General features: G+C 39.5%; 2 protein-coding genes across 5 annotated transcripts; one reads left to right on the forward strand and one right to left on the reverse strand.

Moving 5' to 3' along the window:
- Window positions 1-15,132: 15,132 nt before the first annotated feature.
- ZDHHC17 (zinc finger DHHC-type palmitoyltransferase 17) lies at window positions 15,133-85,768 on the forward strand. 2 transcript variants are annotated; one of them, XM_050324455.1, is made up of 17 exons: window positions 15,133-15,260; window positions 33,406-33,509; window positions 41,218-41,340; window positions 46,385-46,462; window positions 47,747-47,891; window positions 53,953-54,017; window positions 55,260-55,422; window positions 59,988-60,113; window positions 61,384-61,526; window positions 63,709-63,809; window positions 70,850-70,974; window positions 74,043-74,105; window positions 75,287-75,380; window positions 79,087-79,170; window positions 79,563-79,720; window positions 80,524-80,618; window positions 82,594-85,768. In XM_050324455.1, exons 1-17 carry the CDS (start codon window positions 15,198-15,200, stop codon window positions 82,730-82,732), a joined length of 1,869 nt encoding a protein of 622 aa, XP_050180412.1. In that variant the 5' UTR covers window positions 15,133-15,197; the 3' UTR covers window positions 82,733-85,768. The 2 variants fall into 2 exon arrangements, with proteins under 2 accessions (XP_050180412.1, XP_050180413.1); XM_050324456.1 differs by lacking the exon at window positions 15,133-15,260 and adding an exon at window positions 18,670-18,687.
- A 2,867-nt stretch (window positions 85,769-88,635) lies between these two features.
- Window positions 88,636-98,312, reverse strand: CSRP2 (cysteine and glycine rich protein 2). 3 transcript variants are annotated; one of them, XM_050324479.1, is made up of 6 exons: window positions 98,240-98,312; window positions 94,053-94,171; window positions 91,410-91,578; window positions 90,340-90,472; window positions 89,585-89,678; window positions 88,636-88,960 (listed from the first exon to the last, which is right to left on the reverse strand). In XM_050324479.1, the coding sequence occupies exons 2-6, from the start codon at window positions 94,162-94,164 to the stop codon at window positions 88,884-88,886; spliced, it is 585 nt and encodes a 194-aa protein (XP_050180436.1). In that variant the 5' UTR covers window positions 94,165-94,171; window positions 98,240-98,312; the 3' UTR covers window positions 88,636-88,883. The 3 variants fall into 3 exon arrangements, with proteins under 3 accessions (XP_050180436.1, XP_050180437.1, XP_050180438.1); XM_050324480.1 differs by lacking the exon at window positions 98,240-98,312 and adding an exon at window positions 97,879-97,957; XM_050324481.1 differs by lacking the exon at window positions 98,240-98,312 and adding an exon at window positions 95,695-96,286.
- Between the last annotated feature and the right edge of the window lie 40,039 nt (window positions 98,313-138,351).

Below are 138,351 nucleotides of genomic sequence, written 5' to 3' on the forward strand. Positions count from 1 at the left end.
GACATGCAGGTGGTGACCAGCTGGGAGCTGCTTGCAGGCTCCTCTGTTACAAGCAACCACGTTAAGTTTGCCCTGCAGCAAAGGGATCTGTGCAGCACAGCACGGGTCAGGAGACTAAGCTGTAGTGGAGCACACCTCTTGTGTTATCACAATGCTGTGTGGATCATTTGTGCAACAAGGTACAGTGATCTCCTGGTCATGAACACAGTGTCTGCTTGCTGCATCTGCTTCTGGGAACTCAATAGATAGGTTTAGCATTTCTTGTTACCACGTCTTTATATAATTAGGCAATTTTTATGAGCAAATTATATAAAAGGTAACCACAAATAAAAAGGAATGTAGAAGCTATTTGCCTAAGTCAAGCCTAGAGTTCACTTGGAAGAATGATATATTTGGCACGTGTGAAGGAAGAACTTTAACTGAACCATAAAGGTTAGAGAGGTCAAACCTCTGAAACATGGCTGCTGGCAGGTTTGGATGCTTCTCTCTGGAGAGCCTTTAATAAATAGCCCTATATAATGGTCTACTTGTGCAGCAACAGCCATAAATATGCCAAGTGAAATGCGAGCTAATTAGAAAGCACTTATTCTAGTCCTCCAGAGTGTATTACCATGGAAAGTTTCACTTCCAGTCTACAACTTACTCCTTTCTTTTTCAGTCCTATTTTCATGTTGCATGGATAAGATTCAGTGACAAGGCAGTACATCTAGCAGGCTTTTCAATGTGGATTTCTTTCTGTGGTCCTGCTGAGTAGAAGTCATTGTCTGGGGAGAGTCAGTCACAAAAGTCCTTGAGGAAGTGTGGCATCAGCTTTTTTTGTCCATCCGATCAATTACTCCTTGGTCCATCTTCCGCTAAGCAAACACACACGTCTCTTTAAAACTTAGAACTGGTGGAACTGGGCTACATTCAGCTAGGGCTACGGGATTTATTAGACTTACAGGGGTATTAATACTTACTGGTGTTATATGTGCTCCCCAATGGACAAATGCAGTACTGACTACCCTATGTCTATGGTAAGACTATTCACTAAATTTCCTTGGTGAATTTGAATAAACAAACAATCTAAAGAGACCAAGTATATTTATTTAATGACAAGCAGGTTACTTGGAGATAGGATGGTGAAACTGTTCAAAACTGAATAAAGTTAAATGAAATAATATCTTTACATTCCTGACATTTTTGAGATAAAATATGAACTTCTAGGGTCCCTGTAATTAAACCAGCCCCTTCTACAGCATTATCCTTGCCTGTGGTTCAGTTGCTGGAGCAATACTTCAACTTTGGTTCTGTCTACAACTTAAGTCTAAAACAGACATGCTTGAGCCCTTCCTTACAAGTGAAAATATTGACTCTATTGATGAAGGCTGACATTTCACTCTAGGTGCAGTTGGAACTGCAGAAATGAAAGTTAGGGAACTGGAAATGAACTCTAGCCTTTTTAGCTATTTCTGAAGGTTATCCTGCTAGAATTTGACTGTAATTGGAGCTACAGCTGTTGGAGGAGGGATATTGCTAGTAGGAGAGGAGAGTAGCTTTTTAGATGGAGGGTCTTTGGACTGGCTTTTGGTTCAACACCGGGATGAGCTACTTGCATGGATTTGAGTCCTCAACTGATGGGGTGTAATGGTGTAAGGTGAACACAGACATTAAGCGGTATCTTGTATATGCCACAGAATTTGAGCTCCTTATTCCTGATACCCTCTATTGTAGTAGATAGTTGGGATTTGCACCACTGGAAATGGGCAGAGAAAAAGCTGTAACATCTATTAAAATTGACTGCAACAACAGCTAGGTCAGGACCACAGTCTGACAAATCTTTCAGGTTGCTGGCTGACATAACTTGCTCACATTCCTAGGGCTAAACTAATTGCCAGTTTTGGTGTTTATTTCACAAGGAAGGAAATTTTTCCTTCATGTCTTATTGTCAGAGGCTGAGCAGCTTTCAGTTTCCCAGTGGGGCATGGTGCAGAGTCCATCTGCTAGAAATTTTCCAGGGATGTCTCAACTAATGGCAGTGCTGTGCCTCTCTTATGTTCTCTATAAAACGATGTCATGGTGTGGTTTTTGAGGCTTTTTGTGTTTTGTGCTATCGGTCTTGCAATGGTCTCGGAGACTGCTTTATGGTATGAGGTTTAGGTAGGGGAACAGATACTCTGAGGATCTCTCTGATCCTAATGTTGATGCCATGACAGTGTGATGCAGGGAGTTGATTTCAATGACCCAGAAGTTCCTTCCCAGTCGCACCTACTGCTTTACCCCCTGCCAGCTCAGAGGTATCATGTGTCTCCCTTTTTGTTTGGTTCCCTGTTAATCTGCTGCTCTTTGATTTTCTCTTCTTTACATATAGGCTTCTCACCTGCATATGAGGCCACCTAGCAGTTTAAACAGAACGTTTCTGAAAGAATTGAACACAGTTAATGATAGCATCCTTGGAAACTGCTGTGCTGATAATTCTCACCCATAACTTTAACTTCCTGAATTAGCTTTGAAGCCAGTGTTTACACAAAGTGCTGGAGTTGGAGGTGAATGCTTCATATAGCTTGGAATCTGTGACTATATGTTTTAAAATGAAACATGGCATTGTTTCAAACATAAATCACTAAAAGGTAGCAACCACTTAAATTAGGTCAGAACTAGTGAATCAATGCAAGCAGAGAGGATGTTAGTGAAAGTAATGTGATTTCTGTCTTCAAAATCTCATGAACCACTCAACCTAGAAAACAAACTGCTGAACATCTTTGCAAGGCTGGACCAGATGACTATCCTTCTAGTGGCATACTGCATTGATTTCTGTTCTTGATGATCCTGAGTCATCAATAGTCAATGGACTTTCAAATCAAGCAAACACACAGGCCTTTTCCTGGACAGGACAGAACGTTTTCTGCATCTCAAGTGCCTTGAACCACTTACTGGATATCATCTGGCTCTAGTGAAATAATGACTATCCAGCAGGAGTAAACAGAATTCTGTTGCCTGATTTTCTAATTCTGTATGCATTGTTTTTGTAAATATGCTTTCTGTGCAAAGCCCCAGGGAAGAAAGTAAATTCTTTCCCATTTTTAAGGGTCTGTGATTTGTGAACACTAGAAACAGGCCAAAGCTTTGATGCTATTCTTGACATTTGTAAATCAGCTAAGCTAATAGCCAAATACTGCTTAATCAGAAAGAAACAAAGAATTATGGCTAGTATTCCACTTCAGATGCATGAGACCCCATGGCCTTGTTCTCTTGCCCCAGCCTGTAGGCTGTATACATTCAGTAGCAGAAGATTTAGTACAATTGAAAAATGAAAAGCGGTGCCTTTATGATTGACAAACACTTGATGAAAAAGAAAGCTTTGTTTCAAGAGACGATGGTAAGAAATCTATTCTTTCCACAGCCACCCTTCTTTTGCTTCTTTAGTACCCTTCTTTCTCTGCCATTTACTTCCTGTTGTAATGGTTTGTCTTTCATTTTCTGTCTTTCCTCCAGAGCCTAACTGACTCATATTTTTTCCTTTCTACTCAAGGGTCTTTTTCTGTTTTCTTATGTGCCCCACCCCCTGTAGCCCACCCCTTAATTTGCACCTTGTCTGTTCCTCTTTTTATTTCTCAACCTATTTATTATGCTGCCTGCTTAAGTCAAGGCTACTGTCAGAGGGCAGGACCTGGCTTCACTCCATAGGTGAGCTCTTCAAGGAACAATTTGTGAAGTCATTAGACTTAGTAATCTGCACTGTGCCCCTGGAGAGAGCCTAATGTCACAGAGTGACAATGTGTCACTGGAAGAGCAGATGCTGATCTCAGAGCATTGACTGCAGTCTTAAGTAATTTCGTTGATATTCATTATATCACACTGTCTACACCAATGCTTGCAAAGATACCCACTGACCCTTTTGCCTAAGAGATGACCCCAGCAAATATGGGCCTGATTCTCAGCTGTCTTTGCTGAAGTTTTGCACCCGCAGAACTTCACTGCTCTCTGTGGAGATAGGCCAAGTTTAATGATAAAGGAGACCAGGAGTAGCAAACCTAGCCTGCATATTTTCTGTGAGTGCTTTCCAAAGTGTTCAGTTGTGTTTTGAGAGTCTCTGCATTTCTATTCAAACTCGGTTATTCATATTTGGCAGAACCTGCTCTGGCAGTATTGTGCTTTAAAAACTGAAAACTCCTCCAAGGTATAGTACAGAAAAAAACTCAAAACCCTGCTATTGTCCTTGAAGGAAGCACTGCAAGTCTGCTGATTCTGTTCCTTCAAGCAGACTGATAGCTTTTTGTCCCATTGTGTAGTTCATGGTGGCTGAATGTATTCTAAAACATCTCAATTACTTTCTATTTTACAGACATTTTTATTAGATCTATAATCTCATGCCTCATATCCACAGAGGGTTCTCAGTGCTCTGCCATTGCTAAACAATTACCAGGAGGATGTATTTTCTCCCTTATGGATTCTAAGCTTTTCTTCCAGAGACTAGATTTTATTGCACATTATATGTCAGGACAGCAGAGGCTCCTTGTTTCTTTTTAATTGTTCCCACTAGAAGTGAAAAACATAAATACAGAAAGAAAAGCTGAAGTGATAATTCAGGAAAGAGAGAGAGAGCAGGTTTTGATGTCCAAAATTCTCATAAAAATTCATTTCATGTTCCTGCTGACCTCCTCCTTGTTGATTCACGGCAGATAAACAGAACATGTATCACTTTTTTCCTGATGTTTTAATGCATCAGAGAGGCCAGGCTCCTCTCTTATACAGTCTTTTTGCTGCAGAATAACAGGCTACAGGGAGGCAGATCATTTTGCAAGCATTCATATTTTGGCTGTTCTTTCTGCACAAGACTTTCACCTTGTCCTCTTCATAGCCCAAAAAGCTCCATCCACTGTAGGCAACCTTGACCCCCCAAAAGATCATCACTGAAAAAGTATGTTAATGCTGTCCCCAGAACATGACACTTCATATCTGTATGTTGTACTCTGCATTTGCTGCAGCAAAACTACACAGGAATATATTCCCAGCTTTCAGATAAAGGTGTAAAATTCATCAATCAGCTTTCTAATTAATATGAAGTCTAAACTTTCATTGTCTTCCCTCTAGTCATCAATGTCATAGATATATAAGACTTCTTAGAAACATTGCAAATTACGTATTTCATTCATATAGTAGGCATTTTCAAATAGATATTTTAAGAAATACATGTATTAATGAATTAAAAGGACAGGATGTGAAGGAATCAGGCTAGACTTGTCAGTCTCAGTATTTGAGAGATGTCTTACCAGCTGGCTGCTATGAAATTGCCAAGACTACAGACTGCTGACATACTTTAGGATCAAAGGAGAAGATGGGGAACCTGGAAAACAACAACACTTTGAGAAATGAAATAGCAAGACCATCACAATAGACTTTCTTAACGTAATTCCAGAAAGTCCTTACTGAAGCCCTTAAGAGATTAATGTTAGGTTTTTCACTAAAAGGCTAATCACTACAATAATTTTACTAATTTTGCTGAAAAAATGTTGGATTTATGTCTGCAAAGGTATCACAATTTGAGGCTATTGCTGCCAAATTTTTTTGGTTTACTGATCCTGTCATTTTGAATGCCTTCTTCCCCATGCGTTTGTCAAGCACTTGAAATACCACTACAAAACAAATGCACACAAATGAAAGTCAGCATCCTTCAGCATAAAAGTATTATCTTCAGAAACATCTACATTACTTTGGAGCCAAGGTAATTTTTAAAAATGTCTCTCAGAGAAGCAAGAGGATGAAATTATGTAATTCCCCAGGGAAGTGCCAAAGGCAGTAGATTCTGATGGGGTCACTCATACTCTCCCAGGCTAACACAGTGTCTCTTAGGGTTATACCTGAACAGTGCAATAGCTTTCACAGGCAGGATGTAGGATAGCTCCCACCAGCCAGAGAAACTGGCTTTTATCTACTTAGGGTGCATGGGAGAAGTTGGATTGGCTCCCTCCTTAATCACCTATCTCACCAGTAAAACTCTGATAGGCTTCATTCTTGCCAGGCAGCAAATTTGAGAAGGACAAAAATATTCATGGTCAAGAGTAAAATATTTCATGTTTCAAAATCACTGTTTTGGGTGTTTTCCCCACCCAATTTCTTACAAAAGTTACCAACTGCCTGCTTCCCTATTCTGGCATCTGCCTGTATGCAGGAAAACCCATAAGAAAACCCATAAAACCCATCTTCTTCATAAGAAAGGAGCTCACAGCCATAGATTTGAAGTGCTCAAGCCTGACAAGAGATAGCTTTCAGATTTAGAAGGACCACAACCCCTATGTTATGGGTCTTCCTGTATTGCTTCTTTAAAAGAATAACACAGTTGCAGGTGGCTCCATTTGCTGCATTTTGCTTTTCTGATCTGCCTTCTGTTTGGATCTACCCAGGGTTTAGGATAGGAACTGAACATTTGCAAAGGGCAAACTATGAGGGCTGACTGAGTTTACAACCAAACAGCACAGTGCTTATACAACACAGCTTGCTATGAGTTGTGCATCTCTGTGGTGACTCTGCATTACACTGTCTGAAGTCTCTTCATTTTCTCCTTTAAAGTGAAGATCTGTTTTGATTTGTTGTCTCTCTCTTGTAAAACCAATATTGTAAAAATCCTTAGAACTTGGTTCTAATATGCATCTCTGACCACGTGTGCAGCCGGCTCTGCATGATCCCGACCCTGAGCTGGGTTCACATGAACTGGCTCTGCTAATTCTGGAGTTGGGAGCCTTAGGGTATCACCCGGCTGGCATCTGCAGCAGTGCTGCTCAGTTACTCATTCTGCCACCCAGTCAACACAGTGGCTCTGTGCTGCACCTGTGGGATGCTGGACCTCAAGTCAGCCTGGGACTCTGTGCTCTGTGCTCTGCTCCATCCTGCAGAGCATTGCCTGTCCCTCCTTGACACAGTAATGCACAGAAGGGCTTTTAGGCAGTTTAGTTCAGTTTGGTTCTCTTTTTTTTTTAGTTTTAATATTGTGTGAGTTGTAGAACAAAACTTGTGATGATGAATAATGATCTGCAGAAGATGCAGGCTATCGTTTAGATTGTGGCTATCTATGTTCTTGTCTGCTTCAATAGACTACCTTGGGGCAGGAAGGGTAGGAAAATATTTGCCATACAATTGTGAGGGAAAATGAACTATGGAGTCAGAAGAGAGGATTTTATAGATCTATTCAGTACATGAGGGCCTCAATGGCACCACCAGCTCTGTCTGTCCCTGCCCACACTCCTGGGGCTCCCCCCACACTGCGCACCCCATGTAAGCCCCTGGGGCCTTGAGCCCCTGCTCCAGAGATGCCATGGCATGGCCAGTCTCCAGCTCCCCACAGCTCTGCCCATCCTGTCCTTGTCCCCAGGGCAGTGACCAATGCTGGGCCTAGGCTGTCCCGGTGGCCTCCCCTGCCCCCCTCCCTAGCCCACTGGGTGCCCAGGCAGCAGCAGCTCTGCTCCTTTGCCTGGAGATGTAGGGCATTGTGCTAGGAAGAATTACTGGGTTAAAAACTGAGAATGCCAGACATGAGCTGTCAAGAAAAATGAAGATATTCCTAAGAAACTAAGCATATGGCTACTAGGTCTGTAATACATTTCATTTCACCTTCATGGAATTACCCCTTCTCCCTCTGAGACAGGCAGGGACTGGGTTAGTGTTACACAGGGGAGCTCACATCTATGTAACTGCCAGAATATTCTCAGTTGCAATATGCCGACCTGCAGCTTCGCAGATGAAATTGATTATTTTTGCTGTCAGCCCTCTCCTGCTCTATTAAAATTCAATTTTATGGGGTAACAATCTCTATGGACTTGTTTCGTTATTTGTTTCCAAGACGTGATGGAAGCATATATGTGCTTCTAGCAAATGCTGAAACCTAAGAAAAATAGCTTATAAATTAGCATCAGCATGCTATAGTATAGTAAAATGCTTACTTTTTTGTTACAATGTAATATGCGACCATTTGTAACAGTTTTAAAGCCCAGCTACATACTCACCTTTTAAGCACATTCTGTGTGCCAAACCTTTTAGTTCCTCTGTATTAAAGTTCGAGTGAGCCTTTTTTCTTTTTATTTTTAGGACCACTAAAAGCCCCAGCAGTAAATGAAGCCCAAGGTGAGCAAAGACCTGCAAGTTCCCAAGTGTTACCACTTCCCATTACCATCAAGATGTGCAGTTAGAGTGCTGTGAAATCTCTTTAAGTGGTGACACTTTTGAGAACAGGGGCTGAAAGAGTCTCAAACTTTGCAGTAATTCAAGGGACCTCTGTCTCATCAAGCTGTAGGAATCATCGATGCTATTTTAACTGTGTTACCTCAGGATAAAGGGAGATAATACAGCCATTACACTGAAAATGTCTTAGCATCTAGAGATTTTTTTTTAGAAAAGAGTTGTGAAAGAGAGTCAAATCATTCACTTCTTTCTGGAATTATCTGCATTGCCCATGTTTTTTGATGTTTCTGATCAGGTATGGTTTTTGACTTTCATCTACAAGCTCAGAAAAGCAGACTTGGAATAGTGCATCTGTAGATTTCCATCCTCTCCTAACCCAGATTTTTTGCACAGTAGATTAGAGATGCGTAACAGGGCTGTCAGCTTTAATGTGACAGCTCAGTTCTCCTGCATTTATTCCAAAAACAGTGCATTGGTTCATTTCCTACAGCTCCTAGACTTGATCATCCCAGCTATGCACCTTCTATACACTTTGATGTCTTTAGTGATTCCCAAGTACACAATCTAAACATACAGCTTTCTGAACCCTGGGTTTGGGTGTTTTTTTTAAAAGAATTAAAATATCATCATGCAGCATGATGTCTAGCACTGTGTATTGTATATAGTAGGGATGCATGTCTGAGTGTGCAGTTCAGATTAGCCATTTTCATCCAAACCTTCTGAATGTTTGATATATTTTACTTTATTGTTTTAAAGACTGATTGTGAGGATTATTTCTTCATTTAGTGGCTTCACTATTCTGGCAATCATTACATGAAATCCAACCCTAAAACTGTGTCCATTTTCCCCCCACCATATTACTGCGTCAGTAAAAGAGGTTGCTGCTTCTTATGTATCCTTGCTTAGTCACAGTCAGAAAACTGTTGGTGTTACTACTCTTTCCCATTAAAGCACAGCCTAATTTATATTGGCTCCCATGCTTAGAGTACTTGCCTGTGTGCAACAGTTATTCATCATAAATTCAGAAAAACCTAAATAAGATGATAATTCACGCAACACTTTCCATCACAATTTTGAAAGCTTATAATGAATGCTGTCGGCTTATTTTATCTGTCCTTGATTCCAATAATATAATAAATCTAAAATGCCCGCATGGCATCTTTAAGTATTTCAATCAGCTAATTAGTTGTTTTCTACAAAAACCAAAACCAAACCAAACCAAACAACAAACAAAAACCAAACACCAAAACCCCCAAACAAAAAACAAAACAAAAACTAAACAAAGAAAACAAACCCAAAACCAAACAAACAGAACAACCAAAACCCCAAACACAGAGAAATAAAACATCTCCCATGAAGAGCAAATGGTCACCCCTGAAGTGATCAGGCAGTTGGACTAGATGATGGTTGTAGGTCCCTTCAAACTAAGCTCTCCCTTCCCCTCCCCTCTCAATATCTGAAACTTTCTGGTTTTAATACTTAATTTCCCTTTCTATTACTTTTGATAAAAGTTTCCCTTCTTTATATTTTTTCCAAGTTTATATATGTGCTTATTTCATCAGCATTATATTTTACTAATTTTATGGGGAACGCTCCCTGGATGCAATTTTATATAGAGATTTGGGATTCAATTATAGTGTGGGAAACTACATGTAGAAAAGGCTCCCTTCAAAAATGAAACGGCAACAATTTCACACTTCAAAGGCATTGCCAGCTTCCAGTGGTCAGATGGAAAGTTTGTTCTCCCTAGGAAAGTGAGGGGAAAATAACACAAATGTATTATTTTTCTGATGTTTCCTATCAAACATTGTCATTAGGACTCTTTTAAGACTAGCAACCTCCTGGAGTGTTTCCAAGTGAGCAAGAGGCTATGTAACAAAAGAACAGACTTCCTTGGGCATAGACATCCTGTTCCATACTAATAGTCCTGCAAAACACCTATCATTTGCAGACCAGTAGACAATATTATGGCTTCCTATCCCATCAAAAGGAGCTTGCCTCCCAACAGGTTGCTTGCTTTATGATATCTAAAATTGTCTGGCATGATATACAGTGGTATTTGGTAAATAGTGAAGTATGGTATAAATAGAGCATCTGACTTTCCTCTCGTCACAACAATGTAAATCAAGATGACCACCACTGGAATTCAGAAATGCATTGCTATAAAACTGGTTTAAGAGCACTGTCAGGCTCTCTCGTCTGTGATCCTCAGAATCAAACTGCCTAACATAGCCACTGTGACTATTCCTCTTCACTAGCTGTGCAGAGAAGAGCCTGACCATGCTCCATAGCAAGGCAAATCACGTCACCCACTGCTCTCTTATAGTAGTAGCACCGACTGACATGTGGCAGCACAGTACATGGTCGCACAGCTGAGTGGCTGCTGTCCCCAGTCGTCCCGGCTGACAGATGCTGCCACCTCTGAGTAAAGACACTCGATCCCTTCATGAATCCTGAACCGCCATGGTTTTCAGCTCAGGACACTGAAGATTCATGTTATCATAGACTAGAAGGCTGAATTCTGCAGTGGTTCAGGACTGGACTCACTGTGAGATCTGATGGCTCTGCCTTCCAGGATAGCCACCCCTTTCAAGAGGGTGAGGCAGACAGTTGGGACCAAAAGCAGGATTAGTCACTCAGGTTTCATTCATATCCATACAACTGTCAGAGTCCTGAAATACTATCTCTTCTAAACATATTCATTCTTGTAGGGCTAGGTAGGGTACTTTTGACTTATCACTTATTTTTGTACTAAGACAGTTCAATACTTTAAGTTTTGGCCTGCCATGAGAATAAATACTTAGCTTTAATCACTATATTTACTTGCAAAGTTAAACGTTGTTTGCTCGCACTTCTAGTTGTGGTAGTGGTAATAGCTTAATAGCATAATACAGTAATAGCATAATAGCATAATACAAAACTACTACTAAGACATGTATGCTAAATGTTTTTCATTTTACCGTCACATTTCACAGTTTAGTAGAAGATAGAATCTAAAATAGCTGCACAGCCATCTCTAATACTGAACAGTGTGTACAGGTGTGTATTTCTTTGTCTCGGCCAAAGGTGGGTTTTTTTCCTGATGATTTGTTAAAGAAGATAAAATTCATGATGCAGAATAGAGAATCCTAAGAATCTATGCTACTTACTTCCCAGCTTGGCTGTCTTTTGGCTTACCTGAAAATTAAAAGGTATCCAGACCTTGTGCCCCTTTTCACACTGATTAATGTAAAGTAAAAGTAATGCAAGAAAATCTCTGTATCCGTGGCACCGGTGAATTGTTTTCCTCTTGTGGTAACAGAACCTAAAATAATCTTCTAGTGTGTGTGGTGTTTAACCAATATTATAGACCTGTCTCTATTGCATGCCTAGTAAGTAGAACTAGATAAAACTCTTTGGTCAATACAAAAAGCACTTCACACATCAGTTATGGACCATTCAATGCAATTACATAGAAGAGCATTTTCTGCCATTGATCAACAATAATTCCTGACATTTACAAGGCATCTTTAATCAGAGAGATAAAATTGCTCAGCAACGATAATAAATTCCCAGAGTACTCCCCTGAATTAGAGGAAAAAGTATTTGATTTACAAATGAGCAAAGTAAATCACAGAGGCGTAAAATAATTGTTCAAGGTCAGATAGTGAATTTTCTGGTAGAGGCCAGAAAAACATCTATCCTTGCAGCCTTTTAGATTTGTGGAAAAGAGGGGTAAACTTTGTTACTGTAGCAGATTGTTGGGTTTGTATCTGCCATTTGCTTACTCTGTACTGATGTTAACTTGTCTGCAAGGACAACCCAAGACAGTGAAGAACTGTGTTTCCATGTAATTGTATTACAGATTAGGAGAGGGCAAGGAATGCTTGAAGTATGGAAAACTTTTTAAACTTCTGAACCACTGCTAGCTTTTGAATGAAGAGCTCTAGTGCAGAGACACCTTGGCACATTCCTGTTTTCTAGTTCTGCTGTTCCTTGGTGGTAAAAGGGACACTTGGTTCTAAAGAAGGATATAATAGGCTGCAGATGAACTATATACGCAGACAAGGCCTCAGTTTTATGGCAAAAATTTTGTGTACAGATGTATCATCTGGGAAGAGAACTTGTTTTGAAATGTGTAGACCTGTGAAGAACAGGCTATAAATACCCAGACAGATATCAGAGTGTGTGTTTACAATGCAGTTCGGAGCCATGGGATGAAGCATACGTTTTTCAGATTCACAAGAAAAACTAATCTACATAGTAAATATACTATAAAGATTTTTGGTTATTTTATCACCCTTTTATTATAAATAGGAGTGATGAGCTGTCGTGATTGATAGGATGTCTATTTCTGGGATTTGCAGGGGCTTGAAAACCCTCTTCCTCATGCAAATCAAATTGCAAATCATATCTAAGCCCTAGTACGTTTAATAATATAGACAGTTAAAAAAAGATCCTCTCCTGTATACTCTGTGTCTTGTTCTGCTCTTTTAGCACTTCATTCCTTATGGTTTCAAATAAGTGCTTTGAGACCTGTTTCACACCCCCAGTTTCTAAATCCTATGTCATTCTTCTTCTTGGCAATTTTGAATTTAAATATATTGCAAAAAAAGATATTTATGGTTTAACATTTTAATAATGCTGCAGTCAGATTTTATTAGTGCTTCTCTGTTACATTTTGCATGAGATAGGAAAGAGTAATGAAGAGAGTATCACTGTGAGGTTTTAGGCTTATGAGCTTAACGTATTATGATACAAGAAAATGTATTATCTAAAGGTCCATTTCTCACAAAGGTGAATGGGAGCACCATAGATATAGCAATGCAAAGCAGCAGTCAAAACAGCGATAACATTCTGCTAGTGCAAAACCATTTTTGATAAAAATGTAATTTATTAAAAAAAATAATTTGAAATAAAGAGCTTTAGGATTCCTAATCTTGGTTGTATGTGCATTACACAGCCTGTAAGAACAGAAATGACCAGCTAAACAGAACCAAACCTATTTTATAATTTGCCCCCTGAATCTGCAGCAGAGACTCGGCCATCTGGACAGTGTTGTGTGTGTTGGGATGTAAGAAACCACCAGTTTGGGTAGGAACGTGCCTCAGTTAGGTCCAAATGGCTGGAAGGAATCGCTTCCAGGCATCCTCAGGACTGTTGGAGGGTTTCAAACATTTCTGCATCCGAGAGCAGAAACCTTATTAAAACCTTCTGGATTTCTTCCCATGCTGTCTTTGCTACATAGCAGGCATGAAGATAATTCCCAAAGAAGAATGGACAGACATTGCTTAGCCTGGAACCAAATCTACAGTGAATGCACATGGGAGCTCTCCTTTCGCTTACATTCCAACTTGTAATGAACTTAATTAAGCTCATTGTCTCCCCAAAAGTAAACTGTACTAAATATTGATTCCAGGAGTACCGAGACTGGTATCTCCAAATATATGGGGTGTGTACATACATATATCCATACACCATATCCATTATACACACGTACACATACACAAACACATACATGTACACACGCATGCATACACACATATACACACATATACATATATACATACATACACACACATGCACACACACATGTACACACACAAGCATACATACACAGACACACACATACAGACACACATATATACATACATACACATATATGCACACACACGTGTGCGCGCACACCCCCAAACCCCCATATACATATATACACACATGTGTGCACACACACATGCACACACAAATGCACGCACACACATACACAGATACACGCACACACACACATGCACACGCAGACACAGACATATACACACGCACACAGACACACACACGCACATGCACACACACGCGCACACACACACAGACACACACACAGACACACACACAGACACGGGCACACGCACACACAGACACACGCACACACACACATGCACACACAGACAGACACACACACAGACACACACACACACACACACACACACGCACACACACACACACACAGAGACACACGCACGCACACACACACATGCACACACACAAACACAGACACACAGACACACACACGCGCGCACACACACACAGACACACGCACACACAGACACGCACACACACACGCACACAGACACGCACACACACAGACACAGACACACACGCACACACACAAACACAGACACACAGACACGCGCGCACACGCGCGCGCACACACACAGACACACGCACACACACACGCACACGCACACACGCACACCACGCACACGCAGCACACACACGCACGCACACAGCACACGCACGCACACAGACACACACAGACACGCACACACGCACACACACGCACACGCACACACACACACACGCGCGCACGCACACGCACACACACACGCACACACACAGACACGCACACACACACGCACGCACACACACGCACACACACGCACACACACACACACACACACACACACACACACACACACACACACACACACACACACACACACACACACACACACACACACACACACACACACACACACACACAGAGACACACGCACGCACACACACACATGCACACACACAGACACACACACACACACACACACACACACACACACACACACACACACGCACACACACACACGCACACACACACACGCACACACACACACACGCACACAGACACACGCACACACACACACACACACACACACACACAGACACACGCACACACACACACACACACACACACACACACACACACACACGCACACACACACACACACACACACGCACACACACACACAGACACACACGCACACACACACACACACACACGCACACACACACACAGACACACACGCACACAGACACACACACACACACACAGACACACACGCACACACACACACAGACACACGCACACAGACACGCACACACTCCCTCCCCACTCCCACCCGCGTGTTCCTCTCTCCACTCCCGCGGTCCGCGCGTGGCACGGGGGGTGCGCGGGGGCGCGGCGGGCGCGCGCACAGTACCCGGCATGCAGCGCGCGCGGGGCTGGCAGGAAGATGGCGGCGCCGCTGGAGGAGTACGAGAAGGAGGCGGGCTGCGTCTCCATCCTGCACCCGGAGGTGGGAGCGACCCGCCGGCCGGGCCGCGGGCGCGGGAGGGGGGCTCGGGGCGCGGCCGGGGCGGCGCCCCGCCGCGGGGGGCAGCGGGGCGAGGCAGGCAGGCGGGCGGGCGGGCGGGGTGAGCGCGGGGCGGAGGTGCGCTGCCGTCCCACGCCGCCGGCCTGGGGTGAGCGGCGGCGGCCGGGGTGGGCAGGGCAGGGCCGGGCGAGGGTGCGGGTGTCGGGGAGCGGGGCAGCGTCCGCCGCGGGCCCTCCCGTGCGCCCTCCCCGGCGGTCCCGCCCGCTCCGGGTCGGGGGCGAGGCGGCGGCGGGGGCAGAGCCGCCCCGGGAGAAGCCGTGTCGGCCCCGGAGCAGCAACTCTCGGTGCCCGGCCCGGCCCCGCCGCCCGGGGGGAGGCGGTTCGGAGGTGGAGGAATAAATGTTTCCCCTTGTTTTTGGCTGTCGCTCGCCCGCGGGTCGGGCCTGGCCCCATCCAGCCCATCTCGTAGGTCGTGGCTTTATTTTGAGAGCAGACAGTCTGTCTTGGCCAATGTGTGGGCCTGACGGTGCGAGAATGGTTACAGGTAACACGTAGAGGTCGTTCCGTGACCTTTTTTTTACCCTTCTGTTATGCCACCCACCTTTGACAGCAGCGTGCGTGCATTCTTGAGCAATAGTATGATTGTTTTCAAATGTATTTTAAATAGTTCAGAAAAGCTCTTACGTCTGGACTTGTCATCTGATACATTAAGGACTGTAAGAATTGATTTTTCAGCCTACAAAACAGATAAGTGCATATGCCAGGCTCCAGTTTTTGCTAAGCAGATGGTACTTTTTTTCCTTAAACAGCATCCTAAAAGACACTTTTAGTTTATTTGGTGACTGAAGAGGCTGTATAGGCCTCTGTATGTGGTTGTGTATCCTACCCACTCTACCTCTCTAAATTGTGCTTGTGACTTTAGAATAGACCCGTCTGTTCTGAAGGTTAAGTCGCAAGCAATAAGCCCCAAATAAGTGTCTTGTTTTTTTTTTTTTTTTTGGGGTGGGGGGATTTATTTTAAGTGATGTGTGTAGACTGTTGCTCCATGTTTCTTCAGACTAAATTGAGAAATACCCTTGTTAGTCGTGTCTGATGTTTCTCAGAAGTTACACAAATTTTCAGTAAAGGATCCAGATTGTGCAATATTGATGTTCTTTGAAAGAAACTGCTCTTTATTTGCACAAACTTTACATGGGCAGTCTAAAACAATGAAATGGAATAAAAAGCATCTACAGACTCTCAGAAAACCATTGTGTTTTAAAGATTGAAGAATAGCATTTGTTAAATTAACTTTGAGTAATTACTATATAGCAAAATATAATATCTCAAATTAAATTGGTGATTTTAACTAGTGAATCTGGTAGAATTTTATAGTGTTCCTTTGATGTATAAAGTTGAATGTGTGTACTAAAAACGGGGAAGGAAGTTAATACATACTGTGTGCTGTAACATCAACCTGAGTCTTCTAATATGCAATAAATATCACTTGTCTAACTAGTTTGGAGGGAGTTTTATTTGTTTTTTTCAGAAGTGCTGAGTCTCTGACTAGACCTTATTCACAGGGTAGTGTTTACATGGATTTCAGTGGGCGTTTCCTTATTCCTTAAAATCTGTTTGGGCAGATAAGCTTTAAAAGAGGAGGATGTTTTTCATGGTGGTGGTGAGACAGACTGGCTTTTAACAGACACTCCAGAAATGCTCTTTTAAAAACTTAAGGAGTCTGTGCCATAGCAGAGTATTATTGTCACAGACCTGCCTGCTGAACAATGAAGTGCATCTCTGTTCAGTCACTTTTGAAGGTCAGGGGCCTTAATACCTGGTGATTTTCCATTTTTTAAGAAAATATCACTATGTCCTTATGCAAGTAGTGATACTGGAGCATATAATCACAACATTTTTATAAATTTAAAACTAATTTTTTTTAGGACTGTCAAAATCTCCACCAGTTTTTTTATGTTTCATGCTACTGTTGTCTATGTTGTATATATTTTCCAGGTATCTTTTTTAGGTATTTTTTCTATGCCTTTTTCTTTTATGAGACTTGCTTCTTACTCTCGTGTTGACTTACTGTGCTGAGTAATTTGGATTACTTTCAAAATTTTTGAGTGTAGATCCCACTCTTTTCTTCCACTTGTAAGATTGTTGCAAGATTAGTAGTGGAACAACAAAGCTGTATGAGGATAATTTTAGTGGTGAAGTGTAACAAATAACATTGACTGCTCATATTGCAGTAATATTTGATCTTATAGTATATGATATGGAGAACTTCTGGCTAGCTGATATATCTAGGATATAGTTGTTAGAAAGAATTATTCCTGGATGTCATTGTTCCTAGAAGTCTTAGAGGAAGTAGTCTACTAGACTCAGATTTTTTCATTAGTGATTTGGAAGTTATGTCAAAATTAACATTAACAAAACCTGCAGATGAACAAGACAGGTGCTAAGCAGAGAGGGCAGAACTGTACAAAACCATCTAGAATTCACGTGAAGTTATGCTAGTAAAGCAAGGTGCACCTTAGTGCAGCTGTATTCAAAATAATACATCGAAGATAGGGAACATAGGCATGGGATTCTATCCCAAAATCTATTGGCTGGTGGGATACAAATATGAACAATTAGTCCCGGTATAACACTGGTTAAAAATATGTAGGAACAAGGAGATGACTTTTGTGTTTGGTAATGCTAAAGATGAAGTTTTGTCTTTAAAAGTCATTGTTACATGATCAGGAGTATGGGAAAGAGTTAAAAATAATAATGCCTTATGGTAAAAGGCTTGCAAAAAACCCTGTTCACATTGTTCGAATTAGTGAGAAGCATCTTTTTTCCCCCATCTGAATCTTTTTCTACTGAGATCCAGTGCTGTATTCAGTTTATACTTAATGACTAGAAAGTGAAGTTGAATGGGATCAAATTGAAAGCCACAATTGGTAAATGCTGAGGGTGAGTAATCATTATAACAAAGAAAGGAGGGCAGTGGTAGATTATCCAGCTCTTGATGTTTTCATCAAAAGCTGGATTATGTTTCTTGAGTTTGGATGTCTTTCTAGGGACCAAATGCAAGTTTTTGAATTCCACAAATGGATAATTGAGCAATGTTTCAAATATGTCAATGTAGAGGAGTGGAGACGGTGTTGGAGTGACTCTAATTCTGTGATTGATGTACCACCTTTTTCATATGAAATTTCATACATGATTTCTTCTGCAGGATTGTTAAGTGCATGGATGACCGAAAGGAGCCCTGTGGGTGTTGGTCTCATCATGGACCCGGCATTGGTCGCCCTGCAGTGTGATATGGTAGCTCCATTGTGAGACATGCAAAGCACCCTAGGATGGCACAGTAACACTGCACTAAGTAGTCCCTGTTGGTTTGTTTCCTTCTCCCAGTGTTCACGTTTCTGGTGACAGAATGGCAAGTCTGCTTTCTTTTATACAGTGTAGCCTTAGTAGGGGAATTCTACTCATGCTGTTTGTGCTTGTTATCCTTTGACTAAACTATTTTAGTAGGCCAATGGGCCGGGCCTTCTGACTTTAAATTCCTTGGGCCTTCTAAACAAGAATGACTTCCTGACTGTGCTGTGGTAGGTGATGAAAGGCTTAGATGTTTTATTCTGAAATCCAAGGGGCAGGAAAGGGGGAAATCTTTAGAAAATAGGTTTTGGTTTTGTATTGCTTCTTTGTGTTTGGAAAATGTTCTAGATGTGTGACCTAATATGGGCTGAACTGCCAGAGGTGTTTCAGCTGTTGAGGGCTGCTTCCCTTCCTAAATGGTGAGAAACTGGGTAGGAAGATCTGTTTTGTCACTGCAATGTAGTGCTTTCACCACTGTCAGGTTGTGTGGGATGTATTTAAGAAAGATTGAAGTTATTGGTTATTACAGATCTCTTTTGGCATTAGAAAAGTTTTGGCTGAGAACAGTCTTCCTACGAAGTTGGAAGAAAATTTCAAGAGTTATGGGCTCTGTCTGACAGGATTTTTCCAGATGGAAGCCTTCATTTTTATCTTTGTTTTTCTCCCTGTGGTTCAATTTGTAACTACCTAGGAAGCATGATATCTCCTTATATTCCTTGTTGGCGGTTTGAAGAAAAAAGATAAACCTATTGTAGATAGCTTTGACTCTAATTTCTTCTGTTTAAAATGTCAGTGAAAGGCCTGACTTTACAGTCCAACTCTATTCCCTGTGGAGTTCCATAGATGTTGGAGCTGCACTGAAGTGCAGATTGTTCTTAATTGTAATGTACAGGTACAGAAGTTACTTTGTCATTTAGTCAGGATCACTCCAGGGACTAGTCTTACATTTGTGAGCTCATTCAAAGATCAGGTATCATTTATTATATTACTTGAAAAGGAAAATGGGACTGTGAAGTCTCAGACAAATTAGCATGCTTAATATTGAAGGTTGATCCTTACTTTGTGTATCATGGGTAGTTTCAAAGGTTGAGGGCGGAGAGGACTGCAGATTTAATCCAACCTTATATTGCAGGTGCTGAGGGTTTTTTTAAAATATTTTTTACCAGAATACTACTTAAAAGTAAAAAAGAAAATAAACAAAATCTTACAGTAATAGATTATATTGTATAGCTGGGAAAGTTGCTCCATAATTTAATTAGTTTGTTTAAGACTTAAACCTGTTTCTAGTTTGAATTTAATTTGTTTCTTTTCATTACATCTTGAGAGATAGCTATCCAAATATATGTCTATCTGTATTTATGTAATATGCTGATGATTATCAGATCCCTACACTGCTGTTATGTTCTGCAGTCCTGCTGACCCGTTTGAGTCTCTCATATTCTTTCAGTGTTTTCATGGCTTTGCTCTCTGGCAGTAGCTGTTGCAGGACTGAGCTTGAGAACAGAGCACTGTTGTGGCAGTCACACAGTTGCTGTAGTAAAGCACCTTCTGGATGCTCCATCCCTAGAAGTGTTTCAAGGCCAGGCTGGCCTGAAGCTTCTCCCCATGGCAGGAGGGAGGTTCCCTTCCAACCCAAGCCATTCTCTGATTCCTCATACGTATATTTGTACCGGTCTTGGTGGGAACTGCATAACACTGGAAACTTGTGCCCAGGTAATGACCCACCTCCAAGTCTTTTCTGTCCTTTCGAGATAATTTCTGGGATTGGCCTTCATTTTTAGATAGGACTTGGCTCTCATTTATTAAAAAAAAGAACCAGTCTGGCCTTTCCCAGCCTTCCCCAAGTTGTATCAGAACACTGATACACAACACTGTATCAGAAACACAGTATTACTTCTTTCCCTTCCTCTCCCTCTCCTTCCCCCACCCCCACGGTATAACTTACCTCTAGGCGTTGTTTACTTCTGGGTTGCAGGCAATGATGAAATATGGTGGGGTTAAGGTACAAAATCTGAAGAATGCTTAGTGTCCTCTCAGTAGTGTTACCATATTAACACTTCTCGGAGGTTTTAAAAATGGGAGCTACTGAAAAGACCAAGAGGGTCTTTTTGACCAGCATAGGTCAAAAAACTAGGACATAACTAGGACAGTATGTATGGCAGTCACAAAACAAACCATAAGCATAAAACTTGTTCACCTCTAGTTTTAGTACATGTGAGACAGACCAATTAACTTTCTTTATATTCTAATTTCTTCATTAAAATATCAGACAATACTAAATCAAACACTTTGGATGTTAACTGTGCTTGACCATTTTATAAACTGAAAGTGCCAGGTTTAATTTCCTGTGAAGCCACTGTATTAGTCTTCTACATTACTAGTATTTGCTTATTTTTCTGTTCTGTATCAAAACCTAGGAAAGCCAGCAACAGCTTAAAATGGTAATAATTTATAACCCATGTCATCTTCTATCCAGATGACTGGAGTTTCTTTTGGCTTAGTGAAAAGCCATTCATTCACATGTTCAGTTCATTCAAATATTCACATCTTTTGGATTATATGGTTGACCTAAACAACCTGTATTTTAAAGAAGTTTAATATTTGTTGTTCTTTTAGAAAGCACTTTGTTGTGGCAGCAGGATATGATTTAAATTTTTTGTCTAGACTGTTTTTGTTCTGCACTTACTGAACATTTCCAAATTTGTGGGCTTGTTTTTATTACACTTCTAACGTTCTTATTTTGTAATCTCGACAACCTTTGTTAATTTCTTTTGTTGCTAGGATGATGCTTGCCTTCTGGTGATAGGGATGTATTGTATTCTTTTGCTAGTGTTTCAGTTTTTGATATTTTTCTACTTTGTCATGGTAATTGTCAATGCTTCTCCTGCTGTTTTTACAAGATTTTTTTTTTTTACAGGTGTTCTCACTTACCTTGTAAACTGTGAAGTTTTTCACCACTCTGAGCTTTTTCTCAGTGGTAAAATTATGGCTTCTTGGGCATCTAGTAAAACACTTAAAATAGATTTCAGCTATTTACAGGGGGTTTTTTTACATATTTTGATTTGGGCAGTAATTGATTTTTAACTTTCTGAGACAGGCCCTCTTAAAGCATTAGTGATAAATGTCTGGTTTGACCCAAATTTATGTTGGTTCAGTTTGCCTTAACTTGTTAAGCACAAGCTTTATTTCTTTTAGATTTCACAGAAGATTAGTCTTTCAACAGCATTTGTTTCACTGTGTTTGCCTGTTTGCTCAGGAAAGTAATGAGACTTTATAAATGTGGAAGAGGGTTTAGGAAATTAAGGAGGAAAATGTTTATTTGCTGTTTGCTTGAAACGTGAACAATATTGCCATTGGTACTGACATATTTAGGTAGTAGCAGCCTCAGTAATTGGTATTTCAGCATGCGCACTGTTCTCTGTGACTTTTCAAAGACAGTATAAGAAAGATTTGATTTTCATGGCATCCTTGTAGTTGAGAGAAAACTGGGCTGTGTTACAAATGAGACTGTAGAGTAAAGCAGAAAGCTTTTTCTGAATCAGAGGGAGCGTGGCTGAATCGAAGCCTCGGGTCTGTCATGCCCAGTATTTGATGTAACATTGGGCAACAATTTGTCTTGTGCAATTTTGAAATCCAGTGATTTCTTCCTACGTTTGTAGGATGCCCTGAGATCTGTAGAAGAGTTTCCTTGATTGGAGCTTTAAGAGGGGAGGTACCAAAAATGAGGGTAGTGGGAATGCTGTGGTCAGAGGTTGGGAAGCTGCTCAAGATTAGGGGAAGATGACTAAAGGAGGAAGCACAGTAGTAAGAGAGAGAGGACATCAGTGTGCTTTGAAAACACTTGTATTTGTTGGCTCTGAGGGATGTGATTTTTATGATTGGGTTTAAGCTGGTCTAAAACCCTGATGGAACCCAGACACAGCACCAGCCCCTTCCTGCAACTGTGTGACCAGGAGGTGAATTGGGGGGGTACTTGCTTTGTGAGTCTGTGACCTGATCTAACTGGAACCATTACTGTGCTGTTGAGAGAACTAGTAAGAGGTAACGGAGGAGGTACAACTGGGACCATGAGTGTGACCACCTGCCTAATGGCAGGTCAGTTTTAGCTTGTCTTAAGCTGACTGAAACCTACCTTTAAATGCTTCCAGCTATACTCATCTGCCAGTGATGCTTGTCTGGTCCCAGGATGAGCCAATTCAGGGAAGTAAATCAGTAGAAAATGCATCCAGTAAAAAACTCCTGTGAATAACTTTTTGCCAGTTCACTAAAACTACTCATGGTAGAATCAAGTGCACTACAATACTAACAGAAGGTAGATGGTGAGCTGGCAGGACTGGTTTGGAAGTCGAGGAGTTGGATAGAATGGGACTGTTCTTAATTGTCAGACTGTGGATTTACTAAGCCATCTCATTTTCTGCAGAAGACTAACTATTAGCATGTCTAGAAGCACCTTTCATGCATTTCCTAGTTGAGGTGGGTAAACCAGCCAGTGTTTATTGTAAGTGGTAATGGGAATTTGCTTTGCTGGCTGTTGATTTGAAGCCCAATTTGCTGCTTCAAGGTTGTGGGAATGGTGAATTGAAATTTTTTATAAGTATTGTGCACAACTTGTAGTAACTTTTTTTCTATGTCTGCCAAGTAGAAAAGAGCATCCATAGCTAGGCTGACTGCTCGTTTTGTCATGTGCACTTACCAGTACTCAAATTCTTGATTTAATCTTTCTACTGTTGTGATGCTAGTAGGTTTGAAAATTGAATGAAAAGTCTTGATTTTTTGAAAAAGAATATTCAGAATATCCTTTCTGTGAATTTTAAAAAGAGGACTGTTTTTCCTCCAAGTAGCTGAGTATCAGAATTGAGCTAGATACATACTTGGATGCATTTTTTAAGTTTAGCACTTTAAAGAGTGAAATATGAAATTAGTTTTACATTAATCTCAAGACTGACTACTAAAGCTAAGTCTCTCTGGGATTTTTTTTTTTTATTTTATTTTTTTATGTTGAGTGATCTGCAAACTCATATACTGCGAGACCTAGGCTTTGTAAATCACTTAGAAAAAGAATTTAATTTGGAAACTTTCACTTGGAAAAAGTTTAATTTCTGCTGAAATCCTGAGAACGCAATGCAACATTCCTTTAAAAGAAAGCCAAAACCATGCATGTGTTAATGTGAGTTGCTGACTGAATGAAAGCTTTAAAGTGAGCTTTAAACCATAGTATTTTAACCTTTAGAAATGCTAGTAAACACAGCTGTTTTAAATAGCACTTGCTGGTGATGCTGTGTATGCAAATACAAGGCTTTCCAAGAAGTCTGTTGGTGAAGCTGAGGCTTCCTAGAGTATAACAGTGTTCAATTTAGGAGCATCTGTAAGGAAATGACTACAAAGTGGTTGGTTGTTTGTGGATAGTTGTTTCGAAGAAACAAAACTTACTCATTACCAGCTGTGCTTTAAATCACATGAGCTCTGACCTCTGCATACAGTGGTTGGATTAAGGGCTCTGGTTGAGCATCTCTAACTCGTTATGTAAAAAATTAAATCTATGTTGGAGAGTAGGATTATGCTCTCTGTGTGATGGCTGACTTGCTTGTGGGTGGAACATTGTGTCAGCAAAAGGAACCACTTTACGCGTTCCTTTTTGCTGCTTTTTAAAGAAGGCATTGTCAATTTCAGTTGTAGTTTGCTTTGAAAAAAAGTCTGAGTATTAGGTGCAGATTTTTTCCCATATATTTTTTCTATAATTAGCTTCTCCAGGGATTTTCATAATAGCATCTTTTGGCATGTCAAGAAACCATGAAAATAGACCAAAAGTTTGGGAGGTAAACCAAACAGACTTCACAAGATGCAGCAAAATGGTAAATGTAATGGAAAGCAGTGACAGAGTTACCATTGAATGTAAGTTTATTTTGTCACTTCATACTCATTTTGTGTAATTCAGTGCTGTGATGGAGGCAGGGAGGATCCTAGCGGAAATGATATGGGCCAAAGTAAGGCAAGTCGGGTGGTATATATTTGCGAGCCAAACACTGAACTTTAAAAACAAACAAACAAAAGGCATGATTTGAGCAGTTAAAAGAAAAAGCAGTATTGCATGCTTTTTTTCCTCATGGAGAATGTAATGTGGTTTAGGTGGAAGTTTTCTAGCATGTATTAGCTAAACTGAAGGTGTAAATGAATCATCCCGTTTCAGACAATCTGAACAGCTCAGAGCTGCTGAACGCTCTGGCTCCTCAAATGGATGAACCTGCATAGCCCTACAGAATTCTTTCTTTGCCTAGAACTTCATGTGAGTATGAGAAGGATCAGACTGCTCCCACCTGATGACAGCTAGTTGGATTAGCTGTTAGAGCAGTAAATGTAGGGAGAAAACAGTTTCCAGAGAAGGAAAAGCTATTCTTCTTATGCCTGTAAAGAATTAAGTGGGATTCTCTCCAAAATAAGGACGTGATAATTTTCGCCTCTGTTTCTGTGACTTTCTGTGTTGCAGATTAGGTGAAGGGGTAGGGGCAGGAAAGTGATAATGAACTTTAGAAGAGGATCTTTCATTAAAAATGTTAAAATACCAACAGTATCTCTCTTTTCTTTACGATTAATTGATTTGAGCATTTTTCTATTAATGCTAGTTCATTAATGACTAGTCTGTATGTGTATTTGAATGAACGTGGGTGTTTTTAATATGTAAATAACTATATATAAATTTATCTGTATAGATTCTTACACCCTTTTAAAAGTAGGAGGAGAATGGGGAGAGCAAACTAAAAAACATTCTATTGTAGTAAATGATGAACAGGGAAATTGAACACCCAAATATGGGGGAATGAATTCTTTAATACTAACCTCCAGTAGTCCCTGCTAAATGTAACACACATACATGAGGATTATTTCATTATTTCGCTGTCATGAAATAGTTGCAGTCACTTCCAATTTTATTATGATTCTTTTGACTGCAGCCAGATATTAGTGTAGTCATCAATTAAAAAAGAAATTACTTTGTTTCTATTAAGAAACAGAGGCAATAGTGTGCAATATTTTATAGAAAGTAATGCTTTTATTGCCAAGTTTTTATTTTAAAACTTCATAGTATTTTCTCTTTAAGTCTCAATTATCTTGGTCACCATTCAGAATTTAGGTGTCTGATTTTAATCATGGTATCGCTTCCTTGCAGTGATATTGCATAATGTTAAAGGAAAAGCAGTCCTGGCCATCTGTTAATGCTACCAGAGCCATGTGTAGCAGCTGTAAGCAGCAGTTTTTTCCTCCCTTCCTTATGTCCAAGCAGGCATATTGACCTATTCATATCCTCCTGCTATATATAATTGTGAATTATAAAATTGCTATCTCAGAATAATTCAGTCTTGGTCATCTTGTTCTTTAATGCATTAAATTTCTTAGTTTTTTCTGAGAATACTATTTTCAGAATTTTCCTTAAGCTTATTTAATTTAGGCTTTTTTTTAATTAGAAAAGATTAAAAGCTTTGAGTATTATGGGGAAATGAGCATAACTTTACTTGTGCATTTGGTTATGAGGAGGATTGATTGGGAATGCTGGTATTAGCACAGCTTCAAAAATTAACACTTATTTTTCCCCCCCTCCCCTGCACTTTGTCTTTTTCCCTTTGGAGTTAAATTTCATATTTCGCTTTATCTTCTCTTTCTGCATCTTATTGGTCCTGTTTTGCAGAGGAAGTTCCCTTTTCTTCCCTGTGTTGTTTCTTTTTTCCAAAACACCTTTTTTTTTTTTTTTCTCTTTAAAACATTTTTCTCTTTTGAGGTTCTTTTTTTTTCTACACTGCATTACTTGTGCATCTGTGCAAACAGTCTGCACATTTTGTGACTAATGAGTGATGACAAACTAGTCACAGATGCATAAGAGTGAATGGGGCACTGTCAAAGGATAGTCACTGAAGTGGGAAGCTCATCTACAAGTGACCCTTGGTGGTAATTGGAGAACCAAAATTGATTCTTATAAATAAGCAAAATCTGTCTTTCTTGCAACCTTCAAAGCCAACCAGCTCTAGCAGTCTAAGTAGAATAATTATCTTCAGCCTGGCTTCCTTGAATATATAAAAGCTGGAGTATATTCTTCCATGATTACTTAGTCAAATTAACAATTAGCAGCTGCCAAAATGTTCCTGCTACCTTTTGTTTACTTGCTTTCCCTCTGTCAGTGGCTCTGGAGCCTGTGTTTTCACAAGCGAAACAAATTCAACTTGCTGTCCTAGTAAAAGATTCAGTTTTTTCTGTTCCTGGTTGATCCCCCCTGCTCCCTCCCTGTAATGAATTGAGTGGGCGGGCAGAGTGTGACCACAGCTCCGAGTACCAAGGCTGGCTTGAGTCAGGCAGCAGGAGCAGGAGCCAAGAGCAGTGGGGGGAGAGTGGGCAGAGAAATGACCTTTCTGTTCTGGTAATGGTAAACCGCTAATTTGGCTCAAGTCATGCTTGGACATGGCTCCTTGAAACAGAATGAAATAAGCAGAGATTTAGTGTTTGCAACCTGCCTATTGTAAATCAGTCAAATCAGGCTCCGCTCTGCTACCTTCTGCTGAGTTTTCTTGACTTTCAGCTGGGGAAGAGCCATTGTCACTAAAGATCAAAATAGTGAAGAACAAATGTGTTTGGGTTTCAATTAGTTTTTCATCCTTCAGTTAGCTGTTAGTGTTTTTTAGCAGTGGATGATCATTGAAAATTTAAGTTTTCCTGGAATAAATATTTTCATCATAAAAGGAAAAATATTTTAACGCTTGTGAGTATTGTTGAAGCCATTTGTGAATGTGGTTTATATTCTAGGCTCAAAATATTATGTTGTTACTTTATTATCAATCTGTCATATCATATGTTTAAAGAAAGTCAGTAGTTCCAAGAATTTTAAGTATTTTCCAAAAATTTTTGTGAGGGCATATGAATTTAGAGGAAGTTCATTCTTTTAAGTGAGAACTTAAAAGCCTAAAATCATTATTTTTCACTGTTTTATGCTTATTTCTGTTCCTTTAATTGTGAGGGACAGGTAGTCTAGGTTAGTGTAAGATAACATACACCTTTCTCTTCTGTCCAGCGGTTGTAAGAAGTAATCTCTATTTTTGTCTGGTTTAATTTTCTATTAAACTCCAGAAAGAGCTGCTGTCTGAATGTCGTACTTGTGATTTCTTTCTAGCGTAGCTGCAGATTCAGAATGACTGACGTAGGGCAAACTCACTCCTGGTGTTCCACTGCTGCAGTTGGTCGTGCTGGGGCTGAGCAGGCTGTGATGCCCGGGCGCTCAGCTCTGTTCAGGCAGCCTGCTGCCGGCTCAGGGGTGTGCCTGCGTGTGCTTTGGCAGCACTGATGGTTGCGCCTGCGTTGAAACCATTATATTTGGTAGCAAGGCATATAAAAAGAGGCTGTGTTTAACGTCCTCAGCTTTTTAAATGGCCCTCTTTTAAATTGCTGTGCTAAACGTTTAAAAGTAGAGAACTTACCAAAGAATGTGTTAGAAAGATTAAATATTTCCTAGTTCTTTAGCTTTGGTGTGGTTTTGTTCTAAGCCATGTCTTTTACATGGCCTATAATGTGCAAACATTTGGAATTTTGGTGTCTATACAGGTTGTATTAAGTAATTGAATTGACATCCTTGCATATTTAGGCTTAGCTTTTTCACTTTTAAATATTGGCTTGTCTTACTGATTAGTCCTTCTTGCAAACTTAGTGGTTTAAATATACTGTTATAGTCCTAGAGACAAATTAATTACTTTCCCTAATGGCATTTGAAAATCTCCTCTCCTTTCTCATAACGTTTGTAACAATGTAGTGTAGTTAAATGAAACGATTATGATACTCTTCTGATTCTTTCTTTCAAATATCTGCAGAGCCACAGGGCAAAGCTTGACTACTGGCTGGGCAGATACAAAGAAGAGTTTACGTTTACTCTATTCTCATTTGAACAACAGATGCTTCAGAAAACATTTATTTGTCTCTAGTTTAGTATTAGAAAATATGGGTTTCAATTGTAGGATTTTTTTACTTTGTTTTTGTTTACTTTGTAAAAAACAAAGTACTTTTTTACTTTGTTTAAAAGGGCGTAGTTTGGACTTCTTGTGAGTTTTAGGAATGTGCTTTTGGGTTTCAGTGCTGTTCATTGAATAACTAAGAGCTTTGCACTTAGTTGAAAGTGATATAAGGCATAAGGTTGTACTAGTTTGGTTGAAGTAATTTGAAGTCTGATTATTTCCATTTTTTCCATTAGTGGGTATATATAGCCATTGTAAAAGCAAAGATGGCTAATTCTGGTGGTTGAGTTCTGTTGACTAAGTATATCACAAGTCATGACATTTGGGAAGTTTATAAGTGTTGAATGCAATAGTTTTGGTTTCCTACAGAGTTAATGTTTAATCAAACTACTGGGCTTTCTAAGCAGAGACATAAATAACCAAAGTGTTCTGAGAATTGCCTAAGACTGATACGGACTGTGAAATCAGAAACTCGAGGTTCAAGGAGAGAATTTGCTAGCTGTGTTTGGTGGACACAGAGATAACACCCTGAGCAGATAGCTGGTTTGCATTTGCTCGTTGTAGGTCTTCTAATGGTCTCCTACTTGAGGCTATCAGTTGATTTCCTGTTTCTGGTAACTTGCCCAGTTAAAAAGGTGAAAACCTGTATTACATTCTCTTAATTGTTAGTATTTGATTATTTCTTTCTAAATAATTCTATCTAGAATAACTAGAAGAAACTATTCTTCTGCATTTATAGTACTGTGCCCTAGCCCTGCATAGGATTTGCAGGTCCTAGCTGCTGCCTTGCTTCTTTCATTTTTCCCTTGTCAGCCAGGCGTAGTGTGTAACTGCATTATTTGCACTGCCTTGATCCAAATCACCTGTCACCGGGTGAATCAAGTATTACTGTGATTCACAAAATCCAGGTTCTCTTGTCTCTTGATTCCTGGCAGCTTTTTGACTTAATAACCCCGAAGTTACTCTACAAATCAGTCATCAACCAGGCACTTCTAATGCCAGGTAAGAGTTAAAGCCAGTGCAATGGCACTTACAGGAGCCAGCATGCTACTAAGAACTGACATAGTTGCTTAGATAATACTGAGTGATAAATTTTGAGTCTAAGATGGGGAATCTGTGTCCAGGCTGCAGAGAACTGACTGTATTAAGTGAGAATTCAGATTCTGTATGCTTTCTTGTGATTTGTCCTAAAAGATTTACTTCTGAAATGAGCGGAGTTGGCATCTTCTTTTGAGGCACATCTGAAGTCATCCTTTTTTCCACAGTTCACATTATGGCATAGAAGAACTTTGTGGTATGATGTTGGAGGATGGGATGTTCATACACATTTCAGGGTTTTAGGAATTGTTTCAACTATTCTTAAATGTAAAATATGAACTCAACTCTCTTAGTATATCATGAAACAGGCTTCACTTTGTTGTGATCTTTATGTTAAACAAATGGATTGTAGCTGCTCATGTATGTCTGGGGGAAAGGAGAACTGCTTTTTGCTTAGTCATGTTTTGTCATGCCTCACCTGCCATCGTGTCAATTCTAGCTTTTTTATCACTTCAGCTATTTTGCATTAATGTATACTGAAACTTTCAAATTTTGTTAAAAGGAGTATTTCAGAGACACTATCAGTACAAAAAGAAATTAAAAATCATATATTTTGTCAAGTTAAGGGTACTGTCATTAGCTTTACATCATTAGAAAAGTAGTAGATATGCTGCAGGAGGAGGTAAGGAGTATAATCTCTCACTTTTTTGAATTTACATGATTAACAGTTAAAATGTAAGGTTTTGTTGTATTCCTGTAAATATTTTTATGAAAACATTAGTATCATAAGGCTGTGATTTCATGATCACTGTAGGCTGACATAAATTTACACTGCCTGGAAATGTTGTCTTCACTGGCTAGTACAGGCTTAAGGGAACAGAAACCTGATTTGCATGCTTGAAGTGGTCAGAAAAATGCAGTTTAAGAAAAATAGTGTTCTCTGGTACAGTAATACTTGACTGAAAAATAGCCCAATTTTCTCAGTTTGCTTTTAGTAATTATTAGATAAGATGAGAGACTTTTCCTCCTCCCAGTAGTTGTGGAAGGCTTAAAAATACATCAGATTACTGTCTCCTCATCAAGATGCTCCAAGACAGTGAATTTTTTTTTTGTTCTGGGCTCTGCCTGCTTATCCTTTGGCTTTTCATAGTCTGAGGATTACAATTGGATATCTAAAATCCTGCTGCAGTTGTGTGGTGTAATAATAGGTTAACAGAGATATATAAATCCTACTTTTGAAAAGAGAAAATTATGTGGGACAAAATAATGAATTTAACTTTCTCTTATACTTTGTTTTGTTTTTTTGTTTTTGGGGTTTTTTTAATTGTAATGATGTCTGGTATCTTTTCCAGCATCTTGTACTCAGAATAACACTCTGGCTTATCTAGTAGCTGGGGAAAAAAAGATTGGTTAAGTTGTTGCCTTCTTCAAAACAAAGTGAAGCTGTGTTTCTGAATTATAGGAGACAATTGGATGGTGGCAGATGCCCTGTTACATTTTTAGGTTGTCTTTCCTGTAGAGATGTCAACAGAGCAACCTTCCTGCTGGGCTGGTAATGCTTAATTTGTTAATCTAGCTAGTTTCTCAGGCTTGGAAAGAAAAATTAAATGACAAAGAATAATGTTGTGGTTAAGAAAAGATATAATCTGGTGATCATTTAGATACTGTGTGAAATGGAAAAACTTGTTTTTCTGAAGAAAAGTTGTGCATAAGAACAAATCTGTTTTCAAAATGAAGACTTCTGCTGCACTAGTTGTCAGTGTTACTGTGTTCTGGTTTTAAAGTCTTAAGTCGTTGAATTTCTCGAAAGATTTTTTAGTGTATAAAATTTCATAACTTTTCTAACTGAACAAATTACTATATTAATTCAGTACTACAAAATGTACCTAATGCAGGAGAATGTCTCGTACTTAGGTTCTTTTTCCTCCTGTCTGAAATAGGTATATTGTATGTAACCAGAACAGATGTGATCTACTGAACTTACTCAATTTTTAAGTAATTACTGAGAGTTTTCAGATTTGGAACTAGACTAACTTCTTGATAGTTTACTGTGAGATTGTAAGTGGTATCCAAAGCTTTTAGACTTCTGCCTAAGAGGTACTTCAGAGTGTTGAAATCTGAAAATATTTAAAATGTGGTTTTCAGACTTAAGTCTTCTTCTGTGTATAAAGATGTAGATAATATAATGTATGTGATAATTTTAGGGTAGCGATACTTATTTTAAAGTAACATTATTGGTAAAAATTTGTAACAACAGATTTGATTGCCAGCATCCAGCTACCAGGAGGCATTGCATTTATACAGCCAAGATGAGTAATGTCTGGATTGAGTCAGAGGGCAGTTCACTTAAGCTCCCATCCAGTCAATGGAGAGCTGGTTAACGTTGTCCCAGGAAGCAAGAAAACACAACGGGGCACAGTAAGAAGTTACATCTCATTGTGACCAACAGTTCTTTTGCAGAAATTACTGCATAGCTGAGAGAATGTGAGAAATAGGGAGGCCTGCTCAAGTCTCCCTAGCCCTAATATATATCTTAGTTACTTAAGGTTTCAGCTCAGCATACTCCTCTGGGGATTTGTGACTGTGAATCGTTGTTAAGGTTAGGTGCACTACATGCTCATTGTCTTAACTTATTTATCTTTATTAAAAAAAAAAAAATTAAAAATCTGTCTAGTATAATAATGAACAAGTTGATCACACATTTCAGTAACTAAGAGGAAGTTGGAATAGTTTAATTAAACATTTCATAAGGTGTTTAAAAGTGTTTCCAGGTTTAGATTAAAGAAAAAAATTCTGTTCCTGGAAGTATATGTTGGGGAAAACTGACTGAAAGTAAATAATACATTTTAATGAAATCAATTGGAATGCATTTTTAGAACTTCCAGAGAGCTCACTACTTTTCGTGTTTTTTCATACATATTTTCACACTTTATGTAGCTCTACTGAATTGCATGGCTAATACAAAGAAGCAATCAGCTACAGTATGTGTAACAAATAGAAAATTGTCCAGAAGCTGTATTAAATTCATCATTCAGTTTCAGCTTGAAGAGCTTTCATATGCAGGAAGTTTGTAGAGAAAAATGGTGTATTGCTGCCCTAGTGACCCGTCAATACAGTGTTTGACTATAGATTCCACAAGGGAAACACTGAGCCTAGAAGTGTTGCCCTTCATCAATAGAATTAAGACAGGGAGCTGTATCTGGTGAAGAACGTGTCATGGTCATACCATTTATATCTGAGGCCTGTAGGTTAAACATACACAGCTTGGGCTGGAGTTGAAGAATCAATAAAGTATCAGCAGGTTTTAGTCAGTGTTATTAATCATTCCCAGTTACTTGTTTTATGGAAGATAATTGGCTGTGCTATTTGAAATACAACATTTATTTATAGAAACAGAGTGAGACTCTGTCAGTTTATGGCAAATAGCTTTTTTAGATATGCTATGTTTTATTTATAAAAGCAAAGTAAAGCAAACAAAAAAAATCATACCCAAAACCAACCAAAGAAAATTACTGTTACATTTTGTTAACATTCTATAAAGTTACTTTAGCCTAGGATTTGTTAGAACTCTGCAATTTACAAGCCGTGTTCTCTGTAAAGTGTTTGAATTCTACACTGGGGAATGTGGTAGCCTGCTTTACAAAATGTAGAAATGTACCAGCCTCATGTTTAGGTAGCTTTAGTTTTGCTTATAATTTTTTTTTTTTTTTCTGAGAAAGTTACTGGTTTGGGTGTTCTAAAAGCAAGTTTGTCTTTTTTAGGAATTAAAACCTCAAAGCCATTACAACCATGGATATAGTGAATCTCTTGGACGGAAAAGCCACATTGATGATTACAGCACTTGGGACATTGTTAAAGCCACACAGTAAGTTTATTTTTGAACATTAGATTTGTCGGTGTCTGTATTAGTTAGAAACAATAAAATGGATTGTATTGTTTGTGTAAAGTGGAAGGTAAACTGTATTTGTCAATACAATAGTGGAAGATTTCAGAAGTGATTACTGTTACAGCAAATTTTGAGTATTGTATGAAAGTATATGGGAGAAATTATGGTAAGATGTAAATATGGGTGGTTGTTGGACAGATTGTTGGAAGAGAGCATGAGGTTTTCTTCCTGTTGGTACTAATGTTTATTTTCTGTAGGTGATGATTAAGAGGTAAGTAGACAATATTTATACGCAAACATAATGGTTTAATTGATTTATAGGTTACAAAGAATGTGTCTCTGTAACATGCTTCATTATCTCTGATTCTGCACTTTCAGTACTGCTGTGACACTGAGTTTATTGCTGAAAAAGGATTGTAGGAGTAAACTGTGTGCAGATTTAGTAATTGTGTTCTTAACATACATGATTTACACAGATTTGTTACACAGTAGTAACACAATAATTCACAAGACTTTCTGGAGTGTTGTCATGAGGTTACTTTTTAGTTTACTATTGTTTGCCATTCAGAAACCAGTGTCACTTTTCTTCAGTGAGCCGATATAGAGGTTTGTAAGATTTTTATTTTTAATGTATTGTTAATTTGCATGCTTAAACCATTATGTATCTTGAAGAGCTATTTACCTTTTTCTTCTTAAAAGAAAAATTTTCTCTCCTTTTTTTTCCTGAAAGACACCTCCCCCAGTTGAAAGAAGCAGCTCTGCATGTTTAGGGTTAGGAAGTATGTACTTTCCTTCCCTTTGTTTTGAGTTGTAAGGAGTTTAGCTTCGTGAAACGGATGTTGACTGACTCTGCAATTGTTACTCTAAATACTTTAATAGTAATACTACAACTTATGATACTCATATTAGGGGACTTTCAGAAGTTAAAATATTGACACTGTATCATTCCAGCTGCTTCTTATAAAAGCATGGAAGTGTGGCAGCAGAAGTGGTTTTACACATTACCTGCTTGTATTCTTATGTGCTCATTGCATATTTGAAAACCTGAAACACCTTTCTCCCCATTAACCCTCAAATTTAGACTGTACTTTCAGCTGAGTTGTTGCAATTATTTTCTGGTCTCGTCAAACAAAAATCAATGGATCTGAGTTACTGTTTTGTTCCTTCCCAGTCGTGGTAAGATGTGATTTACACAGAGGATGGCATCTCACCAAAGAGGACTACAGTTTCTTATCATAGCCCTAATGGTTAATATTACAGGGAAGGGGGATTGTCAGCTTGATGAAATTGTGGTATACAGGCAGCATTTCCCTGACTAGAGGAGAGGATTCGCCTTTATTTTAAGTATTTACTAGAATTTGAAGGCCACTTTATATAAAACGCCTGTTGTAAAGGGAAATATCTCTGAAATGTAAGGCAGAAAGTAAACCCACCAAATATCATAAGGCTTGCAGTAAAATAAATAATGCTGCTAATATATTGTCAATATTATTAAAATATATACTTTTTCTACAAAAATGGTGTATTCGCACTTATAGAAACATATCAGATGTATGTATGAAAATAGCTGATCTTATCCTCTACCTTTTGTCCTCAAAAATCAATAATCAGATTAAAATATCTACTGACTTTCTTTACTTTTTAGTTCAGTGTTAATGTAAGTAAGATGCCATAAAAAGATTTTGTAAAGAAAGGCCCCTCATCAGTATCCTAGAATAGTTACCCCAAGCAGTTCAGTAAGTTCAAGCAAAATATAGCAAAATAGAATAAGAATCATTTTCAGTCTCTTGGTTTGGGTGCATTTTTTTCCCCAAGTCCAGTTTTTCCTGTGAAACTAACTCGTTATGCGTGATGATGATGAAAAAAAAAGGGATAAGAACATTTAAAACTCATCTATGTTTTATATATGCTGTTTGGCTGTAGAATTATATTTTGAGATAGTTTTATTGACACTAGATTACAGAGAAATAAAACAGTGTTAGTAAAATAATCCATTTGATTTTATGTTTTTCAGCAAGGGAAAATTAGAGCTTGCAAAATCTACAAGTTTTCCCATAAGTATTTGTATGTTGTTTCCTATCTGATTGAACAGTTTCAGTGCTCTATCTTCTTAATCTGTAGATTGGACACATTAAATTAGCATGCTTATACTGAGAGCTACAAATCTAATAACCTCTTACAATCACATTAAGACTTTGTATAGAAAACAGTGGTTCAGCAAGTGTTCTCATTGAAAACAGTTAATTGGTGTTGGTATTTTTTGCCCAGGATGCTCCTCATGGGTTCTCCCACTGGGAGAAGTTCTTTCTTTGGGCCCTAGGCATGCTTTATATAAAAAATAGTCTCTCTCTGTTTTTACTTTGCAGAAACTTTTGCTGGAGTAAAAATCATAGTGTTTGGTTTTAGTACCTATGAATATGAGGAACACTTTTCACTGTCTTTGTTATAAACGTGTCTAAGAGCATCTAGGTAACTTTAGAAGTAGTAGTGTCGCAGCTCTTCACCTTGCAGATGTTAGAATATGTGTGTAATTTTTTGGCATCTTGTATTTGGTTATAGCAAAATTGTTTCATTCATAGAAAGTTTCACTGTGTTTCTGAAAGCAGGAACAGGACAGTCATCTGTATTTGAAAAACTGTTTTCAAAGCAGTGATAAAAAAATCATCCATGCTTACCTTTGGTTTTGTTCCTCTCTGATAATGAGTGTTCTTGTTGGAGCTCCAAGAGAATGGAGTCTTGTCACAGAAGAGGAAAAAAAAGTTGTAAGTGATTTAGAAGTGAAATTTAATGACGATATGTTGGATATGTTTATTTCTATCTCATTTGGCAGCAGTAGCCCTCTGTCATCTGAGGCAGGAGTCATTAACTTTTAATATGTCTTGGAAAGGATACTATGTTAACAACTTAAAGTTGCTGCTTCTGCTTTCTTTTAAATCTTGAAAACCATGAAACTGAGTAGAAGTAGCTGATGTTCACAGATAGAAAAGTATATGATGGGTTATCAATAGAAGAATAAAATCTGAGACATACTAATCCTTGCATTGTATTCTTCAGTTCTGTTGAGAATGAATAGGTGCCTTTGGCTTGTAGTGAGCTTGAGCAAATTCCAGCTTTGCTGGAAGTATGTTCAATAATGAATTATGATACCATTATGAATGTGGTTATTAAATATTAGTGATATTAACAAGTGCTTTTGTGACATCTGGAAGATTGATTCCTTGTGCTCAAGTGTTATGATTTCATTATCGCAAGATTAACTTTTCTATTAGTTTTATTCACTGAGATAATTTCATTTAAAACAAAGTTGTGTGCATTGTGAAATAGTGCAGCATAAAATATGAAATATGCTGAATCTTGCCAAAGAAAAAAATGTTGGATACATTTGAGAATAGCTTTTTTCATCACTATTTCTCATCAGTCATAGGATAAATGGTAAGAAAAAAAGATATATTTGGAATAATCCAAATTGTAAGGGTTAGCCAAAGGATTAATTACTTCTGACTTCTTTCAGCTACTTACAGGGGAGAGTGGGCAGACTATGACATTCGTACACATCCATTATTCCTGGTCATTTGTACCCATGGGGTTTGATTATATTGCTGGAAGTGAAATGTACTTGAAGTTCATATGGAAGGGTGGGACTTTTTTAACCACACTAGTAATATAGCAACAACTGTCTAGACAATTTAAGGCTTTGGAACATTTTTAAAAGCCAAATTTCTCATCTTTCAACATTGCTGTTAATGGTTCATTAAGTAGCTCTTGAGTTATATTTTTCTGTTGAAAACAAAAGTGTCTTATTGTTTAACACAGAAAGCCTTGGGAATGTGTTAAAGGCTCTTTTTAGTATTTAACAACCATCATTCATGGGAATGAGATTTCAAGATAAGATCATTTTTCTGTTAAATGCACTTCCAGTTAAAACAGCTTTGATGTGAGTTACAATGATAAGATGAGGGAATGAGCTCCTGGCTTACCTACTCTTTGTTGGCATGGTGATGTGCTCACTGTAGAGAGATTCCTTCCTTTTTTTCTGGCCAAATTTAATGTTAATTGTACAGCAAAGCTGGAAGTGTCTATTTTCAAGAGTCTATGTGTTTGTAGACAAAAGATTAAAAAATGGATTACATCTTTAAAATTACAAAAGGCAATAGGGTATTGTTTTTCGAAGTATTAAGGTCAGAATATCTTCAACCTGTCATGACAAATAAAATGTTGCAGGTTAGTTACCAAAATAGCTCAGACTGTGATGAGCTTCCCCAGTGGTATTTTTGCCCTGGAAGGACTAGTCCTATTTCTTTCAAGACAAGCTCAAAAATAGGCTTTAATTATGCTCCATATCGATGTTTACAGCATCACCCTCTAAAATTCATTCAGATACTGAAGTATTTGTTAGATTAATGCATCATGTCTTGTGAGAATTTGAATCTTTCCCTCCATGCCTCTTGAAGGGCATAGAGCCCTTTATAACAACATTACAAGCACGATTATGCTGAGTGTCTGAAAGGGGTGACTTTGTCATTTTGTAACCTCACAGTGCGTCATGAACCTTTGGAAAAAGGCAAGGTGAAGTCAACTTCAGCGAATTGATGGAAGAAGGCTGTAGTTGTATGTGAGAGAAGAATGCTGCGTTTCTAGGACAGAGCTCCAGAAACCATAACTGCGGCAGGTTCAGGATTTTATTTAATTGTTGAGAGCCTGTTGTTTCCAGGAAGAAGAGCAAATTATTGTAAATTCCTAGCTTTGTTTTTGCCATGCCAATTTTGTCTGTCAAGATCTTGGAGTCCTTTGTGACAATGTAATAAATTGAAGATTCATTAAATTGCACCTTGTGTTTTACATTTTTTTGTAATCAGTTATGCTCGATTTCAAGACACCAAAATTAATTGTTAGGAACAGACAAGCTGATGGTGACTTAAATTAAAAAATTGCTATATACCTCATTCTCGGTATCACTTTTGGAAAGAACTTTTGTTTTCCTGGAAAGGCTCTTCTGATGTATTGCAAACATGTTTGGTTCTGTGGTCAAGTAATACTAAGTACTTGTGACTTGCAGTTTACCTTCCAGTGGGTAGAATTGAAGTCTGTGATGTTAAGCCTGGAGAAGAAATCAGTCAAAAGGGTAAAAGTGAGAACTTATGGGTGGAGATAAACAAAGTTTAACAGATAAAGCAAAAGCTGCACATACAAGTAAAGCAAAACAAGGAATTCAGTCACCACTTCCCATAAGGTAGGCAGGTATTCAGCCATGACCATCACATGTAATGGTTCCTTAGGAAGACAAGCACCTTGACTCTCAATGTCTCCTTTTCTTCCCCAGCTTTTATTACTGAGCACACTGTCATGTAATATTGGATATCTCTTTGGTCCATTGGGATCACCTGTCCCAGCTGTGTCCCTTCCCAACTTCTTGTGCACCCCCAGCCTCCTTGCTGTCAGGGCAGCACGACGAATGGCAAACGCCTTGACCATGTGCCAAGTACCATTCAGCAATAGCTAAAATATTGGTGTGTTAATCAACGTTGTTTTACTCACAAATGTTAAACACAGCTACCTAGAAGCCACTGTGAAAAAGATTAACTTGATCCCAGCTGAAACAAGTACATATAACGAAAATCTTAATCTGTTGCATGAAAGCTTTACATGATTGCCTTTTACACTTTATAGGAAGTTAGTGTTATTGTATTCTTTTGTTCTTTGTATCTTTACAATAACTTAGAATATTGTATTAATATAATTCATACTTGTTGTATAGTTTTACTTACTAAAGCAGGATAAGAGTCAGCTAAACTCAGCCTCAGGCAGTAGATTTTTTTTTTAGCTGGTGACTGTTAAATCTAATAGCGGGGCTTTAGGTCAATAATTTCTTACATTATGGCTTCAGCTGGTAGTTTAAATGAAGGCAGCAGGCTTGTCTACAGTAGGAAGGAGTGTCGTAACGGCTGACTGGAGTAGGACAGCTTGTCAACAAATGGTTATTTTGCCCATCTCTATGAATCCCTTTCCAGGCTACCTTCAGATGCTGTAATATGCTAGTGTGATATTGTACCATAATGAGATCAAAATGTGCTGTCCTGCTTTTGGAAGTATGTACTTCCCCCATCTCTTCTACTGTCTCTTTTCACTCCTTGTTCTTGACTGACCTGCCTTTAGTAGTCTTAACCTGTCTCAGTGGCCCTTTCAACTGGGATGGGAAATAAAGAATGATTCGTAAGCATTAAGCCACTTGTACAAGCACTCATCAGGCTACAATGCTCGTGTAGGTTGGGACTTGGGAGACTTACTCAGTCTGAGGGACCAGATTTTGCAGATGTGGTGCCACCTGGTATGTACTGCACACGATAGTCTTTGTTCTGATGTCTTGTAATGTTTGAAAAGATAACAGGTATGACAGCAATTCACAGCATTTTTCATAATTTCTAGTGGAACTTAAGAAATTGAAAACAACACGATCTAAATAGGCTAGTTATGTCTAGTATTCCTTTTTTAATAGCATCCAACTAGTTTTTATGCTTCAAACCTCTGATAGGCTTGGAAAACACTCTTGACTTTTGTTGGCTTGAATCATTTGAGGATTCATTATGGGATCGCTGTCCAGGTTTAGGTTCCATACAAACACATGAAAGAAAAAGTAAGAATGGCAACTACCCCAGGAAAAAGGTCTCTGCATCAGTTGTGCAAGCTGATCAAGTGGAGCAGAAGGGCCTTGTCTAAGGCTGTGTCTTCTGCAGAAAGTAGAACACAGAAGCAGCACATGAAAAACTTAGTTAAATTCCAACTTTGGGAGGCTGTTAAAATTCTCCTTTAGCAGAAATCAGATGTCACAAGACACTGACCTTGATATCAAGGCATGCCCCCATGTCAGTCCTCTCCTTGAGACTTGAGAAACACTTATGGGTCGTGCGCATTTTGAAATGTAGTGTTTACATGCTCTTCTGCTTTGCTTTTATTGCCACTAAAAAGAAGGTGGCAAAACATTGTAAGCATCAAGACAAACATTACTTAATGTTTAAGTTACTCCTATATTAGATGCATAAGTGATGCTTACACTTCCTGATTTGTTTCAACTTTAAAAATGTTTGCAGAATTTTTTTCAAATGATGGTAGATGACATGTAATAGTCCTCTTTAATGAAAGAATAAATTTCATAATAATATGAATTTTGAAGTGGTCTGAAAAAGAAAATGGTACTAACTTGTATCAGGAAGATTGCTATTTGTTGTCTGAGAAGAAAAGTGAAATATTTGAGCTTGTTAGTGTTTGTAATTGACTTGATGATCTTACTTGCTGAATTTTAGGAATCTATTATCAAATCAGCTGATTAAGGTTTTTTTTGATCTGCAAGAACTGGAAAGGAAGTAAAATGGGGTGGGAGAAACAAATGTAGTGGAATCCCCAGAAACTGAAGAGTTATTTAAATTTGGTATAATATTGATAGATACTTTACCTCGCTCTGCAGTGCGGTTTGCTGAGGACAATTCTGTAAAATCTTGAATTGATTCATGTAACTTTTGCCAGTAGAAGTTTCTTGTTGCAAGAGATTTGTAATCAAATAGAACAGAAAGTAAATTTTCTTCTTCCTTTCTCTTCTGTTGAAAATTTTGTATTGTGACCAAAAGTGTGATGTTTGATGAATGCATTTTTATCTAAGGTGAGAGCTTTGACAAATCTTATTTTATTCTTGAAGGTATGGAATATATGAACGATGTAGAGAGTTGGTGGAAGCTGGTTATGATGTACGACAACCAGACAAAGAAAATGTAACACTTCTCCACTGGGCTGCAATCAACAACAGGATAGATCTGGTGAAGTATGTATTATGCTTTAAGTTAAACAAAAATTATTTGCATCCTTAAAAGTATTGATTTCTCTTTTTAAAGACAACTAAATGTCTTTAAAACTAATGTGTCTAATTCGTCCTTTTCCCTTGACAGTATGTTAAAGCTCTTGTCCCTTCTTGATGCATCTCTACCACTGTGACATACAGCATTGCATTTTCTTCCTGCTGTTTACTAGAGTGCATGTGACTCTCGATGTGTTTAACTGTACCTAAAATTCCTTTCCCCTGATGCAGTTCTTACATTCTTAAGTTTCCCTGTCTCTGGGGGATCTTGTTGATTTTGGTTTATGTAATTCACCATATTGTGCTCTCTCTCACTTTCTTTTTGCAAGACACTAGCTAATTTTATTTCCTTAGAATAAAATTTTATCTGTTGTGGTTTTTTGGTTTTTTTTTTATTTAAGTCTGTCACGTCTTTCCCCAAGTCTTCACTATTTCCCCATTATATGCAGTGGATAATTTCAATAAGTCATCTGCTCTCATGATACCAGATTTCAGTGTCTTGCTTAGTGGGTATTGACTATGTAAGATCTTCCCAATTAAGTAGCTTAGCAGCTTGTCTGTTGAGAGTGCAGACCTGGAATTAGACTTCTCTTATTTTTAGTATTTCTTCATCCCATCTATTGTGAGACATGAGGTTCAGCATAGATAACAGTGAAACACATTGATAAGGAAGACCCCTGAACCTTTTCATGTTTCTGTAGGATCAGGGTTATGTGTCAACAGCACAATTCGGTTTTCATCATGACACTGTGATCTATTAGTATCTCTTCAACTCAGTTTCGTAAGAATGCAGAAAATGGTCTTATATCTCTGCAGTTACTTATTGCCTGCATTTTTCCATCCCCTATGTTGAACTTTCTCCACACAAGGATTTCTCTTCTACTTTTCCTGCTTCTAGCAACAGTGACTGCATGCACTTTGATTCCACAAGCACGGAATGCAAGCTGGGGTAGTTTTCAAATGCCTAACAAAGACTTAGTGATCTTAATGTGGAGATCAGTGGAAGTATTTTCTTCTTAAGGCAGCCTCTTATCAGATCTACTTGCTTTGAATGTAAGTAGCTTGCTTAAATAGGACTTGCATACCTGCCGTCTTCTGGTGGAAGCTGGGATGAATCACCAAGAGTAGAACTACCCAGTTCTTTCTTTGTTCAGGGACATTCTCACTGAGCACAAAATTCCTTCTGCAAGATCTGCTTAGACAAGGAGATTAAGTTCTCAGTCTAGTTTTGCAGAAAATCTCACCATTTATGTGTACTGAAACTGAAATGCAGTGATAAATCTCAACTTACTCCAAGAACACGCTTAAGGAAACATAAAATGTTATTTCAATGCACCATCTGGCAGGAGATTGTCGCCTTGTCTTTTTCCAGTTGTCAAACTGCAAGTTCTTCCATCTAAATAAAACCAACTCCCCAGTAAGTGATTCTGCTGCTCAGTAGAATCTGAACATATTCTGCGTTTCTGCAAGGACCAGTGTTTGAATGAAGGCAATCTGTTTAGTGTTCACCTCCCTATGAGTGGCTGTCACATCAGAGAAATGAATCCAAGCTTTGACTGTGAATTTCTCTGTGCTGTCTTTTTATCTAGACAAGATTTCCTTTGGAACTCCTTTCCAAGGCGGACTAAATAGTTTCTCAGTGTCTTTTTCAAATTTGTTTGTTGGTAGCTGATACTTCATTGTAACAAAACTACTTTGTCTCTTTAGCTTACATGTGCTCTGTGTTTTCACCTGTATGGGACCAAGACTTTGACAAAATATTTGGTTGTCCTCATGAAGAAATCCAAAAGCTTAACTTCAACAGAGAGATGTTGAAGTTTTGTTTTTTAGTATTGGACACCAAAGGAGTGGACTGTCTTGCATTTATCAGAGCAGATCTTGTTTGTCATACAAACTGGTTTTTGGCAAATCTGATGAATTACTCCATTGTGTCTGATGTCTCTAAAACAACTGTATAACAGAACTTTTACTTTGGATGTTTTTAGTGTGGACATGTATAGTTAATGCATTTTTCTGCTCCTAAAGGTTCCTATAAGGGCTGTTTTTGAAATTTCATTCTCTGAATCAATAAACATTAAAGAAAATTAAAATAATTACTTAAGAATAATGTTTTTCAAGTTGTTTTGTTTCTGCCCTTTTTCTTGCCATGTCTTGAAACACTTAGGGGAATTCGAGATGCCAGAAACTCAGTGCTGTGGATTTGAAGGACAACTTGTTGAGTGCAGGAGTGCAGCGTTCATATATACCTGAAAGATAGTTTCAGAGTGGAAAGTCTGTAGGCACAGGTACTTGAAAAGTGCAAGCACTTCTTTTGTTGCTACAGGTAGTAGCTCAACTTTTTATAAATCCCAACATAATCACAGGATATGCTGTGTTGTATCCCATAAAGATCATCGAGTCTAACCCTTAGCTGTGCACAAGACCATCCCCAAGAGTCACACCACGTGCTTGAGAGTATCATCCAAATGCTTCTTGAAGTCTAGCAGGCTTGGTGCTGTGACCACTTCCTTAGGGAGCCTGTTCCAGTGCCCAGCCACCCTCTGGTTGAAGAATCTCTTTCTAATATTCAACCTAAACCTCCCCAACACAATTTGAGGCCATTCCCACAGGTCCTGTCACTGGTCACCACAGAGAAGAGATCAGTGCCCACCTCTCTTCTTCCTCTCATGAGGAAGTTGTAACTGCAATGAGGTCTCCCCTCAGTCTCCTCTTCTCCAGGTTGAACAGACCAAGTGACCTCAGCCACTCCTCATATGGCTTCCTCTCGAGGCTCTTCAGCATGCTCATTGTCCTCCTTTGGATGCTCGCTAAAAGCTTATTATCTTTCTTATACTGCAGTGCCCCAAACCACACACAATATTCAAAGTGAGGCTGCCCCAGTGCAGAGCAGAGCAGGACAATCCCCTCCCTCAACCAGCTGACGATGCTTTGCCTGATGCCCCCCAGGACACAGTTGGCCCTCCTGGCTGCCAGGGCTCTGCTGACTCAGATTCAACTTACCATTGACGAGGACCCTCAGGTTCCTTTCCATGGCACTGCTTTCCAGCATCTCATTCCCCAGTCTGTACAAACATCCAGAGTTGCCCCATCCCAGGTGCAGAATCTGACACTTTCCCTTGTTGAACTTCCTATGGTTGGGGATTGCCCAGTCCTCTGATTTGTCGAGGTCTCTCTGCAGGACCTCCCTGCCTTTGAGGGAGTCACCAGCTCCTCCCAGTTTTGTGGCAGCTGCAGACTTGCTCAGTATCTCTTCCAGTCCCACATCCAAGTCATTTACGAAGATGTTGAAGAGCACAGAGCCTAAGATGCAGCCCTGTGGAACCCCACTAGTGACAGGTCACCAGTCTGATGTCACCCCATTCACTATAACAGTCTGTGCTCAACTCCTGAGCCAATTGCTCATCCACCACCTGATGTGTTTATCCAGCTGTGTGCTGGACATTTTGTCCAGAAGGATCCTGTGAGAGACAATGTCGAATGCTTTACTGAAATCCAAAAAGATGATATCAGCTGGCTTCCCTTGATCAACTAGACGGGTTACCTTACCGTAGAAGGAAATCAGGTTGGATAAGCAGGACTTAATGCTCATGAAGGCGTGCTGGCTGTGACCAATGACTGGGTTGTCTTTCTGGTGTTTTTCAATACCTCCCAGAATAGTCTTCTCTGTAACTTTACCAGGCAGTGAAGTGAGACTGACAGGCCTGTAGTTTCCGATGTCCTGCTTCTTGCCTTTCTTGAAAATTGGGACAACGTTGTCCAGCTTCCAATCAGCTGGGATATCTCCAGATTCCCAATACTGCTCAAAAATCATTGAGAGGTTTTTCCATGACATCAGCCAGCTCTTTGAGGATTCTGGGATGAATCCCACCAGGCCCCATAGGTTTGTAGGGATCCAGCTGGAGCAGCAGATTCCACATGATTTCAGGGTCAGCTGTGAGTGGTCCTCCTGCTCAGGGTACTGAGACTCCCTTGGTCTGTTCTCTGTGTTGAAGGCAGAGGCAAAGAAAGCATTAAACACCTCTGCCTTCTCTCTGTCCCTGTTTGTGAGGTGACCATCCTCATCCTGTAATGGGCCAATGGTATTTCTATACCGCCTATTGCCATTAATGTATTTGAAAAAATTCTTTTTTTTGTTCCCCATATTTCTGGCCAGCTTCAACAGTTGAGCTTTGGTCTCACAAATTTTCTTACTACAGCAGCAAGCAGCATCTCTGAATTCTGCCCATGTCACTTGACCTTATACACCTTCCTTTTTTGCCTTATTTCCATGAGAAGATCCCTGCTCAGCCAAGCCGGCCTTCTGCCTCACCTGCTTGACTTCTGATACTTGGGAATTGCCTGCTTCTGTGCCCTTGTGCCTTCAAACATCAAGAGGTGATGTTTGAAAAGTGACTAGCACTGATATTCTTGAGGGAAAAGTAATTTCTAGCCCATCTTTTAGAAATGTTTTTAAAATACTCGAATGTTTTTTGTCCTTTGGTTAATAACAGTTGAGAAGTATGTACAAATCTTAATCCTTTGGCAAATGTGTAACTTGTGTGATCTCTGGGACCAATAACTTCAGTAGGACCATTCCAGGGATGACACAAGATGCAAGTCTAATGGTATATAATTTAACCAAAATGCTCTAAAAATTATAGTCTTCTAGCAACATGTTCTTTATCAGTAATTCAGAATTCTGTTTAATGCAACAGACCCTAAATATTTAGGAAGAAACCAGTTTATTAAATGCTTTTGTGGTAGCATAGTTTGTGCTACTTTATATAGCAATTATTCTGTTTTACATTAGAACCAAACTAGGAAATAGCGTCATGTTTAAAACGCAGTAGGAGACATCCCTGCTCTCCCAACCCATGTAAGAAAGGCAAAAGGAAGGTTACATGAAGACAAGAAAAGGTTCTGGTCTTCTGGTCACTAACTACCCATTTTGCATAACATCAAACATACTCACTGTGTGTCTTTTCGATTTAACCAAGACAAGCGATAATGTTTACTATTTGTGTTATTCCAGATACTATATATCAAAAGGTGCTATCGTTGATCAGCTTGGAGGAGATTTAAATTCTACCCCGCTTCACTGGGCAACAAGGTGGGAAGAAGTCTTCTGAAATTTTCTTCTCTGTTTCTTTGCTTAACGTGTAATCTGCTGCTGATAGTTTTATGAAATTACTGTATTTTTTGGGAATACTTTGTACTAGAATTAATTCAGTCTTTGATAACTGAGCTCACTGTGAATGTGGTCTGTTTGAGCTAAAGGAGCTTTCAGCATAATGTTCAGTTTTAGTCTTATCTCTTTCTGATGTAAAGGAAGATTGCTATGATAGGAAAACAAAGTAAAATCAGAGTCTATAGGCATCTTGGCTTGCTCTTACTTTGGACATCTTATTTTTATCAAGTCTTCTGAAGTTCAGCAACACTTCTGCAGGTGGGTCTTTGGATGATTTTTTGTGACATTGTCCTTGCAGCGTTCTATTTTTTTAAAGATGTACTTAAAATCTGATTTATTATGTACGAGATGGTCAGAGATGATGAATGGCTGGAAGAACTGAAGACAGCCTTTGAGCTCCTTCAGACAACCACCTAGAAATAGGCAGGAAAGAAACACTATCCATATTAATATTTTTACCTGTAGATGGCAAAAAGAGACTTAGAAAATTAACTTTTAGAAGATACGGTGTATCAAAACATTGTGTTTACTAAAGATTAGGAATGCTTGTTAGCTTCCATTAAAGATTTTAGCGTCTGTATTTCTTTTTGTTACAGATCACACTCTGTGATTTTTGTACTGACAGCACAAAAGCTTGATGAAATTTCCTGGTGTTCATTCATACCTGGAATCTGTTCCTCTATAAAGCATTGTCTGAAGCTGCTTCTGACAAATTGAAGAGGTCTTTTTGCTCATCTCAGGAAGTGTGTACTGCCAGTTAGGCACTGTGTCTTAAAGAAGGATATTCCCGTGCTCATCATGGCACAAAGATGCTTAAGCTTTTAACGTATTGTGGAGGAAATGTAGACCTTCAGTTTTCCTGGGTTTTTTCCTGTTTTTTAACTAGGTTTGTTTCACCACAGGTTTTATACTAGATCTAAACTATAAGTTGGGTTTTTTGTTGTCTTTTTTGCTATACAGTACACTTAAGCAAATGGCATGTGATGAATGCATTGCCTGCATAGAATTTGCTCATATAAATGAGTTTGTTTACTCAGTTGGAGAATCAGATCATTACAGTTGTTGTTTTCATAGTATGAGTTAATCTGCGGGAACTCTGATAGTCTAATTACTGCTAAACATACTTGTATTCCAGTGTTCAAATTTCAATAGGTTTTCTGTATATAGTTATTCAGTTGTTTGTTTTTTGTGTTTTGTTACATTTAGACAGGGTCACTTATCCATGGTTGTACAGCTGATGAAATATGGGGCAGATCCGTCGCTAATTGATGGAGAAGGATGTAGCTGTATTCATTTGGCTGCCCAGTTTGGACATACTTCGATTGTTGCTTACCTGATAGCAAAAGGACAGGTAAATTTTAAGTAATATTGTATTTAAGTAAATTCTACTCAAATTTAGAGCAGGAAAACAATTGAAACATTCAGGAATATTTGCAAAATATTTACCTGAATAAATATAAAATTAATTCCACGTCCTTTATTGTAAACTACAGTGTTGATGTGCCACCTACTAAATTAATTTCCTTTAGCAGTGGTCTGAGTACTTTGGCTTTAATTCACACTTGTCAAGGGTAGTATATGGAAATTCTAGCAGTTATTCTTTTACCATTCTTTATTTCTAATTAATTTAATCTTTAGTTGTAACTCTGACAATGATAGGAAGTATTGTGGAATTCTTCTCAGAATCATCAGTTATACATGGATAAAGAATCTAGTGACAAATCAGTCAACAAATTTTAATTTATTGCTGTTTTCCTAATTACTTGCATGTGTAAATAGAAATGAAATCAGACAACCTCAAACCTTCTTGCTACCCTCTTATATTACTGCTAGATCTGTAGAGTGTGTATATAACATATATTCATTACTGTTCCTGTTGTGTCCCATCTGTCATTCTGTCTGCTCAAAAACTTGCTCATGTTCATGCTACTTATCCTGCACTGTAATTTGTTGATTTACTCACCTGCAGGTATGTGCCTGAAGCACAAACTTGATTTACTGTGTAAACCATACAGAAAAGTCAAAGCTCTCCTCATACGACTGTCCTACTAATGCTGTTCACACTTCTGTATTCTGCATATTTTCTCAAATACAAAGTGAGATACGATCCAATGAGTCACACAGAATATGAAGTCAGTGGGTTTGGTCTGTGTAAAACAAATACTAAATTTGCTGTGGAAAATTATGCCTGTACATGTGAAAACCCCCAAGGTGTTGCTCCATGCAGTATTCCGTTTGTATCTGATAACCGTTTGGTAAAACGGTGTTTAATGTATGATAAAGAGTAAGCTAGGAAAAGAAGAGTCTGATCCTCTTTTGTATAATTGCTATTTTGTGAGAAATAATGATTGGAGAGGAATGCGTTTTCATGAGGAACAAGTTTTGTATTTTCTTCACAAATTACGTATTATTGTATGTGGGTTTTATGTTACTAGAAACATCATGCTGACATTATGCAAGTACAAACATATTTAAAGCATAGCATTAATGAAGTATTAATGACCTTTAAAGTGTTCTACTCTGATTATGAAATCTCCCTGTAAATATTGTTTATCCTCATGTTTATATACAGATTTGCCCAACTTATTTGAGCTTATTGAGTTTCAGTGCAAAAGAAGCTGTGTGTCTTTACATGAGTGCATAAATAGAGACACAAACAATTCCTTAAAATTTAAAACCTGTTATCTTGGAAACAGCTCTCCCTATCAATAGCTTTTAAAAGGCTGATTATTATTAAATCCCTCAAATGTTATCAAGTATTATTTTTGTATCCTTACTGTGATATGTTTGAATTTAACAGTAACTTTTCATAGCACTTCAGAAAGTTCAACTTAAAAATTATGTATTGATTTGTATGTTTAAAATATAGTAATATTAATAACGTCGTAATAATCCCTAAACTCCTAGTTCTCTAGCTGTAATTGTATGTACTACATACAATTACAGAAACTACATGGTTTCTCTAGAAGCCATGGGAAATACACAATTGTATTTTTTAATTCTCTAATTAGTATATATGAGGCCATTAACCCTTTTTTATTTTCCCCATCTTCTTTGTGATGCCATGATTTGGATTTGAAAACTTGAGCTACTTTTGCTTATGAGGGCTTACCCTAATATACTGCTACTTTTTTGCCTTTGGTCTGTATAGAGACCAAGTTCTCTTACATGCAAAGAGTAGGCTTGCCCTTGTTCTGAACCTAATTACAGTACCAGTGTGGTAAATGACAGCTAAATAAATGTCCAAAGAAAAGTCACTGTAGGCTGTTGTGCTTTGTTGGTTCTGGTCCTGATGCCTTTGTGGATGAGTGTGCTCTGAGAAGAGCCAACTTTAATAACTGTGTAGAGGACTGACAGGTGGATTAAGAAGTTGTTTCTAACTGCTTCTTGTCCCTTTTTGGGGCAGAGCTTCTGTCTTGCTGCTTCACTCTCTTCTGGGTTGCAGCAGCCAATGGTAAAATTTCCCATCTGAGACTTGAGTCCAGTCCTCTAGTTTCTGGAGTGTAGTGTAGGGGAAGAACTCTTGATCAGATGCCCTCTGGCTTAAGTTGGAAGTGAACCTGCTTTCATGCCAACAAGTATTACTCAGTTAAGAGGCAGCTGTGGCTGATAGCTGTTGCTTTTTATTTAGTCATGTCTCTTACTGAACTTTGAGAGACTGATACCTGGCTGTATTGTAATTTGCTCATGTTGTTTGTGTCAGTGGTTTCCTGGATCAAAATCAAGGACAAGTACATGATATAAATATAATTAGATATAAAGTTACAGAATCTGTAGCACAGTTCAAATTAAGGTAAGATCATTATTTTTAAAAAATACAAGAAAGAAGCTTGACACTGTGCTTGCACTACTTAAAATGCCAAAGGCACATCAAGACCTAGCATATAGAAACATTTACCTGGAGTAAGATATGGATGTCGTATGTCAAATTGTTGAATAATGTGTTCCCATCCTATGGCATGTGTTGAGTATCTTACCTCAGTCACAGACAGTAAGTGACTATAAAGTTGCTGGTCAGGTAAAATCATTTTGTAAGAAATATTCTAGTTCTAAAATTATAGTTTAACTATTTCATACTTATAGTTCAGCTATCACTTTTGTAGTTTAACTGGCACTTATTCATCAAGTACATATAATTTTTTTGTTCTCAGAGTTGCAAGTCTGTGGTACCAGCAGCTTTGGTTACTTTGGTGCTGCAGTCCAGGAGCAGTGCTCCTAAGCACTGTTATCTCTAACACTGAGTCTCCTCCTCTCTACCAGGCTCAGACCATTAAACCAAGTGTTTTATTTTCTAGACCCAACTCACAGCACACTACTTTACAGAATTACAAGTCCAGTTGTGTTCTTCCTCATGATTGTCAAAACTGATTCTGAGTTTGATGGACTGGAGTGTACAGAACAGAGCTTTTGTTTGAAAGATGGAGGTCAGTTTAGTTCTGTGTGTTACCTTGCTTGTTGGTCTGCGCTTGGTCCATTCCATGGGAATCCTACAAGATCTCTGCTTCTATTGAATAACTAGCACACGTCTTTCCTAAATTAAGAAATATTGTCAGACTTACTATATCTCCCTTTCTGATAAATCTTCTTTACTGTATGCTTTTAAAGCCTGTTTCCCTTTCCCTGGGCAACAATCCATGGGAAAGAGATCTTTTCTTCATGGAGAATGGGATTCTGAATAAGGATGCGATGGGTCTTTTCTATGAAGGTCCGTGTTTTGTGAAATAAGCAGTAATGGTTCTAAAGAGGATGAAACTCCTGGTTCCTTTCTGTGCAATTGAATGTACTTCTAAGTGGAATCTCTTCATGCTTTCTGTGTTTTTTTAAAAGACTATATTGTAACACAGTACTGGTTTGACCATTGCTTGTTGAATGTCCTGGCAAGCCTAATGCTGCTCTCATCTGCTGCTATTCAGAATCCTACCTTGTCAAATATATATTGCTTTCAGAAAGTAGTATTAAGCAGCAGAATAGTTCCTTTTCATGCAGAAAGCTTTCTCCCCAGTATTTTTGCCTCTCTGAAAGCTTTTTGTGGAATCTTTTATTAGTGTCCTAGGTCTACTTATCTTTGCATATGCAAAGTTTTTTTCTCTTTGAGAAGCAGAGTTGTTGTACTGCAGAAACAAGTGGAAATTTTGCGGTCCACAGAGTTCATGCTTGAACCACATACAGAGGGCAGCAGTACGTGCAATTTTTGATCGTTGTTGGAATCTTTGTTTCTTGCAGTGCTTGTACCATGTCCTAACAGCACAGGTACACCCCTTCATGAACACTGATCTGTCATTAAGAGCTAAACAAAAAATTCATGTTAAAATGCCTTTTGGTGCACACTAGAATAGAAGAACCATCTCTTAATATGTACCAGTTGCTGAAGATTTACTTTTTTGCCTCAGCCTGTTCTTTGGCAAAAAGCAGGAACAGAGCTTCCTTTTTCAAATGTATCACTTGTTGTCTGGTTGTGGTACTGGAAATACCAAGGAATATTTTATGAGAGGTTTGTTAGAGCACACGTTTGCTATCCACAACTAAATCATCTTCGTTACATCTGTACAACAGTACACAAGTCAATCTTAGTTGCTTTGCCTCTTGTTAAAGTTTCTTAGAGAAGGGATCTGCCTCAACCAACATAGCAGCTTAATATGAGTAATAACTGTAGCCTGCTTTCATAAATTATGTGTAGGGAATAGTCTGGAGCTCATGGATTTTGGTTTTTTTCTTCAGTTGATTGTCACTTAGTTTTGATTTGTCAGGTGGAACCATTGAAGGAATTGTTTTACTTATGTCTATGCGGGGCCCTACTGTCATAAAGAAGCGATTTTCTGTATCAGATTTAAAGATGAAAGAGGAATTTTTCATGTTACAGTAATTTGTAGAGCCTTCCAAGTATGTTGTTCACACACTGTGACCTGTGAATCAAAGTCATGCTTCTCAAGAATGACTGAACTTGAGGTTGCGTTGTGGTTCTAATTTCCTTCATTATCTCAACCACAGGTAGTTAAAGGGAGTTCGAGCAGTTGTGCAGTCTTAGTAGGCTCAAAAGGATCTAATCAGTACAAGTTCTCTGAGCAAAAAGAATTGGATTCTGGTCTCAAACCATGTAATTCTTTCTGAACAAACAGTGCAATCAAGTAACAGTTCTCTTTCACCTCCATCAATTGTGGCTTTTAAATTTCCTTTTTTTTTTTTTTTTTCTTTTTTTTTAAATTTAAACAACAGAGTAAAAACTCAGAAATATAAAGTTATCTGCAGGCTAGAGATGTTTTAAAAGCAATTATTTGGAAGATAAGATCCAATAAATTGGATTTCCTGGAAAACAGCTACCTGGGTGAGGCCAACAGCAGCATGAATGGGGATCCCAGAGTGCTGGGCATTTGGCAGACTACTAGAGTGAAGAGGGTTCTGGGGGTGATACAAAGCAACGTCATTAATTTCTGGGTTTCTATCAGGAGTCTCTAGCAAAAGACTATTGGAACACTTTCAGTCTTATTTTTCCTAGTAAGGATTGAGGTGAATGGCATAGGAAACATTGACAGCTCTGTTGCCTCTAAGGAAAACTCTTCAGGTGCTACATTAGGTTAGCTTAGGGTGGTTTTGTTAGTGCTGGTCTGTGAATCTTGCCCAAATGTGCTTGAGAGTCTAATCTGTTTCAGAGCATTTAGAAATTACCAACTTCCTTGTTAGGGAGGCAGGGGAGGAAAGAGATAAAATGCTGTAGATATTAAATCCTTTCTGAAGTATTTAAAAGAATTATCTAGGTGGTGCTGTTTGGTCATTCTTTGCCTATCTTCTGTTAAATGTAATAATGGTTTTATTTATTTATTTTTACGCATCAATTTAGTCACCACTTGATTATAGATCAGTTTTATTTCTGAGTAGGTTGTTTTTATTAATGGTTTTTGTTTAAAATCTTCTGGCATCCATTAACTTGATATCCAGATACATAAATACCATTGGAACTGAGGGAACTAAGGAAAATTGCTTTGAAATTTGAAAAATATAGGCAACTGTCATTTAGTAGGATGTAGGATTCAGACAGTGGTATTTATATTAATTTGTCAAGTATTTTTTAAATATTGGTGCATCATTTTAGTTTTCTCCTAATGCAGTAATACACCATCTACATATATCTTTTATGTTGAAGATTAATAGTAAGTTAGAAATGACTGGTCTTATACAGTATGACTGTTCCTTAGTTTTCAAAATAGATTGGAATGGTCATATTTTGGCAATGATGGTGTTAATGTTTGTTTTTATTTTTTAAGTACTATTTGATTATGTTCTAAAAGCTTGCCAGTTTTTCTCCAATTCAGATGATTCATCTTAAAATACTACTTCTCATTGCAAACCTTGTATCTACTGGATCTTCGGTATGCTTACATTTCTCAGCAACATTTTTTTCTTTTCTTTTTTTTTAGGATGTAGATATGATGGATCAAAATGGAATGACACCTTTAATGTGGGCAGCTTACAGAACACATAGGTAATATGTGCAGTTTTGACTTTTATTGTTAACCAAGTGGCATATAGTAATGACTGGTTCTGATTTTTATTTGGAAGGGTTTTTTCTGTTGTTGTTTAGTCAATGTTCTTTCCACAGTTGCCATTTTATCTTTCTTCATTTATGCTTATTGTGAGTTTATCGCAGTTGGCAGCTAAGCCCCACGCAGCCTCTTCCTCACTCCCTCCAAGTGGGATGGGGATGAAAATCATGAAGGTAAAAGTGAGAGAACTTGTGAGTTGAGATGAAGACAGTTTAATAGATAAGCAAAATAAGGCATTCATTCACTGCTTTCCATTGGTAGGCAGAAGTTGAGCCATTTCCAGGTCACCTGTAACAGTTACTTGGCAGAGCAGATAGTCTAATTCTGAATGTCCCCTGCTTCCTCCTTCTGTCCCCCAACTTTTATTGCTGAGCACATTATATGGTCTGAAATTTCCTTTTGGCAGTTGGGGTCAGCTGTCCCAGTGTTCCCTCCCAACTCCTTGTTCACTCCCAACCTGTAAGCGCTGCTTAGGAATAGCTGAAACACTGGTATATTATCAACTGTTTTGGTCACAAATCCAAAGCACAGTGCCATAGGTGCTACTTTGGAGGAGATAAACTGGATTTCAGTACAGACCCAGTACAATGACTTATTAAAGGGAGAAGATATTATGAAGAAGTACTCAGTAATCCACATCTTCCTGTGGAGATGACTGGAAAACGTTGGTGAAGAATAAGACTTCTCCAAAGACCAAATTTGTTTTAATTAAATTCCTGTTTGGAAGGACCTGTCTCCATTGATTGTTGGTAGACTAGCTTTTACCAATACCTGCCATTACCAAGATTATCATCCTATTTTATTTTCATCTGCTGGATTGTGAAGCGGAAATATAATATGCTTTGAACTTCAGTTGTCCAAGTATATGATCATTTGCATGTTTTTACAAATTTGTTAGTAGTGTTAGATTTTGGTAAACACAAAACCAGAATTGTATAGCAAATGTGTTTCATGACATCCCAGAACCAACTGTCTTACTGAGCTCCTTTAAAAGTCAAGAAAATTGTGGTTGCTCTTTGGAGGGAGTAGAATTTGAGCCATTCATAATCAGCAGCAATGTCACTTTGCTATTGTACAGTGTACCCGATCAATAATCTTCATAGAGATTGAATGCATGAACAGTAACTTGGTATGTATTTGAGTTCATCTTCTGTAGCTCTAACAAGAATTTTCTTTTCTAGTGTGGATCCAACGCGATTACTACTTACATTTAATGTTTCTGTTAATCTTGGAGACAAATACCACAAAAACACAGCATTGCACTGGGCTGTGCTAGCAGGAAATACTACAGTTATTAGTCTTCTGTTAGAAGCTGGAGCTAATGTTGATGCTCAAAACATTAAGGTAAACACTTGGTCTGTTTTTATTGTAAGTGGTTTGAGGCAGAAATAACAGAACCTATGATAAATCTCAAGAATAGGTTATTTTTGTGGGTATTATGGGATCTTGAAGATGGAGCAAAAGCCATGCCACTAGTATGGCATTTGGAAATCAGTTTTTCCTGACAGTGACACATAACTACTAGATCTGCCCTTTAAAATAGTGTATCAATGACTGTGTGTAAATATGTAGGAGTGGGGTGTGCAGTTAGACTGCATGTGTGAAGACCTGTGCATTTGGATGCAGAACTGGAAACCTGACTATCTTCTCGTGAACTTCTGGGGTGACTCTTTGTTGAACTGAGATGTGAGACAACATCTCTGTTCTCTTCCAGAGAGCTGGCGAATGCTCTAGTCTTATCACCCAGCGTCAGTAAGGAAGTTGGAGGCCTGAAAATACCAGTAGGAGTAAAACAAGAAAATGGGCTCTTTTTTTTTTTTTGCATCTGAACTTTAAGTTGCCTGTTTGCCAGAACTTCTTAACAATGGAGCTAGGTTCTGCAGTGACAGAGCCCATCTCTAGTGTATGTTAGACCAACAAGACAGCTGTTAGAATTTCTGCCACAGACTCAGAGTCTATAAGGCTTCTCCAGCCTTGGAAGTTGTACCTTTAAAATGTGATTTTATCCATTACCTCTGGATACTCTGTATATCAAATTAGATGCATTTCACTACCCAAACTGTGTCTTCTGTGGCGTCAGAGAAGAATTCCCTTTTAGAAAAAAATTTCTCTACTCAATTTGTCTTCAAATGCTTGTATTTTCCACTTAAAGAGTGTTACAGATAGTTACACTTGAAAACACAACTGTAAATCTACATTTATAAAATATTAAATACTTAATTAAATTTGTTTGACCTTTTGCCATTTTTCCTACAGATTAAGATGGCCAAGGCCTATTTTACTTGGCCACAAGTGGTAGAAATATGCAAAAAAAATAACATACACATCAATGTTCTGAAAGAGCATGGAACAGCCTTTTAAGGGTGCAGTCAAATTTTGGTAGTAGCTTTCTAGGTCCTACATGCACTTTAAAATATCAGAAATACTCATGATTATGAATGAAAACTCATTAGAAGAAATCATATGGCTTTTCACGTGTTTGAAACAAATCAGCTAGCCTCTTGGATGCAGTGGTATGAATATACAATAATTATTCCTGTTCTGTAAGGTCAGTTGTGTGGATGAATTATGCTTCTAGGCTCACTTCTTGTGTTGAACAGCTTTTTTCCTATGCCACCTAATGGTAAAAAATTAAGGTATTTTTGTGGGAAAGAAAGTCACTGTGTCATACTGATTCTTCTGACAGACTGATTAGTTTGATTAGAGTTTGAAAATCATCACCTTACTTACATTTCTGGACTCTTATGAAATCTGTAACAGAAATTCCTATGCTTGGCCAAGTGAAAAAGTGTCTGCTAGCCTGAAGCAGTTCATGGTCATACCTTCTTTATTGACAGACAGCAGCAGTCAGTAGAAAAATACGTTTTTGAACCTGCTGGATCATGATCTTTCCAGTAATGCCAGAAGACATGTACCTGGTTTGTTTAACCACTACCTGTCTTCTGCCATGGAGTCTAGGTTTCTTGCATGCCTTCTCAGGTTTTTAGGATCTTTAGAGGATCAAAATCATTCAAGCAGAGGCAGTTTTGCCATCCAACCAGTGGCTTTATAAGAGATGCTGATTTAAGTGGTAGTAAATATATAGGAAACGTAAAAATTTGATTGATTTTGTAGGTATATAGAAACTCAGTTTTGTGACCCTTCTTTGACTGTTGAACAAAAAAGTTTTCTTTGAACCAAAATCCAGTTAAGTGTCTGGTCATGTTCCCTCAGAAATAAAAGGAATTGTGAAAGGCTCCTTTCTGATGCAGTCACTTCCAGATTTCTGCAGCACTCTCTAGTGAAGTTCTTTTCTCAGATAGCCCACAGAATTGACCAAGAATGGTGGTAAGACAGCTAAAGTTAAGGAAATACATTGACTGAAAGCCGTTCATTTTTTTCAAATTATGAAGTGACTGGAATATTAGATGCAAGCTCTGTTGCTGTCAGCGCTAGGCAGTCTGTGTTAGACAGGCACGTGCTGCTGGCTACCTAGGCTTGCACAAAATTGGGACCAGTCATCTCAGTAAGGTGTTCTTTACTCTGCATGACAGTTTGTGAAGTATTTGAACAATAGCACTTTAATTCTAGAGCAAAACTTAATACAAGGAATGAGTTTGTCTTGTTTGTGTATTTACCCTCTTTGCATTATGCTGAACAAGAAAATAATACTTTCCTTTTGGTAGTAAGATACTTTTTTTCCTTTTTGAGAACTAGATTAATGTTTGAGTTGAAAGTTGCTTTCCAGTAATCAAAGTAGAGTGGGGGTTTTTTGTTTGGTTGATTTTTTTATTAAGGAAATTATCATACCAGCAGACAGAGTGAGCAGATAACAGAATTTCCCAGGGATTTGGGTTCTCACTGGGCCTTGGGAGAAGTTTGTAAATTTTATTTAAATATAAACAGAAGCTCTTTTTTTTACTAGAGAGAGATAGAGATCTGAGATAGAGATCTCTTATGGTTTAAGGAAGAATTATTTTTTTTTTAAATCTGTTAATGAATCATTTATTGAACTTTAGACGTAGTTTCTTGATTATGCAGTGTATCTTAGGCTTGACCATTGGAGTCTACATGTAAAGTTCGCTGTGGTAATGACTCTTAGATAGAAAGACTAATCTGAAATACTTTACATATATACTATTTGAAGCCTTATTGCTTGCTGGCAAACTTAAGTGTGTACTAGATTAAATTCCCCAATATATTTTTTTTTTTTTTGCTGTCTAAGCAAGGCAACCATCCACTGTAAATACAAGGAAAGTACTGGAGTATTAAAATGGCCAGATGACGAGAAGCGTAGTCAAAGACTTCTTTAAAGCTCCCTCAATTTTTTTATCTAGGCAGTTCCTAGGTGTCTCATGGCCCTCTAGTGGAAGGGATGCTCAGCTGGACCCCAAGACAACTTCAGGATTTACTTGGGAGATCATCTCCCAGAGGGGATTGCTTGTCCACAGGTAATCTTTACAGTCTGGATGTATAAGGTGATATTAAAACAACAGCATCTCTGGAGTTTCCCAGATATTAGCTATTAAACTTGTGATAAAGCAGGCACCATAGTTTGATTTCAGGCATTTCTGTTGAGGATGGAGTTATCTTAATCTGTTTTTTAAACATCTGGCTAAATATTTTTGAAGCCAAGTTAAGTCAAAAGGTTATTCTTTTTTAACTGATTTTGTTAGTTAAACTTCTTGCACAGAAGGAGCACGAGGTCCTGTTAAGTAGCAAAAAGCTTCACTTCATAATCTGTAGACGCTGCTATTTACTCTCCTAAAGATGTGGAGCAAGATTTCAAAGGCAAAAATGACAGTTAAGTTCTCAATTCCCATTGTCTTTCCTTGGGATATAGGTAGCTAACTGTAGTTTTTAATCTTTGAAATCGCTTCTGTCTATAGTAATTATTGCCCTTTCTGGGTAATTTCAGTTTCTGGTACCTGTCTGTACTTTTTTTTTAGGAGGGGGCCGAGCGATGGAGGATTCAACCATTTTTCAAGCCTCCATGAATGGTTTGTTTAGGAGGGGAGTTAACTCCAGTAGAAGAGAGGAAGAGTCAAATGCAAAACTGAAGCTGGAGGTACCTGCAATTGGTTGTCTCTTGCCTCCTCTATAATTTTAGATCCAATCAATAACTTTCATTTAGCTCTCTTGCTAAATGTTTAAAAAACAATGAAATCAAATCGTTTTGGTAGGCACCTTTGGCCCCTGTATCTCTCTCTGTGTTTCTCTTTTGCTTCACCTGTCAGTCCTCTCTGAAAGTGTGGAAGAAGAAACATGGACCATTGCAGGCTTACCACCCAAAGTCCATGAAACACAAGCTTGGCATAAAAGCTTAGAGTTTTGAAAATAGTTGGACGTGAGCAATCAGTTTATTCTTTCCTGTTTCCTTCCTGGGACTTCAGTAACTGAGATGAACATAGGAACATGAAGCTTGTGGGGGAAAAAAATCCTTATAGAAGCGTTCCATAATATGAGTGACTTCAGTCTGCTAAAAAGGCAGAGAATTAATTGGGAAGTGAGGCTTTAGACTTGGGAGAGTTACCATGATCCAGTGGGTCACAAGTTCTTATCCTTTGCTTGATTTCTGCTGCCTGTCAATTGCTGAGGGGGAAGCACAGTCTTTCATTTATGGCCTAGTAGACTGTGTGTAGAATAGTGAAATATAGATGTTTTATGCCAAAGGCAACAATTACTGCTATGTCAGGACATACATCTTGTGAGGATCACACATTTAATACTCGACCTGTCCACGCATGTGTAGTTATGAGAGAGTGAAAAAGACCAAAAGGAATGAATGATGTTTCGTGTCAAGTATGCCAGAATGTATCTTAAACTGTTTTAAAATGTATCATTTTTACCAGCCAATCTTCTGTTTCAAAAGTGCCCTGAATGCATTTTCTTTTTAAATTGGATGTTTCCCACTTTTAAACTCTCGACAGGGAGAATCACCACTTGATCTCGCAAAACAGAGGAAGAATGTTTGGATGATCAATCACCTCCAAGAAGCAAGGCAGGCAAAGGGATATGACAGTCCATCCTTTCTGAGAAAACTAAAAGCTGATAAGGTAAGCAGCAGTATAACACTTCCGTAAATCAGTCTTATTACTACTTTTGGTTTGGGGACGTGTGTTTGTTTAAGGGAAGCAGTTCGGGACTGTGTTTTCCCCACATTTCAGCTTTAAGGAATGTCTTTTTGTCACAACAAAAGTAATTGCAAAAGAAAAAAATGTACTTTATCCAAGGCATGGGGAAAAAACCCCTAAACCTCTGCACACTTACCTATAGTTTTGTGCTAACCAAATGCTAGGAAAGCATCAAGTGATTTGGTATTTTTGGAGTTAGCCAGAACTTTCCACAGCTGATTGTCAGGTAGCTGCGGAAAGAAACATTCTGGGTATCCTGAACTCTGATCTCCTCTCTAATTATGTGTTATTTTGTGTTGAATGAATGAAGCAGTTAGTCTTGGTAGTATAATGTAATATATGAATCCCTAATGTGGAGGCCCTTTGCTTCTCAGATTATTATTTAATACTGCAGATAGGAGGAGGCAGGAAATGAGGGTGTAAGGGGTAATAATACACTGCTCTAGCATGAAGAACTGCTCTCCTGCCTATTTGATGACTTTTACAGAGTTAATGTTTTCTTCTTAGTATCCATCACAACACTCAGGCAGAGTGTTATGCTGGATATTAAGTTTTGCTATTCCCGATTTGTTATAACTTGATTTAAAGATATATTGCGTCAAGGTGCTTAAAGTACTGGCTATAGCCTGCGCTTTAACCCTGTGGAACTGTAACAATGCAGTGATTATTGACCTGAAGTGATTTGTACATTGAATTGTGTGTACATGGGCATTGTCACTGTGCTTTGAATATCTGGAAAGAGTTCTCTGCCCTCATCAGGAGTTGTACCCACATCGTAAAAGACGAAAAAGGTCCTATCTTCATAAGTGCTTCAGTATGACTTTATTACTTATACAAGTGTAGTCTTTAGAGTTCACTGAGATTGCTGTGTGCTGTGTAGCAGTTTATGCACTGACAGACTCTTAAAAAAACCCTACTGTTACCTTGATTCTGCTTTAACAGCAAAATCTTTAGAAGGCAGTTCTAAAAGAATTAAGTTACTGATTTGTTATAAAATTCTAGGAAGGTTTATTTTCCTTGCAAATTCCTTAAAGATATGTTAATACAGGAAATGAAAAATTTATGAAGATTCATCTCCCAATGAAGCTTCCTGAAAATTTAAGTTTTTGTGACTGTCCTGTTTACTAGAAAATGTTATAATACAGTCTGTTCCTGAAAATCGAGTTACTTACTGGTATTTGTTTCTATATAGGAATTCCGTCAGAAGGTTATGCTGGGAACTCCTTTCCTAGTTATTTGGCTGGTTGGGTTTATAGCAGACCTAGACATTGATTCTTGGCTCATTAAAGGGCTGATGTATGGTGGCGTTTGGGCTATGGTGCAGTTCCTTTCCAAGTAAGTGTTTTACCAGGACACTGTCTGTTTAGTGTGCATGTATTTTGCAGGCATTTTTATTTGATAGATAGTCTTAAATTTCTATTTGTTGGAATTGGTTTTTATTACTAATTCTGGGAAAGATCTTGTGCAACTTTAGCTGCTGTGATTCTCTGTTGTCTTGCAAAACATATGGAACCACCTTGGGTGAATACCACTGAGCTAATAGAAGCTAACAGCAGAACAGAAATTCAGTCATTATCCAGAGGAGGGTGCTGAATGTCTGTCTACAAAGAGTTATCAGCATGAATTTTGCAGAGAGCAGTCAGTGGGAAAGTTACTGCAAAGTAATAGAGGAAAGATAATGTGCAAGTATACTATTAAAACTTTTTGTTGTTGTTAGTTAAGAATTTAAATACCCAGAGGCATCTAAAGAGAGAAATTAAGTCAGAGTCAGATTTTGTAGCTTCTGTTTTTATGGAAAGGGTTGTCTACTTTCTAATAGTGTTTTTTGTACATTTTGTTACCTCATAATCATAAAGAATTTTAGTTGTGATTATGATTGCTTTAAACATACGTAAATGCACCTACAAATATACATGCACACACACGCACACACAGAGCCAGGTTCCAGTGGATTTTCAAGATCTGTAGGATACGTCATCTGTCATTTGCTTTTCGTTATCACACATAGCATGGATAGGAGCCCTTGTTGTACCTCCATGCTTAGGGCGTTCTGCTTTTCTGACATTGGATGTCATGTTTATTAGAATCACTTGGTTCTCTTTACTTTCTGTATCAAGAGGAAAATATATCTCTTGCTTAAACCAAGTTCAGAAAATTTTAGTGAAAATTAGTACACCACAAGGTAGGTGGAGGGTCATCAAGCCTTTGCAGGATCTTGAAAATGATCTGTTTAGTCTTTTTGTCATCTCTGAGGCTGTGCAATTTGCTGACGTCCTCCCACAAAAATCATTTGGCAATGCAAATCCTCAACCATACCTCCTACAGAAAGGCAGAATAAGATTTTTTGTCTCTGAATATCTATGTTTTGTCAAGTTTTATATTTTTGGCCTACCTGACATGTTCAGGATTAACATTCTTATTTTCTCTTATCCTTTGCTTAATATTTAGTATAAATCCTTTTTGAAGTGTTTTTCACAAAACCCAAGTTCAAATTAAACTTCTACATTTATTCTACTAGCATTTTCTTTTCCTGTTGAATTTTAGGTAATCTGCTTAGCTGTGTTTTTCTCCCTACTTTCACACAGACAAAAATGCACAGAGCTCACTGAAAGAAAGATTACTGCAGAGTAACTCCTGTGTGTCCAAGTGTATATTCACTTATTAGTCATCACATTAGCTCATGTTCCTTATAGAGTTTTCTCAAAAGACCTAAGGAACTTCTGTTGGAGAAAAGAGAGATAGTGCAGGGAAGTAAAGAAGCAAAATGGAAAGTACTCCCTGCATGCCTTTGTCTGTGGTAGCCCTGAGAGCACCACCAGCACAAAAAGCAGAACGGATCAATATAATGATGCTTAGACAGGTGATGCAAGAAGTTTTAGTTTTAGGAGTTTACCTGTTTAGAGTGTGGCTTTTCCTGTTTCATAGCAGTTTTTTCTTGAATGTGGAGTGACCTAGTTACTTTTTTTTTTTTTTTTTTAATTAAAGTAGCAGCATTCTATCTTAGAACTTGGCAAATATAGTGATACAAGAAATGATTTAATCTGGATTTTTTTTTGGGGGGGCAATTGTAACAGAAGTAAAATATTCAGTAATCTGAAATATTTCAAGGCTGATAACACCATGGTCTCTTAAGTTTTTCTTACTGAAGTAATTTTAACATGCCATTTTCATTGTATGGGTTTCCAAAATATCTTTAGCATTGGAATATCATAAGTAAATATAGTTTGCTGCCACTATCCATGTGGCTAAGAATCTCACAGGTTCCTAACTGCTTTCACGGTGTAGTTTTAGCATGAGTATTTACTTATTCTGCCTTTCTTGGTCAGTTCTTGGCAGGTTGAAAAAAGGAAATTCTCATGAACTTTGAAGTGAAAAGTGAGGAAAATGCATTTGTAGTGTATTTTGCAATATCCCATATAGTACATATTTAAACAGGAAGAGTTTTTCTAAAACAGTAGTTCAGGATTTACTTTTTATAAATAGAAATTTACCATGTGACATTTTTCCTACTTTACAGGTCATTCTTTGATCACTCCATGCACAGTGCACTGCCTCTTGGAATATATTTGGCAACAAAATTCTGGATGTATGTGACGTGGTTCTTCTGGTTTTGGAATGATATCCTTTCTTTGTGTACACTAATTTTTTTAATGTTAATAGTATGAGGAATTACACAGCTATATCCTACATATAACAGTAAGTAAGCCAATAAAAATTTTAAAAGGGGAATCTCCATTAAACATTACTTTCTGTATTAATGGTATTATTTTATTGCCTTGTTTCGGTAAGTGAAAGATTTTCCTCAAAATTGGCTTACAGTAGTCTGCAATATTTCCTGAGCTTTACACCATGTCTTAGGTGGAGGGAATATTAACAACTCTACAAAATATTCTCTGGCTGTGAGGTGACACGGTGTAATTGACTGCATTTTCTAGACCTTACTTTTCAGAAAAGCAATAGGCCATTTCATGGTCTATATCAATTCCAATGGAATTGGTTTCATATTTAGTTTTTCCTAAAGATTTTGCAAATTCCGTTTCATACAAACTTTAGATACATTTCAAAATGTATATATAAACAAGACTAGATTATAGAGACTCTGTATATGCCCATCTTTTTCTGACTTTGATCATCTGTCTAGATATGAACTTTTTGTACTCACAGAGGTAGAAATCGATTCAGAGTTCACTGAGGAATGTCAGTTTTCTACCACAGATTTTTGAATAACTTTTTTGCGTATTGTAATTTTGATAGCCAAGAAAAGAAAATATAGGTTTGGTGCTTAATACAGTTCTTAAAGCTGTAAATTGCTAAAGTCAACTTTATGAGGATGCTGGCTTGGATTTTCTAGAAACTGGTTTTCTTTTCATTATGGAAGGAATTGCCATGAAATAAGATCGTAACAGAGCATACCTTTTGGCATCTTGTTAATATATTTTACAGCCTTAGCTAAATGAGCCTTGTATTTTTGGGTTGAGAGCAGAGAAGAGACCCTGCATCTATGCTACCTTTGGCTTCAATTCTGACAGTGTTTGCAAAGGTGCTGCCATGAATAGGAGTCCCATGTGAATGGAAATGACTGCTGTATCATGTGGGGTTTTTTAAAGTCTTAAAAATTAAAAAATTATATCAATATTAGTATAAGTATGTCTTGAAACAGTTATGTAGAAAGCTGGTCCTACTACCAATCTCTCTGCCTGGTCTGATTTTCTGTGTTTTAACTCAGATTTATTTAGTGACTGCAGAATGAGGAAAGTGAGTACAAAATGAATATGAAAAACATTTTAAAAAGCAGTGGTTAAAAATAAAAACTTATGTTTGCCAATGCTACTACATGTTTTGGGTTGCAAATGTTGATCTACTGTGAAGTTCTTTCTTGTGCTAACATAACATCAACTTGAACCAAATCTAAGAAGGTGTCCAACGTAAGTCCTTGACCACATTAAAATGGCTGCACAGTCAACACAACTCGATGGTGGCCTGTTTTAAGGCTGTCAGATTGTGAGGCTTTTATTCTGAAGCTCATATTTCCTTCATATTTGACCCAACTTAGTTAGATTTTTATTTATGTTAGTGTTCAGATTAAACAACTTGAAGTTTGGCATATTTTTTTTGTCATAGAATAATGTTAATTGCCCATGAGGAGTAGTAACCATAGGCAATCAGTTACCCCAATAAAGCCTGGCTTCAGAATGTCAATAAAAACCTGTCCTGCTTCTGTCCTGAGCTGGTGCCTCAAAACGTTTGCAACAGTCTTTTTGTACACAAAAGTAGTCTAAAACCTTCAGTTACTAATTGCTTTCATTAGAGCTGACACAATTCTCTGACAAGCACTTTTAGAGACTTGAGTGCCTGAGGCCATCTTTAATTGGTGATTTTTAATTGGAAGTCTTTGCAATAAGATTCCAAATTCATTCTTCTTCTGGAAAATTGCCCTGTAGCTTTATTAGAAAAAAGAAATTGCATACCTGCTCTATTTTTATAGCACACCATTGTGATTGGAGAAAAAATTCTTGCATTTTTACAGCTTCATAGGATTGCTTACAGCAGACTAGAGTACTACTTGTATTCTGTAATGTTCAAGTGATAAAACCTGACCTGGTAGTTTTCACAAATTCTGACTGTCTTTTGCTCAGGGAAAAAAATTTCTAACCTTAAAGAACTATCAGGGAGTTGCCTTGCTGGAACTTTATATTATAAATAACATAAAGGTCTTAATTGCTGCAAGTGCTACTTTAATCTTTGTGTGTTTGGTAAGAATTTTCTTTTCTTGTAGATGTGTTGAAGATCATCAGGTCTTGTGGTTTTAATCCTAATGGGACAGAAAAAGGTAGTTGATACAATGTATCATAAAGAACAAATAAACCCAAAGATTAGCAGTGCATTTTCTTGAATTTCAGGGTGGTCACATGAAAAATAAGGCTCGAAATTCTAAGGTTTTAATGATGTGTCTTCCCAAAGACTAATCTTGAAAGTGTACTGAATTTTTTTCTAAATGTTTCCATTTTGTCAGATTTTTCTCAGCAGCTTCTGAGTCTGGTATATTTGTTAAAACAGAAATCCTATTCTTGCTGGGAATCAGGAAGTTATGGTCTATTTATGAGTTTGTAGATGAGTTTATTGTCCTATGTGTCCATGCCACTGTTTTGCTGCTTCCTTGTAAATATATGTTGCCCATAACAAAGGATGGTTATGTCTTGCTCTGTTAATGTATTCTAGTCTTCTACTGTTTGGAGAGTAGGGAGAAAATGCCCTCAAAAATCCTACACACTAAATCACTATATTTTAATTTAGTCTTATTGTTAAAAGAAAAAACCTTATTTAAAATTGCACTTTTAATAGTGCAAGAGTAGAATTTCACATTTTATTCTTTTTCATTAGCATTTATAGGTAGAATGTTTTCTTGTGTCCTATAGAAGTCCAGGGCATGTGTACGGAGTTCATATCTCAGTTGTTCTTGCGGTCTTTTCAGTTCCAGCTGAACAAATAGTACCTGTTATGTCAGAACATGCCTATACTGCTCTGTTTTTCTAAAATGTCAGAGTTTGCTGTAACTCAAAATATTCACTGTATTTTGTTTTATTTGTGCCACTGCTATTTGCTGCAAATGGCAGTGTGCAGTTTTAATTAAGCTTTTTTTGTTGTAGCATACTACTTGCAATGCTGAGATAATGAGATGATATAAGCCAGTTTATGTTTTTTAAAATAATTCATCATTGACTAATACTGTGTTGATAATTTTATTTCAAATATACTTCACGTACTGATGGGTTTTAGGTTTTGCACACTTTTTCAGTTAGGCATCATTTTAAAACTGGATGTAAGAGAATTCATTATGATTTTCATGCTTTCACAAAGCTGATACGATAGCACAGGATTTTAAAAACTGTAACAAGCTAATTGGTACAGTTAAGCAGTTTAAAAAAATTTCCTATTACCAAAATTAGTTTCAGGAAAACAGTAAAAAGCCTTGCATGCAGAAAGAAAGAAACCAGCAGCCATGTTTCTAGAGGAACTGAAGACCCAAAAAATCCAAACTCTGGGCCCAACTATCCAGAACTTCTGTTCACATGTCTTAAATACTTTTTCTAAAGTAAAAAAAATATTAAAAAAAAATCTGAGGTAAAGGAGATAAACTGATTTATTTGCAACCTAAGGGATTTTTTTTTATGTTAGATAGAAATGGAGGTAGAGGGCTTTTGGAGAGCTTCCATTAATTACAGATGAATTTTGTCTAATAAATGCCCAGTGAGGCTTCTCGTGTAGCTATCTGCTGTTGTCTACCTGGACTCTTGGATACAGATGTACAGCTGTTACGAGCTGAGGTTCTGGAGCATCTCTCTAATGAGGACAGGCTGAGGGAGTTGGGCCTGTTCAACCTTGAGAAGAGATGACCGAAAGGGGATCTCATTAATATCTTTAAGTATCTGAAGGGAGGATGTCAGGAGAACAGATCCAGGCTCTTCTAATGGTGCCAAGTGATGGGACAAGAGGCAACAGACAGAAACTGATCCACAGAAAGTTCCACCTGAATATGAGGAAGTCTCTTGTATTTATTCTAATAATTAAAGGATATTGATCAGGAGTAGAAGTAGTAAGTTTTAATGGTATGTTTCTGTTTTGTCTCGCTCAATGAAGACTGGAGTGACTGCATGAAAGACAGCAAACTGGTGGCAAGGCAGAACGTGAATGCCTGCTCTATAATGCATTTTTCAGCCTTTAATAATATAGTAATGTATTTTTCCTTGTAATTATAAATGAGGATGTTAGGGCAAAACAAGGCACTCTCTGGAGAACTAATTCCCTACTCTGAAGCTATTGCAAACCTACAAGGGTTTCTTACATACAGAGAGTTTTGAGAGATATCTGTGGTGCAAGGCATCTGAGATATCTGAGAGATGTCTGTGGTGCAAGGCATCTGAGATATCTGAGAGATATCTGTGGTACAAGCTGATAACTTCACAGGGGAGTTCAGCATGATTTTTAGATACCTCGAGTGTGAACATCTGTATTGAAGTTTAATGTTTAAGCATTCTTCATAGCCAGTGACAAAAAATAACCACTTGTAGGGCTCTGCTCCTCTGACCTAATTTAAATATTTTGATACTAAAGGTAGATAGGATGTGGCTTTTTTCCTTTCTGATATGGGTGAAGGCATACTGAGTGATTTATGGTGGGTGAGATGAATCCTACAACTGGAGTTGTTCATCCACATCACATACCAGAAATATCCTGGAAAACTTTTAACTTCTTGTGTAGTCTCCTGACATCTCCCGTTGTAAAGTAAGATATGCAGGTATCCCCAGAAATGCCAAGGCAGTGGAAAGAATTCAAAAGTTTGTTTAGAAGGCCAAAACACGAGAAACTTAAAAATACCAGTGCTATTGAAGCACCAGGCCCCAGGGAGAGAAGGCAAGTTCCTGCCCTCTCTAGGGCCTTTAGTATCCTCTCTGTTTCTCCCCTGCCTTCCCAAGGCTTCTGTAAGTGTCTGTTAGGGTTGTCTTTCTCTGGTATAGCAGAGAGAGAGAGAGAACACAGCTCTCTCTGCAACCTCCTCTGGACTACAGAAAGGGGAAAAAAAAGTGCCTTCTTGGGAAGGCACTTTGCAGGCTTCCTAAGCGAAAATGAGTTTCTAACTTTCCTGCCACAAATTCTTCCAAAAGCACAACTATTCCTACACGCATCCCCAGCAAAGAAGTACCTTATCTGCCATCATTTACTTTGTCAGCATTGCACTCTTCTGACACCACCATGATGAAAGGACAGGAAAAATAAACTCTGTGGGATGCCTTTTATGTTCTCTCTGTATTTAATGGAGTAAAATGGGGGAATGTAACTTCAGAAAATGAACAGCTTCTTTATTACGCAGGCTGTGCAAATTTTATTTACTAAAAAACCAATTCCAAGGTTTTAAAGTTATAAAGCCCTCTTACTGGATAGAAAATAAACCATCTTTCCCTGTATCTTCTTTAAAAGTCTAGACGTGGTGCATGGTAATTAGGAATGGGTCATATAATTGTTGTCAATTGTGCCTTTATTGTTTTTAACAGGTGTCTGATTAAGGTACTTTTAGTGAAAAAACAGTTTTAACTGTTGCAGTAACCCCCCTAGTGATTCTTCTGGTATTCTAAAGAAAATGTAATCTGTCTAGCTAGACAAATCAGTTGAACTGGCTTATTCTTGGCAGCAGATAGTTTTAGAAGAAAAATAGGAAGAAGTTGGACTGTATAAAGTTTGAAGTCAGAGCTTTTCGTCTGTATTGTATAAAATAGAACTGTGAGTATTAAGGTTATAGTATAGCTGATGTTTTTTTCCCCTTTTGTAAACTTGCAGGAAACAGCTTGTTAGAGGAAAGATTAATTAGCCTTTAGTGAGATAATACTAATATTCTACTATGTAAGATACATTATTAAAATTTTAATTTAACTTGCCAATCTTTTTTATTACAAATTCACAGCCAGTTCCTCCCCCCAACAGGAGGAGAACAAAAGTTATTTGGGATACACTTCACGTGACCAAGACTTCATTAACATTTCAGAAGTAAAAAAGAGTCCTGCTTGTATTTGTTCACATTTCAGGGTTCTTTCGCATCACAAGTTACTTAGATTTGTATGTATTTATCTAACTTTCTCAAAATGTATTGTAATTTGGATGTGCAGTGCTTTTGCCCAAGTAATAGATGTCCTTTTTGCTTGGATAATGCTGTAGAGCTTCTGCAGCCCCAGCTTTGTCAAGTGTAGGGAATCTCCCTGCACGTAGGACTGACAGCTGACAGCAGGTATCTTTAGTTGGGTTGGTCAAGTCTTTTGTAGGTTTATCAGAATAAATAATCTTCCACCTTTTGTGGAAGAGGCATATCTGAAGTATTTGGATTTTCAACATCATTGCTAAGAAATGTTTTAATTCTCTGAAGAAATGTCAAGTGTTCTAAGACTGTGCTCTAAGGCATATTTTATGGCAAGACATTGAGGAAATGTATGTTAAAACAAATGGTTATTTTCTGTCTTTATATGGTAAATGTTTTTATAAACACTTCCAGAGAATAATAAATTCTGTGGTTTTGTAAGTATTAAACGTATTAGTATGTTAAAAATAACTTTCATTGATGCAAAATATGGGTATTGCCTTATTATAGGACCCGGTTTCAGATACTGCCTTTCTTGGAGATAAGTGGTGTTGGGACAAGATTGCCATGCAGCAGTGGTCATTGCAACACAATTCCTTCTATGGCTAGAAACAGTCCGTCCTGTGATCTCACAGGAATGTCAAGCCACTGATAACATAGGCAGTCAAATGTCTGTCTTATAAATAGAGGTCTGAAATCTTTGTGAAAACAGGAAATAGTTATTAAGGAAATAAATTTCATGGGGTTTAATTTAATTAAAAGAGAAAATAATTACAAAAAGTGAACTAGATAATGCTTTAGAAATGCATTATGGAGTACAGCATTCTTGAAGTAAGTTTTGAAGTTTGAGCAGTAGAAAATAGTAAATACCAAACTAATTCTTACAGCAGTGCTGAATTTTGTGAATTCAGGAGACAGTGACTCGGGGGCTTTAGTAAAAATGTAACTAAATTTAATTTTATTTCAGGATTGTCAGTGGGTATGTTGAGGAGGAAATTTAGTTTTATACTTTAGATTCCTTGACTGTAAACACATCTCAATTTTTTCTTTATACATCTTCCGTTCCTTGCTAATAGCGTTGCACTTTTCTACAATTTTGGAAAATCCTGGAAATCTGATCCAGGAATCATCAAAGCCACGGAAGAACAAAAGAAAAAGGTAAAGCCATGAGATATGTGAAACTTGTTCTTCAGCAGCTTTCCACCAGCTGATCAAAGTAGTTTGCTGTTCAGTACATTAAATTTCAATAAGTTGTATAACAAAAGGTTTAATATGTTGCAAAGTCTTCCAGATTTTTTTTTTTTACATTTGGAATTTATTTCAAGTCTTACTGGTGCAAAATTGTATATTGGTCATTTTGAGTAGCAAAATAAAATTGTGCTTGAATTTCCAAGATAACAAGTTTGAAAAGCATTTGGGTTAAAATGAAAATGTGAATTTTCAGAACTTCTGCCCTGCTGAAACATATAGCCCATTACGGGAAAAGTGTTAGTTAATTTTATTAAAGTTTTCCAGACTTTTAAGCACCTCTAATTTTCCTTACCTTTGTGTCTAAAAGTATTAGATTGACAAACATTTTGAGTCTAAAACAACCAAAACCCATAGTGGTTTGGGGTGGGCTTGTGCTTTGGCATAAGTATTAGAGAAAATATGGATGATCTAATGATTCCTTTCTAAGACAGTGTACCATTACGTTTGGCATTTCAGATGTTTTTTTAATTAAAGTGCATTGTTCTCAGAAGCCAAACTGAGCATTGAATATGCCACAATTATACAAGCAGGAGAAGCATTTTGTTTGTTTTGGTTTGTTTAAATTTTCCTAGAAGACCTCATCCCACCGTAAATGAGTTTTGAGCTTTTACTTCATGCTTATTTGTAAAAACACCTGTGTGGATCAACATTGGACTATTTGGAATTATGTCCTTATGTAGGAATGAAAATATAATAGCCTTAAAAGGATGGTTGTGGTAGATTAAATGATTTTTGTATTCTCCAATAGGTTATAACCAAGTTGTTAGTTAATGTGCAGATTTTAGATTTACTCTGCAAATTCTATTTCTGCTATGGCAATTTTGCCAAAGTAAATTCCAAACTAAGCTCTCTTCCTTCAACTGGACTAAATTAAATAGAACAGTCAGCAATGGCACTTTGGTTGCATTCAGCAAATTGCACAAATATGCAATTCATTTGATCTAACTTGCTTAAGTAGTTAAGTGGGGTTGCAAAAGGCTTGTCGAACTGGTAGGAATTGCAAAATGCAGTTACTTCAGGCAGACCCATATGGCTGTGAATGTTTTGGATTTCTTACATTGCAGCTAATCACATTGTAAAATGTTCTGTTGTCACAGGTATGAACCTCTGTAGGACTTGTCTTACCTTCTTGCAGTGTAGCACTTCCTACTGTTTTCATAATTTGTCTCCAAGTATTTAATGCTGAGTTAGCCTTTAGCGTTGGAATAAGTAAGCAAAAAAAATTCTTTTAATTCCAGATTGACCAAGTATGTTTGGAAATGTGTAGTAAGCAACAGTTTCAGACGTTTGTTATTCTAATATGTCATGTTCTTTCTTCTGTGTTACAAAATAACCCAAGTCACTCTTAATAGTTCAAAAGCATAAAAAATAGACAAAGGTTTACAAAGTGTAATGCTATGGCTCTACCTTGAGTGCTTCTGGACCTGTATAAAAGTTATATTTAAAAGTTATTCATCTGCTGTTGTTCTGTTCTCCTGAGCTTTGGGATTTTGCTTGTGGGCAATACTGAACTCCAGTGTTGTGCCACATGCCATGTACATTCCTTTGTGCATCCTTTTTGAGTCTGTAGTGTAGTATCACACTCTCACTGAATTCAGGTGGATTATTTATGAAATTGTCCAAAATGTGTTGTATGAAATTGTCCAAGATATCAGAAGTCATTCCAGCAGCATTAAAATCACAGTAGGTATGTCTTCATGGATTTTTTGCTGTCTATTCATCTGGATAATATACGGAAGACTGTTGTGAGAGAACCCTTAGTCCTGTACTAGGAAATGTTAGAGCAGTGAGGGATGATGGGAGAAGGGGTGAGAAAGGGATGCAGAGAACTGGGAGTTGGCAAGTTGCGAGAGGGACGTGTAAGGGCTTATGAATGTCAGTGGTTGCTTGGAGAGGGAACATGAAGGGTTACAGTGTGGGGGGCAAGGATACTGTGCAAATAGTAGGTGGAGACACAACAATCAAGGCGAAAAAAATGGTGCAGCTTTCAGACTTTATCAACCAACTTTCACTGTTTAGTTTGAGAAAAGGTTTCCATAAATTTTTCCTAACCAGTTTAGTATTTTGGGGGAAATCTGTGATTTCATTCAAGGTACCTTAGTGTTCATCGTCTAATTAAGGAAGTTATCTTTGTATTGCTATGATGAGAAAATAATTGTAAGGACTATTTTATTGCTTGTGCAATTAGAAACCAGATTGATGAAACAATATATGTGGTTTGAAATGGAGTAGTAGATTAATCTATTTGCCATTAAGCTCTTTATGCTGAGAGAATTCCCTCTAGTTCAAGGAAGGGTATGCTGGCAAAAGATGTTTTTGGATATTTTCCGTATATTGCAAATGTCATTTATGCCTCACATGGCATGTTTTCAGCTGCTGAATTTTAAAAGTTCTAGGAAACCATTTAATGGAATAACAGGTTACTTCTTTTCCAATAATGGAGTGGATGCTGAAGGAGTGTACAAAATAAAAACGCTGTCATTTAGTGTGATGACCCCTAAGAATATATGTAAGAGGAGGTTTGGTTTGCATTATTTATTTTCTTTCTTGAAGCTTCAACATCAGAGGAACTTCTGTAAAGAAAGCCTGGTTTTAGACTGGCAGATCCTGCTAGCTAGTTTTACTTTTGTTCTTGTTTGGAAATTCAGCGACATTAATGTTAATAGGTTTAAGAACATGTTAGTCAAACTGTTACTGCAAACTTTGGATGTATCAACGTTACTATAAGCTTACTTTTTCTCTGGTTAAACCTAAATGGACTAGGAATAAGTATAAGCTAGAACTAATTTAAAATTGAATTTAGAAGAATGTGCATATTGGTTTAATAAAATAGATTAAAAATCAGTTTCATCTGAATTTAGTTTGTTGCTGTGTGTATAAATTACCTGAAATAAAGAGTTCACAACTATGGGTCTGAAAATTATTTATCAACATTTATTTATGTGCTAAATTTGAATTTTTTGTTTTTCCTGTAGACAATAGTAGAACTTGCAGAGACAGGAAGTCTGGACCTCAGTATATTCTGCAGTACCTGCTTGGTAGTGTATTTTTAAATAAATTTCAGCATTTACTATTATTTTTTCCTTTAATGCTAAGCCAAAATTAATCTTCCAGTAATGAGCACATATTTGACCTTAATAATGCAGTTTCAAGGGCAGGATTTATTTGTAATATTTAATTTAAGTGTGTTTTCAATAAATAATATGTCTGTTCGCAAAAAAATGAACAGTAAGAGGAAAAAAAAGATCACTATGGATATAACTTGCCAGTGTCAAAATCCAAGTATGCAATATGTCTACCAAGATGGTTGGTTATACACCTAACAAGTTAGGAAAATCATACGTAACATTCCACTACCTCTGTAACTCACTGTAAAAATTATGTTGTGCTTCCAATACTTTGTTCAAAATTTAAGTGCATTTCTCTATTTGGCAGTAGTCAGTAGGAGAAAAAAAAATCTTAATTTTCATAAGGAAATACAATATGTTTCGTCTTTGGAAGTTAACTAGTAAATACAAAATTCTCAAGATTATCAGTGTTACACTGCAAAGCTCTGACCTATACAGAACATGAGTGATGTTAATATTCCCAGTTTTGAAGCTGGTAAATTATATACAGATTTGGCACCTTAAAAACTATGTGTGTACATACATACATATAGATAGATAAATAGATAGATGGGTGGGTGTATGTATATATATATATAAGGTCACTTCTTTCAAGACATAACCTTTCAAGAAAAATTGTTGGGAGTCATTTAGCATTTTAAGTTCCACCCAGTTCTGCTTGTTGAGTCATATTTCTGTCATTAGAAAATAACCTGAAGAGTTTATATTAGAGCTCAGTTACAAATGACACTGACAGAATTATGGAACTCAAACTCATTTTGTATTTTCATTGTTAAAAAGCTGAAATGAAGCTGGTTGCTATACAAAACTCAATAGCTGGGGGTGATAGAAGAACTTTGTATGGAAAAAATAATCCTTTGTGTAACAAAAACAGTGTGAAAATCATTTCAGTGCGGTTGTAAAGATGTTTGTGTTAAAGTGTACAGATTAAGTTTAATAGCTGGGATTGCTTTAAGAATTAGCATCAAGTTTGAAGTTCTCTACGGAATTAACAATAGCAGAATCAATTTACATTTAAATTGAGGGTTTGGGTTTTTTCTGTTTAAAATATGTCAAGGTAATTTGCTTTTCTAAACAAATGTCTGTTACAGATACGGAAACCAGTGAGGTCCAAACACTGTGGTGTTTGCAATCGATGTATAGCAAAGTTTGATCACCACTGCCCATGGGTGGGTAACTGTGTAGGTGAGTAATTTGCTAAAATGCTGTGCAAGGTTTTGTCTGTTCTCATTTCACGGTGAAAGTGACTTCTGCCAAAGTCTGAGAAAAACAGCTGAGGACTTTTAGTAAAAGAAAAAAATGTTCAATATTGAGCTTAATTCTTCTTCTGTGTGTGGTTTTCTGCTTTATTCTTATTTGTTTTGTCTGTCCTCAGAATTGTTCTGTGTCTAATTCAGTTTCCTATATATGTGTTTTTATTAACATAAACTCTTGCAATGAAAAGATGCAAAGCTTAACTGCTGAAAAGGCACGTACCAATTCTACAACTATTATCCATTACATAAGATAGAGGATTTTCATTTTCACCAGTAAAATTCTGTAATTTAATGGGAAAGTATACGTGTTGAAAAATGTCATGATTATAGCAGTTAGATACAGAATGACTTCCTACTGAGGTATTCTCCTCTTTTTGACCATCCAGGCTGTCTTTTATTCTCCCCAGTGATTATGAAAGGAATGGATATAGAACACGAATAAAGTCTCTAAATGCTTCTATTTCCTGTCATACTTTTTAAGAATCTTATTTGAAAGCCATTATTTATGCAGGGAGCACTGGAGACTTCACAGTTAGGAAAATGAATGCATCTTGCTTCACTGGCTTAATTTTTTAGGACACAAGCTGAGGAAACTTTAATCTTGGGGAGGAATTAGGACCTGGCTTCACTGACAGCTGGCAGCCAATAAATGCTTTATTCCAGTTTTTCCAGTAGATATGATAATGGATAATCAGAGTAGTTTAGTCTGAAAATCAAGAGTAAAATAGTCTTGGCATTTGAATTGTAATAGAACATCCCTGAAGTCTCATTGAGGTTGACTTATATCATCCCCTTCTATTTTATTTTTCCTACAGATGTTACTACCTGAGATACTTGTGATTTATATTTTAGATGTTTAACAATTAAGAACTAAGAATTTTTTAATTTTAACAGGCAGGGGAGCATGGGCTTAGGTTTTGGAGACACTTTAGTGATAATTTGTTTTGCAAGAACGCTGAGGAGTACATGTCAGTGTGACAGAACCAGTATTTTTATCAGTAACTGGAAAACCAAAAACCAAATGGGGGAGGAAGGACCTTAGTTTGTGTGTCATGAGAATATGTGAGTAATGAGATTAGGTTAGGCGGAGGAAATGGTTTTTAAATAACAGTGATGATGGAAAAGCAGAATCTGTCTTCTAGTGGTGTTGTACAGAGTGGGATAACTGGAGGTAAAAGTAAACATTAGGTCCCTTGAAAGTATGCTGGGAAAAAAGAACTAGAAATCACAGTATGGGAGGTGGAGCTGAACTGGAGGGAGTGATGGTCTGAACAACCTTATATGGCTTCTCTGTCTCTCATGTTGGTACGTGGTCACTCTAAGCATAGGATTGCAAAACAGAATCCTTTCTTAAAACAGCATTCATGGTATGTTTGCCAAAAAGGGAAACATGAATCATGCCTTTCTGGAAAGGTGGAATTTGGATGTGTGTGGAATGTGTTAGAAGGATAAGAATGTTGCTAAAGATAGGATGGAGAAATCTTGTAAGAGTGTTTACAGACACTGAAATAAATCCTTTGGGGCTAAAACTTGGCACATAAAGAGACTTCAAATATTTTTACCATTCTGAAGAGGGTGACAAAAAGTGCAGACTATTTGAAAAATAAATAAATTGGCAGCTGGGGCAAATTATTTTCCTCATGCCTGCAGAATTATAGTTAAAAATGCAGCAAGCAAGTCTCTAGAAGTGATTATATCTATCTTTTTAATAAAGTATCAAAATAGCATTTTTTACATTTTTTTAATTAAAAATAACAGATTTTATTAAATTTGTAGTTACATTCCAAACACAAACTGCAGACTTGCAACAGAAATGTAGTTTTCAAATAGTAGCATGAAAGTCTCTAGAGCCAAATTTCAAACTGTAATATCACAATGTATGCTGACATTGTACGGAATTATTTTTCTGTTAGCAGCAACTCAGAAGTTAGGTGCTTGTGCACATGAGAAATTGTTGTATGGTTTAGAAAAATGATCACTTTCTCCTTTTCTAAGGAGTTAAAAGTTGGAAAAATTAAGAAATTAACAAACTGTCTAAATCCTGTATTATAGCTCCATCAGTAAGAAATCAGTTATCTTTATTATATGTTATTACTTATGTATAAGCAGAAGCATATAAAATAAATTAACAACAATTCGTACAGCATTATTTTAATGAGGAGAATAACTCACTCTGTTCCTGCCAGTCTGGGATGAAACTGTAGAGCTATAGTGCTGTGTTTTGTCCAATCTTCTTCAAAAATACAGTTTCTCTGCTTTCTTTTCCTGAAGAATTTTTTTTTTTTTTAACTGTGATAGAGATTGTACCTGTTACATTTACAGTTTTAAATGCTACACCTATGTTTTTACCCCACACATATGGATTTCCTGTTAGGCAGAATTTGGTTTAGTATAATTGAAGATGTTACTAAAAGAAACATCACATCAGATGCCTCTCAAATGGACTTCTAGGTCATGTTTAACTTCTGTGTTTTTAAAAAAATGTCTGTTATGAAACTTAACAGTTCTGAAATTTAGAATGCAAATGAAAGTGATACCTTAGGGACATTCCCAGCACTTCCTCATATGCCCTTAGGTGATTAAGGCAATGTTACAACATAATTTTATGTCTGCAGGAACTTGTTTGACTTTCAAGGAAATGTCATGTGTTTAGTCTAGCTTGGGTTGTATGTGTGTTTTTCCTCATCTCTTATTTATACAGTCTTTCAGCTCACTTGCTAACAGCACTTGATTATTTTCTGCCTCCAGAGGATGCTCTTGTTTTAGCAGGGAAAACATTTGACATAATGAAGAAGTAAATGCTGTGGTAGATGTTGGCAGCCAACTCTTTTGTAGCCATTATCATCTCTGTGGGTTTAGTTTACAGCCTGGAGCTGTTGGAAGGTTGCAACACTGGACATATTTTACGTCCAGAAGGAAAGCTGAGTACTTCAGAATTATGATGTACTCACATAAGAGGCTTATTTTAGCTCTGTTAACGTTAAAAATAGATCAGTCTTTTAGTAACTGAATTTTCTTGCATTTAAATTCTGTCTAAAGCAGAGTAGTTTTTACTCCATTCGTTATTATAGCGTGGTTCTCGGACCTCATCTGTTTAGTTACGTGTGTCTGTTTTACAAGTTCTACTTGATACTTTCTTTTTATCTAGCTTCATGAAGCTGGTAAACCTAAGGTGTAAGTTAGCTTATTAACAAGGAAGCTTGTATATTTGTTCATACTTCTGTTTCTTCTAAGAAAGTGAACTCTGAAATCTGATATTTTTTTAATGGCTTTTAAATACTATTTTTGTGTGTAATTCATGGCTGTTGAGAGCTCTGCAACAGCTGTCACCAACATTGTTCTAAATATTTCTATCAAAAATGTTATTAGTTCATGAAAGGGGTTACAAATGAATTAGTGAATTGCAGTTGTAATGTGACAGAAATGAAAGAAAATTGAAGAAACATTGCTTTGTTGTCTGAGAAGTAAAAAAACCCCATAAGCCAGCTAATTTCACTTTCTTGAAGTTATATTGGCGTAATATTGGAGAATAATGTTCCTGTGTATAAAATAAGCAGTACTTCTAAGCATGTAATGAAACTTTCTTGTCTTTCTGTTGAAAGTATAGTAATTTGACCCCTGTTGTACAACTTTAGGAGCAGGGAACCATCGCTATTTTATGGGATACCTGTTCTTCCTGCTTTTTATGATCTGCTGGATGATTTATGGATGTATCTCTTGTGAGTAAATGTGACATTTTGTTTTGGTTTTTAAATTGCTTCTAAATACTTCATCTCCTCGTAGGGATTTTTACAGATCTTTACCTTGTCAGAGCTGTGGATAGTTTTACTCTGTAATTGAACTGCACATTAATATTTGACTATATTGGGTGTTTTAGTTTAGATGATGATGTTTTCCTTGTCTGAGATTTTTTTTTTAATTCATAACAGCCAAGTATATGCATATGGCATGTATTCAAGGAGTTAGGAAAGGAAAAGAGAGCAAGTAAAACTATTTTGGCACACTGTTATTTTCTTATTTAATTTATCACATTCTAATGTGAACATTATGTTGATGTACAATAAGCATACCTTAAATCTTCTGTATATTTTTTGACGCTTTTTCTCTCTAGACTGGGGTTTCCACTGTGAGACAAGTTACACAAAGGATGGATTTTGGACCTATGTTACACAGATTGCTACCTGTTCTCCATGGATGTTTTGGATGTTTCTAAACAGTGTGTTTCACTTCATGTGGGTGGCTGTGTTACTCATGTGTCAGATGTATCAGGTATGGAAGAGCACTTCACTTGTAATGCTGAGCCTTGGGAGCGACAGAAGAATGTGAAATAGTTCTGTCTTTTAAATTTTCATGTGCATTGTGCAAAACCAAGTGTTCGGTCTCTCAGCCTTGCTGGGGTTGGCAAGCATCTGTTCTCTCGCTCGTAGGCATCATTCACTTCTCGTTCACTTGGCCTTTTTTTTTTTTGTACCTGCCTCCTGCCTACCATTCTCAGAATGACAAAAAGGTAAAACAGATCAGAGAAAGGCAATAAAGAATAATAGAGGTTAAGATCTGTGGGGCCAGCTTGGAATAATGCTGTATGTCATTAGCAGAAAGAGTGTGGTAGCTTCAAAGAAAATGCAATAATTTCTTACACTGCCTCAGTGTGATTTTAGGCCACACTGCTGTACTGTAATCTGACCAAACCAAAATTTTCTTTATGCTTTCGAAGGAAAGTCATACTGAAATCAAGTATGACATGAAAGATTTTCTATGTGTCTTGTCATTAATGAACCATTATCTTTCCAGAGGTCCTAGAAACAGAAATTACCCTCTAAGACTTAGGTAAAACTTTTCAGTAAATTTAAGTTTTGTCCTACTTTTCTACAATATTCATCATGTACAACATGTATCAATTTCACAATTTTATGTTTCATGTTCAGACCTGATAATTTCCCCAGTCAAAAATTCCTGCTTCAGAAGAAGGAATTTAAACCAGTAAATTTAGTTCTTTTTTAGTCTTGCTCATGCAGGATTTGGTTGCATGTTTTTATGTGAGCTAAATTACCTATTCTTCTTCCTGGCTTCAGATATCTTGCTTGGGTATCACGACAAATGAAAGAATGAATGCAAGAAGATACAAGCACTTTAAAGTTACAACCACATCTATTGAAAGCCCATTCAAGTAAGTTTTAAAGCATATACGCTTTATTATTACACATTTCTTATGTGTAGCCTTGCATACACTTGAATTGTGCTGCTTGTTGAAACAGAATACAACTAAATACTTTTAGAGTATTTTCTCTACTTGGAGTGCTGAATCTGTTTTTACAGTAACACATTCTATCCAGTTAAAGGAAGTGATAAATGTTTTGTAGTGTAGAGATGCAGAAGCACACAAAAGAATGTGGTCGTATTTTGCTGTAGAGTTTTTGGGGAAATTAATATCCTTTTTATAAAGGAAATGCTCAGATCAGAGGTGGTTCCTTACTACAACATGTTGATGTTGACCTGGATCTTCACTTCCACACTGGACACTTTCTCCTGATTAATACTTAATGTGCTGTTGAGTTTGCTCCCCTTTCCCTCTTTTCTGTGAGAAAAGAGGCTTCGTTTTCTTCCTGTTCATGAGGAAGAGCATGGGCAAAGCTATTTGGAGCAGGATGCCCCAGGAACTGAAGTGGGTGTTGCATAGGTGAGACATGGGCTTTTGGGCATCAGTGTTTAAAAGAGTAGGTTTGGATTCTAATTTCTGTAGGGATGAGGGTGCAAGAGGAAAGAGGGGAGTTCAGAGGTGAAGTAGCACTGGGGTGGGAATACAGCGACATGGAACAGCTTGTGCAGCCAAAACAGGAAATAAACAAAGGCATGAGGCTGGTATATCAGTGGTTTGGGAGTGTGTTACAAAAGGAGCTGGGAAAGAGCAGAAGCATGTGTCACGCTGCTGCATATGCTGTGTCTCCTGTGGGAACTGATGGTCTTTCAGGTGCCACCTGGGGAAAAGGAGACAGGAGTTGTAATCAGGATAGTCAGCATGGATTCATGCAATCCTATGCAATGTGCTCTAGAATGACCTTGCTTGAGCAGGGAGTTTGGACCAGATGACCCACTATGGTCCCTTTCAACCTGACCCATTCTTTGATTCTGTTTTGTTGCAGATGGATTTCTGTGCTAGAAATAATAAATAATAAATCTTTTTGTATTATCTCTTCATACAAAACTTGCAGACTAGCATCTCTGTATGGTTGCAGTGTTCCTACAGATTAGAGTTGTAGCAAAACCAGATAATTATTTTGCCTGAAGAACACAAGGTGGTGCACAGGGTGGGAAAAAACTGCTGATTTGATCCCCAAATTAATGTCACATTCACAAACCATTTTCACTGAAATACCTGCTATTATAAAAATGGCTCCTGAAAATAACACCAGATGTCTAAAATAACTGACTTGGCATTACCTGTCACATGAAGCATTGACATCAAATAGTTGTCATCTCCTCTTTGCTTAGACCTGCTCTTGCATATGTCATAACATGAGCTTCTCTTCCAGAAAACTGTGATCTATTCAGCCCATGTTTAATTAAGTGGAAAACACCCAACATGTTGGAATTTTTATATAGATTTCTTAAATATTTGACAATTCATTCAGCCACAGAAAGGGCTTGAATAGTTTGTTTAATTCAGATAATGCTTCCTTAATTTTGTGTTGTCAAGGGATTTTGGTTGATCCTAGACCTGCAGCTGGTGAACCAGTATGTGTGCAAAACCAAATATTAATAAAGATGGAAATTATTCATGCTGTTTTGTCTTATCCATCTGTACAATGCAACTTTCCTCTTAAGGATCTGAATTACCATGCTGTGCTACATGATGGTGCACTGCTAATAACATGTTACATTTCTCCATAGAGTTTTGGTAGATAGTGAAAGAAAGTTGGTGTCTTGATTATGTCCAATGATCAAACATTAACCAGTCTGGTGACTACTTCTTGTTTCAGAACTTGCTCATCAATAAGCAGTCTAAGATAATTCTGAACTGAAATGGTTTTCTGAATTTAAGAACTTAAAGGGCAAATAATCAAATTTGTAGGTAGGTGAAAGATGTACTTTGTTAGATGAGCTATGATATTCCTTACTGACACGTACTTTTGTTTTGTTTTTAGCCATGGATGTATAAGGAACATTATAGACTTCTTTGAATTCAGATGCTGTGGTCTTTTTCGGCCTGTTATTGTGGACTGGACAAGGCAGTATACAATAGAATATGACCAAACTTCAGGATCAGGCTACCAGCTGGTGTAGCACCACCTTCATCCTGTGAGCATATCATACTGAGTGGTGCCTGAAAAATTTTCTCTCTCTCTCAAATCCGCATCCCTTGAAGAGTAGCATGCTATGTGTAGGGTTGATGATGAATCATAAGGTACCTTCTCTTCATCAGAATTTTATTAACAAAAGTAAAAATGGACAGAATAAACTGCCAAACCTGATACGGAAGAGGAGGAAGATCAAAAAGGGATTTTAACAGTTCATAACATGAGAATTATTCGTGACAGCATATTCACAGTATTTGTTGTTGGGTTTTTTATTTGAGGTCTTTCACAATGGAGCATGAGATTATTGAAGTATTGACATAAGTAGTTATGTTGTGCTGAGCAAAAAAATTTGTATCCCAATATCAATAATTCCACTGAAACAAGAATCTAGAATATAAAACTAAATTTCATTATACAGAGTTCACTGATCGCTATGTTGTAGTTCCTGTAATGTGATTCTTTTTTTAATGCAGATTTTCTGTAGTATGATGTACATTGAAAAATGTGCTTTTAGTACTGTTAAAAACATTGTATGGTGGGGATCCCCTGTAACATGTTCAGTTATAGCAGTAGGGCACGTCAGGTAATGTTGAGAAAAAATATATTGCCCACTTTTTTTGGTGATTGTTTTTGCCACCGGTTAGTGGTAAAACTAAATACTTGTATTAACCCTGTTCTGAAATAATGTAGCCTGAAATAAACAACTGCGCCAATAAGGAAAGCTTTTCTGTCAAAGTTAAAGCCCTGCTTAAATGCATGATACACCTGTAAAATTAGTTTACAGTATATAATGTTCAGGGAAAAAAAGTGGGGAAGAAATCATTATCTTTGAAGTAATTGTGTAAGCAACTTACAAACTAGCAATGTTTTAGTGTTAAGTTTGGTCCTCACACAGTACAGTGTAGTGTATTTGGAGACATGTTGGAAGAGAAATTTCATGGGGGATATACCACAGATTTGAAAGCAAAAGTCTCAGTTATAAAAATACAAGGTAATTTTAAATTCAATGCAACTGCAGAGGAAGAACCCAAAGTAGCCTGAAATGCTTATTTAGTTTGGATGTGAAATAATAGAAACCAAACTTTAAAAGAAAAATAATTAAGAATCCCCATAATTGCACGCACGCACAGAAAATGCAAACCAGCATTCTGAAGAGGGCGGTGTACTGGCACGTGGAAATCACCCTTAATTTCTTTTTTTAAGTTCTCATGCTACAGATATGTTTGGAAGGTAAGGAATGATCTGAAATTGCATTCCAAAGGGGCTTTTCTTGAATGTGATGCACTGATTTTTGTTATGGTGTTTTCATATACTCATAGTGAATTGTTCACTGCTTCCTTAACTATTGTTTACAGAGAGACAGAGACTGAGAATCAGGTTAGTTCTCTTATAAGTGCTGTAGCAACCCAGTGGTTCAAGGAACCTGTGAGGGAGAATTTGGGGAGGGACCTGAAAGCAGATGTCTGAGACCAGTGTAAAGAATGTGTATCTGTATATAAATAATTTATCAAATAGTTTTCTCTCTGTGAGTGTGTGTTTAGTGTATTTAAAGCTGCTCATTTTCATTTTATTCAACCAAAAAAGTGTAGGAAGATATCTAATGAGCTTTTAGTGATGTTCAATATTGCTGTTAATAGGCATTATGCCCTGCAAATTCACTGCATGTTTGATGCTTGGCAAAATTAGCGTTTTCTGTAATATGCAGATTACAGGTAATAAAGCAATCTAGTGGTATTCCCGGCCCTTGCCTTAGTAAGAGAAGCAGTGAAACTGTAAATAGTTGATGTTCAGTATTTGCAAGTAAACATTTTTTCTATAGTTGTTCATTGATCTCAAGACACACACTTAGTTTGCAAGTACCAGATATCAGGATTTACAGCAGTGCAGCATTAGAGTACTTGAATGTTTAATACTGGAAAAATCAACATCGTTCTTGGACGCAGTTTTAACAGGAGAGGTTTGGGTATAGGGGTGGCAAGAAGCTTTTGCTATTGTTGTCAGACAAAATTTGTAATCCTAACAAAGAAGAACACGTTCTATTTCAGTGAAAACAGTTGACTTCGGTTATTCATATTTTTTCCTAATCAGAAAAAAAACATGAAGACTTTACAGCATAGTTTGTTTAAATCACCAATGATATTCTGCATATTTGTTCTTTTTTTATTCTTTTTTTTTATTTCCACATTTCTGTTGGGGGTCGGTTGACTTGAGGAGTTTCGATACACTTTATTAAATATTGCCTAGCCACCAGAAGAGCAGTTCAGTACATGATACAAGTTTTGGTTTTAGTTGCCCAGTAGCATTAACTGCCATGAATTGTGTCATGCACTCCTTGTCAAAAATGTTTTAAAAGAAGAGGTGATCTTTGTGAGCACATAGCGAGTTCTGCACTATTTACTTGTCAGTAGCTCCCTGGTGATAGTTTTGTTGAGACCTGCAGAATTTGAACAATAGTAGGTGTGAAAATTAACATGAATATATGGACTTGGGATGTATGAAGTTTCCAGTGCAAAATGTAACTTGTCTTGAGTAACACTGAATTGTTTGTGAAATCGTTAAGCAAGCAGGGCGGAGCCAACTATGCATTTTTCTGTCAAGTTATCAAACTGAAAATTCACTTGTTGAACCAAAACTGCATTGCTTCTGAAACTTAACAAATCTGATCCAGACCAACAGCAGATCAGACCAACTTAATCTGACATAGGTAGAATAAATAGGAATTTTGTCTTGGCCCTAAACATGTGCTGTTTCTTTGCAGGTTTTTGTATTCTTTGATGTCCACCAGATTTTTTTTTTTCAAATAATGTGTAAAACAGCATCACTACATTTTAAGCTATGGATTCTTTTGTATATTCTTTATTTATAACTGTGCCAAGTATTATTTTAATACTGTCGAGATCTTGATGTGTATTACATTGTGAACAAAAAAAATTCTGTAAAATGTTTAATAAATTAGCTCTCCTTACATAAATTAAATCTGTTAAATTTTGTAAGTTATTAATCAAATAAATATTGACTCTTAGATGCAGTGTTTGTCTTGACTTGGGATGTGATTTCATACAGTGTTGTTTCTGCCCAGTTTCAGAAGCCATACCATGAATAAATAGCTGTTGTCTTGCAGCTTATTTTAGTAAAGTCTTTCTGAAAGACACACAAGTGTGTTACAGATAGCATGCCCTGGTTCTGTACAGATGTGAGATCCTGTGAGCTACTATGCTGGGTTTTGGTAAAGTATACCTTTGTACTACCAGTTAGAGTTACCATTCACTAATTAGATATTCCTGTCTTTTTAGCAAAGCGTGCTGGCAAGGTAATGTTTCTTAAGGGCGAATTCCATCTAGGGAATGTTTCAGGTGGCCAAATGTATGTATTTAAGGACATTTGAGGTATTCTGAGGGTAAAAGAGACATCCACATAGGGCTAGGAGGTGTGACCAAGATGTGTGCTTCTAGGTAGCACCTGCAAGAGACGCACTACCTTCACTTTTCTGGTCCATGTTGTTTAAGTAGAAACAAGGTAACAGTTGGAATTTAATCAGGATATTTATAATCAGCAACATGTGTTAAAGTATAAGGCTAGGGCTTAAGAGCACACGTAAAGGGGGAAAAAAAGTCTGTTTTCTACTGAGTATGGTTTCAAGGTTGACATTGAGAATTGTTGGTGCTGTTCTCACCTTCCCCAAGCAGTGTTCCTGGTGAGGCTGTGTCCAGGCTCACCTCTGCTGACCACCCTTTGGCTTGTCCGGTAAAGAGCAGGGAAGGTACTTTTGAAAAAAAAAAAGACATTTGACCTTCTGTGCTGAAGGTCTCCATCCAAGATTTGCAGTGTTCCATCAGAGCAGTTGTTGTGCTTGGGAGGTATGAGTGGGCTCCTGATGATTTGAAAGCTGGTTCTTGAGTTTGTTTTACTTGGGAAGAAGCCTGCCCTCTGCATCCTCATTATGGCTTGATTAGAGTTCAGTGCCTTGACCTCCCATTGGCTGTCTTTAAGTAAAATCAGATGTTTTTGCTATGAAAGCAATGTCTGCAGTATGAGTAGCAGGAGCAAAGGTTTCTGCCCAGGCTTCCTAGGCTGTGCTGTTGCTTGCTTCCTCACTCCCATCTGAAATGTGTGCTGCTTCTGCCTATCTTTTCCAGTTCTGATCTTGCTCTCTCTGTGAACCGTACAAGCTCTTGAGTCGCATTTTGAGCTGGCTGTCTGTTTTTCCTCCTATCTATGTGGTTCCTTTGTAACCTGTTCAGAATGCTCTTTATGTATTATTTTGAGTAACATGTATTTTTCCAATTAGGCTTTTGGCTTCCCTTGCTTCTCTGCCTCACAGACCATGGTTGCTGGAAACTGCCTTAGACCACACTGGCACACTTGCTCACTTGCATAATGTTTTCCTGCAGCATTCCCAGTCTTGAGTGTGTTTCCATAAATTCACTTGTGAAGGGTTCTTCTTTTTTTTTTTAAACTAACTTCTGTTTGGCACAATGAAGGTTGAAACTGCCCCCTCCCCCCCCGCCCCAGATCACCACATGGACTGTAGCCACTAGGACAAAGCCTTTGCCTCCCCACAGCTGTGGTTGGCCCTTGCTGTGCAAATAGCATGGCCTTCACTGGAAGGGATGGAAAGACACTCCTACAACCTCCTGCTGGAGCTCACTACATGCTGCTCATGCGGCATGGTTTATGCTTTTAAGTGGCACTGATGCCCAGGTTTCATGTGCAGAGGAGCCTGAGCATGCCAGTGAAGGTCTGCTCTGGGACTAGATTTAAAAGAAAATGCAAAAATTAATAAAAATTGTGAAGCTACTCCAAGTGAATGCTTGCAGAAAAATTAGACAAGTTGCCTTGAACCAGATGACTTTTGCCTAGCTGTTTTAGGCTTAAGTACCTCTTTATCACATGAGGCCTCTGTGCTGGGCTTGTCCCATGTCTCCTGTTGAGAAGGTGGCTCCCATTTGCTTCACATGAAGTTCAAGTGTGGGTGCTGTGAGCTCAGGCCTTACAGGTGGAGGCTGCTCCAGCTGCTAAAAGAAGCCAAGCTCTTCTGTGAGCTTCCCACTCAAGATCTGGCTAGGGCAAAACAGTTGTCCCCTACTCATAGACCTTTACTGGCAGCAGTTCCTGAAGAGTTGGGTTAGCAGAGTGAAGGCCCTAGTTTGGCTTTCACCCACCTGCTGTGTTCACAGGGAGCAGAGCTACACTGCCTTCAATGCATTTAATTGCAATTACTCCTTGCCCATCAACTTCAGTTCAAGTCACTTTTTATACCAGGGCATTTGAAGACAGAATTTTCTTCTGCTCTGTTGCTGGGCTGCAGTTGCTTTGTCAGGTATTGTCCTCAGGCAACAACCCTTCACCATTTTCAGGGAGCTAAGAGTCCTAGCACTACCAAGAAAAGGTCAAAAGTTGCTCTTAGAGCCAAGTTGGATATGATAGTCCAGAGCTTGGCCAGCTGATGTGGAGGGATGGTATTAATCTGCAGCTGTCTTGGTGGAGTATTCTGCACAGTAAATTTGTGCATAAAGCACCTCAATACTGAAGCACATGCAACCCCACAGAATGTTATTGTGAAAATGGTTTGGTTTTCATTTACTGGGGACTCTGTGGCAGAGACAGGCAGCAGTTTAGGTACACTTACCTATCACTTTCAGAGCTATGTCACTGTACAGAGCAGTAGATTTACTACTGTGCAGTGAGCAGCTCGTTGCCTTGCACATGCATATAGAATGGTGTGATACTGGAGGACAGGCATTCACCTCTGAAGGCCACGACCCGTGCTCTGTGTCCAGCTTTCAGCAAAGGTCTGCACCAAGTCTGTAAGCATCACATCTCCACCCCTGAGGCACCCCAGCAACACTCCCCTCACCTTCACTGCTAACAAAGCAGGCAACACTGGGCTTCAGGATATATCAACAAGCAAAGCTTTATTGAATTGATACTCAGTATTAAAAGTGTTACAGTGTGATATACAAAGCAAAGAAAAAAGCAGTGTTTGTGTTTGATTTTTTTTTTTTAATCATCTGCAGAATGTATGCCCAAGCACTACAGTAACTAGTATCTGTTTCACAGTAGTTAGTAACATTTAGGAAACTCTCTTGTTCCTTCTAGCAGGATTTCTGCAGAGCCGTAAGGAGTTTTTAGCCCCCTCACTGGGCATGAACAAGGGCACCTGCTCCCTGGCCATACCCAAATCCCTTGGGGCCAAAGTTCTTTGCGTAACAACCTGCAAGAAAGATGAACATATAGTAGCTGAGTCTTCTGGCACGTTAATTGAGCACAACACTGTCTAGACTAAACCCCTCAGCTGCTTCCCCATAGTCACTAAAACATCCCCACAGGATGCAACACTTAAAAACCATTTTGTTAAGCTGCATTTACTGTCCTCACTGAACTCAGCAGCCAGGGCTGTTTGCTCCGTGTAGCTCCCAACCCGCTCTGTGAAGGCAACTCACATATTGGTTCTGTGGCTCGGTATCTGTTAAGGCATTTGTTGTCATCAAGCCACTGTATTTGATATCACATATGAAGTTTATATCCACAATATCATGCAAGAAGGCATGGCAGGATACTTGCTGGCTTGTTTCCTTACTCTGATCTGCTCTCTGACCCAGGCATATGGCACAGGCTGCTGCATCTCTCAGAATGGGATGTTTTGCTTGATGCAGATGTCAGCATCAACAGCTTCAGTAATATTTATTTCATTTTTCAGCTGTATTCCTATGACTTTCAGAGCACTTCCATCTTGACAAGAGCCTGAAAGTTTCTTATACCAGGACTAAATTAACCATCCGTCCTTGCAACTTATTACCTTGAATTGTAAACAAGTGACCTTTGTTTCTTTCCTCACCTTTACAATAGATTTCTCCCTCTTTTTCAGTTAGGGTTGTAGATTCTAGGCTTTTTCCACACTTGGCACATCGGAAGCAGTTTTTGTGCCATGGCTAAGTAAAAAAATAAAAAGCAGAAAGATAGTATAAAGACACATGATGCCTGAGTTGGTAAAACCCCCACATTAACTGGAGATATCTGCATCAGTATTGTTTATATATGACTGGTGCAATGAAAACCAGTTGAAGTGCACCAGTAGCAGACGAGCATCTGCATTTCTGTGAGTGGCCCAAAGCCCCAAATTCCACACAGCATCCTGCTCAGAGCAGCATTTGGAAAGATTTGGGCTTGCTCTGATCAATTCAGAGCAGATCTTGGCTCTCTGTAGCGAGTGAGTCAGACAGCTGGCAGCCTGACACACAGTTTGACATGGTATTTTCAGAGAACATTCCCTTTCTACTGAAACATTCAGCAGAAGCTGCATACTCCACAGGACTGTTCCCTCTGAGGGACAGGGCTTCTGCAGTCTGCTTCAAGTCTGGCATGAGATGATACTGACTCTACACCTTTGAAATCTAAGGTGATCACTCATCAAACTGCATTTCAAGTGTTTTTTGTTCCATTAACTTGATTGGTTTGACTGTTTGCAATGCTAAGAAATGCAATTTTAAGGTAACAGCCCGGCAGTTGGTTCCCTACTGGAACCCACATAGCACACCTTGCTCACTTTAAAGTCCACGTAGCAGGTACAAAACAGCACATGCAGTTCCTTACCTTTCCAGCTCCTATTACTTTCTCTGCTGCATAAACAGAATCACCACACCTTGAGCATTTCTCTGCCCCTCCAAACTTCTGAGCAAACTTTGAAGGGTTTGGATTTGTAGTAGGCCGGTGAGGAGAAGGTGTGCTGAAAGAAATAAGACATTTGTTGTCTCTACCCTTTTACTAAATGACCTCTTGTTCTTTTATCAACACGAACAGAGCAGCATCCAACACAGTACTTTTGCAAAACAGGAGGAGTAAGTTAGCAGCAAGGCTATCCAATTACACCCCATAGGGAGAAAAACCAAAACCACAACAACAAAAAGAGAAAGGCCATGCTTCAAAGGATAAAAAGAAGTTCCTGTAAAGGCTAGTTTTCTGAGGAACCTTCTCTGTTTCACTTATCTAGAAGTGCTGAATTATGCATCAGGACATGGATTTTTCACATAGTAAGCTGCAAATAATTCTGTTAAATTTCTGTCCACTGACCATAATCTGGAACCTGAATGGATCACTGAACCTGGCTGGCGAGCTTGCATCATATACAAGCTAAGCAATAATTTGGGAACTTGCATGAAGCAAGTTGTGAGGTATACCTCAGCTTCCTTCCACATGCTTTTGCTTTACAGCAAGAACTTAATCAGACTAGGAATGTTTACTATTTAATGGGCCTTTTGGCTTTGGCTACAATTAAGCACAAATGGTTCTTCATTTGCCAGTTAAAAATTCATTCTTCTGGTAGCCGCAAATTTCCAGCTGTCCAAATCCATGTCCAATGCTGAACATTCACATTTCCAACCTATTTAGGAGAGTGACTCGAGACTGGCAGTCACCTCTGTGGGCTCATGCAGAGCCATCAGCAGCTCTCTAATCCATGCCTAGCATTAGTGCATCCTTGCCTGCACTAACTCCACGTAGTCACCAGTGAGAGCTTTGTGTGGCGCAGGTTCAATGGCCTGCATTGAGCTAGAATGGGGTATTTTGCAGCATTCCTACTGATGAACTAAACAAAACCCAGCTTGAAAGACTCCTCTGAAAACAGTACTAAAGGACAAGGGTACCCCTGAACTCAGTTCACTCACCTCTCAGGCTTGATGCCTAGTCGCTCCCCCCTGTCCATGTTCAGTGTTCCTGCCCCTTGGCCATATCCGTAACCTTTCGGGCCATACTTTTTCCCATAGCAAGATTTGCAGTAAACTTCGGCATCGTGAATCGCTACGGTTGTGCTGTCCAAGTTTTTCCGGCAGACCACTGGAGGAAAAAAAAAGAGTTAAACTGCCTTAAGGGACCATTTCTATCAGCACGCATAGTAAGCCAAAAATCAAGTGAGAAGTGATGTTATGGGTTTCCCTGTCCACAATTCTTCTCACTGGGCAATGGGACCACCAGAGATTAGAGGGAGCAAGTTGCCATTTGAATTTGTGAATTATGCTTAGCTCTGTAAAGGGCTGTATTCCCTCCCACCTCTTCATGACCGTGACATTTAAAGCCTGGAAACTTGCTGTGGTTTGATGAACGAGGCTGCTCAGAAATCCAGAGAGGGCAGTCAGCAGTTTCCCTTGATAAATGCCATACAGCATGAAGCAAAAGCCTATCAGTACAGAAGAACCCCTGCACTGCCCTTTTTGCCAGGGTGGGGCTGGGGGAAAAAAAAACCACCTTCAAGGTTCCCCCCACCCTCATCCGCCTCAGTTCTGCTTCAGGGCTGAGCTGGGGCTGGTTCACAGCTGTCACCGGAGGGGCTGCGCTTTTCTGGCATTCCTACATTGTCCTTCAGCACAATGCAAACACTCTACTCAAGGTTACAGTAGAAGGGAGAACTATTTCCTTCTTAAGCCTCCTTTTGTATGCCAACTGCATGCTCTTTCCATCTGCAACAGCATTATGCCCGTGATAAAGAATTTGGGAAGAAAACAAAGAAATGGCCTTATGAATTTTTTTGTTTAAAAAGAATTTTAATGTCTTCAAAACACTGGGTGACCTTTGCTTATGGCATTCATTAGCTCCAAGGTTCTTTTTATAAGACACAAATATCCAATAAATAAATCAACTAATGCCTGTTTGTTAAGTCTACAGACTTAACCCCAACAGAACTATGCACTAAGGAAAAGCGTATATTCAGACACAGTAGAGCCATTGTTTGACTGTAAGTTCCAGGTTTCTTTTAATAGTAACTCCCATAAAAGGCTGAAAATGAGGCAGCCAAGACATCTAATCTTTGGTTTTTGTGACCACAGTAGAGCTAAGGGAAAGGAGCATAGGTGTGCCGAGACTTGCAGTGCCAGCACAGCGTGCTGACATTGGGCAGCAGACTAACTGTGAACTTGCCTGGGGGGCCAGTTGTAACTGCAGCTTAGATGAAGAGGACTAAACCCGAGTTCTGCCCACATGTATTAATCACCAGCAAGTGGGGCAAAACAGTATCTCATGTTTGCAATAAGGTAAAATTCTCTGATTCAGACAGACAGGCTGTCTGTTTGCAAAGTAGGAGCCTCTGATTCACAGGGGCCCTTTGTTCCCTTCGTCTAAGCAGAGGTCTTTTCAGCAGAGAAAGCGATTTTCAATGCCTCGCTGGGCTTGTTGGTTGGACTGGAAAATAATGCTTTGGACTCCTTTCATCTGAAATAAACCACAGGCTCCTGTGCCAAGAAAGTTTAGGCTTTTGGCTGTGCTAAAGCATCAACAACTCATCTGTGCTTAGGCATGCTGGTGTCCTGGTCTGTGCAGGACTCCAGGGCAGCAGTTTGATAACTGTTCCTTCAGCTACTGCCAGCCCCAAGACCACCAGCAGAAGCCCAGCTGAACTCAGAACAGTGCAAATGGAGCTCTGCCACTGGGCTTTTTCTTTTGCATGAGCAACACTTAAGCCAGGTTTCCAACCTAAAGAACCCTCAGACTCCTGAGGAAAAGGCTGGCAAGAGTGCAAATGGAAGAGAAAAATCATGATGTGCTCTGAGAGGTGCATCCCACTCCTTACACTGGATAGGCTGGATAACACCTCTCCAGGAGACAAGCTCTGCCTTTGGGATGCCAGGCCCAGGAAGCATGTGGAGAAGCATGTGTCCAGTTCTGGGCCCCTCAGTTCAGGAAGGATATTGAGGTGCTGGAGCAGGTCCAGAGAAGAGCAACCAGGCTGGTGAAGGGACTTGAGCACAAGTCCTGTGAGGAGACGCTGAGGGAGCTGGGATTGTTTAGCCTGGAGAAGAGGAGGCTCAGGAGTGACCTCATCACTCTCTACAACTCCCTGAGAGGAGGTTGTAGCCAGGTGGGCGTCGGTCTCTTCTCCCAGGCAATCAGCAGTAGGACAAGAGGGCATGGGCTTAAGCTCTGCCAGGGGAGGTTTAGGTTGGATATTAGAAAGAAGTTCTTTACAGAGCGAGTGATCAGGCACTGGAATGGGCTGCCCAGAGAGGTGGTGGATTCACCATCCCTGGAGGTTTTTAAGACGAGGCTGGATGTGGCACTGAGTGCCATGATCTAGTAATCACAGTGGGGTTGGATCAAGGGTTGGACTTGATGATCTCAGAGGTCTCTTCCAACCCAATTAATTCTATGATTCTGTGAAACAGGAATTCAGCTTTGTTTATCGCATGTTGAGCTATCTCTGGCCACTGCCATCCCCATCGTGTGTGCCACCTGAGCCTGGTATATCTCCTGTGGACCAGCACCTTGCTGCTGTGATCCCCCCAGCTATGCCAGCAAAGATTTTGGAGGGGAATACTTACTGCAGAGGAAGCAGCACCGGTGGAAGCTCCTCCCATCACACTGCACCTCCTCAGCATGGTAGACGGTGCGGCCACAGGCACCACATTTGTTGCCACCTCCCCAGTTTGGCATGGTGGTTCTGTGTGCACAGCCAGGCATGAAGGGAGAAGGGGAAAGGTTTGTTAAACACAGTGTCCTCCACCACCCTGGCCCCAGGACTGTTGGTGTAACAGGCTCCTTTAAACCAGATCTGCAAAGTTAATGTCCCAGAGCACAACCCTGAGATTTCACCAACTGTTTAAAAACGTGACCTTCCACTGCATGAGAAGTTTTTGGGATTAACTCAACTTCCCAGCTCTTCAGATCCCAGACCAGACTTAAAGGCTTAGGCAGGCTCTCTACAGCTATTTGTAAGAGCAGATGAACTGGCAAGGGGAACAGAGACTGCTGCTGCTGAACAGCAAGAAAAACCGAGACACAGTCTTCACGGGATGTGTCCTCTGTCCCTGCCTGTGGATTTTGAAAGTTACATAAATTGGATATGCACAAATTACAGTTTCATGCACAAGGGCTTTACTGTACCTTGAACGAATGCCCCCCAGACAGATATAATTTCAGTTTCTATGCTTCATTAATGCTGGGCCTCTCATCTGATAGAAGCAAACCAATCGTGCCAACAATGGCATTTTGTTTTACTGCAGGGCCTGTCATTTGGGATGTGGTACAAGCCAAAGTTCACCTCACTGGAAAACCATTTATTAGAGCTGTAGGAACATTGTGAACTCCTTTGAGATCACACCTGCACTTCAAAGAAGTTTAAGGGAGATTATTTCCCAGGGACTCACTGCTATTACATGAACTGTACCTTTACCAGACAGGTGCAGAAACCAAACCAAAGTGCTCAAGGAGCCACAGCTGTTTTAAAAGGAAGTAAAACTCCCTCTCACACATTAAATGTTACTTGGAATGGACACTAATGGCTGGTGAGGAGGGACAGGCACCTCACCCATCGTGTGAACCGAGTCTCCTGCATAAAGCCAGAAGCAGTGACTGTCCCATCTCAAGCTGAGCTGGCCCCTCCCCAGCTCCCCTGCACTCCCAACATCACCACCAGCCGCTTCCACCCTGCTCGACTGGCAGCTCCTCCTGCTCCTCCCGTTAACTGTCGGGGTTAAAGTACCAAAGCCAAGCACAGCCCATCACCTTCAGCTTTTCTGGGGTTTTCCTTCTCCTGCCACCACCATGAGATAAGTCTTTAACAAACAAAGTTATCTCCTAGTCGTCCTTGAACTGCCCTTAACTTGTGACTGCTGGGTAATGCTGGTTTACTCTCCTGCAGCGCACCACCAAAGGACCACCTCTCTCAAGCACAGAGGCCAACAGCAGCCAGAGACAGGGTTACCGATTCAGCAAGCTTAACCCAGTGGGGGAGTCACCCCCACTGTTCTGTCCTGATCCTTGTTTCAGAGAAGGTTTCTGGAAGAGGACCACAGGTTTGCCCACTGGAAGCCCAGAGGGCATCTCCTGCCACCCTACCCCAGCAGCACCACCATTCCCTCCTGCAGACTCCCCAGAGCAGCACTGTAGGACAGGTCAACTATCAGGAAGGGAGGGAGGGAAGGAATTTGTTGAGAGCTTCTGACATTCCTTTGGAAAACTCACCTCTAGAAGCTCTCCTGTGTTGGCCAGACAGGGAGAAGATACACACAACAGCATCCACACACAATGCCCACAACCTGCTGCCTGGTGTCAGCTTTGCTGCTCGTCCCTCTGAGCCAGGAGCAGAGGACTACCAATCTCCAGTTGTCCCACTGGCCGACAGAGAGGAACTGTAAGCTCCACCACAGGGATCCAGACAGGAGCACTTTGCTTCAAGATTCCCTTTCTTTAAGGGGCTCTTCTCACCAAAGTGTGGGGCAGGCCTCAGTGCAGAGCAAGGCACCTCGAGTTCCTCAGGCAAGGTAGATCAGACTCACAAATCACAACTGAGAGCAGCCGTTTCAGATGAGTTACGTGACCCATATTACTTGGTAAAACAAGCCTCCTGTCCAAGCAGCGTGACCAGCAGTTCAGCAGTTTTTGGGACGCAGGGTAGGTTGTGTGGTTGCCAAGACATGCTGCCAGGTAGCTGCTACAAGACCTTTGTCCAAGACAAGCAGACAGCCATTCATGGCATGTGGGAAAATACGATTAGTTTATTAACCTAAATTGGGGCATCTTAGGTACATTCCTAAGCAATAGCTTAGGAAACTTCCTCAGAGTGGCTGAGCAGTGCCATTTGCACACTGACACCAATTACTGAGATAGCCCTTTGTTTAATACTTCCACAGGATTAGCATCATTACTGCTCCATGGTTTAGCACTAATACCCTGACCGAGCTCATAAAATTAGTTTTATGACATTTCCCACTTTGCTTTTGTCATTCTTGGCACAACTGTAGGGTCTAAAAATGAAGATTCCATTTCTTTTATTCAAGTGCTTGGCTGTGCTACTGCACAGCAGCTGACATCAATCATGGCAAAGAACGTCCTCAGTTAAAGTGAATATAGGCTGCACAAAGCTTTGGAAAAGGAATGCATGGACTGGAAAAAAAAAAAAAAAAAGAAGAAAAAAAAAGGAGAAGAGATTCCTTTTCACTCTGTATGCTTTCCAAAATGTAAATGGCATTTGGTACAAGAACTACTTCTGTCTTGTCCTCTCACCATCTCCACTCATGTTCTTTTGTGCATTTACATGAACCCAAATAATGTAAACCATTTTTTTTAGCAAACAATAGTTCTCATGCACATTAGAGCCAAGGACCTGAATCAGGTTTCCAGCTTTGTCCCAGATTTCCGATGTAATACTGGGCAACTCAGGGTGCAGCTCCACCCTTTCTTCCCAAGGGAGACAAAATAATAGACGATCCAGCAACCATTAGCTGACTCAAATTGTCTGATAAGGACTCTGAGAATCCATTAAATGAAGAACAAAAAAGAACTGAAGTAATTACTTCAAGGTGACCATAGTGTCTTCCACAGGGAAGGTATTTCCATTTAGCCTCCCCGTGATGTTCCCACGACAGCTTGCATGGGAAATGGCAATATTTTCTCAATTCCCCAACAGCAAGAGCTGCCCTTACAGCAGCGGTGCCCAGGAGGCACCTTGGGGCAACAGGGCTGGTGACTTGAAGCAGCTCTGCCGCAGGACAGTGCACAAGCCTGTCCCCCTGCCCACAGGTGACTCTCTCAGCACCATCTTGGAGCCTCACACTGCCCGGATCTCCTTCCAGAGCTCCACAGGTAGCAGTTTCAGAACTCATATGCTGCCTTAAGCCTTCCTTGCTCCCTCAAAACTTCTTGGCTAGTTCAGGCAGGCCTCTGGGGAGCTCAAGAGCAGTAATTAAGCATCCAAGTGACCTCAGTACCAGCACCAACTATTCTGACTGTCGGCTGCAGGTTTGTTGGCAGCTATTTGAACCCAGCCAAGCGGGGAGCACGCTATTCGGGCAAACCACGGCAGCCGCCAGGTCCTTTCCAGCCCGTTTGTTAACAGCAGCTCTAAACGCAAGAGGCCTAAGCCATCCCAAGACAGACGCTGAGGAATTCCGGGCTATTCCGTTATCCTGGACGGCTTTTTCGGCGGCCAGCCGGCGAAGCCCTGTGCGTGGCAGCTTAATCATTACAGCAAGCCCAGCGGCACGGACGGGGTGAGCATCGCCCCCCGCTACCCCTGCCGCCGGAGCCGAGTCCCGTCGTGCCGCTCACCCACCCCGACCCGGCCCGGCCCGGCCTTGCCCTGCCCCGGCAGAGGGTCTGGCCCAGCCCCTGCACCCCCCGCCCTCCCGCTGCCAGCCCCGCACTCACCGCAGGGCTCCGCTCGACGCGTCTCAGCCCAGCACGGCCCCGCAGTGCCTTAAAGAGCCGGGGCGGAGCCTTGTGGGCCCCGGCCCGGCCCCGCCGCCCGCCCCCGGCCCGGCCCGGGCCCCGGGGGCAGCGCCGCCCTCGGCCCCACGGCCGGGGCATCCGAGAGTGGGGGCTCGCAAGGGTTCGCCCCTGCCGAGGCCACCCCCAGGACGTCCAAGCTGCTGCCTCGGACTGCAGGACCCCAGCCTGTGGTTTTATCCATTTTTAGGATTTTGATTTACATTTTAAACTTCTTGCAGGCACCGTGGCCGCGTTTCCCCGGGGCGCGGGGAAGGCGTGCAGGGCTCGGAAAGAGCCTTACCTGGACGTGAGGAGCGGGCTGGGGCGGGAGCAGGTGCCCGGGCTGTGGGAGCCTCGCACTGCAAGTCGGCACTGCAGCTCCCGCTGAACCACTGATCCAGCGGGGACTCATTAGGAAGGGCCTTTAATAGTTTTCACAGAAGGCTGGCAATTAGTGCTGTCCACACCAGCCAGCTCCCGCTGGAGAGAACAGCGCAGGGCTTGAGCTGCTTTTTAAAAGCGTCCTCATCTCCCAGTGTCCCAAGGCTGTTGTGTGCTGACTCGATTATGCGCGGGGCTCCCTGTGTCTAGAGGGAGATGCAGGTTTATCCCAATACCAAATCATCTACTCATTGACTGTAGGAGTGCCAGGTTGTTCTCTTTCAGCAGCAGGAGTTGCCTCCTCAGCACCTCACAAAAAACCTCTTCAGTGCAAGCACTGTACAGCGAGATGGGCTGACAGCAGGTTGGGTGTGAAATCTGTGCTGTAGGGCTGCTGGTGCAGGCAGCTGGGTGACATTCAACCTGCCTTGTCCAGTGACTGGTATATGGGGCCAAACTGCCTGTGCTGTGAGACTAAACGTTACCTCCATGAAAAAGATTAGCTGTCCTCTCCCTCTGAAATGTTCTTCCAGCGTGCTGCAGCCTGTGTGCTGGCAGCTGCAACTCACTGAGGTTTTTTCCTTCCTGCTTATAATTTTCTATTTGCAATGAATGGTGAATGACCAGACTGTGCATGATTTATGTGCATCCTGGAGCCGTACTCCATAAGTGAAGCCAGTATTGGTTCCTGTGGAACAAGGTGGTGCTCGCTGTGAGCAAGACCAAGAGCCTGACCTCAAGCATCATAGCAACAATTTTAGTCTAGGTTTTGAGGGAAGCGAGCCCTATGAAAAGCAGAAGTATTAGCAATAGTTTCTTGAATTGGAGAGAGAGGATCTCTTGCAGTCAGACAAATAAGAGGCGTATGAGTCACAGCAGGCTGACTCCATTTATTGCATGAAAGGCCTGTGCTCTCTTGTCCAACCTGTCCTGCACCCAGCTCTGCTGGAACTGCATGTGATGATGCTGTTATTTACCATGTTCCCTCAGGTAGCCTCCAAAGCTATTAGATTTACCCTTTTGACAGTGTTTCCTACAGACTATAAAAAATAAACAGCAGAGATCGTAAAGGGAAGGGAGAAGCATTGCAGTCCTAGTGAGGACTGACTGTGCACAAAAAAAGGAAATTCTCACTATGACTACGGGGCCATGCTGGTAGGAAATAAAACAAACTTCAGCGTTGAGGCACTGCTGAGTGAGCTAGAAGACAATCTGACATCCAGTATTTATTTTTCTCATGTTTAGTACTTTGTCAGAAACAGATTAACTGTGAGGTTTGGACATAAATATATAATTAAGTCCATTACTATAGGAACAATAATAAGGAATAAATTACTACAGCACTTGGGAATAATACCTAGTAACAAAGGAAAACAAAACCAAGAATGAAAACTTTCACCACATACTTTATTTTTATTGTTAAGGACTATTTCTATCCATACATTTTATAAATATAAGTATGCATGTGTATATCTATTATCTATAATCTCTAAATACAGAGTTATTTTATCTGTAAGCATAGTTTTTCTATCTACTCAGCAGATCTCTTCTTCTGTCTGTCTTTCCTGAGAGCAAAGTTCAGAATTTATTTAAGATAAAGCCTGAATCCAGCCCTGCTGCATTCTTCCTTGCTGTCCTGCAGTCCTTCGTCCTGTCACCCTGAACATCCCTGCCATTGACCGAGCAGCCCCACTACCCACTTCACCCTCCTTGCCATCCTCCTGACCCTATCCTTCCCTGTGTTGCTGCCTGACACCTGCCCTAAATTCCTTTCTGACTTTTTTTGCCTAAAATCTCAGATGATGCCTCTTCTCACTGGCCTGGGGAGGAGCTCCCACCTAACCACTGTGCCAGGCCCCTGTAGGCAGCTGGGCTCCTGCAGCCTGCCAGCTTTTTGTCTGGCTTCTGCCAGAGCTCAGCAAATTAGAATTAAGACAGTTTGTTTCTAAGAAACAGTGTTCAAATGTATTAGCAGCTCCCGTTAATTTCCCCTGCTGATTTGGCAGCTCTATGACCCGGGGTGTTTGCTTCTCTGTTTTTCTGCTTCCTTGGCTATGGGAAAGCCCAGAGGCTCTACACAAAACTAGTTCTCCCTTCACTTGTAAAAGTGACACAAAGTACGTTCATCATCTCAGAACAAAATTCTCAAGGTTTTAGCTATGCCATAATTTTATGCAAAAGTTGTTTTCCATGTTTCGGAGAGCTGAGTAAATTGTCAGCTTGTCTGACCTAGTTACTTTTCAAAAGACTTGTCACACATCAGTTATTCAGGCCTTTTACAGCCACTAAGTACCTTCCACTCACCTGGGATTATCTTATCCTCGTTTGATCTTGTAAGCATAGTCCCATGTCTGCTTGTGGCAGAGTCAGTCTGCTTGCTCTGCTGATAATCCTTGCTATCATTTTATGAAAGTTTATTCTGGTTAGTTTAGATTTTACTTTGCAGGGGCTCTAGTCATAGTTTGACACTGTTTTTGTCAGACCTAGTTTTACCAAATGCTGCTACAATTTATAGAGCTCCCTTAATTATGCTTGTGGAAGAGCATAATTTGAACTATTTTTCCTATCAGGAGAGGTGTTTTGAAGCTAGTGTTAGAGTTTATTGTTTACCAGCCTGCAAGGTAAACCACCTTGCAGTGGTTGCCATGGTACTTGGTTAATTTCTTACTGGCCATCCCTCTAACTAATAAAAGGGATTTTCAAGTTACTTGTATGCAATATCAACTAGTGAAAAATTCATTTGTGCCCAGCATTTCCCAGATTTGCCCTATCCTAGAAGGGAATATGTTGTTTAGCTAATTTCCTTACCTAAACATTTATGCATCTCAAGAGTGCTATACATTTATTCTACTATAAATATGATAATGATAAATCAATGAAATTTGCTCAAGTTAATGAAAATACAGCAGACAATTCTAGAGTTTACCAGAGCTTTGATTTTTTTTTTTTTTAAATCAGCTCTTTAAATCCAAAGTGCAGATCCAGAAGACATTCAATATGAGAAGACTGTACTTTCTAAGCTTATGGGTTTCTTTATTATTTGCTGTATTTATAAATTTTACTTTTCTTTAGCGGCTCCAAGCACAAATGGAGGCAGCTGTGGAGTTGCCCACTGTTGGAAGTATGGCTGCTAGTGAGACTTTAAGGAGTCTGAGCTGTAGGTTTTGACTTACAGGCTCTCAGATTTCTCTCCAGCTCAACCAAGTTTTCGGAACTCAGTGTGTTCCTGGTCCCCTAGAGAGATGGATCCATTCATTCCCAGGTTCTTGCATGCAACACTTCAGCACGATGTGAGGTTTATCTAAATGAAAGAAATGCACGGTTTGCATCTAATCCTAAATACATTTAGTGAGGTAAAGCACAGAGTAGGGTGCTGGTGATGCAGTCATCAGGTGACAGCACTGTAAAACCACAGCAAAACATTGAAATTACTATATTGGAGTTCTGGGGTTTTGAATAGAGGTTTCTGAAAAGGCTAGTGAAATATGAGCTCTATTTCAGATGCCAGCTCAGCAGAATACTAGTACCTGGACTAGTTATGATGTCACCTTGCTGGCAGGAGGGATAACTTAGGCTGAAAGTATTGATTTCTTTAATAAAGCTCAATTTATTCACCATATGCTCACAAGGCCAGATTATCCCTTGTGTTGTGGCATGGAAAAACCTGCAGGCAAGAGCTTCAGTAAGCTCAACCATGTACAAGTTCTGTTGCTGACTGACAGGGTGTTATTAGTGCAGGACAAAATTTGAGGACCCACCCAGCTTGTTCCAATAATACTGTTACTGATTTTGAGGAGGGCGAGGAAATGTGCTTAGCATTAGATAGCAGGCACGGAGGGGATCACAAGGTGAAATGGTCTGACTCTGCTGTTTTTGTAAAGCTTCCCAGCTCCATCAGGCTGCTGAGGGAGTTACCTGGATAGCAGATGGCAATCTTGCCAAATCCATAACATCAAAAAGCAGTGGTTGGGCTTAAAAAAAGAGTCCATGTGATATTTTTTCCCCATTGTTCCCTTTCCCAGTAATACTTAGGACTCTAAACCCTTCTCCACCACATCAGCACCTCTGCATGTAGCTACTTGTCCTGACAAAAAGAGGAAGCTCAAAGGCAAGACATGCCAGGGTGTTACAACACCTGCAAACAACCTTCATCAGAGCCATGGGCAGTCTTGTGCCAGAGCTCCCTGCTAACTGTTGTGAGAAAGAAGAGGGTGGATTGTTTCCAAGCTGCATCGTGTTGCCATTGCGTGAAGTTCCTGGCATCCTTACATCAAAGGAAAGGCATTTCAGACTCCACAGAAACAGCTAGAGGATGGTCAGCAGTAAACCCAGCAACGTGCTGATGCTTGCTGGAAACCATTATGTCTTGGGTATCCCTCCCCCTGGCAGCATAACATGCTAAGGTGCAATGATGCTTCACCTTTCCCAGACTAGGAACATCAGATCGAGGGAGAGGGATTAGAAAATCTGGCAGAAAACCTACCCAGCCTGAAGGGTAATAAGCTATTGAGTGTGCTTGGGCTGGTAACTCTTAACATGTCACCTTGCAGCCAGCAATACTTTAATTACCCTGACTGTCTGCAGAGGGGCTTGGTGGGATTTTTGTTCTCATAAACAAAACACGAGCATCGGACTGCTATTTTGCAACTGACTGCAATGCCAATAATAAGCACGTGTCATTTGGGAGTGTATGAGCCTGCTATGTATGAGCCTGTTTTTTTCCAGGAGTAGAAAAGGAAAGGTAGGTATAACTGATCTCAAATTGAGTGTCCTGGTGGCAGAAAGACAGAACTCTCCATAAATGCGATTGTGCTTCATTAATAGGCCATTGCAGGCTAATAGGTGACTCTGGTCACCAGCCTAGTGGTGCTTCTAAGACTGGATGTTGTAGCAGCAACAGGAGCCAGCCATAAGCTACAACCCCCCTCTGTTTCCTTGCCTGAAAACTAAACATCTGCAGCAGGCTCTGTCCGAAAAGCAAGGGTGCAGGCATCTTGCCAAGGGAGACCTGTACCTGAGAGTTAATCCCAGCCTGCAGGGCTCCTGGTTTGGTGTGTAGCAGTTGTCAGTGTGAGCCCTGCAGTGAACCAGAAGTAGTACTTCTAGTGTCTTTCTCCAGTGGATACCAGCTACAGGTGAGGCAGCATTAGCTCCTGCCACCAGAGTGAGTTTCCATTAGCTCTGGATGGACCTGTTTCTGTCTCTGATGTATCCCTGGTGTGCAGGATCCATGGCAGCAGCTGTGTGACACAACAGTAATACCTCACATCTGCATTTTGAAGCTGAACTGTTAACCTCCGTGCCATCTGAGGAGGAAAGAATACTGCATGAGTTAAATCAGCTAATGCTGGCTATTAATTAATCCAGTTATCATCACTGGTTGGAGTATTTTAATTACCTCTACCACTAAATAATTATTTTAATTATTTGAACCAGTAGAACTAGGTAATAACAGTACCATGGAGATGCTGATTATATGCAAGGGTACTTGGAGATGCATCTGTGATTGTATTGACATAAAGGCCATTGTATTGCACAGTGAGCACCTGGTGTGAGCTGCCCAGCAGAAACTGCTCATCTGAGATGCTACTTTCCACCATCAGCAAAGATATCCATCAACCAGCACTGACACTGGTGATCCCCTGGTCCTTTGGCCCCAGTGCTCTTTCCTACTCCCATTCTTGCCCAGGCTTTGTCCCTCTTATTGCCCATAGCATTAATCAGGGTGCTCGATGGTTCCCAGTTAAAACTAACTGCCCAAAAATCATACCTAAAGGCAATGCTGCATCATCAGCAACAAATCATTGTAAGGCACTCTGCTTTTCTGTATTTTCTTTGGATAGAAATTTATGACTCCCTTCGACACACAGCGAGTGAAAACAACTGTGCTTAAGAAGAGCACATTGGCCAGCTCTTGCACATCACACTATATTGGCAGTGAGCCCTTTTTCTTGGCACAAATACAGAAGCACTAGGAGGCTACATCGGTGTCTGCATGGCACCAGTGGTCAGTTTTCAGTGCTTGGCTTAGTCATTATTGTTAATGCTGCATTCAAATTATGACAACCATCATCATGTAGCACATGGTCTGTAACAGCCACACACTGTCCTGCTAAGATAGACCAGTGCCTGTAAAACTCAAATCTCCTTTGCTGACAACTATGGGTGTAAAAAGGCAGTTCAAGAACTGAAAGGATTCCTACAGAAATTTTACCACTCAGAAAGGAAGATGCAATATCAACAACGGTGGAATTCCATGGTCAGGAAAAAGCCTCAACAATTTCCAATATTTTCCTTAATTGGATTACAAATGTCACCTTTGGAATACATTTAAAAATCAATTATTCTTTTCTCTTTGTTGTGCTGTCAGTTTGTTTTTTACACTTCATTAAGCAAGGCAATGAAATGAGGCTGTTGTGCTTCTTATTGATTCTGCTTCATGATCAAAGCAGATCTAGATGTTAGGCAACAGTGAATTTTTTCTAGTACAGATGAGATAGCTAGCTGCACAAACTTTAAAAATTAATTCATATCTAGTCTTGCTTGAGATGTAGATTCTTCCATACAGCTAATTAAGAGACACATTACACCATGAAAGAGGTTGTATGGAGGTTGGGAAGACAGCCTGCTTAACCCAAAAGTTAAAATGTGAGATACCATACTAACAGAGATTGAAGGGGAGGTGGTTGAGATTTATTGTTTAAAAGGAAAGGACTAAAAAAGGATTAAAAAAAGAAAAAGGTTCTGGAGGTTGTTTTGTAGGTGTAAGTGGGGACACCATGACAGGCAGAAGAGAAAATGTGAAGCTCACAGTGAGCAAAGGAAGCAAAGAGAATAAAAAGAGAGAATAAAAAGAGAATAAATGGGGGAAGCAAGATGAGTTGTATTAAGGGAGACTGGAACAGAGATAAGTAGGAAGATAATATAAAAGGTCGTAGTGGAAAAGGTCTCTGGAGGAGGACAAAGAACTGCTGTTTCAGGCTGAAGACTGAGCTAGGGTGGCAGACATCAGCATGAGAGAGGTTTTAGAATTAGGTTAAAAAATTATTTTAAAATTCATAAGTTTATTAACTCCAAACTAGCTATGAGATGCAGAAATATGTGTATTTTCTGTATTCCTTGTAAGTTATGGTACTGCTTGTACAGTTAGATTTTTTTTTTGTCCTAAAATCTTTTCTCCTGCATCAGTCCAGATGTTCAAAAGGTTTAATAAAGAATACAGTAATTGAAATGTTAGGATTTAATGGTAATCTTTCTTTAACACCAAAAAGCTTATTCTTCCAACTCAAAATAATTTGTGCATTTTTTCAGATACTGAATTTTAAGTCAGAAATGTATATAGCCGTCTGTCTCTGTCTCTCTCTCTCTCCGTATATGTCAGTATTCAGACATGGACCTGTTGGAAAGGGTCCAGAGGAGGGCAAAACCAGTGATCAGAGGGCTGGAGCACATCTCCTGTGAAAACAGGCTGAGAGAGCTGGGTAGGTTTAGATTAGATAATAGGAAGAAATTGTTTACTGGGAGGGTGATGAGGCACTGGAAGAAGTTTCCCAGAGTTGTGGATGCCCCATCCCTGGAAGTGTTCAAGGCCGGGTTGGATGGGGCTCTGACCAACCTGGTGTAGTGGAAGATGTCCCTACTTGTTGCAGGGGATGTAGATGACCTTTGAAGGTCTGTTGCAACTCAAAATATCCTGTGATAGTGATGTCTGTGTCATTTTTGGTCCTTAGTTACACATATTATTATTTATTCTCTGTCATTTTCTCAGTGCAACTACACACCGACCAGTCCAATGTAAATCACCTAAAAGTTTCCACTGTCAATTGAAACCCCATGAATGTTGTGCCCTGCAGTTTAACAGTATGCTTTGTGTGCACATAACAGCTTCAGTGAAATGGTCCAGAGTGGGAGGAACAGCTAAAGACTTTTTGGCATTTCTCTCTACACGTGGCTGGTGTAGGCTGTTCCAGAGGAGCTGTGGCTTCTGGCCACTGCACTGGTGGGGTTCTGATGGTGTTTTTGGGCTGCAAAGACCTCCTAAGAGTAGGAGATACCCTTGTCCAGCCAAGGCTGAGGCCAAATCAAGAACCTACTAATCATAGAATCATAGAGTATTTTGGATTGGAAGGAACTTAAAATTCACCTAGTTCCAAGTCCCCTGCCATAGTAACTAAAAGAGGGCAATGGATTTCACTGAGGCCTGGGTGGTTTTTCACTCCTTTTCATTGGCTGTCTTATCCCCCTGTAAAGTGAGAATAACAGCAGACAACACTGTGATAGTTGAACAGGGGTAATAAGTTTTAACTACTGAGAACCATATCACCAGAACAGCTGGTTGCAGCTATAATTAAAGGACACTAATTAAAGGTCAGCAACATACCAGTCTGAAGATGAAATGCTAGGCATTATTGTTGTGGTGCTGGTCATTTAGCAAGCAGCCTGCTGTCTGTCTCTCTTTACCATGCATGGTTTCAGTCTTGTTCCTGAAGAGAGCCACAACTTCAGTTTCTTCAACAGCAAATTTTAAGTACAACTGAGGCCAAAACCTGCAGAAACAGCAATGGAGCAAAAGTGCAACAAGCACTGAAAAATTTCAGCAGGTATTGCATCATTAAAAGTCTTCATTTTGCGTTCTAAAATCTAACCCTTGTGTTCACTTTACAACAGAAATAAAAGACTTTTGTTTCCAGCCTGTGGTTGTTTGGTGAGAACTGGCCTTTTAAAGGCCTCTTGGCATTTTACCCATCCTTCCAAACCCGACTTTGAATGTCCTAAGAATAATTATGTTGGCCTAAAATCCACAACTAAAATTTGTTTTGATTTATTTAAATGTAATTGTTGCCATGCAACCAGATACACAACACATGTTGTGTTCCCAGCAAAAAGGTTAACGGAAATCAAAAGTAATTAGCTCTCCTAAAAAGCACTTATATTATGACAAACAGAAGAAGATTTTTATTTTTGCAAAAGATGCAAGGTCAAATAAAACTGCTTTGTCAGTTAGCACAGTTTTTACTGTTTGATAATACTTCCAGAAAACTTTGTGATGGTCTTTAAAAATCAGAGAAGGGAATGGGGCAATTCCATTGCCTGTGGTGCATTTGGATTCTTGTGACCAAGAGGGAAATCAGTTCATTTAACCATTGGATGAGACTCTTGCTGCCAATTACACATTTGGTACAGTGAACACTGGTAGTTTCCATCAGCCTGTGGCTGTTTTCCTTGCTGGGAGGACTTGCCAAATTCAGGGCACACAACAGAAGACCTCTCATGCACAAATTGCCTTGTCTCTCACCTCATCAGGGTGGCTCTTACCCATGTGGTGTACTCCTGAAGCACACCTAAGTGCTCTGGTGTGCTTCAGGAGTACAGCTCTTGTTTGGAAAGATGACAGGCAGGTTGGTTAGACACTAAATGAGTTTTTGGTCATGAAGATTACACACCAAATCCTATTAACTGTAGAGCACCTGGACACCCTGGAGGTGTAGGAGATTCATATCAGTTTCTTTCCTTGCTTCCAGCCCACCGCTTCAGAGCCCAGCAAGAAGTGAAGGGCTGGCAGGGCACTTAGCCAGACATTTTCTATCCTGTTTGCCTGTGATTTGTTCACCATGCTGGTAGCTCAGGATCAGATTGTACGTGTTCGAGCCTGTGCCAGCTCAGTATGGCTTTCACCACTGGGGATGGAGATCCTGCACTTGCCTATGAATGTTTGTGGGGTGTCAGCACATCACTGGGGCGTTTTTATTTGAAATGAACTTACATAATTGAGGAAACAATGGGTTTCCTGGTCCTGCAAGCGGAGACCATTGACAGTGTGGCTGCCATCAGAGCAGTGCTCTTCTTACTCTGGACTTGTACAACCAGACAAGTCCTTCTTAAATGAGGAAAGTCAGTGATTCTTAGAGTTGTTTATTTTAGCTACTGTAACTTCATATGAAAATCAAATCTGTGTAAATGCAATGTTTTCTTAGTGTTTACTATGATAATCACCTTGGCAATTTGTATGGAAGTAATTTCCGGGGGTTACTCACTAACTTACACAAACATTTTCTGATACTCATTTTGCTTTCGTTGTCTCTCTGCTCCTCCTGCTCTGATTGTATGGAAAATGCAAGACATACCATGTTGCTTAATGCTTTATTTCCCCCTTTGCCTGGCAGTCTTTCTGCAACCTCCACCCTAAAGCCTTTGTCTGCTTATTTCACCCCTCCTTGCCTGATCATTGCACAAGTTGGTACAGAACGCACACATGTGCACAGACACGTGTGCACACATATATGTATCTACATACAAAGGTATTATTTTTATGTGGACTGGGAGGACAACATGGTTTATGTCTTCTCACATCTATTGCCCTGACCTTTTTGAATAACTCATGTGAAGTTTCAGTATTGTTTTAGTTTGTCTTAGCAGCATGTTTGCAGTTGAATTTACACAGTATTTTATAGTTTGATTCTTTTCTCCCTTGTTCAACTATACTTCAGGCAAGAAATGTTGGAAAAATAAGTATATATGAAAGACCATTATTTGCAATATACCACTCTAATGTTAGAATTTCACTATGTTATAAATAATTTAATGTATAGATGAGGAACAGACTTCTGATTTACTACTGTCTGTCTGAATTAGTCATATATGGTAAATTTCTGTAAAGGGGTCATATTTGTCTGAAGGTGTCTGTTATTGTTGGCATTAAATTATATGCTTTCTCGAACCGCTAGAACGACTCCTGGCACTGGACCAGATTGTTATTTTGGGAGTAGATAAAGCCGTTGTTTAGCCTTCTGGCACTCAGCGTAGTTCTTAGAAATGGTTTTCTTTGTTTTGTTTAAGATTTTCTGTTCCTCTTAAATCTACTCCAGTCTATGGGGTTTTGTCAAAGGAGACAAGAGGCCTAAGTATTAGGTGTACTGCTTCTTGGATGTCTTCCCAGAAGGCTTAATTTCAGGTGGGTGGGAGGGGGACACGTGCAGATAATGTACAATACTGTGTTTGTACATTGCAGTGTCAGCACTCCTGAATTTGTCTAAAACCAGCAGCCATCATTGTTGCTGACGTTCACTAGATGTCAGATATGATTTTCCTATTATACAATAGTACCTGAAGAAGTTGAATCATACTTTTTCCCACATGTAAGTGTTACCTCATTGTGTACAACTTGGAGTCAAATCCAGTACAGGACTTGGACAGTTAAAAGAAAAGTATGCTTTTACCTGACTGCAAAGCTTCCTAGTTCCTGATTTTAAGGTTATTGGATCTACATGTTTATGCAGACCCAGAGCTGCCCCAACTCTGGCACACATAACTTCAGGATGTGGAGGATACCCGAGACCAGCTGGGATCCTAAGCAAAATGTTCCTGCTGAACAGCTATTGCCGTGCTTAGTACACAGGCAGGATTGTTCTTGCAGAAATGCCATTGCCAGCTTCCCTGAAGGCAACTTGTGGTGCTATTGTGTGTGTGTGATAACCTTGCAATTAGAGCCGTTAACAAGACTCTGGGAAACCTGGATTTAGTTCTCTTTCCAGGCAGAAAGTATGCCAGCAGTCTCCTTGCCATGCTCCAAGCTGCCCTGTGAGAGTGGGACTGCCACTTGTGGGTGCAGAAGGAAGAGGAGAGCCTGTGCTATTGGGATGAGGGGTTATCCACTCTGAGCTTCCTTATGCCAAGAACTGCTTTAGTTCATCACCCAGGGACTACTCACTGTAAGAGCACCCAAAGGGGTCTGAGTATCTGTGCCAGTCCCAGGTCTGTGGACTGATCCAAACTGAGACTTTCATCCTGTTACACAGCTGGGACAGACTATTGTGAAGCTCAGGAGGTCAGTGAGCTCCGTAGATTTACAGTCCAGAGCAGTTTGCTGGATTATTTTCATTGCAGAAGTTGTCAACAATATTTTGTTTGATTCGGGATGAAATATGATCCCTGTTTAAATATCCACTTAAGGACATACCTTAAGTTTCATCAGCTTGAATGAATTTTAAGTAGACTCCCCGTAGTGGCTTTGCAAAACAATGTTGTGACCTTGGGACCTGATTTCACTGCCCCTGCTCAGGCATCAGAGTCAGTGTGTGAAAGGATTGTATCGCCACACCAGGGCTCAGGTCTTGGAGCTGAGTAAGAATTTCAGGCTTTGATTCTTTGCAGAAGAAATGATCACCCCTTTGGATGTATAGCACAGTAATGACTCTGTGCTGCCTTTCTGTACTCTCCTGCCACGTGTTTTCTACACAGTTCAACAGAGGTGGTAGACTTAAAACCTTTTTTCGTTTGAGGCTTATAAAATATCTTGCACTCCTCAGCCTTTTGAACTGAAGCACTTCCATATTTTCTCAAGGCACTTATTAAAATGCCAATCAATGAAAATGTCTCCAGGAATCCAGTTTGCCAGGACATGGCTCCTCATTCATCATGAATACCAAGTTACACAGCAAAAGGCCCAACTCAGCAAACACAAACCCACAAATTTACCTAAAGCCTCAAGGGAGCCTCGCTGAGTACAATTCTGGCTTGCATTAGCATGTGTTTGAAAAGCTGAAACACAGAGACTTGGTATTGGAAATATTTATGATGGTTTGACAACATTTGTTTGGAAGTGTCACTCAGCAGTATGTGGATCTCACTCCAGCCCTCAGGAAAGTAGCAGGTGGGTATCACTGGTGCCCTGTGCTGCAGGTCGCTCTGGTAACAAAAGTTTAAGTGATTTTTAGAGGGATGATAAAGAGTGCAAACTGTGAACTCTGCTGTGGATGAAAATATATTTCAGCAATAGATAAATTTTTATCCAGCATGTGCCCAGTCTGTACAATTTAGATGGCTAAATGTCAGCTTGCAGTGTTGCTTTAAATGTAGGGCTGTACTTTGTAGTCTTCCATCCAGATTTAGGCATCTGGATCTTCCAAAACTCAGCTGAAGGTGCTGATGTGGACAGTGCTGTGTCACAAGTATGTGCAGTACCCCCATGTCCTTGTTCTCCTGAGGATGGACTCCTGACTGTACCCCCACGTTCTGAAGGACCTGAGAGGGAGGACATGATCCACCCTCCTTGTACATAACTCCCTAACTCTGAAATCTCAGAGGTGTCATTTGGTTCGTTTGTAATTCACGTGAGGTGATAGGACAGGGAGCATTGGATGGAAAGAAGGGAGGTCATCCAAAGAGAGCAGCAGTTAGCTGATGGGGGCAGGTTGGTGAGCAACATATCGATGAGGGCTTGCAAGGTACATGTGTATGCTATTCCTGGCCAGATCCTGAAGTCCTTGTACTACTGTTTGCTCTAGCAGGCAGTCAGCATCAGAGGGTTTGTCTATATCAGGTGAGGTATATACAGAATGAGAGCATCAGTATTTGATGTTCTACAGCCAGGGAGGGAGAGGTAATACTCTACAAAAGAATATGCTTTACAATAACAATTTTGAGTTTAGGGGTTGGACAGGAAGGCAGGTCTCCTGGCTTATAGCTAAAATGGGTTTTAACACAGAAGAGCATTGTGGGTACAGGAAGACTCAGCTTCTTTTTGATTCAGTGTTTTGGCAAACTCATCACTTCGTTTGTTTTTTGGCTGTAGCAGCTTGTTTCCACGGTCATCGTTGGCTCATCAACTTTACTCAATTCTTTGGCATTTTCAAAGGACCCAATTAAGGCCATTTCCTTGAACTTCATCATTAGGGACAGTGCTCAGTTTGTGTGCCCTGGTTACATGCCAAACCTGGTGCAGCTGTCCAGTGTTTGGGGACTTGTGTGCAGCTTCCTTTTGTGGAACTGGGATTTCTCCTGTCTATAGAAGAAAAGTTCTCTACCTGACTTGAATTTCCCCAGGCCTAGAATGATACCCAAGAGGACTCTGGAAACTGTGCTTCTTTTAATTTAAATAGATCTGCACAAACATCTATCTTAAAGGGGGCTTCTAATTACTGGGAGCAGGGGAAAGTGGGAGCACTCCATATGGTATGGGAATGTTCTGTAAGGCATAGGATTTGGGTCTTAATTGAGGTTTAGCCAAAGAAGGTGTCAAAATATTGATTTTTCCAAATTCTATGCAACATGTATTAGAGTTGGCAGTCTGGATCAGGATTGTTGATACAAGTCACTAGAATAAACATTACTAAAAGATTAATTTTTCTCCTTTAGCACGGCTGCTAGTGTTCTGGAGTTTTCAGTTTCATATTTTTTTCCTGACTATTACTTACAAGATATACACATTGAATGGGTTGCCTTTTTTGACAGATAGATACTTTATGGTGTTGTCAGTGATGTTTATCAAACAAAGCTACAACCTGGGTCAAAAGTGATGCAAAATTACATGTGTGCATTCTTTATACCTTTTAATAGGAAAGTAATGTTGAAGAAATATAGTCACCATTCTACGGTACCTGGAAATGGATGCATTTTCCTATGAAGATTTCTTAGTGTCCCATTTATGTGGGGAAATAAAATGTATTAGGTTTTTCAGATGGGGTGAGAGGCATATGGACATTTTAATCTTTGTCCTAGTTATTGACATTACATTCTGTCATGGTTTAACCCCAGTCAGCAACCGGGCACCATGCAGCCACTGGCTCATTCCCCCACCAGTGGGATCAGGGAGAGAATCTGAGGGATTAAAGCTAGAAAACTCATGCCTTGAGAGAAGGAGGGTTTGATAGGGAAAGCAAAAGCCATTCATACAATCACAGCACAACAAGGAATTAATTCACTGTTTCCTGTGGGCAGGTAGGTGTTCAGTCATGTCCAGGAGAACAGAGTCCCATCACACATAACAGTTACTTGGGAAGACAAAAACCATCACTCCAAATGTCCCCCCATTCTTCCTTTTCCTTGCCCTACTTTAGGTACTTAGCATGATGTCATATGGTATGGAATATCCCTTTAGTAAGTTTGGGTCACCTGTCCTGGCTGTGTCACCTCCCAACTTCTCATGCACCCCAATTTCCTTGCCAGCATGGCAGTATGAAAAGCAGAAAAGGCCTTGGCTCTGTGTAAGCACTACTCAGCAATAACAAAAACATCTCTATAGTTTCAACACTCTGTTCAGCATAAATGCAAAATACAGCCCCATAACTAGCCATTGTGAAGAAAACGAACTTTACTCCAGCCAAAACCAGCATACTCCTCAGAAAGTTAGGATCAAAGAAAGAAATGATGGTTCATCTTTGCTTGCTTTCTTAATGAATTAAACAAGTTATTTTCTCCTGTCCTGGGCTCTGGCAACCTGAAATGCAAGGATCTGGTAATAGCTGTTTTGCAGTAACAGATTCCTTCTCTCTTTTTTTCCTTTTCCCAACTCATCTATTAATTTCAGATATATTGATCCATTTCTCTAAGTACTTGTAACTAGGATTAATTGCAAAATTGAGAAGTTACCTGTTTCCAGATAGTAGCATAGTTAGGAATGGAAATTCAGATTGGCTCAGGTTATACTGTACAAGTAATAAATGTACTTCTGCTGCAGAAAATCACTTCATTTGCAATATTTTAAATGAATAAGCAGCTAAAGTGACAAATGTCATTCTTTTACATTTTTATTTCTCAAAAAAGGGTATTAAAAAAAGACTTGATACATTTATTTTCAATTCATACTCATCCGAGTTTGCTTTTGAGTTATGGAGAAGCTGCATCCTACTTGTGTCTCTGATACCCATTTCAGTAAGTCACCTCAGCTGAAAGCACTGGTGGTTATATCCCATTAACATGCTGATGTATGCCTAGGACCACACATACCTTCCCCATGCACTGGGTACAAATGCCCTATGCTGAATAAACACTGGTCCAAGGGTTTCCATCAAATGCAGTCATTGACTGAACTGGTTTTGGATGAGGCAGTGAACTTGGGCTTCCCTTTGCATCCATGAAACAAGCTTTTGCCTTTGGAAAACTGACTAAGAAGCTTATTTGCCGGTACATTTCCATGTCAAACGAATGAATGCAGGAAGTAAGGAGAAGTAAGTACAACAGCAGATGTAAGTAAGAAGTTTATAGCCCAGAAGGAGCAATGAAAGTTTTAGAATGTGGACATTTTTCCCCACTGCAGTGTTACAACTCTCATATATTGTGAAAGGGAATATGATTACACCACAGCTGTATTACTACAATGTTATAAAATGGATGGGATGGTATCTTTCAAGGAGACTATCAAACGATTCAGTAGCATGGATAACTAACTGCAGATTTCTCTGCATGACAAGACCAAGTTGTAATAATGGCTTGGGAATAATGATGGTATGTTTTTCCATTAATGAAAGTTTAATTTCTGGAACTTTGACAGATTTTTAAAGTAACAGACTTTTCTTGCCACTGAAGCCCACATCTTTATTACAAAGCCAAACTGTTCTCTCTGAAACCACATTATGCATGTTGTAACAGTACTCTCCCACAGATGATGAATACTTAGGACATATTTTTCCATGTGAATCATCTATTCACTTAAAAATAAATTCTCTTATTAAACAAAATACAACCATGTGAAAAGTTTTGTAGGTTTGTCACCCCTTTTCATTAGATTATTAATGTTTTATTGCTGCTTCAAATAATTTTCTGATGATTGCATTATTTTTTCTCTTTACCCCCTCTTTCTTTTCTTTTCAGTGTAAAGTAAAGCAGTTTCCATCCTCACTTTGTTGCAAGCACACCTCAGTGAAATCAATGACCAAGAACTAATCAAGCAGTGGGATGAGTGCAAATATATCTGTAGCGCTCCTTTAAACCAGTGGCCACACATCTGTACATAAAGTTGTCTGACTGCATTTCTCTGATGGATAAAGTCCTTAAAGAGAAAAAAGCCATCATTACAGTCCCTGACCCTGGTCACTGTAGAAACCAGCCTCCACAATTTTTACACATTCCTTCAAAACTAGAAGGTTACAAGGGAGCATGAAAAGCATATGTTGTTGTAATGCTGGCACTCTGGGTGAGCATCCATCACCAGATGCTAAGTTTTGCCTTGGTGATATGGTTTTCATGGTTATTATCTGACTGTTTCACAGTCCCAGATAAAAGGTAAACAACATCCCAAGTTCCAGGAGTGATTAGTTTTGATAATTGTTCTGCTGCTTGCTTTGTGCGATTTACTTCTATAAATACACACTAGGGGAATCATTTGTCTAGTGTACCATGGCACAGTAATTTCCTATATAATTTCATCCAACTGCTGCAGGAACTCATTTGAGCAATTTTTAATTAATCATTAGCAGTCATTAACTTTGGGTAGCAATGATTACTAATCAAGATTTCCATGCTGCATTATTTATTTCTGAAGGTTCATAATTAATCAAATTAGTAACATTTTTTGTTATTTGAGGAAAAGAAACAGTATGCATCCCATCCATTTAAAGGAACTGTTAGTAACATTTTTACCTTTAAAATCAGTGCATGCCTTCACTTGGGCTGTTTTTTTGCTGCATGAATTGCTTGAAAATATTTGCAATTAACAATGCTTTCCCATTGTTCGTGCTATTGGCAATTATGCTGCTAGGAATAACCATGAAAGTAGAGACACCACTCCAACTATTTCCCTCATGGTTAATTTTCTTTGCCTCACACCTCATGGCTTTGAAAAAAAACCACATCATGATATTTATAATACTTTTAACGCCAGCTTTTTCTCAGTGATGTAGCTAATAATAATCTATTAGTGTACCCTTATGGCCCATCAGCACCATGCTTGTAGATGAGGTAGACGTTGCTATATCAAGACTTTGTGCAGCTCTGCAATAGAAGAACATTTAATTCCAATTTTCTCTTGCACTGAAATGGCTTTGCAGTGTCCTCTTGGAGAGAAAGGGGCACAGCCCATGGATGATGCTCACAAGGAAACATGCCCTTAGTAAGAAAGGTTGGCCAGGTGTCTCTGCTTTCCTTTTTCCATACCTTTGCTGGCCATTTTTGATAGCAATGGTGGTGGGGAAAAAGGAGTAAGGGTGGAGCAGAGCTGCACCTGGGCTGCACTTCAACTCCAGCAAGGACCTTTGCCCTCTGTAGCTTGGCCAGGCTGCACTAGCCTGTTCCCATAATTCCAGTCCCACACAGGACTTCGGGTGACCACGTGGGAGAAATCAGACTTGGAAAGTCAAATATTTCCCCTTTCTGAGGCACAGTGGGGAAGCAGCCCAGAATTTATCAGGTTTACAGTGTGACCTTTGCAAGCACTAGAAGGACAAGGCTGACAGGCTCCCTAAACTCCTGGCTCCTAGTTCAGCTCCAGCACCTTGGCTTTAGGAAAGCAAATCTCATGTGTTTACCTTCACTTCGACCAGAAAAAAAAGGTGTAATAATTAACTCACAGGGCTGTGAAGTACTTGAACAAGAAATGAGCAGCATATTTGAACAGCACCAGCTGAGGATACCTCCGCTGTGCTGGAGCAAGTTGCCGGATGCAGCCACGCCAGGGCTGTGCTTATCAGGGTGTGACCCACCAGCCTTGGGATGGAAAGATTAGCTGCTTCTATCACTGTATTTACTGAAGTAAACTGATCACATCTCCACCTCACTGGGAGCTGTAAAGAGTAGGGTTGGCAAGTCAAGTCCCCTGACAGTGAAAATGCTATTGAACAGCACTAGCACTTTATCACTGCTACTTGCAGCACAAATACTTGATATTCCATTTATTATTAACACAAACTTCCCATAGAGCTGCAGATTGCAAGGCTATGAATAGCATAAGGCTGAAATCAGGGTGATCTTATTACAAGAAATTCCAGAGGAATGAACAATAATTTGCCACTAATTGCAAAAAAGCTTTGATAAAAACCCTGAACAGATTCCCAACAGTGCATATTTTCCAGAGGCTGCCTGGTAATTTTCAGTAAAACCCAAGAACAATATGACCATTAACTCATATGTTAAATGTCATCCAGATTTGTTCATATAATTCTCCTGTCCACTGCATCTTTTCTGTGCATGTTTTCATAATTTATGGTGTGTGGCCACATTTGGGCTCGCTCAGTTATACACCCATGGAAAAACATTAGATGAAGGTCAAATGAAGCCTCAGGGATGGGTGATTACCTTTCCCATTTGACTCATCTTTTGAAAGTACCAAAGTTGTCTTCTGGCTTGTGGCTTCATTTGTAGACAGATTGCAACCTCACAGACCTCTTTCCATGTAAGGGTTTAAATATGTTCAGTCAATACTTCCTTGGAAAAAACAAAGTGATGAGCAGTGACGGCATTCGGATTGCGTGGTGGACCACGCAGGGAAGGCTTGTGGCAGTGTCTACAATGCTGTTCTAGGGAATGCTTAATAATGCGATAGGATTGTTGAGAAAAAAACCCAAACCTTTTCATGCTTGGCTAGTGCTGCTGATGTTGTTTGATGGCCGTAAATGTTCAGAAAATTGCCAGCTGTTTGGGAGGCTATGCTGAAGGCCTCCCAATTCTAATCATGCTGTTTCATGATTGTGAGCACTTATACAAGGTACAGGCTGGTTCTGCTTATATTTGTTGCCACTTAAAGTTCCAGTAGCAGTAATCAATATCAGATGACTTAAGTTACCAGACAAATAGAAAGACTGGTGGATGGTTGAAACAATTTGTAATACCTCATGGGAAAGTTAATTAGTCAGATTATTCAGCAAATGTTGCAAGTTCTCAGACAATTAGAAAATCTTTTGAATATTTTGTCATCATGAAAGGTCCACATCTGTACAGAATATTGTTTTAAATTAATATTTCAACTGCTTCATGTTTAATTTATTTTGTGTAGCTGGCCTGGTTTTGTCCTATTGACAGAGGAAGTAACATAAATGTGCTCTGATTCCTCAGTTCCATATTTAATAAAATATATTAAAAATTTAAAAAGAAGCTTTAAGGCACATCCCACTGTGTGGTTAGTTCTCTTAAGAAGATTAGCAGACATGATGGCATCCTAGTCTGAGCTGTGCTGGGATCCCAGCTGCCAGTTGTTGTAAGGTTGGGATCTCCCCTCACATATGCATGAGTCATTAAAAAATATAGTTGTTGATATTTTAAGTTGCCTAAATTAGGAGAGGTCCTGATATTGCCTAAACGGGGAAATGTACATGAGAGTCATTAGTTCAAATCCTTTGCTGACATAAAGCCACAGAAAGAAATGCAACAGACTCTAATGATCTAGAAAGACCTTTAGCACAAGACTTTTTATTTCAAAATAAAAATATCACCTATTATCATTTTGTGTTTAAGTGCCAAAAGTCTGTGCAAATGAGATTCTTTGCATCATGCATTGTACTTGTTAACCATGTAGGTAAGATTTTTTTGTCTGTGTTCTGCTTTAAGGTGTCCTCTCCATCTCATAACTTTGGTGTGGCCACCACTCTTCCTGGCACTTTGTCAGACTGAAGTTACCAAAGAGAAATTTTGAATGTTTGAGTCTCTTACAATTTAAATGCACTCTGTTTTAAAATGTAGAACAATGTTAGATGCTGATGTATTTTTTTCTGAAAAATAACATGCAGCTTGTTATGCAGTGAAGCTTCCTTGAGAAATTTTGTATGAAAGAGAAGCTGTACTCAAGCAAAGCACAGATGTGTTGGTCTAATTTCTCTGTGGATGAGAATGTGACCAGGTAGAGCAGTGGGCTGTACCAAGAGAGGACAGTGCACTCCTCCTGCAAACAGCAGTTTTCCCTCTGCATTAAGTTACAAAAGCTGGTTTGCAGGCTAGAGCTGAATAGCCAAGGTGTCTCTCCTGTTTCTGAAAGATTCTGCCCAGATGGATGTGCCAGATTTCACTGTGCATGGAACATTCAATTCTATGATAATTCACGTTTCCTAAAATACCTGAAAATCTGGTGTGGGTGCTTTCCATACTTAATCAAAGGTATGTCTTACCCACGGAATTAGCCAAGATAAGGACTGAATGCTTGAAAATCATTGCAAATATTAGCAGCTGATCTTTTATAACGGGAAATACTTTATAGATGCAATTCCAGGGCAGGCACAAGGTAAAGAGGCACAGGTAAGACTGTGAGTCAAACCCTGTCAAATCTGAACATGTGCATCAGCTTCCCCCGTTCATGTCACAACCTGTTAGTAGGCTCTGCTACTCAAGACAGAGTTAAGTGATGGGCTTATTGAACTGGAATAGTCGAAGTGCAATTTGTCAACATTAGTCAAACAACAGGGTAGAAACAGCTGAACAATACCCCTTAATAAAACCCTTTATTAAACAAAACCCTTGTTTTCATCCAGACAAATTACAATTCTACATCTCAATTCTCCTACTGTCAAAAAGCAAGAAGATGAAAGAGTGCTTATCCTTTCAAATATTTATGCAAAAAGACAGGGATAACTATGGTATCTTCATTTTTGCTGATTTATGTCCTTTTGTGTATTAAGATATTTTAAAATTACTCCCCTCTGATAACTTTATAGAAGAACTATAATATCTTTTCTCCCTTCTGTGCTGTGCTTTGTAAAGTCACATTACACTGCAACATTTAAAGCATGAACAGAATTCGACAGTACTTCGTACCAAATGTACTTTTCAAGAACAGAAATAATAAATGCCCAGGAAATTGCTATTTTTACTGCTATTGCCCATTAAATCCATGGAAGGGGAAAAAATACACTGCAAAGTTGGTAAAAGATCCACTAGTTCATTCTGGTTTTTAAACACAGAGGAAACTTCAGTGACATATTTTCTGCCAGCAGGAAATTCTGGAGTTAAGAAAATTTCATTAAGAGACCACTATCATAAATTACAACTTTATTTATACTTTGCCTTCTCTTCAGAAAATAAGTTTTCCATATTTTTGTCCTGGTATTAGGTGTCCTGTTTCAGGCCAGGCAGATTTCATAAGGCCAAAACCTCAGCTGTTATTAGATTTATGAATCAGTTTTGCTACAATACAGAGCTCTAAAAGAAGTGAAGCAATCTGATGTGTCTGTTAGAGTAAGCTAATAGTCTTCCACATACTCAAAAGCATATTTTTTTGGTTGCTCATTGATAATATTCTGTTCTTTTACTGATTTACATATTTTGGCCCTTCAGAATACCCTTTATCTTCCAATTAGTTTCCCCATTACATGTATAATTAAAGACAAATCAGATTATAGTGATTAGCATATATTATAAGTAATTTCATTAATTTCTTAGGCCATATTCCTACAAGGGATAACATAGAAATTAGAAGACTAATTAGGTCAAAATTACCTTCGCTAATGAATCTAAACAGTAGTTAAATCCTCTAACAAAAGAAACATTTTTGCGCTTTGGAGGTTCAAGGTGTGATTCTCAGGAAACAATTTTAGGAATAAATCTTTGAAGTCTCAAGAAAATACCCGAACTAGTTCTCTGAAAATCTGCTGCCATTGGGTCTAACTGTGGTTGCTGAAGATATTCATAGTATTGTAGAAGTTTGAGGGGAGAAGAAATACCTCTTCATGAAGTACACCACTTTCCTCTGTTTTTGGGAAGGAGGTTTGAGGAGAGAATGCCAAATTTTACTTGCAGTGTGAGGTTATGGCCAGGCAAGAACAATGGCACCCCATCAGCAGGGGCAGTGAAGGCAGAGTCTGTTGTCTCCAGCCTATTGCCCTATTGGCAAAGAGACAAAGCACTGCAGTGGATGAGGAGTTGTTGCACAGTTGTGGCCAAAGCACCAAAGGTGGAAACCTACAGTGGAGGGGTGCCCTGCACCTGTCTGTCTGTATTGTAATGCACTGGTCCCACTCCCTAACTCAGCAAGGAAGTAACTTGAATTCGGGAACAAATATTGTAACAGGAGAAAGCATCTCTAGGTCTTGAAACATAAGCTCGGGGCTCAGAAAACACAACAGGGCTCTGGAGTGGATATCCAGCCTTTGAAGGGTGGTTAATCCCAAACTTTTTATATGCATTTGAGTTGTTGAATCTCCTTTGAATTAGGAACCAGAATACCTTTGAGGGCTCTGCTCTCAGTATCCTGGTCTTAGAGTACTCTAAATCTAAAGGGGAAAAAAATAATACTTTCTGCTGAAAGAGGGAGGAGTTGTTCAACAATAGAAACGGAAGGGAATAAAAGTACTTAAAATCCACCAACTAAGGAATACCAGAGCTGTTGTAGACAGTCCTTCCCCAGATTTGGACTCATGGTGAAGTGGCATTATTCACTAGAGGCTTTTTTCCCCCCCCATTTCTCCATGGGGATAGGTATCTGTGCTCAGCCTGGAGCGGAGTGCTTCTTTTCTTCATTCTTAATTGGGATGTATATATGGAATATCACAGTCAAACTGTTCCTATTTAAAAGCTCTATTTTCAGATGCTAATTACTTGCTGAAACTTTCAGCCTCCGAGCTTAAGCTTTCCAAACCAGGTTTCTACTCCAGATTAATTTTATTTAAATGCCTAAGTAACAAAGAGCAGCTATTCTTGTAGGCAGGGAAAATATTCTCCCTTCACTGGAAATAGAAAAAGAAGACAGCGATAGATTGCTTTGAACAGCTTTAGTGTCAAGATGGGCGGGAGCAAGTAAAGACTGAAACAGTATAGGAAAATAGTCCTTGGAGAGGTGACAAGACTTTTGGTATTCCGGTGAAGCTAGCCAAGGTTTGGGGATGATAGTTTCCATATGCATAACTGGTTTGCACAACTATTTCCCCATTTTCTTCATAAAATGAGGCATTGGTGTGCGTGGTGATACTGTTCTTTGTACACACTGAAACACCTCCCTAGCTGGCGAGGTGGGCTGTACCTCCATCGCTCTGCAACAGGCGAGGGTATGGGAGGGGTGAACTTGTAGAAGGGTTGCAAGTTGAAGAACTTGCAAGCTTTAGCATGCAGAGATGTCCATTGGAAGTGATGGGTTTTGATCTGTCCAACAGCTGGATATCTTTTCCCTTAAAAAAAAACCGAAAAGACCTGCTACTGCAGTCACTGAGCATGTGTGTATGTGTGTGTAGGCCATTGCTAAATAAAACCTGGCTTAGCTGACTCCAACCTATGTGCATTAAACTGTTGAGACTGAGGCAGCATGCAATAACAGAGGGAGTGAACTATACAATTCAAGAGGAATATTTATGGACTAAGAAACTGAAAGATCTGCAGAGAACAGAAGTAGGTAAAAGGGTTAAATGGCTTTTTTGAGGAACTGAGTCACCTAAGGGACTTTTAGCTATTTTTCAGATCTGTCTTTAGTACAAGGACTATTTTCAATGTGTCACTGGCAAAATAGCCTTATCTTTGGGAATTTTATTTTAATTAATTTTTGGCAGATCAACATAAAAATTTTACGACTGATTTGGATTTTGAGGAAAAGAAGATAATTAAACAAACACATAGGGAAACACCTTTTCTCCCTATTCCCTGACTCAGCTTAAGCCAGGCACCTCTCAAGCCTCAGATTCCTTTGTTTCTGCCAGCACTCACAACCAGTCCCTCCCAGCTCCTCCAGTGAGCTGATGGGCACTGATGGATGGTGGATATGTGCATAAGGGTTTCTTTCAACTACTTGTCCCATCTTACTTTTTTCATCTGTCCACCAGCTGCAGGAGTATCCCTGCCCAGATGTGGGTCATGATCCCTCTGAGGTACCAAACCCTGGCACAGAGCAGCTTCTCCCAAGAGTGCACCGCCAGACTGCTGCCAAGGAGGGAAGAACAAGGTACCAAATGTGAGAAGTAGGTGCAGAAGAAATGAAAGGGAGGTCAGAGCTGAGTGCATGAGTTACTTAGCCATGGCTTGGAAAGAGGAGGCAACATCGCTGCTGTACATCAAGTACTGTGTCTGAGAGAGGGATATGCACCCTTGGCCAGACAGTGAGCCGAGAGGGGATTGGGCTGGAAGTCCAGTTCAAGGAGCCTGTGGCAAAACATCCAAGCCCAGGAGGAGTGTGGCTGGGTTAGGTTGTATTACAGCCTTCCTTTAAGCATTTCCTTTTGGCTAGCTTGGGTTTCTGCCTCTTACCCTCCAGTGTTGGCTTAGTCAGGGACTGTAAATCCCTCTCTGGAAGGCAGCCACCTGAAAGCTGGTCATTGCTGCAGCAGCTCTTTGTGGCTTTAGGTCTGTTTGCTTGTTCAGAAGACACTACTGGCAGCTCTGCTCCACACACAGCGGCCCAGTTTTTGTGGAAAAATGCTAAATCCCAGCCAGAATCAGGTGAATGGTATTTATGCACACTAACACTGGGCTGGGACTAAGAGACTATCAAAAAAGAAAAAACTGAGAAAATCCTGGGAATGTAAACCAAAATTCCCTTAGGTGGTTTATTGTCTTATATCCCAAGTGTTAAATGGATTGGTTCCCTTCCATTTTCCCTGAACATCATTGCCGTTCAGCACCTGTGCTTCCTCTTCAACACAAGGTCTTCCTATGGGCTTGTGCAACAGTTTGTCCTGGTGCCTGTGAGCTTGGTGGTAGCCCTCTGGCGGGGACATAAAGCAGCCATAAATCACAGCTCAGACTGAGTCCCCAGAGCAGCTCTCATTGCTCTCCTGCACAGGGTGTAAAGCCTTGCCACCAAATTACCATATTCACTGGGAGAAGACTTACGCTGAGTCCAGCACAAGTGGAACAGCTGGACACCCTCTAAGACACATAGTTTCCAACCTTTCTTACCCCTACCTGACAGCTGGGGGTTGCTGTTGTTTGATTGATCTATCTCTTTTTCCTTGTCCTCTAAAGTGGGTACTCCCCAGAGGGGTGTCCTGGACTTGTTCACAGTGCCTGTCCATAACCATCATTGCAGCACATATTTAATCTCACTAGAACATTGGCTTAACCTCAGGAAGGTTTTCTGGTAATGCAAGACCTAGGAGATAGCTTGATTAAGCTCGAGTGTAATTTTTACTGCCTTGGGAAGAAAAGGTTCCTGCAACATAACATGCAACAACTTACAACGCTTTTCTTCCCTGTGGCACTTACAGAATATGTAAGTGTAAAGAATTGCAGCCAAATATAGAATTCAAGACACAAATGACTTTAATTAATTTTTTGGAAGAATTTAACATTGAGGAATCAGTGGGAGGTGAGAAGCAGAGATTTTCCCTGCATTTCATCTTCATTAACTGTATGTGACAGTAGCTCTCTCTCAGTACGGCTGTTTCTCGCAAGCATGCTCAGATGCAGTTGGAAGCTGGCTAGACTGTGATGGATGGTGCCAAACCTCTATTGTTTGGCGGAAGATGGGTATTTTGGAGTGGTTTTGCTTTAAAAACAACTCTCTTCCAAACTTTCCATTCTCTCTGAGGTCCAGGAAAGGTTTCCAGTGAGGCAGGAATCATGGGAAAGGTAGCAATGTAATGAGTATAAATCTACCATTATTCTGAGATAATTTCTTTAGGCTAAAAGATGGAAAAACTCAGCAGCATTTCCACGCCTGGATAAGTGTTACCAATGAGCCATTGCTCGATCATCGTGCTCCAGAACGGACCTTTCACCAAAGAGCAGACAGACGCACCCGGTTGTGTATGATCACAGCTGGCTGGGAGCTCCAGATAGGATTACACTAGAAACTTTGGCTGCAATGGGAATCCTGGCTGGGGTAGAGGCATGTGTTTTAATAGAAAGATCGGTGCCAGCAGCCGCCGTAGTGTAGATGCAGACACGCTAACAAAAGTGCTCTTGCCAGCACAGTGCATAAACAGTACAAAGCATAACAGCAGCTCCTTTTCCAGCTCTTGGCATTTACTTGGGGAATTGAACTAGGTCTTCTTGTGCAAGTTGCTGAGCTGAGGCCTTGGAGGCAGAGTTATTTTCTCCAGTCTGGGCATAACACACCAGCTGGGGGATGTCGGGGGCTGCTGCTGCTGTCCTGAGCACAGCCCCATAAACCAGCACTTCCCACTGGTGGAGCAGGTTGCACCTTCAAACAGGGACAGGCTTTGGGTGAAAAAGGAGCTGGTTCTTTCTGTGCAATGGGGACTGCATGGATGTGTCTGTACTGGAGTCTGGTCTCCTGAGAGATCAGATCAGGACTAATCCCCGTTACTGGTAAGTCCTTATAAAAATTTTGCTAAGAAGGATAATTCTTGGCAAACAGCCACTCCTCTTGGCAAAAGTCACAAGCAGCTGGCTGAAGCAGGCTAAGTTAGCTGGTACTGTTTCTTCAAATCGAGCACCCTCAAGGACTTTCAAAAAGCCCCCCCATCAACATGTTTCCGGAACCAGCATATTCCAAAAGCCAAAGGTATCTTATGTAGAAAAGATTTTGTCTATTGCTTGGGAGCTGTTCTTACAGGCATCCAGTAAGAACGGCATACCTTGTTAGAGGCTAGCGGGTGCCAGAGGGAAGGAATTTGTGTTCACTAGACAAATGCAAATTCCACTGAGAAGATTAAACTTGTAAGAGTCTTATGGAAAATAAACATCCTGGTCAGGGAGGGAGGCTGGAGAAACAATGCTAAGTATAAGCACTGACTCTTAGCCTCAGCAAAGAGTGTTAATGGATAACTTGATATCCAAAGTGCTGAAGAAAACCTCAAAAGCTCATTTGAAAGGAGTTACAGAAACTCTGTGTATGTATAAGATAAGGAAGGAAGCCAACAAACACAGGACTGCTGAAAGTGCTGGGAGTGATTCAAGACGCAGGAAGAAGATCGAGAAATTTGTTAAGGCTGCAGGAGACCCTTCTTCCAAGGGTAATGGGATTCTGATTTTCCCAATCTGAGATGCAGGCTACAAGCAAGACAAAAAGATTTTAGTCTCAATAAAAAGCAACTGTTTGAGTATAAAGAAGCAGAGGTAGAGCCCTTACTTCTATTATGCTCCCATATTTTTTCTGGCTAAAGCATATGCTTTTTGGGAAGGAGTAGGATGAAAAGGCAGATAATAAGTCCTACCAGACCCTTATTTGAGAAGCTCACACCCCCCGCTCCTCCCCATCCCCATGCACACACACAAAAAGCATTTTGTATCTTTACAGGTTATGGGAAAATGAAAGAGTGAGCTACTTGGACAGAAGGAGAACACAGACACTGCTATGATACTGATATTTTCAGAAACTGGTAAACCTCAGTTCTGTGATGTAACAACCTCCCTGGTCTATGATAATACCAAGTCTTTGCACACGAGGCCTAAGCAATTACGGCCTTACCCTCCCAAGAGAGGATAGGTTCTTGCTCCTTTTTACACTAGAGAACTTTTTTCTAATAATCACTACAAGTAAATGAATACATTCTTAAAAGTATCCTTTAGGTATGTGATTTAATACAGAACAGGAGGCCTGATTCTGCATTACTCAGTGCTTGAAATCAGAGGGAAACCAAAATGAATAAACAACTGCAATGACTCCTTGGGTTTCTTAGCTTTTTATTTATTTATTCTGTCAACTTTGCACATATGGAAATGACTACAGAATGTGTAAGGCCCCAAAAGCTGCAGTGCAATAAGATGTCAACATTATAACTTCATAGGCCTTTATTTTATAGTTTTACTGTAAAAATAAATAGACACTTCATCATGCAAGCCACTGACTGTGCTATGGCTCATCTTTGTCATTCTTCATTGCAAAAAACTGAGCTTTTCAGATGTAGCAAGAGAGCCAGTTTCTTCAGACAGCATCAGAAGGCAGAAGCAGACAATCATGGAGCTGTATTCATCCTACCCACGAAGGTACAATGGGCTTTTTTAGATAACAAAAAGATTATGTTATTAAAAAAGGGTATGTTTTAAAAGCGGATCCATGTCTTAGCATTCAGGACAAAAGCTGATGAACTACACACAAAAAGGAAGATACAATGTGCTAATAGAAGGGCAGGCAGCAAAGAAGTGGTATGAAACCATTGCTTGCATATGTGAACACAAAATCAGGCAAGTCCAAGTCCTAGAGCTGACATTAGTGAGAGATGTTAAGGATACCAGGAATCCTACAAGCACAGTGATTACAAAAGCAGATGCAGGTCTGTTGTAGAAGATGAGTTAGTACTGGATGATATGGAAAAGGATGAGAAACAAAACTTTGTGCTTTGGTTTGCACAAGAAAAACCTACTCCCAAACCACTGTGTGTGTCAGCACAATTTGGAGACTGGAGGGACAGGCAACAGTGGGGGAACAACATGGTAGAAACTGCCTGGAGAACTTGGATGCATTTAGACCTGTGGGGCTGGATAATATTTTCCCAAAAGTGCTGAAATAATTGGCTTATGTAATTTAATAGTGTGTTGCCTGTTCTCTCTGACAAATCATGGTGGTTTGGAAAGGTCTGTGGCAACAGCAAAAAAAAATGAGTAGTAAGTCCTTAAGATGTGGAAAAGGGAAGAAGTGATCTAGGGAACCTCACTGTGTGAAGGTTATCCAACTGTAGTTTTGTTCCTGAAAAGATTAGGGCATGTGTCTTCCTGGAATCATTCAAAGACATGTGATGGGTAAGAAGATACTCAGAAATAATCAACATGGATTGTCTTCTACAAAAGTGTGACTGTCTGTGTGGAGAAGGTGAAAGCCATGTATACAATACATTTTATTAGTGATTTTGATGTCATCACCCACAGTATTCTCACCTGGAAGCTGAAGAAATATGGGCTGGAGAAACAAAATGCTTGGTGGACTGAAGAGCAGCTGGACCTCTGGGCTCAAAGGGTGGCTCACGTCTGGTTGGTGGTCACTTATGAGAAGAGTACTGCAGGTGTTGCTTAACATGTTCATCAACAGCCTGAATGATAACACAGAATGAACCATCAGTGAATTTAGACAAGATATTTACTTAGAATAAATAAATCTTTGACAACATGAGTGGCAGACCTTCAGTCTAAAAGACCTTTGCTAAACATGAGGATGAGGTCAACCTAAACAGCTCAAATAGTTTAACAAGGAGAAATGCAGAGTTTTGCATCTGTGGTAGAATAAGCCCAGGTATCAGCAAAGGTTGAGAAGTAACTGACTGACTAGTGGTAGCCCTGCTCAGAAAGCTCTGGGTGTTTATGGTGGATGGATGCTAACAGGGCACTCTCATTGCAAATAAGGCAAGCCCTATCTCACTTGCAAATAAAACAAGACCTAATGTAGCTTTCCATTAGGAAGAGTCTTGGGATGGCAACAGTCCTGCTTTGAGCAGGAGATTGGGATAGATGACATTTAAAGGTGTATTCCAACCCACATTTCCATGATCCTGCGGCTTCAATCTTAACAGCACCTTAGTCTCTTAATAACTGAATGAATTTTTCCCAGAAAATACGTATGAAAGTGTGAGGAATTGGATTTTTTAAATTGCCTTAAAACATTGCAACTGTGCAAAAAAGCCTCCTTGCAGGAGATGGAAAATAAAAGCTGAGGGGAGGAGGCCATAGCCCACAAACTGTTACCTTTGTGGAGGCCTGGGGGCGAGTCTCTGAGTGTGTGATGTGTATCTAAAGAAGATCAATGACAACTCTCTGGGTGTGTGATGCTTATCTCCTGTGAGCCAGGCCATGTCAAAAGAGGCCTTCTGTGCACACACCCACCTCTACCCTGGAGAAGGCCTCACTTTTAGCACGAGTGCCTCTGAAGCACCCCTCTCCCCCAAGCCTAGAATGACTGTGATAAACCAGCACCTTCTGCCTCTGCAAAAACAGCACCTCACACACACACACACACATACACACAAGGGAGGCACCAGGAGGGTTTCTGAGGGTATATAAACCCACTGAATTTTATGTTTCATGGGCTTCTTTCCCTCACCACTCCCTGATGGACCAAGACATCAGCGACAGTGGCAACAACAACTAAGTTCATTAGAGACCTCTGGGTCGTGAATATAAACTCTTGCTTTTTTTCTGTCTTTCTAGCTCATGCTCTCTCTCTTCCTCTCTTTTCCCTTACGCATTTTCTTGGATGATATCTTTATACTTTTATAGTGCCATATTACTAGAGATAATGACAACCAAACCAGCTACATACATGTTTTCCTTTGCAATCTAAAATAAACCATATACATATACACATAGGTACACATGTATATGAAAACACTGATCATCTAGTATTGATGTACTTTCATTCACCCCAAAGGATTTATTAGCATAAAAACAAAAGTTAATTCTGCTTTGTGGTGTGGGCCTGGGACTAGGGAGAAAGACTCCACTCCCTGGTCATGTATCGGTGTGAAACTGAGACAGTACTTCAGCTTTCTATACAGTCATCTCCTTTCCTAGGCAAGATCACTTACTGTGAAATCATAAGGTAGGCAGAAGGTTATGAATGTGTTGTGTGAAAGTTGGGAGTTTGGCCAGTTACACTCCTACCCTGGATATTTCTGGCTGTCTTAAAACTATTTGCTTTATAGCTTAGTTAATTGGTGCTGGTTGTTATGAATCTTGATAGCTGGGAGGGACTGGGTAATAGTCCTTTCTAGTTTTCATTACTGGCCTGAATAGTTGCAGTTACTAAAAGCAATGATTTCTTAAAATGTGCTTTGTGTATTGCAGAGGTCCTCAGACAAGAGAACAGTATGTCTTGTTAAACACTCAGCCTCTACAGCAGTAGCAGAAAGTCTGATGTTCTCCTCTAAATCATCTAAGAAGAGAAAGAAGTGCATCCCTTGCAGAGGACAGGGTTTTGAATTATATTCTCCATCTTGCTCTGGTTTCCCAAAACCCATTTTGGTTCACTCATCTATACACCCACTCTCTTTCTAAATTGAAAATGGAATGCTTTATGCTTTTGGGGATTAGTGACTTGAGCAGAGCCACTGAGGTGAGATCAAAAGCTTGTGGGAAAATTATGAGCTAGACTTTCTCCAAGTAGAAACACAGCACCAACCCTCCCAGGCTCCTGTTGTTGCAGTGACATGAACACTTTTGCCCAGATTCATCCCATTACCTCATAGGCACTTAATGAGGCTTCTAAATTAAGAGTCCAAATATCTTAAGTTCTCTTATTCCCACAGTCAAGGAATGCAATTTAGTCCTCCTACAACCTAAATTACTCTTTCAGGGTGCCTGTCTCTCACTGGATGCTCAGGAAGCCTTGGATGAGTAATCAAGGCACTCCAAAACTTTCATTTTGGCAAGAAAGTCAGGATCTATGACATTTTGTCTATGGAAAGCTCACAAATTATGGTTAATTCTGTAGGTTGTATGATTTGGTGCAATGAGTCAGCCCAGTGCTGACACATTCCTGATACACACTTATCCAGTCTAGAGGATACTACAGAGGAAAAGGAGTCATTAACCTCGGTGACTCTGCTGTGGACAGATGGGCAAGAGATTAGCTAGGGTAAGATCTGAAGTTAAAAAATAGTTCCACAACTGAGCCCACACAGCCGCTAAATACTGTCAGCATGCTGCAGCTGTCCTCCCTTCATTTTCTTCCTTCTCTTTTCTTCCAGGAGGCTGTGAGAGCAGTATGGTTTGTGGCATCGGTTTGCACATATTGAGGGAACAGATTTCTGAGATTTCCATGAGCTGCTTTGTGCATGCATATACAACAACTCTGACTCTGTTGCTGGCTGTTTGAGACTCTGAAAGAAATCTAGGTGGAAAAAAATCTGCCATAGAGATCTGGTAGCACTTAATTTCTCTTCTTGCCACCCTACCTCTCTTACTTATGTGCCTTCCTTCAGTCTCTGGATGATCCAATTGCACTGGAGAGGCAAGCAAGTGTTAAGAAAACTTCTCAGCCCATTCACAAGGCTCTCTGGCGGTCACACTCCCAGTGCCAGAGACTTTAACTGCTGGGACCAAACCCCCTTCACAGAGGCTCCAGTCAGTCGAGGGGTGCCCCGCTTGACGCCCTACACACCCCATACCCATGCAATCAGAGCAGGTTTCCTTACCCATTCAATCCCCAGTTTCCCATAGCAGAGGCTCAGATGTCTAGTTCCACAAAGGAATATATTCACAGTGCATTAGCACACAAACAGCTTGAGCTGGTTTTTTTGGCTTGCCTCAGGTACATCAGAAAATACTCATCTTTTTTACATTTCATGTTCCCTAAACCAGGGCTGGAGTGTGCTGTGAGTCCTGAATTGCTAAAGGAGGTTGTCTGCATCCTGGAAATCCTCTTTCCTGCTGTGAGCCTAGAAAACACATCTCAAGCCTCAAGAGTTGTTCCTATGAAATAAAGATGTTGGTGCCCATTAAAGATACTGGCTTTCCTGTTCAGATGTCCAAATACAGATTTAGCTTTTGTTTCATACAGCTATCCACTTGTTTGAAGTTGTGAGCACATGCTGAGTGTTAGTTTCCTCCTTTCCTTGTTTCAAAGTCTACACTGCATGTCTGTATATAAGTGTCACTAAGCACAGGAAATCCTTCTTCCTTTCATTGTGCATCTATTGGACATGTTATCCATTTGTGTAAACAAAAAGGGAAATTTTGAAAAAGTAGAAGGAAAATCCCCCCCCAAACTTAATAGAATTAACACATTTGTTGCCTTTCAGTAGATTGTATTTACCTCACTTCCCAGTGTTACACTACTGAAACTCTCCACATGTTCCTCAGAGAACAAAGCATCAGACTAATCAGAGATGACTCAGGTGGCCATGTAAGCCTTGGCTACAGATGGAGTAGGCTCCATCTTACTGTAAATCATCTGGAGGATGTATATTATATAAAAGACAGAAATTCTTAGTTCATCTAGACAGCAAGAAGCTGTGCAGAGACAGGTAACTACTGCAGTATTCAGAAGAGCTCTTCTGCAGGGCATGTGTTCTCCAGCGTCGCAGATAGCCAGCCAGTGATGGGGAGCTGTAACTGCCCGTGCGGTGCTGCGTGCTGCAGCATCCCACCTTTCAGCTCTACAACACAAGAAACCTGGAGCAGCTGCACAGCCTCCAGACAGCCAAAGCAGGGCTGGCCCAACCTGGGCTAGCATTGGAGACTGTGCTTCGTAGAATTACAGCAGCAATGGCCACTCTTGTGTAGCCAAATGTGATTTTGAAGTGCTACCTTTTTTTTTTTTTTTTTTTTTTCCCCCAAAGAAGAACAGAGCATGTTTTTCTTCCCAAGGACAACCATGTGCCTGTGGGCAGGAAGGAAACCTCTGCGGAGCTGAACACACGTGGTGCGGAGTTTTTGCTCTGTGCTGATTTGTGGGAATTTGTTGCAAACTGCTTGAAGGTTTTATATAACGTGAGTAGTGTTCTAATGTCCTGGTGCTCAGGAATATTTCAAGGCTAGGGTTTCCCATTTGTTTTCTTTTTTTTACTTGTTGTGCATGAGATGCCAAAGAAAATTACTTGGAAGGGTTGTAGCTGCCCTGGCACTGAGTCTGAGTGATGGCCACCAGCCTGCTTGGAGATCAGGTTTGTGTCTGGACAGACTGGAAAGCATGCCCAGCCTGATCAGGTGCAGGCCATTTCCAGGGCACCTGGCAGGACCTGGAAGGCATCATCTTGTCTCTGACACTCTGTATGCTACCCACACATTGTGCAGCACTACTACACATTGTGTGACATAAACAGTGGGGTCCAGGCCCTCTGTGCACTCCCAGCTGCTCCAGTCCCCACGGTGACTTGGCACAGCCTGGGCAGATGAATAGCTGAGAGGCTGTGAACTTCAAATGACAAAGAGGCCTCAAAGATGTAACACAAGGGTACTATTTGAATGTTGGCTGCCCAAGCTGGTTCTGGAAAATTATTTGGAGACTCATGGACCTTTAAGACTGCAGTAAATCAACATTTAAAAGGAAATAGGTTCTCCTACCCTACTTATCCATTAGACAGTGACGTTGATCCAAAATGTTCTAAGTGAAGAAGTGCTATTCAAAGTGATAGGGGCTTTGAATCCTACCTGTCAAGACTGAGTCTTAATATATGTCTCCTTGGAAATCAGGCCTAATCTGGCAAACACTGCTTTGGAAGAGCCCAGAGGACTTGTCTGTAAAGGAATGGCAGGAGGGTACTCTGTGGTATTTCTAATCCCAATTGCTATAAACTGTAGCAGGATCTGTAACGCTTTAGATGTTTAGATTGGTGTCCTGTCAATTGTTTTCTTCTCCTGGCATTTTTCCATTATTTTTTTCTTGAAATGCATATATAGAAAATAATATTCCATGTTATAGAATAGGTCAGAAACTGGACAAAAGAAATAAATAAATCAATTAGACTGAGCAGGGGCTGATCCTGTTCTGAATTAATTGCTCCCCATTTCTTTCTCTTCTCCAAAGCTGGCAGCTCTCTTCTTTCCCAGGCATTCCCTTCATTCCCAGCTTGTAATGTATGAGATGAACTGCTATTACATATAATTAATCATAAGACACAGTCTACCACCTTGTTAGTATCTATAATAACAAGTGTTTAAAAGCTGTGCAGAAAAACAGAAGTCCATTTTTCCAAGTGTAGCAAACGTACTGCTCAGTTATCGTTCTGTCAAACTGAATCTCCATGCCGTCCAGTTAAAAATCAGGAGTCTGGAGAGTATTAATTTCCAGAAAAACTTTTTCTTCTGCTGTCTGAAAATGGCCTCTTACTTTAAAATGATGATTATAAAACACACCAGAAATATATTTGCCTGCATTAGCTATTCATTTTCTCTGAAGAATATGTAAAAACCAGATGGGACTATTTTTTTCTTACTTGGTCCAAACACTTCAACAAGTAGGTTATTTTACTCTACCAACCTTTGGACTCCCCACTTTTCTTAATAGGATTATTTGGATAAATAAACGATCCAACTTTGACCCTTTATTAACCAAACATCTGAGGCAGAACATGCAGAAGTTGTCAGAAAGAAAGGATATCTGCACTGGGAAGAAGTGAGTTAATGTTGCTTTACTATTAAAAGACATAAAATTCTTCTTGCTTGATACAGAATATCATGGGCTTTTGGCATACATGTCCAGTTTTATTTCTGCTGCAGTTCAAACACCAAAAAGTGAACATGTTGGAATACAGTTTGGGAGGGGAAGAGAAGGAAGACTTACACTAACTACGTTATGGTTTACAGATGCTTCAGGTAGGCATATGGATGTTTCCTTTGTTTCAGAGTTATTCCTGAATGATTTTGCCAATATTCAAACTCATTTCTCACTTTAAGGCTTAGTCTACCTTAACTACAGTTGGAGGAAAGCAGGATACAGTCTATCATATATGAAAAGCAAGATAAGGAAATCAAACAGTGAACCAAAACCAGTTTTCACTATAGATAGGAGAAGGAAAATTTTCATAAAGTGAAATGATGCAGTAAAATAGGATGGACATCCTCCTTTTCCTTCATGGGTGAATGAATTAACAATACAAAGACACAATGACATACCTGTATCAGTGATAGATTTCAAAGACAATACTGAAATGGAGATCTCAAATAAGGGAAATTAAAAGCTGAACAGCACTGTAGTATGTAGGTCACAAAAGAGGTGCAGGTTAAGTTCCCATATGTCATTCTAGCTGGCCTTCATCTGCTTTCCAAGCTCTGATCATCAAGGAGCTGAAGCTGTAGTAAAATGCAACAAAGGGTTGTACCTACCGTTAATATTAAATATTTTGATACTGGGAATGACTGACACAACTGAGGTGCTCTGACACACCACACTGTGTAATGTTTCTGGCTTTCTCCTCATCATCTGGTCTTTTTGTAGAGGGATTACAGGATTACAGGCATAATGGAAATGATGCTATGATAGAGTGAAAGTAGGAGTGGCACTGAAGCATCCCTTGTGCCTTATGATTGAAGAGGTACATGACACTGATATGTTGTCCCAGCATGCAAGAAAACATGCATTGTAAACAGGTGCAACAGTGTTTCTGCTGTGCTACAAAAAAAAAGCTCCTGTTTGCTCAGATTTACTACTAGGGCTAGCCATGAAACTCCTGTTCTCTGTTCAGTCCACCTGAGCTGAGTTAACCAACATGTATGAATAGAGTCGTTTGGAATAACAGACGTGGCTGAGGACTTGCTCTCCTGAGGAGCAGGGGAGAGTGGTGATAAATGCTTTGCAGCAAGCAAGCACTGATCTCTTCAGCTGTTGCCATTGCACTTGTCCTTGGTATCAGGCCCTCTTGTGAATTTGGCCCATCAAATTTATCACCTTGTAAACATGGAGCTGGTTCCAAATTTGAATTCAGAGAGCAGGCATATAATTGTAATGTTTTTACCAACTCCTTCATCTAGAACTGTATTAGGACAGTTAGCTATGACACCTGAGAAACTAGACAGATCTGTAAAAGAAATTTTTCTAAAACAATCCTCCTATTTTGTGTATATAGTACTAACTGAAAAGAATTCAAATTATGAAAGAATGTGTAGGTAATTGCACTGTGCTATAATTTCTCTTTATATGTGATGCTATGGGCATAAACCCAGCAGAGAGTGGCATATTTGGCAAGAGGTAGAAGAGATGATCCCACACAAGGTCATTTCGTTTCTGAATGGGACATATATCATAGCTACTGTAGTGTTCTGCTTTGGATGAGAAGGGTGTGCAAGCTAATTTTTAATAAAATATTTAAATGTTCACACTGTTCCCAATGTGAATGTGATCTAATGAATATTGTGTTCTAATCTTCATAAATGTTGACTGTGCTCTGACTTTGGATAAATCATTGCATGTCTTTGTTCATATCCTCATCTATAAAATGTCTTCCTCACATATGTGTAGTGAAGATTCATTAGTTAATATTTACAAAGTGAGAAAGACATAAATAAGGTTATTATTTTAATGATGTTTAAGTTTTGAGAGTAAGAGGGCATCTTACCCTCTGCATCCCACCCACCAGTTAGGGGCCACAGTAACTATCCAATAAATAAATATATCTTTCACGTTAGCCTTTACACATAGCTGTTATCTGCTACTAAATGTCCTTATAAATCTACATGGTCACTGGCTGTCCACTCTCTATGAATGCCCAATCTTTTAGAGCAATTAAGGAATAAATTAGATTCATTTTAACAAAAATTGTACCCTAGAGATGAAAATCTTTTGCATGTAGTGGTATGATTTGTCACTCCAGGCAGATACAGGGTGATTTGGTTTCAATCATTCCTTTATTCATCTAATCCAGAGCAACTAATTTCCCAGGCAATCAGCAGAATTCTCTCTGGACCTGGGGGTACCATTAAAATAAGTAAGTTTGAAATTCATAAGTTTATTTCATGCTGAATCTATGAAAGACATTGGCAGGTATTGTTATAGTGCTTTCAGATTAATATACCCAACTGATGTACCTCTGCTTCTTATGCTGTAGTTTAATATGCAACAGGAGATCTTTCTAACACAGTGAGGCAATAGAAGTCTTGATGAAAGCTGTTGAAAAAATGTGAATGCTCATAAAAGTCTGAGTAGAACTAATATAATTCACTGAACATCAGACTTCCACCAATGAAAATGGAATTAGACTTTATCCTAAATTAGTTGGTAACAGATATTTTGGTCTTTTTTTTTGGCAAAAGGAATGGCAGTGCCATGGAAATAAACAGGACCTATCAACTATTAGAGTAGTTCAACATTGCTCTGATTTATATGTTTTTCTGTTCTTTTCTATTAGGATTGAATGGGTTCATTTCCACCATGAAGAAGGGAAGGATCCGTGGAGATATGGGAAACAACCGCTGTGTGTCTGGAATGAAATGGGTCCTGAAAAACCGGGTAAGTCTGCTTTCCTTTACCAGGAAGGATTACTAGGAAGGAAGACCAAGAAAGCCATGAGCATCATTCATTGATGACAAAACAGTGAAGCAACAAGTTTTTTGATTTTGCTGCCATCTAGCAGAAGATGGAGAGATTGACACCCATCCATCTGCTGGGACACAGAAGATTAGATCACTGAGGTAGGTGGGGGATAATGCAGATTATGGCTGAGGTCCGAACTGGCCATTCCAGCCTAAGGCCTCTTTGCGATGCTAGTTGACTCTTAAAGGTGGCTTGTTTTTGGAAGAGCAGATTTGGAAGTAGAGCTAACTATGACAGACTCATCTTGCTGTAGGAGTGAACCAGGCTGTGCTACCCCACCAGCACTGTTACATTGAAGGAGACACGCAGCAAAAATAATGGGACTTGGAAGAATTCAGATATACCCTCTAAAGACAAATCTCAGCAAGATAAGAACCGTTTTCCTTTCTGAGGAGGGGAAAGCACCCCTTATGTGTACAGACCACATTTAATAATAATCAGTTAATAGTATCAGTCACCTTGATTAAGGTTTGATTAAGGCTCATGCTAAAAAACCCTTTAGCTTCTAATGCATTTCAAGCAAGTCATTAGCTGATTCTGAGTGTATATTGCTTTATCATCTGAACGGTCTTGAACAAAGCTTAGTTACGTAATGACCATGTTCGGCTCCTAAATGAGTTTCCTTTCCTGTAATTATTAATCCTCCAGCTTCCCTCTTTCTTGCAATCTCATTTTCTCCTGCAGTGTATGTTCCTTTTGCAGGGATAGATAACTAGGTCTTGCAGACAGTCATTTCTGGTCTGTGTTCATTAGTTCACAGGCAAAAGAAGCTAAGCAGACTCTACTCTGATTTTCCCTTTGTGCAATGGAAACTGAACATTTATTATGGTTTTGTTGCTGAGGAGAAGTTCAATTGCTAATGTAACACAGGCTAAAAATTTGCAGAAAGAAATGTTTCGTATTCTGGAACAACTGAGCTCACATGTGTTTTCCGGGGAAGGAAAAACTCAGCTAAACCTGAATTGAGGTAACTGAAATTTTCTTGTGAGGCTGAGAAACACTGTGAAAATGTTGTGCTTAGGCTCAAACAAAGGCTTAACCAGATCACTCAGATTGAAGGTTAAGCTTTAAAAACAACTGAGGCAAGTTAAGATACAGGACTATACAGACAAATCATACAGGTAAGTCTACCCTGTAGCGATGTTCATTATGTGATTGAAGGTAAATTATTTTTGAGCCAGTCTCTCTGAAGTCCACCTTAGTGCATGTTTCTTGTATGGAACTCCTAAACTCCCTAGGGAACATCCCTCTTTATGTTCACCAGATGACGGCTGGTGGAATTAGGGTTGTTTTGAAAAGAGAGTTGTACCTGCTATCCAAACCTACCTTTAAAAGCAAAGGATCTGAAAAGTAAAGTGCTAATCAGACTCAAATAAAGGTGGAGTTATTTCCAGTCTCAGAGAATTTATGGCTACTTGGGAAAGCTCCTATCTGGATAGAAGAGTAATAAACATAGGGAAAACAGAAAGAGATGCCAAGACAGTGTCATCTATGTTATTTAAACCGTTTAGAAACTGGAAAAAACCCCCACTCTGTTTATATGATGCATAGATTTA

The sequence above is a fragment of the Myiozetetes cayanensis genome, unplaced genomic scaffold (genome assembly GCF_022539395.1).
Source record: "Myiozetetes cayanensis isolate MyiCay16 unplaced genomic scaffold, myiCay2020 scf3, whole genome shotgun sequence".
NCBI lineage: Eukaryota > Metazoa > Chordata > Aves > Passeriformes > Tyrannidae > Myiozetetes > Myiozetetes cayanensis.

Coding starts and splice junctions, on each gene's coding strand:
- ZDHHC17 (XM_050324455.1), top strand. CDS start 15,198: ATGGCGGCGCCGCTGGAGGAGTACGAGAAGGAGGCGGGCTGCGTCTCC. Junction 47,892..53,952: donor ACCTGATAGCAAAAGGACAG/GTAAATTTTAAG, acceptor CTTTTTTTTTAG/GATGTAGATATGATGGATCA. Junction 79,171..79,562: donor GATTTATGGATGTATCTCTT/GTGAGTAAATGT, acceptor TTTTCTCTCTAG/ACTGGGGTTTCCACTGTGAG.
- CSRP2 (XM_050324479.1), bottom strand. CDS start 94,164: ATGCCAAACTGGGGAGGTGGCAACAAATGTGGTGCCTGTGGCCGCACC. Junction 89,679..90,339: donor AAGTAATAGGAGCTGGAAAG/GTAAGGAACTGC, acceptor TTTTTTACTTAG/CCATGGCACAAAAACTGCTT. Junction 88,961..89,584: donor GGGAGAAATCTATTGTAAAG/GTGAGGAAAGAA, acceptor TCTTTCTTGCAG/GTTGTTACGCAAAGAACTTT.